The following is a 144179-nucleotide window of genomic DNA, read 5'->3' as shown; positions in this document are numbered from 1 at the left end:
TATCCTGTCAGAGAGATTGTAAATCTATTCCAAATTGCAGGCAACACAAAGATGGGGCAGGTAGTGTTGTGGAAGAAGAGAGGTTACACAAGGACTTAAACAGAATAGGAGAATGGGCAAAAAACCGGCAGATGGAGTACAGTGTTGGGAAGTGTATGGTTATGCACTTTGATAGAAGCAATAGAAGCATTGACTATTTTTTAAATGGAGAGAAAATTCAGAAATCTGAGTTGCAAAGGGACCTTGTGCAGGATTCCTTAATAGTTAATTTGCAGGCTGAGTTGCTGGTGAGGAAGGCAAATGCATTGTTAGCATTCAATTCAAGAGAACTAGAATATAAAAAGCAAAAATGTAATGTTAAGGCCTTATAAAGCACCGGTGAGGCCTCACTTGGAGGATTGTGAGCAGCTTTGGACCCTTTATCTAAAGATGAAAATGCTAGCATTAGAGAGGGTTCAAAGGAAGTTCACGAAACTGATTCCAGGATTGAAAGATTTATCATATCCGGAGTGTTTGATGGCTCTGGATCTGTATTCATTGGAATTCAGAAGAATGAGGGGGAAATTAGTTGAAATCTATCGAATGTTGAAAGGCCTCAGAAGAATGGATGTGGGCAACATGTTTCCCATGGTGGGGAAGTTTAGGACCAAAGGGCACAGCCTCAGAATAGAGGGACACCCATTTAGAATGGAGAAAAGGAGGAATTTCTTTAACCAGAGAGTGGTGAAACTGTGGAATCCATTGCTACAGGTGGCTGTGGAGACCAAGTCATTGGGTATACTTAAGGTAGAGGTTGATAGATTCCTAATTAGTCAGGGCATGAAGGGTTATGGGGAGAAGGCAGGAAATTGGGGCTGAGTGTGTAACGGATCTGCCATGATGAAATGGCGGAACAGATTTGATGAGCCAAATGGCCTCCTATACTTTATGGTCTTATGGTCATTCAATTCAGAGTCACAGAGTTATAGAAAAGTACAGCATAGAAACAGGCCTTTCTGCCCATCTATCCCATGCTGAACAATTTAAGCTGCACCTTACTCCATATGCCTACCTTCCATGTACCTAACCAAACTTCTCTAAAATGTTGAAATTGAGCTCGCATGCACAACTTGCGCTGGCAGATCATTCCAGACTCTCACAATCCTCTGAATGGAAAACTTTCCCCTAATGTTCCTCTTAAGATTTTCACCTTTTATCTTTAACCCATGACCTCTAGCTATAGTCCCACCCAACCTCAATGGAAAATTTTCTTTCCATAACAATGGAAGTGAAGCAACTCTCAATAGAGGTGAAAAATACTTGCCTTTTTGAAACTGTCCTAAAGTTTCAATTGGAAATTTGGTTTGGTTATAGTGAGACTGTAGCCTTAGGTGTAAGTGCATATTCTGAGCCATATGGTGTCAGTACTAGTTAACAATGATTTTTTTGTAATCTTCTTCTGTTTTTCAATAGAAATGAAGATAGAATCATGGGACCATCCCAAATCCTAATGTTCCTTTCAACTCAAGTTTTCATTGACAAAAATGCAATATAGAAAGGAAAGGATGGCAGTGAAAAGGAACATGTGAATTTGAAGGTTGAGAACTAATCCCTAACTCAAGTCTTCAAAGTAGTTTGAAGATTCTGTGAAGAAGGCAAAGAGAAGCTGTTTCCTTTGATGGGTTAATTGAGAACAAGTAATAACAATAAAAATATTTCTTCTCATGATGAAGTGGAGAAGTGTTTTGGATCCTAACCTGCAGATCTGACCTATTCCTTGCCATTACTGTCTTAAAACTAATAGAATTATGATCACCACAGACAAAGTGCTCCTCGACTACAGCTTCATTTACTTGGGTAAAGTCTAAAGTAGGGTCTTCAGTGACTATTGATGGTTTTAATGTTTTCACCCTTCCCCTTTTCCCTTGAGAATTTAAGTGAATAGCTACATGTTGTACAAATGACATAGGTAGAATGAAGAATAAGGTCCTGCTGAAGGAGTATAGGAAGTTAGGTAAGAATTTAAGAAGCAGCACCTTGAAGGTAGTTACCTCTGGATGACTCTTGATGCCATGTGCTATGGAGGCAGAAACAGAAGAAGAGGCCTGATGAAATTGTGGCTAAGGAGCTGGTGCAGACAGCAGTGAGTCAGGTTCTTGGATCATTGCTATCACTTCTGGGGTAGAAATGACAAGATGGACGGGTTTCACTCGAACCATTGAGGGACCAATTGTCTTGCAGGGTAATTTGCTGTTTTCCTTGACTTACTGATGAACAGACCACAATCAGTAAGGATAGGAAACAACATCCTCTCCATGATTATTCGAAATACCTGTGCTCCACAAGACTACGTCATCAGCCCCCATTCTACTCTTTGTACACTCATGACTGTTTGATGCCGCCATTGTGTGCCAGTGAGTTGGAGTACAGGAAGGAGATAGAGAGCTTAGTAATATGGTGTCATGCAAACAACATTTCCCTTAATATCAGCAAAACAAAAGATCGGGTCATAGAAAGGTGCACCTTCTTCTGTCTGCTTCAATGGTCCTGAGGTTGCAAGGGTTGAGAACTTCAGGAATTTAGGTGTGAAAACCACCAATAGCCTGTCATGGTCCAACTATGTAGATGCTCCATATCAAATTGCTTATGCTCTACTGGAGAGTTTAAGCAAGATTGGCAACATTTGCTGACTCTGAGCAGGAGCAAATCATGAGAAAAAGCAGTAGCCAGCAAGATCAAGTCTAGTAATCAAGATAGCCAGGGAAAGAAATATTCAATTAAACTGTATTTATTTCAATACTCGAGATTTAACAGGTAAGGCAGATGAACTCAGAGCATGATTGCTTCTGAGGACTGGGATGTTATAGCTAAAACAGGAGAGTGGCTAATATTGTTCTATTGTCTACAAAGTGCTGCTAGAACAAGCCAGGAACTGACATCGGTAGAGCGGAAGTTATTGGAAAGAATTCTGAGGGACAAGATTTACCAACATTTGGGTAGACAGAGACTGATTATGAGGAGTTAGTATGAATTTGTGCATGGCAAGTTCATGAGGTTCACAAGGAGGATTCCAGAGAATGAAGGGGTTAATATATGAAGAGCGTCTGGCAGCTTTGGGTCTATACTCACTAGATTTTAGAAGAATGTGTTGGGGTCTCATTGAAACTTGCCGAATGTTGAAAGGACTGGATAAAGTAGATGTGGAGAGGATGACTGCTCTGGTGGGGGTAGCCAGAACTAGAGGGCACAACCTCAAAATTGAGGGACGACCTTTTAGAACAGAAGTAAGGAGGAACTTTTTTAGCCAAGGAGTACTGAATCTGTGGAATACTCTGCCACAGAATGCAGTGGAAGCCAAGTCTGTGGATATATTTAAAGTGGAAGTTGATAGGCTGGGGCATCAAGTGATATGGTGAGAGGGCAGATGTATGAGGTTGAATGGGTTCAGGGGTCATCCATGATGAAATGGTAGAGTGGACTCGATGGGCTAAATGTCCTAATTCTGCTCCTATGTCTTATGGTCTCTGGTCATTTGATCTAAGTCATGCTTGGCAAATCTTTTAGAACTTTTTGAAGAAGCAACAAGAAAGATAGGTGAGAGCAGGACAGTGAATATTGTCTCTCTGGACACTAGCAAGGCCTTCAACAACTTCCTGCAATGTTAGGCTTGTCTGGAAGGTTATATCCCATGGAATCCAGAGAGAGCAAGTTAGGTGGATTCTAAATTGACTTGGAGGTAGGAAGCAGAGGACAGTGGTTGAAGGTTGTTTTGAGAATGGAAGCTGTGGTGTGTCTAAGGGGTTGGTGTTGAGGCCCTTGTTATTCATTAATTATACAAATGACTTGGATGTGAATACACTTGCAGATGACACGAAATTAGAAGGTGTTGCAAATGCGAAGAAGGTTATCGTAGATTATGGGAGATCTGGATGGGAGTGGTAAGTGGATTTCAATACAGACAAATATGAGGAGATGCATTTTGGAAAGTCAAAAAAACATGGGGCTTATACATTGAATGGCAGGACACCAGGGAGTATAATGAAACAGAAGGACTTAGGAATTTAAGTACATAGATCATTGAAAGTGGAAGCACAGGTGGATAGGATGATCAAAAAATATTTAGCATACTGACCTTCATCACTAAGGGCACGACAATATCAATTGGGGCTCTATGTTGCAGTTTTAGAACCATTTGCAAAACCAAATTTAGGGGTACTGTGTACAATTTTGGTCTCCCTGAGGCACCAGGCAAGGTCATTTGATTCCTAATAACTGGTTTATTTATCATAACAGAATGTCTCTCTGAAGCTTCCTGCTCCCTCTCCTCTCCCTTCCTCCTTTCCCATACATGATTCCCCTCTCCCTGCGCTCTTCCCCGTCTCAGTCCGCAATAGAGACCCATACCAGAATCATGTTATCATCACTCATATGCATCATGAAATTTGTTTACTTTTTGCAGCCAAAGTGCAGTGCAATACATGAAATTATTACAGTACACGTCAGTTACAGTCTAAGGTACTGATGATTTTCATCAAAAACTCATATATGTCGACGAGAGGGGAAGACTCAATGTAGTTGTACATCAACCTGCTTTCAACTATGGTTTGTTCTGTTAGTGGTGGAAAGAGCATCTGTTGCTTGTAGATCTCTGCAGAATTAAGTATGGTCAGGAGAAATAGATTCCAGCAGATGACCGCCCCTACACCGCCTATGAGGCGGGCGGCAGGCTCTATCACTTCCTGCGCGTCCCTTTCAGTGTCACGAATGGTGTCTCTGTCTTCCAGAGGGAAATGGACCGGATGGTGGACCAGTACCAACTGCAGGCCACATTTCCCTATCTGGATAAATCAAGACCGATTTCTATAAAGCTCCTAAATGCAGAAAAAAACAATAACTGTAATAGAAACCAAATTAGAGTGTTAAATTTTGAATGAATTATTTACAGGACTGTATTAAGGTAGCAGTCTGGATTCAGGTAAATTAGTTTTAGTCAAGGAATTAGAAATTGGAATAATTCCGGATAGTATAAATGGACTATATTATGGTTAGAAAAGAATTGTTTACATTCCTAAAGAAAGCACATGTAACAGGCCTCTTTGGGGCTTTCCAGTGATAAGCAGATTATTTAAACTATTGGGAACAAAGATCCAAGGCTGTTTGGAAATGTGCATGTGTGTGTGCATGGGGAGGGGGGAGTGAGCTAATTCTGAAGCCATCTTTACTCTAATCATTCCATACTTGTAAATATGTTCATCAAGCTATGGAAAATATCAAATCAACCATGATTCCTTTCAAAGTCAAATAGCTTGCTTAGTATATGAAAAGTGCCTACATGAGCAAATTCGGTGGAGGGAGCCTGGGACGCGAAGGGAGGTTTTAACAGATGCAGAAGTATAATTTGCATCATCCTAATGTTAAACAGTAAATTATTTACATTACAATGTTTAAGTCTATTGCTAATAATTTGTTAAAATACCTAGTGCGTAATTTCAAGTGGGGAAAAAAGCACACCAGCTCTGGAAATCCAAAGCAAAACAAAAATTGTGGTAAACTCTCAACAAGTCAGGCTGCATCTGTGGGAAGAGAAACAGAACTAACATATTAAATTAAAGATTACTTAGACTTCTGCACAATATTGAATTTAAACCTTCAGCTAATTTGATTTCTATCTGTAACAGTCGTCCATGATATTGACTCATCATGTTAGTTTATTTATCTGTCTGGGAGTGCAGGATGGAACTAGTCTGATCTACTGGGTATGTCTTTCTTTTCACAACTTCTGCATTCTGTTTGCTCTCTTAGTTCTTCCATATTCTCCAAATGACCCGATAACCTCATGGTCAACCTGGTGTTACGCTATCCAAGTCACATCTCTTTCTCACCCACCATACTGATTAACAAGCTTGTTTTATTTCTTACCTGGTTCCGACAAAGGTCTTTAATGCGACACATTGGCTCTATTTGTCTTCCTACAGACTTTTCTGACCTGCATATGCCACATACTGCAACAACTACAATAATAACCCAACAGTAATGCTAGCCTCTTCCACCTTCCACATACCAAAAATTATCCAGTCACTTCATAGGATTTCCATTAAGTAAAAATAAAGAGATATCAGGCAGGTGGTTAAGGATTTGATGAAGGGGTATAGTTTGAAAAGCATTTGCAAGTAAGAACCACAGGAGATTTAAGAACAAAATTCTAGGGTTTAAGGCTTTGGCAGCTGAAAGTTTTCATCAGTGCAGGTTTATGTTTCTATTGTGGTTGCTCGATCTTCACTGACTTTGCAATAAAATCTATTTTAATTGGCTCCAATTGACTGGCCAGTGATATCTTTGTATGAGGCAAATTAGAGTTGAACGTGTGAAGTTCGGGTCTAAAGATATCTTCAACCCTAAATGTATTTTAACCCTGAACATCTGAGTTTACTACCTGATATTGGATTCATTGGGAACACTGGACTTCTGCACAGAAGAAGGAGAACTAGAGGTAAATCAAGTTATTGTTCAAAGACTTTCAGAAAGTGGAAACAGAATTTAGCTTTAAATCACAGAATGAAACACTATAAATGTATTTAAGTCTGTATATTTCGTCTGTGTTCTCATGTGTATGTATCTATGTTTCGTAAATCTCTAATTTATGTCCATTTAGATGATAGCTTACACTGTGAATGTATCTGTGCATATTACACAGGTTTGTGGCTGCGTGTTTGCATCTGTGTGGGAGCATACATGTATCAAAGTGTGTTTTGTGTCTAAGTTCAGCCTGAGTTTCAAGTTGTTTATTCCATTATTTGAGCTCTTGACAGAGAGCTGAAAGTGATCGAGAGGCTCGGTGCTTTTGTTGTGGGAGTGGAAAGAAAGTTGTTTACAATCTGACAGGAACAGAATGTTCCTCTCAGTAGCACTCCATTATTGACCTTGTATTATGACATTCCTGTTGTCATGAATTTTAAAAGGAAAGATCGTCTTGCAATAAAGAATCTTACAAAGGGCAAGAAATTCCATTGGGCCAATTTGGGGGCATCCAGCCAGGTTTTGATATAGATCACACAATCCACTCAATTGACCTTTAATACTGAAGAGGTCAGTTGTAAGGGATACCGAGATATTTAATTAATAATAAAGTTTTAAGAACCACTGAAACTACTTAAAGAAAGGCTGAATCTCTTGTAGCTGTATTTTTTTTTCCCTGACAATGACTTAAAGATTAGGGAGAGTATACCTTTCATGCACGTAGTGGGTGAAGAGTGATGGTGTGAGAGTGATCAGTGGGTGGAAGTTTTTGCTACTTTCCATGTATTTGATAGGTTTTGTTACAGCACCAATGCTGGAAAGCTGGCAAAGGAATTCAGCTCTAAGGATCCTTTTGGTTTGCATTAACAGCAAACAGCAGCCTATCTGCTCAAAAATGAGAGCAGTTAGGCATGATCCGTTTACTTTTACACTGTTTTCCGTGAGAGGATCATTCTCATGAACACCAGGAGTAAGCTGTTTCTGTTCAAGTAGTATTCTAGGAATTTTTTAAGGCAACATGTTGATATTTTATTCCAGCGCTATTCTCACTATTCTGTGCACTTTGCCAAAATGTTAAGTGGAAACAAATGAATAACAGGCAATTTTAAGGTTGCATGGACATGATGGACAAAGTGATTTTTGTGTCGTTACATTCTCTGATTCTGTGATTCTAAACATTGGGCATTCTCTAATCATTAATTATGAAAATTAAATGAATATTCATTAAATAAATCTTGAACCTGTCTTTTTTTATCCCTATTAAATGCTTTAAATTATTCCAAGTAATTTGTAAAGCAATGCACTGGGCCCTGGAGGAACTCAATGGATCAGGTAGTATCTACGGATCAATTTTCCTCCGTAGATGCTGCTTGATCTGCAAAGTTCCTCCAGCTCCCTTTGCATTGCTCCAGTGTACAGCATCTGCAGTCTCTTGTGTCTCCAAGTGATTATGGTTTTTTTTAGTGTGTTAATTGTTAATTGTTTTATTATCTGTGGTCCAGTCAGGAGTCAGTCCAGTTTCCTCTGTCATGCAAAACACAATTGCCAGCATGCCTGAGGCTCCGTACTTTCGAGTCCAAAAAAATCAACCCACCACCTAGCCAATTCATAATATTATCAGATGCCTCACCAAAATAATTGAGTATTGAAGTTTTATTATTTCTGGTAATCAGATCACCAGTGTTTCTCGATCTTGACTCATAAATCACCTACTGGCCTCTCTCACCCTTCCCCCATTTAATTCCATCTGCCCGTCAGCCTCTCTCCATCTGGTTCCATTATCACCTGGCCACCTGTGTACTACCCCTCCTTTATACTGTCCTGTACTCGCCATTTTTCTTCTTGCTTTCCAGCACCCATGCAAGGTTCTGAAACATTGCCAACAGCCTTCACCTCCGCAGATGTTGTTTGATCTGCTAACTTGTTTTTGTGAACTTCAGCATCAGCTGTCTCTTTTGTCTTCACCAAAAACCTCATGTTTTTACTGTCACTCAGTCTTTGGGGACCTCTTCTGTTTTCGCAGATGACTGTGAAAAGCAGGACTTTCAGGTTGTGTAAGGTATACATTTCTCTGATATTAAATGGAACTATTGAACTGCCAGAAATGAGACACAATGTAAGAAAAACAAAACCTTTAATGGTGAAGAATTCCTGTACTAGCTCTGATTTGTCCTTGTGTTTCTTGTGCTGGGCTAGAATTGACAGCCCCCAGCCCAAACACAAGAGCAAATCATTGTGAATTTGATCAATACCTCTTTTTGAGCCCAGGCTCTGTGTTGTATAATCAGAACCAACAGCTGGAGGATTAATAGAAGCTTATGACCAGGCTGTGTCCAAATTGAAGACATGGTTTGACACCTGGTCACATCTCTGCATGTAGATCAACAGCGCGAAAAGATCAAGATGCAGTCTAACTGGTAATAGACCTAGAGTATAACCTGAGAATGATGACTGGAGATTGTGAATGCTGGTATAGGGGTGTTCCTGTATTCAGAGGCAAGAAAAAATTGCAGAAAGAATTTCTCTGAATTCTGTGATCACAGGGGCATCCCAAAACAACTTTCTGGAGCCCAACATAGCTAGTTTTATAAGATTCTTCTTTTCCCAAAATAATCTTTCCATAGATTCAATACTTTCCAGAGCAGTAATTGTTTATGACAATCACATTTCAACTTGGCTATTCCCTGAGGTGACCATACATTAGAATAACAGCAGTAAAACTGTGGTCATTCTAGAGCAGGGTTCCTAAACTTTTTTATGCCATGGACCATCAAGGTGTCCCAGTTGAGAATCCCTGTTCTAGAGAATGTTGCCCACAGAAAGACTAAATATTTCCAGATTAAATATTTCCCATTGAGACTATTTTTCAAAATAACCATTTCTCACCGTCACCATTACCTGGACTAGTATTTCTTTGAATGACTATTCTCTACCATGCATTACTACTGACGCTGCTACCTGCCCCCTTGGAATTGTCTCAGGAAGGATGGAATCTACATTAGGATCTGTTGCAGGCTCATGACTCAAAATATCAAATTCCACTTTTCCCCAGATATGCAGTTAAATTCCTCCTGCTCTTTGTTCTAATTCCTCTGGAACAGCCCCTCATCTCGTGTGCAACACTCCCTGACAGAATCATGTCCAAATCTAATCCTGTTGGTATAATTTCAGATGGCAATGAAGCGGTATACAGGAGTAAGATACTTCAGCTGTTTGAGTGGTGTCGCAACAACAGCCTTGCACTCAACGTCAGCAGGACCAAGGAACTGATTGTGGATTTCAGGAAGGGGAAGTTGGGAGAGCACACGCCAGCCCTCATTGAGGGGTCAGCAGTGGAAATGCTGAGCAGTTTCAAGTTCCTGGTTGTCAGCATCACCATGGACCTACCCTGGAAACAGCATATTATTACGATCATGAAGAAGCCATTGCTAGCAGCTCAACTTCATTATGAATTTGAGGAGATTTGGTATGTTACTAACGACACTTGCAAATTGAAGACCATTCTGACGGGTTGCATCACAGCCTGTTGTGAAGGCTCGACTACAGATGATAAAGAGACTGCAGAGGTTTCTAGACTCAGCCATCTCCACCACAGGCACAACCCTCCCCACCATTAAGGATATCTTCAAGAGGTGGTGCTTCAAGAAGACTGTATCCATCATTAAGAACCCTTACTATCCAGAACATGCCCTCTTCTTGTTACTACCATCTGCAAAGGGGTACTGGTGCCTAAAGGCCCACACTCAGTGACTCAGCAACAGCTTCTTCCCCTCCATCATCAGATTTCTGAGCAGTCCATGAACACCACCTCATTAATCCTTTGCACTCTTTATTTATTTTGTCATTTATAGTAATTTTCCCTTTGCACTTTGCAGCTGCCGCACAAAACAAATTTTATATCATATAAAAGAGTGATAATAAATCGGATTCTGATGAAGTGACACAAAATATAAATGCATCAGCAACTGTTTTATTTGTTCTTTGTCATTAGCTAGAGATGGCTTACGATGTACTTCTTCAAGCAAAGGGCTGGAGATTTGTGATCCCCTCACAGGCGAGTCTGCTCAGATTACTTTGGGAAAAGATTTTTATCTTATTGTCAACAATGTACATTTTTTCAAGAGAAAATTAAACCATCTGTTTTCTTTTTTAAAATTGACCTCCTTCTGATTTTTGTTTCCTGCATTTAGTACTGAGGTAATTTTAACATACTACAGATTTTGATAGAGGAAATAAGGTGAAACTGTTTGTGCTAGTAACTATAGGATACAGATTTAATAACCAGCAAAAAGGAACAGAAAAGAATGAGGGAGTTATTTTTTTCTCTCTGCACGATGATTTGTTTTGGTCTGGAATGTGTTGCCTGAAAAGGTAATTGAAATGGGTTTAATTACACAATTTGAATGAGAAATAGATTTCTTAAAATGAGAAGAAAATTAAGGGCTCAATGGAAAGGACTGGGAGTGAGATTGATAAAAATCTTATTTCAATGTGTCATATCGGACACAAGGTCAAATGATCAAAGTTCAAAGTTCAGAAAATTTATAATCAAAGTACATATATCACCATAAACTATCCTGAGATTCATTTTCTACCAGGCATTCACAGTGGATATGAACCTGCCATAAAACTCTAAAGATTTGAAAATCACCTTGAGTTACCGTGCTTATAGTAGTGTATGTTACTTCAAACAATCTGAATTTCAGTAGTGGATTGCAGACTCTTGCTTGTGGTTTTGCATGCTCACTCTACACTGTAAACTTGTGACTGTGTAGCTGCGCACAGTTTAAGTGTCATCTATAAATTTGGCAATGACACCATTGTTGTTGGCATAATCTCAGATTATAATCTCAGACTGGCATAGCCTTATAGGAGTGAGATAATCAGCTGGTTGAGTGGTGTCACAATGACAACTGTACTCTCAACGTCAGTAAGACCAAGGAATTGATTGTGGATTTCGGCAAGGGAGAACACACAGAAGTCCTCATACAGGGTAAGTGGTAAAAAGGAACAGCAATTTCAAGTTCCTGGGTGTCAAAATCTTGAAGGATATATCTTGAGGTCGAAGCCTTGATGTAATTAAAAAGAAGGCACAACAACAGTTGTCTTTCATTAGGAATTTGAGGAGAATTGGTATGTCGCAAATTTCTACAGATGTATTGTAGAGAGCAGTCTAACTGTTGCATCACTGTCTCATATGGAGGGTGTGGGGCATAGCATAGGATTGAAAAGGTGCAGAAAGTTGTAAACTCTGCCAGCTCCGTCATGGGCACTGGCCTCCCCAGCATCCAGGACACCTTCAAAAGGCAATGTCTTAAAAAGGCAGCATCCATTGTTAAGGACTTCCATCACTCAGGATTCTTCTCATTGCTACTACCAAGGAAGAGGTACTGGAGTCTAAAAACACATATTCAATGTTTCAAGAGCAGCTTCTTCCTCTCTGCCATCAAATTTCTGAATGGACAATGAACCCATGAACACTTCCTCAGTACTTTTTTCCTCTCTGTTTGTACTACTTATTTCATTTATTTTATATATTTATTTCTTATTGTAATTGAATGTTTTTATTATGTATGTACTGCTGCTGCAAAAACTACTAATTTCATGACGTATACCAGTGAAATAAACCTGATTCTTATTCTTCAAGTTCAAGTTTATTTATCATTCAACCATGCTTGAACACCTATGAATACAGCCAAAGTAAACAATGTTCCTCTGGGGCCAAGGTGCAAAACACATCAGCAACAGTCATACACAGTACAAAGCATATATAAGATAGCAAGAAAACATACAATCACATAAAAAATGTATGTACAATATAGTCCAAGTCCCTGAGTAATATATCCTGTAAATGAATGGTGCATAGATGTTATCGGGAGGAGCAAGCAGTCTGCGGATGAATGTATGCACACAAACGTGCACGCAATCCAGCTTGTCATTCCACCAATCGAACACTGGATGGCAGCACTGGCAGGAAGGGCAGCTTCCAATCCACCCTCTGGCATCTCCTCTCTGGATTGATGCAACAGGCAAGCCTGCGGCTTGAGGCCTAGCTCTCACTACAACTGATGCAACACAGCTTCCCCACCATCTGTCTTGCCAATAAACAAGGAAAATGTACTTGCTGCATTTGACCTATTCAATGTTCAAAAGGGTCTTGCAATCACAAGAGAAATATTCAAGGCAATCGCCCATAGTTAGACGACACACTTCCTTTAAACACTGACTTCGATGTCTTCCTGTGGCAGGCAGTAACACAGTCCACACCAAGTCCAGCTCCTCTGTCAATGAGTAGCTCACTGATGGGGTAGACCTGCATTACCTGAAGGTCTTAATGTCTAGCATTGACCTGCAATCATAAAAAGCATTTAAAAAAGTCAAAAACACCTTTGGTTGGCCCCCGAGAGGCCGTTGTATCTGAGCACACCACCAGCTCAGCAGAAGGTAAGATGCTGGTCAGAAATAATAAATCTGAATCTCTTATATGGACTACTGAAGTACTTTGCCAGCAAATAGAGGATGAATTCCACATGAGAAGCAGCTTTTGATCTAAGCTTTCCTCCCACTGAAGGATATTGGTTGTAATTCTTTAATGATACATGCCTAAAAGTAATTGTATTACATCATTGGAGATTTGGATGTCCTGGTTTAACCGCAAACTCCTCACCCCGAGCCTGTGACTGGAAACAAGAGTTTGAGGGGATTGAGATGAAAGGAGAGCAATAAGCATATCAATGGACATACAATCTAGATACTGAGAGAGATCTTGGTACACCAAAGCACCTAGACAATTTGGGCGGCATAGTAGCATAACGGTGTAATTACTTTACAGCACCAGTAATCACCAGTCTGGGGTGTATTCACAGCATTATCTGTAAGGAGTTCTAACATTCTTCCTCTGATCACATGGGCTTCCTCTGGCACTTGCAGGCTGCCCGTTGCACAATCCTCAGTCTGTGTTGGACTTTGATGCAGTGAAATGTATGTTTTGATGTACATGTGACAAATAAAGGTAACCTTATTTCTTAAAAAAATCAGAATCAGAATCCGAACCAGGTTTAATAGCACCAGCATATATTGTGAAATATGTTGTTTTTATGGCAGCAATACAATGCATAATTAATAAAAACTCACTACTTTTTTGCACTAACTTACGTAGTAAATAAGTAGTGCAAAAAGGTAGTGAGCTGGTGTTCATGAGTTCAATGTCCATTCAGAAATCAGACGGCAGAGGGGAAGAAGATATTCATGATGTACATTAACTTCCAGAACTTGCCCCTTTACAAACATTACTTGCAATCTTGTGCTTGGGAAATGGCATTAGCAAGTATTTATTACTCATTTCAAATAGAAGTGTTTTGAATTATGTGTGAGACATCTCACATGTCTGTGTTGGGAGATTCAAACAGTTTCTGAAGGACACTTGATGGACCCAGCTAGAATTTTTGTTTTGGAGTTCACGAGGATTATGTGCTTGTCATGGCAAGTTTGATTTGAACTTGCAGATTTTGGTTCATCATGCAGTACCATGACACATAGGCAACTGTATCATATTTCCAACCTCAAACACCAACCCCCCACCCCCCAGTTTATTTACAAGTCTCTCCACAGCCACACCCATCTGAGCACCATCAATCGCTTGAGGCCAGCATGCAGATTGTATTATCCATTCAGCAGAATACTCCGATTCTCTGCTCATTCCATGCTACATTGCTGAAACTGCCTTTCACCCAAGGCAAACTTTCACCCGAGGTAGCCCTCTCCTCTTTGGCACATCTTGCGGTTTCATTCCTCAGCTTTTCATTCTTCAAATTTCTTTCCAAACTCCTGCTCGCTTCTTCAATGGAATGACACATAGCACCCTGCAAAAGGATTAATTTGCGCTAACTCTTGTTATTTTCTCAGCATTGGTTTTGAGATCCCTGTTAGATGGAAGCTTTAGGTTTAATTATTGAATGTGATACTTTCTTTGTATGTTAAAAATCATATGACTGGCAGAAGGATGTTTCAAGGCTATTTTGTGCAAAGATCCAGCGAACTTCATTGTTTTCTATATACTGTAAGTTAATCCACCCTGAGGCATTCCATTCAACTACATGTCTTGCTTATAGCTGTCATTAAAGTAAAAGTATAACTGGCTCTTTCAAATTAGGAAGCAGTACATTGGAGATATCTTTTTGTTCCTTTCTTGGTTTTCCGCTTTCTATTTTTCTTCCTTCTTTCAGTCCTTTTTCCTTTTACTTTATAATCTTCTCCTTTGATCCTGTCTTTTACTTTCTGATGGTCTAGCTATCTGTACACTTTGTTATTATTCTCTCTCCTTCCCTCTCCAGTTTTTTTTCTAATGGTACAGAACTGACAGGCAGGTCAAGACCGCTGACTAACTAACACAGAGTGCAGGAAACACTCAGCTGCTTAGGTAGCATTGATGGAGAGCAAAACTTATTGTTTCAGCTTGGTCTTACATCAATACTAGGAGAAGTTAAATTTGAAAAATTTTAAAATTTGCAGGAAAGGGGTTGGAGTGAACAAAAAGAAATCACTGAAGGTAAAAGAGGCAGATGGAAATCCCCTGTTGAAGTGAAGAGAAGAGCTTCTACAAGGTGGTCATTTTTGGAAGCGGAAAGGCAGTAATCGAAAGCAAAGAGCTCATTACTGGAAATTTGAAATAAGAACTGAGAATGTTGAAAGACTAGGCCTGTGTTGCCCAAAGCACTGTGACGCAGCCTGACAAAGCAGTCTAGATTGGGCTAAAGAAAATTCAGGTCAATGAAGGAAGAAAAATGGAGATTTCCTCTTTGTTCTTGACTGATCAAAGGCAACCCTGGAGATATCACACCAGGTGTACCTCAACTATTAAACCACTTCACTTCTCAGTGATGTGATCTCTGTTCAAGTTAGAAATTAGCCCAGCTCCCAAGACACCACCCAGCAAGACATTCCAGAGAGAAATTAGCACTGAAAAAAGTAGTTCTAACTTTATGCCTGTATATTATCCTACATAGATTAAATACAACAGGTCTTTCATTACTACTGGCATCTCTAAGTCCAGGATATACAAAGTTGAACGTATAAACTATTAAGTGTAACAATGATTCTTTGAGCTAGTGATCATTATGCATATCATTCTACAATCCATCTATCCATCTACCTATTTATCTTATTTTAATTTATATAGCTAAATATTACTTCCATCCATATTTTTTCATGTGGCTGTTATTTATTAGTTCTACCCATTCAGTAAACTCAATGTCTGTAACATCTCCAATCTCATACTGCTTTGCTCACTCTTGGGGATATGAGGGGTTTGACATACTGTAAGTCACCTTCATTTGGAAAAAACAAAATCCAAAATATTCACACTTCTGTTCTATTTTGACAGCCCAATGTGATACTGCTTTGAAACTCTTGTGAACCCAGTTGCAAGGAACAGAATTATAACATTCAGCAGAGTTTGAAATTTTGGAGCAGAGAGACAGCTTGGACTGTCCCATTGAGAAGAAGATCAGAAGCAGCATACACCATTACTGGCAGAACTTCTCTTATGGGCCAAAAACTGCAAAGGTCTTGTCTTACCTTGTCTTAGACTCCATTGACCCACAACTCGTCCAGTGTGCTTGAATTTCCGTAGGATGCAAACCACGAACACCCACCAACATCAACTGGCACTTACTTGCTGAGGTCAATCAGTAGAGGTTGTCCTGCTCTCTCAGTCCTAAGGGAGAAGTATGAAGAAAACCAGTGTTGCCAGAGGTACAATTATTAATATTTTACACTTTTTCATAGTGTAATGCAAAAGGTGCTCAAAAAGAATAACAATTCTGCTGTGTGATCTAATCTGACTTGAACGTGTTAGTTATTTAATTGAGAGTCACCTTGATGAATCAACATACCCCCTGGGTACCATTACACAGTGTAGGGGAATGCCAACTACACCTCTCCTATAAGAATCAAGCATCCAAAATTTAAGTGTATTTTTCACATGTACATCAAAGTATAGAGAGAAGTGTATTAAAGAGAGTAAATCTGGAGATGCTGGAAATCCAAGCAACACACGCAAAATGCTGAAGGAACTCAGCAGGCCAGACAGCAACTATGGAAAAGAGTAAACAGTCAATGTTTCGAGCAGAGGCCTTGTTAAAAAGCTGAGGTCACAGCAAGGAGGTGGTGGGAGGGAAGTAAGAAATACAAAGTGGCAGGTGTTAGGTGAAATGGGGAGAGGAGGAGGGCTGAAGTAAAGAACTGGGAAGTTGACTGGTGGAAGAGTTCAAGGGCTGGGGGTGGATCTGATAGGAGAAGGTAGAAGACCATGGAAGAAAGGGAAGGGGGAAAAGTACCAGAGGGAGGTGAGGTGACGTACAGAAAAGGAGATAAGACTGCTTCGCCAATCACCTATGCTCCATCCATCAGAGAAAGCAGGATCTCCTAGTGGCCACCCATTTCAATTCCTCTTTCCATTCCCATTCCAGCATGTCAGTCCATGGCCTCCACTACTGCTGTGATGAGGTCATTCTCAGGTTGGAGGAACAAAACCTTATATTTTGTTTGGGTAGCCTCCAACCTGATGGCATGAATATCGATTTCTCAAACTTCTGGTAAATGCTCACTCCTCCCTTCACCATTTCCCCCATTCCTGTTACCCTCTTTCACCTTATTCTATAAGACCATAAGACATAGGAGCAGAATTAGGACATTCAACCTATCAAGTCTGCTTTGCCATTCCGTCATGGTTGATCCCAGATCCACTCAACCCCATACACCTGCGATATCAGCATTATATCCTTGCTTTTATATTCTATTCCCCTTGAAATAAATGCCAACATTACCTTCTTTACAGTGAACTATCCTTCTGGGAGTCTTACACGTGGACACTGAAGTCCCTCTTCACCTTTGATGTTTGAACCTTCTCCTGATTTAGATAATAGTCTACACTGATGACTTATGGTCTTATGGTCTACAGTACTTCTTATCAAAATGCATTATCATACATTTCCCAACACTGTATTCCATCTGCCACTTTTTTCCCATTCTTCCAATTATGTCTAAGTCCCACTTCAATCCTATTGCTTCCTCAGCACTACCTACCCCTCCCCTTATCTTTGTATCATCTGTAAACTTTATCACAAAGCCATCAATTCCATTATCCAAATCACTGACAATGTGAAAGAAGCAGTCCCAATACCAACCCCTGCATAGCACCATTAGTCACTGGCAGCCAACCAGAAAAGCCCTCTTTATTCTCACTCGCCGCCTCCTTCCTGCCTGTTAGCCATTCCTCTATCCGTGCCAGTATCTTTCCTGTAACACCACAGGATTTTATCTTGTTAAGCAGCCTCATATATGGCACCTTGTCAAAGGCCTTCTGAAAATCCAAGTAAATGACATCCACTGCCTTTCTTTGTTCACCCTGCTTGTTTCTTCCTCGAAGAATTCTTGAAAGATCGTGACCAGTGTATTTGTTCTCACTTCAGCAACCTCTCTCAGGACTCTGGGATGTAGTCCATTTGGTCCAGGTGACTTGTCCACTTTTAAACCTTTGAGATTTCCTGGTACTTTATATCAATGGTACTCACTCCTGCTCCCTGTCACTCATGGACATCTGGCACACTGCTAGTGTCTTCCACAGTGAAGACAGATGCAAAGTACCCATTAAGTTCATCTGCCATTTAATTGCTGCCCGTTACTACCTCATCAGCATCATTTTCCAGTGGTCTGATATCAACTCTCACCTCCCTTTTACTCTTTATATAACTGAAAAGTCTTTTAGTATCCTGCTTTATATTATTGGCTAGATGGCCCGCATAGTTCACCTTTTCCCTTCTTATAGCTTTTTTAGTTGCCGTTTGTTGGATTTTAAAAGCTTCCCAATCATCCAACTGCCCACTCACTTTTGCTACCTTATATACAGTTCTTAACTTCCTGTGTCTGCCACAATTGCCTACCCCTGCCATTTGAGAACTACTTCTTCTGTGCAACATATCAATCCTGCACCTTGTGAACTATTCCCAGAAACTTCAGCCATCTCTGCTCTACTGTCCTCCGGGCTGGTATCCCCCACCAATCCACCTGGCAAGATCCTCTCTTATATCTCTGTAATTCCCTTTATTCCATTACAATAATGATACATGTGAGTTATGCTTCTCCCTTTCAAACTGCAGGATGAATTTAATCGTATTACGATCACTGCCTCCTAAGGGTTCCTTTACATTAAGCTCCCTAATAAGGTCTTGGTTATTAAACAACATCCAATCTAAGATAGCCTTTCACCGAGTAGGCTCAAGTACAATCTACTCTAAAATGCCGCCTTGAAGGCACTCAACAAATTCCCTCTCTAGCGATCCAACACCAACCTGATTTTCCCAATCCCCTTGCATATTAACCTCCGGTTACAATTGTGACGTTTCCCTTATTACATGCCTTTTCCAGCTCCCTTTGCAATCTCAACCCCACATCTTGGCTATTATTTGGAGACCTATATATGATGCCCATAATGTTTTTTCACCTTTGCAGTTTCTTAACTCCACCAACAAAGATTCAACATTCTCTGATCCTATGTCACCTTCTTCTAAAGATGTAATTCCATCTGTTACCAATACATCCACACCATCATCTACGCCTTCCTGCCTGTCCTTTTGATACACAGTATAACCTTTGATATTAAGCTCCTAACTATGGCCTTCTTTCAGCCATGACTCAGTGATGCACACGGTGTCATACTGACAAATCTCTAATTGTGCCACAAGTTCATCCACCTTATTCCAAATGCTACATGCGTTTAAATACAGCACCTTCAGTCCTGCATTCTTCACCCTTTTGAATTTTGCCTCTGTGGTACAATTTAACTCCTTGCTCTGTCTGTACTTGTACCCAATCACTGGCTTGTCCTTCCTTACATTCATGTTACACCCATCATCTCCTTGTAAACCTGCTGGCTCATCCTCAGCTCTATCATACTGGTTCTCATCCCCTGCCATATTAGTTTAAACCACTCCCAACAGCTCGAGCAAGCCTACTCTCAAGGATATTGGTCTCTCTCTGATTCAAGTGCAGCCTGCCCCTTCTTTACAGGTCACACTGGCCCAGAAGAGTCCCCAGTTATCCAGAAATCTGATTCCCTGCCCCCTGCTCCAATTCATCAGCCACACATTTACCTGCCACCCCATTCTATTCTTATCCTTACTGTTGTGTGGCACAGGCAGCAATCACAAGATTACTGCCCCTGTGGTCCTACTTCTCAGCTTCCTTTCTAATTCCCTGTATTCTGTTTTCAAGACCTCCTCTCTTTTTCTACCTATGTCGTTGATACCAATATGTAACACAACTCCTGGCTGTCCACCCTCCTTTTACAGGATATTGTGGATGTATTCAGAAACATTGAAGACCCTGGCACCTGGGAGGCAAGCTACCATCCATGTTTCTTTTTCACGTCCACAGAATCACCTGTCTATCCCCCTAACTAAAGAGTTCCCTGTTACTGCTGCCGTCTTCTTCAGTTCCCTACCCTTCTGAGCCACATGGTCAGACACATTGCTAGAGGCACGGCCACTGTTGCTTCCTCCAGGCAGGTCCACCCCGCCAACAGTACTCAAGAAGGAGTACTTATTATTGAAAGGAACGGCCGTGGGAGTGTTCTCCACTATCTGACATTCTCCCTTCCCTCTCCTGACAGTCACCCTGTAGCCTTGGGGTGACTACCTGTCTGTAGCTCCCGTCTGTCACTGCTTCACTTTCCCTAGCAAGCCGAAGGTGTTCGAGCTGCAGCTCCAGTTCTTCAACAAGGTCTCTAAGGGGCTGCATCTCGATGCACCTGCTGAGGATGTGGCCAGCAGGGAGGCTGGTAGGTTCCTGGAAATCCCACATCTGACACCCAGAACAGAGCACCATCTCTTTTCCTTTCCTCCATGGTCTTCTGCCCTCTCCCGTCATATTCCCTCTTCTGCAGCACTCTAACTCTTTCACCAATTTACTTCCCGGATCTTTAATTCACCCCTCCGCCTCACCTACCACCTTGTACTTCCCCACCCCCACCCCACCTTCTCACTCTGACTTTTCCCCTTCTCTTCCACTCCTGATGATGCTTCTCGGCCCGAGACATTGACTGTTTACTCTTTTCCATAGATGCAGACTGGCCTGCTGAGTTCTTCCGTCAGTTTGTGTATGTTGCAGAGAGAAGCATTATATGTATTAACAAGCAACCAGAGGACATACTGGGGGCAGCCCACATATTCTATAGCAACATAGCATTTCCACAATACTCAGCAGAACTACACAGAACACAGACAAAGCAAAAGAACACGGCAAAAGCAGCCTCCAGTGGACGTGGAGTTGTACTCATAGACACCAGGCTTTGACCACATCCCCCAATGGATCTGCGGAGATTCAAAGACTCAGCTCTGTCCACTGAGCCTCAAATTCCAGACAATGGATTTGAGCCTTAGGCATCAATCATTCAGGGAGAGACATGGGTCAGATGTGTACCTATATAGTGAGTTGGAGCAGCCACAATGGATAGGAATTTGCGGATGCAGTGCATAAGACCATAACCCCATAAGACATAGGAGCAGAATTAGTCCATTTGGTGTATCAAGTTTGATCCACCATATCATTATAGCTAATACATTTCCCTCTCAACCCTATTCTCCTACATTCTCCCCATAACCTTTCACACCTTAACTAATTAAGAATCCATCAACCTCCATCTTAAATTCCCCTAATGACTTGGCTTCCACAGTCACCTATGGCAACGAATTCCACAGATTCCATACCCTAAAGAAATTCTTCCACACTTCCATTCCAAATTGAGGTCCTTCTATTCTCAGGCTGTGCTTTCTGGTCCTAGACTCATACCTCTGTTTAGGCCTTTCACCATTCGATAGTTTCCAATGAGATCCCCACACTCTTTCTTCTAAATTCCAGTGAGTACAGGCCCAGAACCATCAATCACTCCTCATATGATAACCCTTTCTTTCCCAGAATCATTCTCATGAACCTCCTCTGAACCCACTTCAGCTTCAGCACATCTATTCTTCAATAAGGGGCCCAACGCTGCTCACAATACTCCAAGTGAGGCTTCACCAGTGCCTTATAAAACCTCAGCATTATGTCCTTGTTTTTATATTCTCGTCTTTTCAAAATGAATGCTAACATTACATTTGTCTTCCTACCAACTCAACCTGCACATTAACCTTTAGGGAACCCAGCACTAGGATTCTCAAGCCCCTTTGCACCTTGTATTTCTGAGTTTTCTCCCTGTTTCGAAGATAGTCTACGCTTTTATTCCTTCTACCGAAGTGCATGACTGAGTACATCGTGACCATGTATTTCATTTACCACTTCTTTGCCCATTCTCCTAATCTGTTGAAGTCCTTCTGCAGACTCCCTGCCCCTCCACCTATCCTGGTATCAACCACAAACGCCGTCAATTCTGCCATCCAAGTTGTTGACATACACTGCAGAATACCTCTAGTCACCAGCAGCCAATTAGAAAAGGCCTTGATTCCCACACTTTGCCTCCTGCCAATCAGCCAATCTTCTATCCGTGCTCATACCTTTCCTGCAATACCATGGGCTCTTATCTTGTTAAGCAGCCAGATGTTTGGCACCTTGTCAAAGGCCTTCTGAAAATCCGAGGACACAACATCCACTGGTTCTCCTTTGTCTATGCTGCTTGTTATTTCCTCAAAGAATTCTAACAAATTTGTCAGGCAATATCTTCCCTTCAGGAAACCGTACTGACATCAGCCTATTTTACCATGTGTTTCCAAGTACCTGAAAGCAACATATTTAACAATCAGCTCCAATTTCTCCCCAACCAATTGGTTAATTGGCCTAAAATTTTCCATCTTCTCCCTTCCTCCCTCCTTGAAGGTTGAAGTGATATTTGCAATTTTCCAGCCATAGCACTACCACGGGTCAATGTTGTCATAGCTCATATATATAGTTGCAACGTGTATTTAATATGGTAATTTTAAGATTGCAATTTAATAATTTCATGATTTAGATCTGAAAATGACCAAAACATGTGACGCCCTACTAGCAGTTACCCACAGTTGAATCTCCAGTGGTATTAATCATTGTGTCCCCTTTAGCACCACCTGCACTTCACGAATAAATAAACTGATCTAGTTGTTTATCAGTCCTCAATCTTTCTAAAATAGTCATCCGTCCCATTTATCACCACCTTTGATCCAGGCAACCACTCAGCACTGAGCAGCAGACAAGCTAGTCACAGCAAGTTGATTTTTTTGCCTCTTCCTGCACCAGCCCCTGATCAGGGGTCCAGTCATTTAAATGGCCATAAATCATTGGGTGTGTGCAAGGAAGTGAAAGATCCCAGCAGTGCATTAAGGAAAGCGAACACACAGATGTAGAAATGCCTGTATAGATTGAAGCAGTCAAATAGTTGGAAAAGACTTAACAAAGCTAAATGTGTGCGTATGTTGGCATAGGTAGGGAGCCTAATTTAAAATTTGACGATAAACAGCTCCTTGTAATATTAGCTGGAAGAAGCCTGTAAGTGTAAGCACACATTTGCGAATGCAGTCCTGAACTCTTATTGTGCTGCAGTCAGAGGAGGGATTCCTGTCATCTTGCACTTATAAAGATCACATTCTACACTTAATTAAAATGCTGATATATCCTCATCACAGAGATTCCTCGCTCAAGAAAGATTTATTAATTCTTCTGCCCCAAGGCGAAGAGTTGTAACTCTTCCATTTCTTGCAATATCAAGGTCGCTCCATGCCTAACCTCTGGGCGGTACATCAGTCTGTCATCCTGCCGAATTAGGTCCCTAACTACCTTCAAGTGCCCTGTTCTACTTGGGCCAAGGACTAATGCAGATTTTTATTGCTTCATGTAAGGAAATCCAGCTAATGCTTTCAGTCCTGATACAGGGTTTTGACCCATAATGTCGACTGTCCATTTGCCCCCATAGATGCTGCCTGACCCACTGAGATCCTCCAGGAGTCAGCTTTTTGCTGCAGTTAATATCTTGTTTCCCCTACTAGTTCTGAGTCCTGCAGAACTAGAAGTCACAAGCCTAGTTGCTCTCTGCTAGTTCAGGTGGACCAGGGTTACACTGAAGGGAAAAGAAAGAAAGCCAGTAAAAAAAATGACAGCAGTTCCTGTAACTAAACATAGAATGTGTTCTGGACATCCATCACCATGAGTAAGCCACCAAAATCTCCAATGACTGGGTAGCTGGACCCTGAAGGGGATATCTTCAGTGCTAAGATTAGCAGCATAGAGGAGAAATGATACTTTCACAGTATCAGAGTAATACTGCACTTCATGGTAGCATAATGGACAGTGTAATGGTTTACAGCACTGAAGACCATGACAGGGTTCAATTCCTGCTACTGCCTGTAGGTTTGTGGGTTTGTACATTCTCTCGAAGTCTGCATGGGTTTCTCCAACATTCCAAAAGATGTATGGGCTAAGGTACATGAATTGCGGGCATGCTACATTGGCGCTAGAAGCACGAGGGCACTTACGGGTTGTCCCTAGCTCATCCTCCGAATATGTCAGTTGTCGACATAAATGGCGCATTTCACGGTATGTTTCAATCAGCACGTGACAAGCAAAGCAGACCTATCTCGGCGTCATCGGATGATCAAATGCAGGCTCATCTGTTCACAGCAGGAATATCAAATGCGTAGTTCATGTGAGGTCAAAGTCCAGTCTTCCAATTGCTATGCTCTGAGTTAAATGGGATGGACCCAGAAGGGGTCTAGCAACTCAAAACTGGGATTCCATAAGGCAGGGCAAGCCATCATTAAGCATAATTGTATCTTCCATACTCCATAACCCCAAAGCCCATCACATTTCTCACCCTACTATTGCTATCAGTCATCATTGAAGTTGTAGACTAACGTAGCATGGAAGCAGGTCCTTTACCCCAAGTGTTCCATGCTGACTCTGCATCCTCCCTGTTATTTCCAGCTGTGTACATTCAGTTCATAATCCTTAAAACCCCTCTCCTCCATTTTGCAAATCCAAATGTCCCTTAAATGTTTCAATTGTGCCTGTCTCAGCCACTTGCTCTTTCTGCAGAGGATTGTGAGCATCTGGAATGAGTTGCCTGAAGGTCTTTGTAATTCTCTCCTCTTACTTTGTATCTTTGTCCTTAAGTTTTGGACTCCCAACCTTGTGGAAAAGAAGATGACCTTATTCATCCCCTTCCTGAGTTTATAAACTTGTGTGAGGTTATCTCTCACTCTGCACACCAGGGAATAGAGATCCAGTGTGGTCAACCTCTCCCTATAACTCAAACATTCTAGTCCAGGCAGCATCCTTATGTCTCTTCTGTACCCTCTCCAGCTTGACAATGCCTTTCCTATAACAGAGTTACCAAAACTAAACACAATACTCCAAATGTCATTTCACCAACGACTTGTAAAAATGCAACATAATGTCCCCACTCCTGAATTCTGTGCTCCGACTGATGAAGGCCAGCGTGCTAAATGCCTTCCCCACCCTGTCCACTCGCTTAGGTACCTTCAGTGAACTGTGTGCTTGTAACCCCAAGTCCGTCTGTTCTACAACACTCTTCCGTACCCTGGCAATTTCTAGATAAGTCAGATTTCACTGCCCAGAATGCATCTCTTCACACCTAATGTTGCTATTCCTTATCCCATGAGTTCCCAACCTTATTTATGCCATGGACGCCTACCATTAACCGAGGGGTTTGTGGACCCCTAGTTGGGAAGCCCTGCCTTAGCCAATCTCCCTAAATGATCAAGTTCTCTTTGCAACTTATTGCAATCCCCTTCACTATCAACAAGGCCCCTTCATGTAGTATCATCAGCAAACTTGCTAATCACGCCGTGTATATTCACATTCAAATTATTTACATGATTAGTGAATAACAGAGGTCCCAATACAGATCCCTGGGGCACTCTACTGGTCACAGGCCAGCAGCCATAGAATTGATCTTGAATCATCACTCTCTACCACCTACCATGAAGCCAATTCTGACTCCACCTCACTAGCTCCCTCCAAATCCCATGCAACCTAACATTGCAGAACAGTCTGCCATGAGGGAATTTGTCAAAGGCCTTACTGAAGACCATAGAGGCAACATCCACTGCCCTTCCTTCATCTACCCTCTTAGTTACCACTTCAGGAAATTTTAATATCTATCAGGCATGACCTCCCATGAACAAAGACATATTACTATTCCTGAGTGGGGCTTGACTATCCAAATAATCATAGTTCTTGCCCTCAGAATTCCCTCCAGTGACTTCCCTACACCTGAGGTCAGGCTCAGTGGCTTATTGTTCCTTGGCCCACTTGTTGCCCGCTTAAACAATGTAACAACATTAACCACCCTCCATTCTTCTGAATCTTTGCCAGTGGTTAGTAATGAAGCTGGCAAGAACCAATTGGACTAAATGGCTTGTCTCTGTGTTATACAGCCAATGTTTTACGATAATCATGGGAAAATGTTGTTTAAGACTTGCCTGGAAGATTATTTTCATTTCTGGGCACTACATTTTGAGAAATTTATCTAGCCTTCAGGAAGGCGCAGAGGAGATTTGTAAGCATGAATTGTGAGCTTACTTGTTGAACCAATTTGACAGAGTTGTTCAAATCTAGGAAGAGTATTGATAGAGTAAAGACACAGTAAGTGCTTCCAGTAAAAGAAAAGTTAAACCAGATTCAAGGTTATAGGCAAAAGTATTGGAAGGCACACAATTTAGCCAGCAAGATATTGCAGGCTAGAATTCACTGGCTGAAATAATGAGGAAAATTCTGGACTAACTTGCAAGATGGAATTTGATAAATGCTTGTAGAAAAAAATGGGAGAACAGGTGGATAACTTTAAACAGATTGATTTGCCAAATTGCTTTCTCTGGTATAATTGTCTGAATAATTAGCTTTTGTGCAGTAGCGTTCAATAATGTTAGAGCTTGTTTGTACACTGTTCCACAACAACATGTTTCACAGCAGCTTAATCATGTACCATTGACACTTCGTATAAGGAGATATCAGGATAGGTGATCTAAGTAAATCCTGATGCTGGGTTTCAATCCAAACACTGGAAGTTCCTTTCCCTAGCAGTTGTTGCTTGATCTGCTGAGTTCTTCCAGTAGGTACTACTGCTTCAGATTCCAGTATATGCAGTCCTTGGTCTCCAGGTTATCTAAAGCTTGGTCTGAGTTTGAGCTTTGATAAGCCACTTAGAGCCGAAGTAGATGGTGAAAGAGTGGGTTTCGGAAAAGTAAACCTAAGGTTTAAATCTCAACTCATTAAAATCACAGTTGTTGAAGCGGAAAGAGGAACATAAGGTTATGCCTAAAGGTCCAGTAGAGGAATGCAGAGATATTAAAGGATTGTATGACTGAAAAGAATTTATAGAGGTTAAGTGGGTTTCAACCTTACAGAGGACATGAGGATAAGAATTTTACAATGAAACCCGGTTAGATCGGTGGTCAACAAAGGCCAGTGAGTACAGGTGTGATATATTTCGACTAGCATCAATTATTTGTACATTATTTCATATTTGTTTGTGAATGTTTGCTGCACATAATCAGGCTGTTCTATGTCCAACATTACAATAGTGACTAGATAGCACAGATTTTGGAAGTCTCTTGAGGTAAATAAGGCTCTATATAAATGAAAGCACCATTCTTCATCAAATTATCTATAAATATTTTGAATGTGAAACATCATACAGCACAAAAATAATCCCTTGGGCCCACTGCTGCTCTTGCACCTATCTACACTAATTCCAGTTACTGCATTGTTTTCTGTTTCACTCTGTGGTGTTGGTATGCTTTTGACATTGCCAAAGGCCACTTCCAATCACCAGGCTTCACCCAGAGGATGGTTGGTTGCCTCTCATTCTGTCCATCCCTGCTCTTCGTCCATCACTCTTTCTGCTCCTCCTGAACTCCACCCTGCCTTCATTCTTTCAGGTCTTTCTATGCTCAACCTTGCCGAGTTCCATCTGCGTCCACTAGCTCCACCCTGCCGTGTTCCTTTCAGATTTGCTTGAACCTCATCCTGCTGGGCCCACACCCAGTTTGCCTGATCCACTCTGGATCATGTTGTCTCCTGCCTCTCCCTTTCCTCCTGTTACTTCTACGCCCTCAAAGTTCACTCTCACTTCCTTCAGAGCAGTGCTGGTTCATGCTCCACTCAATCTGTTGCACTGGCTCGTCACACTGCACCTCCTCACTTTCCGCACAATCAGCCTGCGGCCCATTGCCTGGTTAGTTCCCCTTGATCTGTCCATCCCTGTTCCTGGCTCACCCCGCACCGCACATGGTCCAGGATCTACTCTGCAGCTTTGAAATACTTTTGAAATAGTTCAATGGCTTTGGGTATTCCTGAACTGCATTTATAGCTAGAAAGTAAATCAGCAAGCCACACAAAAAAATCTCCTCGTGACATGCCCCTTTAATAACTCATTAGTGCCACCCAAGCTGTCAGTATTCTACAACCTCTCAACAAATAAATATGGCACCTAATTTCCTTCTGTGCTACTTACTGTCATCTTCTTTAACTAAATTTACTAGAATATGCCTTGAACAAATCGACAGGACTGTGATATACAAAAGGAACTGTTGTGTGGTTTTGATTGCTGATAGTTTCACAATGCAAGTGATGCAGAATAACACAAGAGATGCTGTCTGTTAAAGCAAAGCAAAACGTGACAATCTGAAATAATGTGGCTGTTGGGATAGATATTTTTCGGGCTTATCATAACCTTGCTGGATAGCTGTCAATAGATAAAAGGACTCTTCTATTCTCTCGGACATGGTTGATTAATAGCCAGCACGAACCAAATTAAATACCTGCAGTGACTCACCAGTCACAAAAAGAAGCTGTTTCCAGCTATCTTATTAATAAAATCTCAAAATGGTTGAATACCACATTGTTGCAATGTTATTTCCCCATGTGAAATTTTTTTTCTAAGGGTGATGTAGCATAATGGTTAGAGTGTTATCCATTATCACCCAGACTTGGTTTTAAATCCTGCTTGGAGTCATGGATGATGGTCTCTCTTGCCTTTCTTTAGTCTAATATTCAACCTCTCTGCCTTGCTCCCTCTCAATCTTCCTTCTCTTTTTCACATCACCTTTCCACCTCTCCTAATCTAGTGGGCTCTCTCTAGCTTTTATCTCCCTGTGTGTTTATTTGTCTCTTTTTTCATACTTCCATGTTTCACTCCATTAGTTTTACCCTTTTTTTCTCTTTTTCCCTCATTCTCTTGCTCATCATGTTTATCTTGCATTGTTTTATTGTCTGTGTTTCTCATGCTGGCTCTCCTTTCCACTATGTCAATCTCTCTCTCTCTCTCTCTCTCTCTCTCTCTCTCTCTCTCTCTCTCTCTCTCTCTCTCTCTCTCTCTCTCTCTCTCTCTCTCTCTCTCTCTCTCTCTCTCTCTCTCTCTCTCTCTCTCTCTCTCTCTCTCCCCTCCCCTCCCCTCCCCTCCCCTCTGTTTCTGTCTGTCTCTCTTCTTCTCCCAGGCACACACATTCTGTTCCTCATTGTCCAGTTTTCTATTGGTGGCATGGGTCTGAAGAGAAATGGTCAGTAAGAACCCCAGTGGGTATATGTCAGACCAAGATACTTTCTCAAGGAAAATGATTAATAATAGCTTTCTGCCTTGGTCAGTGAGAGCACAGATATCTTGTGTAGAAATCTCTCATAATCTTATCATAGCGCTGGTTAATGGCTATTTTGCACTCTAACTGGAGATTTTGTAACAAACTTATTAATGCTAGTTCTATTGCACTAGCTAGCTGTTGCACAATACAGAGAGAAAGTTTTTTTTTTCATTTTTGGAAGAGCGTCAAGAGAAAGCCTTCCTGCATTTTAGCACTCATTTCTAGGAATGGCAATGAGACCAAAGGGAGCGGGCAATACAGATTCACCAGTGTCATATCTGGATGAGAAACTTAAGTTATGATGAAAGATTTGAGAAACCAGGGGACAGAGAAGAATCAAAAGAGATTTAATTTAAATTTTATGAAAGGTTTTGATAAACTGGAAATGAATCATCAAGGAGGACAAATCAATTTTTAAATCTCAGTGAGTTTGAAAGTTTAGGATTCTTTTATTCATGGAATTGTTGGAGTATGGAATAATTCTCCATAGTGTATGAATGCTACTTCCAAATGAAAATTGAATAGATACTTGAAGCGGAGATAATTTCTGGGCAGTGGGGAAAGCCTGCGCCAATTAGTTCTGGATTGTTGCAGGACTCTCTGCAGAACAATGGGGAGAGTGTGGGTCAGTGGGATTATTTATGGGCTTCCCTAATAAAAAGGCATGAGATACAGTGGCCTGAATTGTCCCCTTCTATGTTATAAATCTTTATTAGACTACCTTTGAGTCTCAGACATTCTATGTCTAATATTCAGCTAGTCTGCTCTGACAGACAATGAAGAATAAGTCTGAAAATATTCCAGGTGATAAGTTTGATTTTATTCAACTCGTTAAGCTCAAAGAAAAAATAATTTTCCTTCTGAGGAAAATTTGCTGTTATTTAAAATTTTCCCACTTTGAATAAGAGGCCACAAAGTTAACAAGCAGTAGGTGACCAGCTTGAAGACTGATGATGAGGTGGATTGTAATCAGTCTTTTCATACTGCAGGGAACTAAATGTTGGGCTAGAATTTCCCAACAGGGAGCAATTAAATACAGCACACTAGAAGTTAAAGGTGAATCCTTCTCACCCTGCTGTGTAGGGTTAAAGTTAAAGAAAGATGCAACATTGCCCGAGGGAAAAATTTCTTTATCAAAAAATGACTTTGCTGGGAAATTTATCTGAGATTGGAATGATTCATGCTGCTTAGAACCTGTGCTTCTCTCAAGGTGAGAGATGATATCAATTGGGTATGCGGCATATTGGCAATCATAGCAAAGTAGTGGAAGCCCAGTGCAGAATAATGCTTCCTCTACATTTCCAACTGGGGAAAAGCATACTTAGTTATGCTTAGTATATTAACTTCTCATGTTGCCTAACTTTATTTAAAGTTCAAAGGAAATTTATCATCAAAGTACATATATGCCACCAAACACAACCCTGAGAAGTTTTTTTTTCCCCATGGGCATACTCAGCAAATCTATATAATAGTAAAAATAACAATATCAATAAATGATCAACCAGACTGTAGAAGACAACAAATCGTGCAAATGCAAATATAAACAAATAAAAATGAATAATGAGAACATGAGCTAATGAGATAAGGAGTCCTTAAAATGAGATCATTGGTTGTGAAAACATTTCAATGATGGGGCAAGATTGTGTAATTATCCCTTTTTATTCAAGAGCTTGATGGTGGAGGGATAGCAATTGTTCTTGAACCTGGTAGAGAAATTGCTAACTTCATGTGAGATTACAGATGATTTTCATTTGTAGATATGCTGACAGGAAAGAAATTTGAGATTACCCTAACACATTTTTTAAAATTTTACACTGCCACGCAGAAGGGAAGAGCTTAAAAGAAATTATCTTCTCTGAGCCTATTCATCTTCCAAATGGCCCTGCACCAAACTGTAGTTCAATTCAATTTTTAACCCTGAAAGTGATCGTTGTTAACGTACCTTCAACTATCATGATGAGAGTGGAAGTGGAGTTTAATGGTGGATCAGAAACCCACTAAGAGCTAAAGAGGATGTGTTCCAAAATATTAAGCTTTTTGGATGAAATAATGTCATTCAGCTGTGATTAGCAATACTTGTTTGCAGCAAGCTTTGGTCAGAAAGAGTCTGAGAGTTCCATTCATAAACAGACAAATCACAATTACAGCGACAGCTTTCTAATTGGGGTAGGCCAGCAAAACAATCCTTCATGTTGTCCTGTGATAACTTCATTTCCCAGGTCCCTCTTCTGGAAATTACCATGTTCCTCCCATTGTGCAGAACTTGTGCAAGTAGGACATTAAGTGCTACCAACACTTGAATATGAGGATTTTTAAATTTCATTGCATCTGTTCTAAATTTGGAACTGAAATAATGCTGTGATACTCAGTCCCTTAACTTTAATGAGTGACATTATTGTTGAATGTTACAGTTTTAGTTCAGAAGCTGCATTACAGCGAACAGGAGGCCCCTGCAATGAGTAGTTAAAACTGTACCATGCATCGCTGGCTCCAACTTACCTGCCATCAAGGACATATATACAGAAAGGTGCTGGACAAAGGCCAGCAATATCAGGAAAGGGTGCCGGGCTTACTGTTTCTGGGCTGCCTGTCCCACTCCCATCAGGGAAGAGGCTACGCAACATTCATGCCAGGACCACCAGACTGTAAAACAGTTACTTCCCCCAAGCTGTCATGCTGATCAACACCATTAGCCAGCCACACCAGTCCCCCACCATCATTACATCCACATCAGCCATTCCTCTCCACAGCCTTTCAGCACCCTTCATAACCCACATGCACTGCCACTCTCCCTTGCACTCCACACTATCAGTCACTATCCTACTGGGTTGTCATATACCCTGTGCCTCTTGCCAAGAATCACTTTGTTTCCTTATCATTTCCCTTCAGAGACACCATAGGTCCTGAACCTAGAGTCATTTATATACATACAATCAGTGTATGTATATAAACTAATCATATATATGGAAAGCTAAGCTCAACAGGTACTTGAACATTGTGTTCTATTGGATTGCTTTTATTTTTATACCTTGTGTTTTTCTGGGCTACGTTAGATATAGAGTAACAATCATTTTGTTCTTCTTTACACTTGTGTGCTAAAGAACGGCAATAAACAATCTGGAATCTTGAATCTATTCTTACCGGTAATCCCGGAAGTGCATTCCAGACCCTGTTTACTGACAAAGAAGAAAAAAAACTCATCCTGTCACTTTTTTTCAGTTCCATGTCCCTTAGTTTTGACTCGTTCACCAATGCTCAACAATTTGGTTGAGCGAGGCTGCTAATGATTGAGCTAAGTGGGGAATGTTTGATCCATTGGAATTATATACATTTAGAATGAAATGAGAGAGATTTAGTTCATTGGGATTATGCGTAATGGGAATGATTAGGAAATAAAGTGGTACATTTGGGTTGTGAACTTGGGAGTAAATGGAAGCCTGGTTGGTGAATTCAGACTTCATATTTTGGAAGGAAATGAGAAGAGGTTTCGTCCATTGGCAGTGTATACAATGGGAATGGAGAGAAAGGTTTCATACATGGTACAAAGGCTCTTCAACTTGACACTTTAATGCTGTTTTTCTTGCCACAGATGCACCCTGACCTTCTGAGTACTTGCCACATTTTCTGTTTTTATTTTAGATGTGGAGCATCTCTAGGTTTCTTTTGATTTTCATACTTTGGATCTCTAGTTACTCTATTGCATGTTACTATTCTCAATTTCAAATCTTAAATTTGTCAAAGATTTGAAATTCAACCAATCTGTTCAGAACCTTGCCTGTCACCTAAACTTTCCAGCCAGTTACTTACTTGTTTGTATTTTATTCAAAGTTCAAAGTTGATTGATTGTCAATGTACATATATGTCACCATATACTACCCTGAGATTCTTTTTTGGGGGGGCATACTCAGTAAATCCAAGAACCATAATAGATGCATGAAAGACTGCACCAAGAATGTGGACAACCAGCATGCAACAGATAAAGAACTGTGCAATACAAAAAGAAAAATAGAAAAAAGGAAATAATAATAACAATAAATAAATAAGCAATAACTATCAAGATTATGAAATGAAGAGTCCTTGAAAGTGAGTCTATAGGTTGTGGGAACAGTTCAGTGTTGGACAAGTGAAGTTGAGTGAAGTCATCCCATCTGGTTCAGGAGCCTGATGGTTGAGAGATAATAACTGTTACTGAACTTAGTAGTGTGAGTCTTGAGGCTCCAGTACCTCCTTTCTGATGGTAGCAGTGAGAAGGGAACATGGCCTGGATGGTGTGAGTCCTGCTTTCCTGCGACAACACTCTATGAAGATATGCTCAATGATAGGGAAGGCTTTACCCGTGATGGACTAGGCCATATCCTTTACTTTTCATAGGACTTTCCATTTCAGGGTATTGGTGTTTCCATACCAGGCTGTGATGCAGCCAGTCAATATAGTCTCCACCATATGTCAATAGAGGTTTATCAAGGTTTTAGATGTCATACTGAATCTTCAGAAGCCCCAAGAAAGTAGGGGCATGGCCATGCTTTTTTCATAATTGTACTTATCTGCTGGGCCCAGGACAGGTCCTCTGAAATGCTAACAACGAGGAACTTAATGTTGCTGACTCTCTCCAGCTCTGATCCCAAATGAGGCCTAGTTCATGGATCGCCAGTTTCCTCCTTCTGAAATCAATAACCAGCTCCTTGATCTTGTTGACAATGAGGAAGAGGTTGTTGTTGTATCTTGAGCTAATGGCACTGAGCAGTGAGGAAAAATTAGATTTTGGCCATAAGTGAGCCTCAGTGAGCTTCCTCAAATAGCCCCAGCACTCTTTGATGGGAGGATAAACCAGAAGTGGAGATTTTTCTTGAGTTAATGTCCCAAGGATTTCTTTACACTTTTTAAGTCTCTGACACTCAGGAACAGGAAACCAATAATAAAAGTGATGCAAATAATTTTCAGAAATCAATAAACTGTTTAAAAAATCAGAACACTGCATATGAACAAAAGGATTAAACTTAAGTCATATGCTTTTTGTGAAAAAGCTCTAATGCTTTTCAAACAACACACAAATAATCCTGGAGGGATTCAAAAGGTCAGGCAGCATCTACGGAGGAAAATAAACAGTTTGGGTCAAGTTCCTTCAAGAAACATGTTACGTATGTTGCCCAAGATTCATAACATCTGCAGATCTCTGTTTTTTTTTCTCTCTCTAGACCAAAACTCTCCATTGAAATGAATCAGCTCTGATTTCTAGGCCATTGAATAGAGTGAAGAGTCAGTGGCACTGGTCCTCCAGTCTGTCTCAGAGTTACAAAGACTCCATGTAGGCCTAGGATTTTATTTTCTGAAAATACTTGAAGGCAGGCAGCTCCCTTTGGAACATTGAGTTGTAGCTAGCACAGTTCCACCCACTCGTCTGAACAAGTTCTGGTCCTTGACCGTCCTTTCATGGAAATAAAAATATCCACTGTGGATGAAAGGACTACAGAATTTTGTGGAGTAAAAGTTGGAAGAATAATGTTTTAATCTTTTCACTTTATGAGAATCAGTGGTATGTTTAATTGTATAATTTATCATATTTTATTGGACATAGACTCAATAGACCCCTTTTTTAAGATGTTGGCTGTCTCATAAGACTTTCATGCTGCCAGAAGTTGCTATGGTTAAACTTTTTAAACAAACTGTAAACATCTACAGACCATTCTCCGTTTTATTTGGAGAAAGGCAATAAGATGAAATAAACATTGTCAAGTGGAGTATTTACATAGTTAAACGTTGATGGGCACAGAACAAAGCTTCTGCCTGTCTCAACTAAATATGAAAAGGGCCCCAGCTTCACCTTGGCTCCAGATACTTGCACAAAAGGCTTTCAGTCTGAAACAGGAGGCTTATAAAGGGTGCAAAGGATTCGATACTGTTTTCATTCTATTCCCAAGTGCTGAGTGGTAAGAGTTTAGGCTGCTAAACTATTTTTCTAAGCAAAGTTGTCTTGATTTGGAAATTCTATAAATTGTTGATGGAAATAAGCAATTTGTCCATCTCTGTAGTGCAGTTATTGAATCTGGAAAGATGTGTCTCCAATAGACTTTTCCAACAGAAGCAATGAGCCTAAGCACGCACATCGCTTCCTCCAGGAAGCATTCAGTGACTCCACTGAAACATGAGGCAAGGTTTTATTTATTGACGTATTATTGAGATGGGGCTCATTGAAGAGAGTTTTGCAATATTAGGCCATATTTCATGGCCTAATATCAGAAGGCATAACTTTAGCATGGATTTTTATGGATGGGTGAATAAGAAGGGAATTGATTCAATTCTTCTGCTGATGCTTTTCTTTTCCCGACTGGTAGAGAAGGAGGCAAAGGAGACTGCAGACGCTGGAACCTAGAGCAACAAACAATGTGCTGGGGTAACTCAGCAGGTCACGCAGCATCTGTGGGAGAAATGAGGAAGAGAATGGTGCCATAATTGGCATGGCCACCACTGCATGCAAAGGCAGCAGTCTGACCAGGCTGTAGACCCAGATGAGAATCACTTAAAATTGGGTGCAATCATGACTCTTTAAAATTCAAACTTCCAAATTACTTTCAAGAATACACTGTTCTGGTGACTATTTTTATTTTTCTGAAGAATTTTTCTGTGCATTCAAAAGAGTCTTTAAACCAACTGGTTTAATACCAGGCTAACTAGTATTCCGATTCTATTACAGAACAGTAGATATTTAACAATGAATAACACAATACTTAGCATCTAACCTGTGGTTTAAGAATTTAATACAATGGAAGTGTTCTGAAAGGATTTTGATTCAGTGGTATTCTATGTAAAAGTGAAGATAAGTGCCAATGGTGTATTCAGTGATGAAAATGGACTTTGATTCCTAAAACTTGTTTGAAGGACTTTACAAATAAGAGAAAATCTGCAGATGTTGGAAATCCAAGCAACACACACAAAATGCTGGAGGAACTCAGCAGGCCAGGCAGTGTCGATGGAAAAGAGTAAACTATTGATGTTTCAGGGCCAGACCCTTCATCTGAACACCTTTGTTGAAGAGCTGAAATAGCTGAGACTTGTAATGAGCCAGAAGAGATAAAAAGAAAACAGGAAATGCTGGAAACACTGAGACTCTTCTTTAAGCTAAAACATGTCTCCTTTTCCCCTCTTTCCAAAGCTGCTGCCAGACCTGCGGCTGAGCACTTCCAGCACTTTTTGATTTTATAGCAGATTTCCAGCATCTGCAGATATTTTTCATTTTCAGCCTGAGTAGAGTAGTTTTGATTGAGGTTGTAAGGATACATTGTGCTCCAGTTGAGCATTTGTTATAGTTAGATATCTTGGGGAGAACCTGAATTCACAGTTCTTTATTGCATGAGTTAGATTGAGGATTGTTGTTAGACCATAAGACATAGGAGCAGAATTAAGCCATTCAGCCCATTGAGTCTGCTCCTCCATTCCATGATGGCTGATCTTGGAACCCACTCAACCACATACACCTGTCTTCTCACCATATCCTTTGATGCCCTGACTGATCAGGAAAGAATCAACCTCCACCTTAAACATATGCACAGACTTGGCCCCCACCACAGTCTATAGCAGAGCATTCCACAGACTTACAGCACCCTGGCTAAAAGAATTCCTCCTTACCTCTGTTCTAAAGGGTCCCCCCTCGGTTTTGAGGCTGTGCCAAATTAGGAGATGTTTGTTTCCCTGGCGAACAGTGAACCTCTGTAATAGGATTATGGGCACTGATTCACAGAGTTCCTTCAAGTGAGAAGTGAAACTGTTTTTATATTGGCATAGATATTACCTTAAAAGAAAGCATTTTTTTTTACATTGAGCACAATGAGTATAATTGCTTGAATTGTTTTCCAAGACCTAATTGGCACGGAGGGAAATTTCCTGGATTCCAGCCTTTCCTCTGTTTCACCACTCCTGCTGTTAATATTCTAGATGAGTATGCTCAGGATAAGGGTGGAAATTGTGAGTGTAAACCACATCTTCTGCACCATATCTTAGGGTGACACAGTAGTGTAGTGGTTAATGTGATGCTATTACAGCTCAGGGCATTGGAATTCTGCCGTCCTCTATAAGGAGTTTGTATATTCTCACTTCGACTGTGAGGGATTCCTCCAGATGCTCCAGTTTCCTTCCATAGTCCAAAGATGTACCAGTTAGTAGGTTAAATGATCCTTGTAAATTGTCCTGTGATTAGACTTGTGTGGGTTGCTGGGTGACGTGTCTTGTTGGGCCTGTTCTGTGCTAATTTCTAAATTTTAAAATATTGAACTTTTTCACAAGCTTGAATGTAGTGGGATCTAAAAGCTGCTGCCAAGATGATAATATGGAAATAGTGCATAACTAATAGATGATTTGGCCAGCAGCTTGTGTCAAAAGAAGAGATTCCTCATGAATTCTGAATCAGCACAAGTTATTTGACAACTTAGATCCTTAAAAACAGCATTTTACCTTTTGCCACCATGTATCACTGAAATTCTTCAATCAATGGAGTAATAAGCTCACTTGGGTAATCATCAGCGTGATAAACATATCAATCACTGTTGAGAAAAATATGAACAATTAGAAACAGGCTACAAACTGCAGCTGGTGATAACAAAATGTTAGATTTCATGGTTAAAGATTAGAGTATTACCTTTCCTTTCTGTTACTTTTTTTTATCTCTTTCTCTCACCTTGTCTCTCTTTCAACACCTAATTTGATCTGTTCCTCCCTTTCAGCCTTGTTCCTCTATTATTTATGACATGTTAAGGACTAATAGTCCCTTATCCTGATCAGCTAATTAACAACTTGTGCTCCCTACAACCTTAAGAATACTTTTTTGAGCTGAATAGTAGAGAGGAATGCAGGACCATCATGGTTCCCTGTAACTACACCAAAATTTAGATGAATATGATTAACATTTGGTGGACAGAATGACAATTATCTGAAATTCCACTTGTTGCTAATTTTCAGTCTCGCTGACAGCGGAAGATATTTAGTGATGTTGAAGCATATTAGTACTATTGTAATGTATACTACAAGAAAAATACACATGACTTATTTACTGCTGGTCTTTAGCTCTTAATCAGTGCTAATAGCCATTACTAAAATGTATTGTGAGAGATTAAGAACCAATTAAACTCATAGATCAGCATTAAAATAGGGAGGCAAACTGCACTGTTTATTTAGGATGTGCCATGACTCGTTACCAGGTATTTGATTCCAATGAAACAAATAATCTGCTGTAGGAATACAATAGGTCGAGCAGCATCGGTGGGGAAAGAGGAATTGTCAGTGTTCTGGTTGAAACCCTATATCTGGGATTTGATTCCAATTTATTTTCTGATGATTTATATCCTGTTTTTAATTTTAAAATCAGCGTACACAAGGCAGCTATTTTTTCATATATCATAGCTGAGCCAATGGAATGCAATTGAGAACTAGAATACTGAACAGCAAATTAGGCCTTGCAGATTGCAGCATGACTGTCACACCCTTCAGCTGTGAGGGAGAGTCCAATGAACGAGGTGGAAAGCTTAGCAAAACAACAAGAAGGACCAGCTGAGCCCTGCACCCAACAGCCAATAAGGATGGGGAAGAACTACCCCAAGAGGTAACAAGAGCCTGTGCCCTGCATTACTTAGAGATTCATACTCTGGATGAAGATGAGGGATGGATGTTAATATGAGAGTGTGAGATAAAGGGAACATGGAGACTGAAATCACCACAGGTTGGAAAAACTGGAGATCATTGATTCCTGCTGCATGGTAAAAGGCCCTTGTGACCATTGAGTTGACAGGTATTTCTTTGGTGCCTTTTGGACAAGCAACAGATTTGTGTCCAACAAAGACTCACAAATATGAATGTGTTATTGGTCAGAGGACCTACTCCAATGATGTTGGTTGATGGATGAGTACCAGACAGGGTTCCAATTCAGCACCTGACATGTGTCTTGTGACTACAAATGTGGCAAGCTTACAGTGATCCAACTGGTGTTATTGCACAGGGAAGCGATGCGACTTGCGTTTGCTGCTGAAATTTCTTCTCTCATTTTGTAGATGACTGACGTGGAGACTCATGACGACATTTCTTAGCCAAGTTCATCTTCTCTATAGGGAGAGGTCTGACACACTTCCTATCCCAAGAAAGGACATAACTGGGAAACAGCATCAGTAGCAATCATCTGAGAAGAAGCAAAAACAAAAATATTTCAAAATAAAACCACACTTTGGTCACTGGTTTGTGGCTGATATTTTGGACATACAATATTAATAAATTTCACTGGCACCCACCATTTCTAACCTGAATCCCAAGCTGATACAGAGTTGAAAATGATCAAGATGATCAGGGTCTCATTGAACTAGAAGGTTCCTACCACTCAGCTATGCAGTTGTGCCGGAGTCTCAGCATATGACTAATTGATGGGGGCTTCCTGCTGATGGAAGGACTGAAAGATTCCAGCTACCAGTGACATGCTGATGACAGAGCAATTGGAATATGACTGAATTTCCTATGTCCCTCAGGATCAATAAAGTATGTCTGTCTGTCTGACTCAACAGCCATTAAACCTCTCAGCCAAACACACCACATTCCAACTACAATGTCTCAGGTGTTACTATCAGTTGGTGGTTCAGATGATTTAACCTGCGGGCCAGAATGTCATGGAGGACTCCCCTGCTCTTCCTCAAAAGGAATAGGGAATTGCTGGAGGTTCTTCTGACTCATGGGAATTTTAGAAAAAAATGCATATCAGAATAGCATCATTCTCATTATATCCATTTATTCCACGATTATGTCAAAGAACTGAAGAGGTGACTTTTCTGTGCTAATGTACCAAGAATTTCTGCCTTGTAGATCCATATGCCTCAGAGAAGAGCAGCATTAGCTTCTATTGAAACAGGTCCACTCAGTGGCCCCTTTATTAGTTACCTCCTGTACCTAATAAAGTGTCCACTCTATATGTTTGTGGTCTCCTGCTGTTATCCACTTCAAGATTCAATATGTTGTGCATTCAGAAGTGCTCTTCTATGTACCTCTGTTTTAATGTGTTGTTATCTGAGTTGCTGTCACCTTCCTGTCAGCTTGAACCAGTCTGACCATTCTCCTCTGACCTCTCTCATTAGCACAGAATGTCCGCTAACTGGTGTTTTTCAGTTTTTGCACCACTCTATGTAAACTCTAGAGACTGTGTGCATGAAAATCTCACAAGATCCTTCAGTATCAGAAATACTGAAACCATCTCGTCTGGCACCACTCTGTCCATTCCACAGTCAAAGTCACTAGATCACATTTCTTCGCCATTCTGATGTTTGGTCTGAAAAACAACTGAATCTCTTGACCTTGGCTGCATGCTGTTATGGATTCTGTTGCTGCCACGTGATTAGCTGATTAGATATTTGCAATATAACGAGCTGGTGTACAGGTGTACCTAATAAAGTGGCCACTAAGTGTAGTTGTATCCGTATTCATGGCTTTAGTCACCATAGCACATTTATTTAATTTAGGACACAATTGTAGTGCATTGTTAACGTTTTTTCTTAAAAATATTCATTTTTCTCCACATACGTATATAGAACATTTGTTTCCCTTTTTAATTAGACTGTTCTAAAATTACCAGTTTTTTTACCAAACCTCTGCCAGATGTGTGTCCTTCGGACCTTCAATAGCCTTGAAGCATTCCACTCTCTTTTCCTAAAATGTGCATACTTAACCTTCTTAGTTTGTCATTGGCTCGAACTGATTGTCACATTGACTGAATGAACAGAATTGTTTCCAGCTCTGTGGGAAACATACATGCCTCATGGGTTCCAGACAAACTGCACAGTTTGCACAATAGGTCGACAGTGGACATGATCTCATTGGCTCTTCACGCAGCCTTGGATCACCTGGACAATACAAATACCTATGTCAAGGTGCTGTTTATTGACTACAGCTCAGCAATGAACACAATCATTCCTACAATTCTGAAAGAAAAGCTCCAGAACCTGGGCCTCTGTACCTCCCTCTGCAACTGAATCCTTGACTTCCTAATATTTAGACCACAATCTGTGCGGATTGGAAACAACACCTCCACCTTGCTGACAATCAACATTAGGGTACTTCAGGCATATGTGCTTAGCCCACTGCTCTACTCACTCCACACCCATGACTGCGTAGCTAGGTACAGCTCAAATAGCATCCATAAATTTGCTAATGATACAACCATTGCTGGCAGAATTTCAGATAATGACAAGAGGGTATATAAGAGTGAGATATATCAGCTAGTTGAGTGGTGTTGTAGCAACTACCTTGCACTCAGCATCAGTAAGATCAAAGAACTGATTGGGGACTTCAGAAAGGATAAAATGAGGGAATATACACCAGTCCTTATAGGGGAATCAGAAGTGGAAAGAGTGAGCAATTTCAAATTCCTGGGAGTCAATATCTCTGAGGACTTACCATGGACACAACTTAATGATACAGCTACAATGAAGGGACAACAGTGGCTATATTTCTATAGGAGTTTGAGAAGACTTGGTATGTCTCCAAAAACACTCAGAAGTTTCTGCAGATGTACTGTGGAGAGCCTTCTAACTGGCTACATCACCGTCTGGTGTAGGGGGTTAGGGCCATTGCACAGGATTGAAGTAAGCAGCAGAGACTTGTAAACTTGGTCGGCTTCCATAGAATCCAAGACAACTTTCAGCAGCAATCCCTCAAAAAGGCAGTGTCCAATATTAAGGACCCCCATCACCCAGGTCATGCGTTCTTCTCATTGCTACCATCATGAAGTATGTACAGGAGCCTGAAGACACACACTCAGCAATTCAGGAACAGCTTCTTCCCCTCTGCCATATATTTTGTAAATGGATATTGAACCCATGAACACTACCTCACTACTTACTTAACGTGTGTGTGTGTGTGTGTGTGTGTGTCTACATTGTAATTCATAATCTTTTTTCCCTATTATGCTGTATTGCATTGTTCTGCTGCCACAAAGTCAACAAATTTCACAACATTTGCTGGTGATATTAAACCTGATACCGGATTCTGATTCTGAGGTGTAAGAGCTTTTAATGGAGCTAAGAAAGTGCTGCCTTTTAGGGGTGTCAATGTGGGACTAAACTTGCCCTCTCAAATAGTCATGATGCTCGATATAATCAGGCAAGGGAATTCTTAGTACTGCTGTGAGTCAATGTATATCTAAAAATGAGAGTTCAAAGTTCAAAGTAAATTTATTATCAAAATACATATATGCCACCATTTAAAACCCTGACATTCACTTTCTTGCAGACATTCTTAATAAATCCATAATAGAGTAATAACCATAATAGAATCAATGAAAGACCACACCAACTGTGCATTCAACCAGTGTGCTAAAGACAACAAGCTATGCAAATACAAAAAGAAAGAAATAATAATAATGAATAAATAAGCAATAAATATTGAGAACTAGAGATGAAGAGTCCTTGTAAGTGACTGGGCTGTATCTTCTACCTTTGTAGTATTTTCCATTCAAGGGCACTGGTATTTCCATAACAGGCTGTGATGTAGTCGGTCAATATACTCTCCACCACACACCTTTAGAAGTTGGTCAAAGTTTTAGGTGTCATGCCGAATCTTTGGAAACTCCTAAGGAAGTAGAGGCATTACCATGATTCTTTATAATTGCACTTCCGTGCTGATCCAGGACAGGTCCTCTGAAATTATAACACCAAAGCATTGAAAGTCACTGACCCTTTCCAACTCTGATCCTCCAATGAGGACCCGCTCAGGGACCTTTGATTTCCTCCTTCTGAAGTCAATAATCAGCTCCTTTGCCTTGCTGACATTGAGTAAGAGGTTATGATTGGCAATACTAAGCGTGATTTTCAACCTCCCTCCTATATGTTGGTTTATTACCACCTTTCATTTGGCCAACGACAGCACTGTTGTCAGCAAACTTGAAAATGGCATTGGAGTGGTGCTTAGCCACACAGTCATAAGCGTAAATTGAGTAGAGCAGGGGGCTGAGCACACAGCCTTATGGTGTACTTGTGCTGACAGAGGTTGTGAAAAAGATGTTGACAATCTGAACTGACTGGGGTCTACAAGTGAGGGAATTGAGGATCCAATTGCACAAGGAAGTATTGAGGCCAAGGTCTTAAAGTTTAGTGATTAGTTTTGAGAATATGATATATAGTCAATACAGAGCATCTTAATGTACACATCTGCTCTCCAGATGTTTCAGGGATGAGTGAAGAGCTAATGATACAGCATCTACTGTGGACCTGTTACACTGGTAGGCAAATTGGAGTGGATCCAAGGCGCTTCTTAGGCAGGAATTCATATGTTTCATCACTAACCTCTCAAATCACTTCGTCACTGTGGATGAAAGTGCTACTGGACAATAGTCATTGAGGCAGGTTACCATGGTCTTCTGAGGCACCAGTATAGGTGAAGCCTGCTTGAAGCAGTTGGATACCTCAGAATGCTGAAGCGAGAGATTAAAGCCCTCAGTGAATGAGACAGCCAGTTGATCAGCACAGGTCTTTAGCATTTGGCCAGATATGCAGTTTGAGTTGGGATCACCCTCCTGAAGGATGTTCACTGTGATCATCTGGTTATTTTTTTATGACTATTTTAGAGGATAATCTGTGAGTAAAATCTCTTTCACATTTCAGTAGTGAGTATACATCAGGCATTGACTATAAAGCACTTTGGGATGTTTTGAGATGTGTTATGGAAATGCAAGATCTTTCTTCACATTGCCCTTTGATGATGTTCTTCATTTATCTTACCATTGATGTTTGAAAATTGTTAATAATTTGGGCAATCCCTGATGACACTGTTAATTGTTTTTTTTAATTATTTAGCCATGTATCTTGTTGAACTTGAATCTCGGGCACTGAAAACTTCAAATGAATTTTCTATAAGGTGTGGAGCATATTCTAAGTTTAGTTTTTGAGATTAGCATCATAGGCTGGAGTTCAGAGCAGGAACAATTGTCACTGTCATCAGACACCTCACATATTATCCTCGAATTTACTTTAATAGGAAGGCCTATCCTTGGGTTTCTGGAATGATGACACTTCTCACAATCAGGTCTTCCCATTTGTTAATTAGACCCCAGGTAATAAAATCTATCTGCATGTGCCTAGCATCCATTTCCAGCACACAGAGAAAATAATCTCCAAATAGTCTCACTTCCTAGTTATTAAGAACAATGGCTGCATACAGCACTAAAATTAGATTTTTAAAAAATATTTAAAGATACAGCACGGTAACAGGCCCTTGTGGCCAATGAGCCCAGGTCAGCCAATTACACCTGTGTGACTACGAGCCCTTCCATCTTTGAAATGTGGGAGAAGACCAGAGCTCCTGAAGGAAACTCATGCAGTCACAAGGATTTTATATGAACTCTTTACAGACAGCGGCAGAAATGAATCCCGGATGCTGGCGCTGTAATAGTGATCGCTAACCACTACACTACCGTGCTGCCCCAGTCTACATTGAATACATCCTACCAAGGATGAGAGGTGACCTGATAGAGGTGTACAAGATAATGAGAGGTATTGATTGTGTGGATAGTCAGAGGCGTTTCCCCAGGGCTGAAATGGTTAACACGAGAGGACTTAGTTTTAAGGTGCTTAGAAGTAGGTACAGAGGAGATATCGGGAGATTTTTTTATGCATAGAGTGGTGTGCGTGGAATGGGCTGCTGTATATGGGTAAAGCTAGGTAGTTCTAAGGTAGGGACATGTTCGGCACAGCTTTGTGGGCCAAAGGGCCTGTATTGTGCTGTAGGTTTTCTATGTTCCTATTCAAATGCTTTATTTCTCCTTTCTCTAGAAAATTTTGAGTTGTTGTTATAGACCTATTGTTAGGTTCATTCTGGAGTGTGTGAGTTCCATATCATTCACAACAGAGTCCCACACTCTTCTTTCCCAGTGACACGCTCTCACCATCAGACATTCACCCATTCACCCAGGCACAGATACAATTACTTGCTGATGTAAAGGCTCACATTAGTATACACACACACATAATCATACTTGCACATTACAAAAAATACTATCTGGAGTCTGGACATTAAGGTACATTGATGTAGCAAACAAAACTGCTGTCAAATACTTGGTCCAACCCTGACTTCTAGTGCTGTCTGCCTGGAGTTTACCTGTACATTTCCCCAAGGTGCTCCAGTTTCCTCCCACATCCGAAAGATGTGCACCCATTGATTAGATTAGATTAGAATTAGGTTAGAATCTCACAACATGAGGGAGTTAAACTCTTTATGTTGCATCTCTGTTACAGTGTTGGAAGGGAAATGTGGGAGGATATTGCCCAAGCACTAAGATTGAATAGATAATTGTTTGCTATACATGTACGTACAGACGGATATGCAATCCGATCAACACGTGTTGATAAATCTGCTGGCCTGGTGAAAGAAGCTCCCCTGGAGCCTGTCGATTCTGGCCTTAATGCTGCGGTACCATTTGCCAGACGGAAGCAGCTGAACCAGTTTGTGCTTGGGATGGCTGGCATCCCTGATGACCCTCCAGCCCCTTTTTACTCACCTGAGTAGTCCTAAAAATGTCCTGAATAGAGGAGAGTTCACGTCAACTGATGAGCTGGGCTGTCCGCGCCATTCCCTGCAGTGCCTTGCGATCGAGGGTAGTACAGTTCCCATATCAGGCAGTGACACAACTAGTCAGGATGCTCTCGATGGTGCCCCTGTAGAAAGTCCTGAGGATTTGGGAATTCATGGCAAACTTCTTCAGCTGTCTGAGGTGAAAGAGGCATTGTTGTGCCTCTTTGCTGTGCCTGTATGGCACCATACAGCCAGTACGTACAGTCCAGGTGAGATCCTCGATGACTTGTACACCGCGGAACTTGAAACTACTCACCCTCTCAACTACAGTCCCATTGATGTCAACAGTGGCTAGCCTGTCTCAGTTCCTCCGGTAATCCCAGATCAACTCCTTTGTTTCTTTGCCATTAAGGGAGAGGCTGGTATGTCAATTGCCTGCTATGAATTACCTTTAGCATATAGTTGAGTGGTAGAGTCTGGAGGGAATTAATGAGAAAGTCGGGGGTGGGATGAATGGGATAAAGAATGGGATGAATTTAGAATTAGTGTAAATGTCTGGTGTGGACTAGGTGGGCCAAGGGGACTATTGCCATGTTGTATGTCTCAATGATTAGAAGCAGAGATCTTGGCTCAAATGTTCTCCTGCTTATTCCAGGACTGCTGAGGCTATATCACTACTGGAGATCAGCAAAAACAACACGAGTTAAATCTGGCATCATTTAGAACTTCTTCTGTTAAGTACCAGGAGCAATGGTTTTACTTGGAAGGAAATCAAAGAATCAAGGATTTATTTTAATCTCGCATTTCCAGTACATTCAGGATGGGTGTGGACCAGTCATTTCCACACATTATCTTTCAAGTTTAGGCAGGCAGCTAAGGTACTTGAACAGCAAAGAGTCTCATAGTTCTGTGGAAACCAGATAATTGGTTACTGAGATTGCGCAGTTTTGAATGGTGCCTGGTGAGGGTGGCTCTGATAAGAATGGGTATATTGGAACTGGGACCCTGAAACTTCCCAGCAAACTAGTAGGGCCTCTGTTTCCTTGCTCTTTGGAATCTATTGCGATGTTTAAGGTGATGTGGGTAGGACAGGTACGGGGAAGAGAGGGGGGAACATTAAGGGAATTAATGAACACCGTATTGCACAGTTTATGGGCATTGGACATCGGAAAAGCACAATTTGATGTGAATACATAACAAGCTCCTAATCACAGTCAGGTTGTCAGGGTAATAAGCAAATAATAAAATGCCAAAGGGGAGACGGGAAGGAAAAGAAATGTCCACATTTACACTTACATCTCGGTTAAAGCACGGGGGAGTATGAGGACCAAACTCCCTAATCTATATTACAATTATCAGTCAGAATACAGGTGCTAATTTCAGGAGGCATAGGCAGATTAGTGAAATAAGCAAACACATGCCTGATGTACTTAACGCCAAAGAAGTATTATTTTCATGGGAGGAGGTTTGATGAGGAATAATATAAATTAAATGGTACAATTTTAAAGGAAGTACAGAACAAAGAACCTCGGGAAGGTACATACATACAGAGGCCACTTTATTCCTGCTCGTTCATGCAAATATCTAATCAGCTAATCAAGTGCCAGGAGCTCAATGCATTAAAGCATGCAGACATGGTCAAGAGGTTCAGTTGTTGTTCAGATCAAACATCAGAATGGGGAAGGAATGTGATCGAAGTGATTTTGACCATGGAATGATTGTTGGTGCCAGATGGGGTGGTTTGAGTATCTCAGAAGCATCTGATCTCTTGTGATTTTCATGCACAATAGTTTCTGGAGTTCGCAGAGAATGGTGTGAGAAAGAAAAACAAACATCCAGTGAGTGACAGTTCTGTGGGTGAAAAATGCCTTGTAAATGAGAGAGGTCAGAGGAGAATGGCCAGACAGGTCCAAGTTGATGGGAAGGCGACAGTAACATTATAACAGTGGTGAGCAGAAGATTATCTTTGAACACGCAGCACGTTGAACCTTGAAGTGGATGGAACAACAAAAGACCACATCAGGTTCTATTGCTGCTTCTAATGAAGTGGCCTTGTTTGTGGGAGGAAAAGTAGATTAGGCTTTTTTTAAACATTGCCCTGTCTTTATAGTGCAGGCAAAAAGTCATGTTATGTTTTTATAAACACTCGTTCGAGCTGTATTGAGTCCAATTCCTGGCACCACACTAAAGCCTTGTTCCTAAAGCAGTGTTATCATTTCAGAGGACCTGTCCTAGGCCCAACAAATAAATACAATTATGAAGAAAGCAAAGCTTCTTCTTCTTTAGAAATTCGCAAAGATTCTGCATGACATCTAAAATTAACAAATTTCTTTAGATGTGTGGTGGAGATTATATTGATTGGCTAGTCTGGTATGGAAACACTAATGCCCTTGAATCAAAACTCCTACAAAAATTAGCCGATACAGCCCAGTCCAAGAGGGGTAAAGCCCTCTCCACCATTGAGTCCATCTACATGGAGTATTGTAGCAAAAAGCAGCATCCATCATTAGGGACCCCAACCACCCAGGTCATGCTCTCTTCTCACTGCTGCCATCAGCAAGGAAATACAAGAGTGTCAGGACTCACACTACCAGGTTCAGGAACATTTATTACACCTCAACCATCAGGCTTTTGAACCAGAGGGATTACTTTCATTTAACTTCACCTGCCCCAGCACTGGACTGTTCCCACAACCTATGGGCTTCCTTTGAAAGACTCATCTCAAAGACAGATTCCTCTCTTTTGCACGCTGGTTGTTGTCCTGTTGGTGTGATCTTTCATCGATTCTGTTATGTTTATTGAGTACGCCTGCAAGAAAATGAATCAGGGTTGTTTAAGGTGATATATATGCACTTGATAATAAATTTACTTTGAACTTTGAAATTTGAATATTTACCAGGCTACTGCCAAAGCTAAGAGGTTTTAGACAAATTACAATCATTCTACTTAGGCCAGAGAAGGCTAAGAGTTGTTCAAAATTATCAAGTGGCAAACCAACTGAGATTATTTTCAGTGGCAAAAGACGGGCATCGAGAGAAAACAGATTAAATGCAATTGGTCAGTGAACAACATAGGGAAAGTTAGGTCATCAATGCAGTGTTGTCTGAAATGTGTGAATGAAAGAAAAGGTAAGACAGATTCAATAATTTCTTATATATATAGAGAGGCTGATTTTGCATTCTTGTTGCTTTAAAATAATTCATTATAGGTTAAATGTATAAATACATGAATTGCATATCGCGCTACCATATTTTACATGTGCACCTTGCTTAAACACAAAGTTACCCCTGTGTTTCCCACTCCTTGTACCTTCCTTTGAATTAATTTAATGTTTTTAGGTTACAAAACATAACAGTGAGGAGGACATACAAACTCCTTACAGACAGTGCCAGAATTGAACTCTGAACTCAGCCCTGCTCTGTAATTTTGCGCACTAGCCACTGCACTACGTGGTGCCCTCTATGTAGCATTACCGTTTTGATACTATGATATCAAACGACAAAGTTGAGAAGTGAACGTAAGCCGAAGGAATAGAAATCAGTGAAGACAAAGTAGAGAAAATTGACCCAAACTAGGAAAGTGTAACAAGCTAATAGCGTATCATCTTAAAAAGAGAAGCAAATATTAAAGGGCAGGAATGAAAGGGCAATTCACCATTAGTCTGTTTCACGCTCTGGTACTTGCACACGACTCCTATTCCTTGGCCCTCTGATAACCTGAAGCTGGGGTTTAATGGTAAGAGTGATATTTTGCTCCCCATAATTTCACATTTGCCAGGGGTTTGAGCAGCACATTGTAACTCCCAGCCAAGGCTGCTGCCAGCAAGGACACCGGGTGCATCAGTTAAGGAACAAAATTGTGATTTAAAAGCAGGGTCAGTAATCAGCTATTTATGATGACATTTTATCTGTCGTCCCGGAGGAGCTGCGAAAAACGCCAAAGGGAGCTGAAGAAATTAACATGCAGGAATATCTGATCAGCTCAATTCACTTTCCTTATTAATCATAGTCAAATGAAGTAGACCCAGCATATATAAAAAGAGAAAGAGAAAGAAAGTGTGTATTTGATAGCAGTAAATTTCCTTTGGAGCGGAATCCAGCCACTAAGCTCCTGATCTTTAATTGTGGTGCGTGGCAGCTTTGAGGCTTATTGTTTGAGGGATCTTAAGCTGTGGACTCATTGTCTGTGTGACAGTAACTGGCCAGGCAATGATTCTGCTAATAATTCGAACAGGGATTTGTATGATCGGATGAAAAGTGCATTAAAAATAAAATTGAGATGAGAGGTGGGGGAGGGGAGAGCAGGGGGATATGGGATGCATTCACACTTCAAAAGTGACTTTGTTCAAAGTCAAATGTTAGACTGTATAACTGTGCTTAATGTACAGATTCCAAGGCTCAGTAATCTTCTATTGTGTGTGGTTCTGCTGCAAATGAATAAGACTCATCTTTTTTTTCTCTGTAGGATTTGAAGCATCTAATTTCTAGTATAGGTGGTCTTCTGTTTAGCAATAAAGTAATGGGAAGATGTTAGGGGCTTTGAAAAGTCATAAACATCTTAAAGCAGAGCAAGTATTCGGTTCAGTAGGTAATTACCCTTCCGTGTCAGTCGGTATGTAACAGGTTCATTCCCCATTTCTGTCCAGAACAAAATTTGGGCTGAGCAGTCAGATACCAAGCTGTGTTGCTCTGCGTGGGAACAGTATAGCTGCTGCACTACATCACCAGAGGGGCATTAATGAAGGAGCACTACATTGTGGAGGGGACAGGAATAAGTTCCATGCCGCGTGAGGGTCAATACTAAGGAGCGCACAGTGTGAGAAACACCGATGACGAAGCCGCGCTGTATAAGGGGCTGTACTAGGAGAATACTACACTGTTTTGAAGGAACGTTATCAGTGTGACAGTGGTGAAGGAGTTTTGCACCATAGGTATCAAGTGACTATGCTGTCGGAGAGGCAGTACATATGGAGTGCAGCACCATCAATAGAAAGTACAGAAGACAGTTTTACACTGTTAAGGGAAAACAGTGGAAAATTTGGTACTGTTAAAGGAAATAGTGTGGAAGCATCTCCTAGCATGTCCCACCCACTACCTCCCTCAGCTCCTCACCTCCTTTCTTTTATTCCACTATCTTCTCCTCTCAGATTCCTTCTTCTTGAGCCATTTACCTCTTCCGCCTATTACCTCCCAACTTCTCGCATCATGCTCCCCTCCCCCATCTACCTAGCTACCAACCCCTCACCTGGTCTCACCTATCGCCTGTCAACTTGCATTCTTCCTCTGGCTTTGCCCATTTAAGACCATAAGACACAGGAGCAGAATTAGGCCATCTGGCCCATCGAGTCTGCTCTGCCATTCAATCATGTTTGATCCTTTTTTCTATCTCCTCCTCCACCCCTGTTCCCAGCCTTCTCACCATAACCTTTGATGCTGTGTCCGATCAAGAACCTATCAAGCTCTGAATTAAATATGCACAGCAACCTGGCTCCACCGCTACATATGGCACGAAATCCCACAAATTCATCACCCTTTGGCTAAAGAAATTCTCTGCATCTCTGTTTTGAAAGGGCGCCCATCTAGCCTGAAGCTGTGCCCTTTTCTCCTGGACTCTCCCACCATGGAAAACATCCTTTCCACATCTACTCTGTCTAGGCCTTTCAACATTCAAAAGGTTTCAATGAGAGCCCCCCCCCCCCTCCCAACGAGTACAGACCCAGAGCCATCAAACTTTCCTCATATGATAAATCCTTTCAATCCTAGAATCTTCCTTGTGAACCTCCTCCGGACCCTCTCCAATGCCAGCACATCTTTTCTAAGATGAGGGCCCAAATCTGTTCACAATATTCAAGGTGAGGCCTCACCAGTGCCTTATAAAGCCTCAGCATCACATCCTTGCTCTTGTATTCTTCCATTCCAGTCCCGAACAAGGGTCTCGACCCAAATCGTTGACCGTTACTGAGGAAGTGCTACATTATTTAAGGGAACACCTGATGTACCATCAATATCTCTGAGACATGGGTTAAGCTAGGCTTTTATTGGCTGGAAGAAAGCACAAGCAGCAAGTGACCATCACACAACATCCTGGAGACTGAGGAAGGGTCTGTGGCTCCAATCGCCTTTATACCGGGATCTGTGGGAGGAGCCACTGGAGCAGTCAGCGGGGGGGAGGGGGTTGTCCAGACAGGTATATGTAGTTCACCACAGTGTTTAAACAACCATCCTTGAGACTTCAGAGTAACATTATGATTTCATCAGACAGGAACCCTCCATTGGCCTGGCCAACATTCCTATCAATTAACAGCACCAAATGATGCTTATTGATTGTTTTTTGCTTCCTACTGTTTTTATGATTTTTTTCAGCCTGGAAAATGGTTTTACACAATGATATTACAGACCTTCAAAGCACTTAAGTGACTGTCAAAAAAACCTGGGGAGGTTTCAGATAAATACAACATTTTCTTTAAGCCTGTTTTGGCTTCTAGTTGCATATTCCATCAGTTCCCTAAAAAGTCAAGTTGCCCAATCTTACATGAGTAATAAAGTGGACAGAATATTTTGGGGAGAATTTTTTCTGTTACTAACTAAACCATTTCCTTCAACTACAGTAATGCAAAATCAGAAAAGTTTGCATCTGAGGACAATTCCTTTTGAAAGAAAATGGACACAGTCAGGGATTGAGAAACTCCATGTTGCAGTGAGCAACACTTAATCAGGCACTGGCCTGTTGGCCTTTGGAATAGCAGGCTGTAACCACCTGCCCATAAGTAGTCTTGAGTAAAGGTAAAGAATACAAGTGTTTAAGGCAATACTGAGAGATTCATCCTACTCTCTATTTTCTCTACTGGTTAAAGTTAATTCCTTTGCTCTCCCTTCTACTTCCCAAAGTTGAAATGTTGACTCTAGTTCGAGTTTAAGTCTGAGTTTATCATTATGGGCATACATTCCCAGTGTATAAATGGCATGAAAATTAGCTTTTATTTTGTTGAAACAGCACAATACATTACAAACATAACTGTTTCCTTTCTACACATCCTGTCTGACCTGAGTGCTTCCAGCATTTTCTGTCTGAAGAGGAAGTGTTAAAGAGTCACTTTGTGTAAAGGACAGTACTGACGATGCACAACATGGTGACACATCATCTTCCTCTTCTGAGGGAGTGCCACAATGTTGGCTGTATTGATATCCCTTGGAAATAAGTTCCACTGTCACACACATCTAATGCAACCCTATGATTCATTAGATAATTTCTTCATAAGTAGACCTCTTGCGAATGTCAAAATACTGTCAGGAATTTGATATAGTGTAAGTCTAGGAGCCCCTGCAAAATAAAAAGATCACCTTTCCCCAGAGCCCCTGAAAATATTAAATCCCAAGGACATCCTATTGCAAATATTCTCTCAGAGGGAACCTCTTTGAATATTGCTATCCTCACTGGGAATCTCTGTAAATTTTGACACATTCCCAGTCACTTGCTGTGGGGATCCATGATGTTCTGGGGAAACATGATAAATATCTATACACAGTTTGATCCACACTGCAAAAATTGACCCTCATTCAATTCAAATGTTCTAGGAGACTTTGCAACCACAATACCTGATCCAACTACATGGCTTCAGTTATGTACCTCAAAGAAATAGCCCAGGATTTATTAGTTGGCAAATTGACAAAATTAGAAATAATCTATATATTGAACCACGAGAAAAATATTACAGGAATTTCCTTGCACATGGATCAGAGTATAGGTACCGTAAATACGCAAAATTGTCTTCTTGCTTTCCTAGCCTACTCTAGAAACATTGATTTAAAACTGCTTCTTCTTTCTTGAGAGAAATACAAGAAAATACAAAGGAATACTTCTCCTTATTCCATCTTCTCCCACCCCTTCCCTCCCCCATTCTTCTTCTTCCTCTTTGATTTGCTCTTCAGTTCTTCATTAAAACAGTCTCATTGCTGCATGAAGATGCCTCACTATCATACAACATGTAATATTGAAGCCTTCGTTAAAATATGACACCTATGAACCTATTATCGATGTGACGCATAACCCTAATTAAATGATCACATCCATTTTCCGCACAGCCACATTTTTTCTTTTGTAACATTAATTACCACATAAGAGGCTTTAATGACTTGCCTCACCTCCAACTCCCTGGGAAAAGGTCAAACGATTTATATTTGTCATTAATCTTTTGAAATGTGGAAAGACCGCTGCCTTCATAATTCCGCCTTGCACCTCAACATAAAGAAAGGACTGATAATGAGAATAAAACATTTATTTAACTGGAAACAGCAACCTAGCAGAAACTATTGCTTACCGTTCATTTTCCGGTCTGTTCTCCTACCCCCCCCCCCCACCGTATTATTCCCATTGATGAATGGCATTGGTATCATCTGGAACACCATACGTGGTCTTTTAGTCTCATTATAAGAGCTTGCTCCATTATTTCCTTCGCACAAATGTCAACTTTTGTGTTACTGTAAAAGGGAAACCCTACAGCAGTTGTAGTGACATTAGAAGAGAGGTTTTAGAAATAGTTCCAGCTTTTGAGATCCTTGCCTGTGATATTCAGATGTAAGGACTGGCAAGCTATAAGTCCGCCATCAACTTGCATTTATTTAGTCAACACCACGAGTCATGCAAAATGTGTTACAAAGAGTGAAGGGCATTGAGTCACAAGGTACAGTGTAGCAATATCTATTTTTAAAAATTTATTAAGATACAAAGTAGAATAGGCCCTTCCAGCCCTTTGAGCCACGGCACCCACAATCCCCAAATTTAATCCTAGCCTAATCACAGGACAACTTAAAATTATCAATTAACCTACCAACTGGTAAGCCTTTGGATTGTGGAAGGAAACCAGAGCACCCAGAAGAAACCCACACGGTCACGGGGAGAATGTACAAACTCCTTACAGACAGCAGCTGGAATTAAACCCAGGTCGCCTGTACTGTAAAGACTTATGCTAACCACTGTGCTATGATGTGTGAGGAGGTGGAGGATACACCACTGATGGGAGAGGGTATGCATTCAGTTCTCCTCACAGAATTTAAGTTAGAATTAAAATAATGATAAAATGCGATACTGTATTAGCTGCAAATTTCAGTAACCAACCTCTCTTTTACATTTGGTTTTGCTAAAAGAGACCTTCATGCCTGATGTAAACAAGTCTAGGCTTGTACTTCAATGGTTCACTTCAGTTCTTATTTCTGTCCTGTTTCCATTATGATCTGTTATTTCCTTCTCATAGTTCCGATAGTAATTTTACACTTTCTAAACTCTACGCATAATATTCCACATACTTTATCCTTCTTTCAGCAATAACTACATTACCAACCATATTGGCACAAACAAAGGGCAAATAAGGGCCCACAGTTGCTGAAGTTAAGGCTTATTGTGCTAACTCCCTCTCTGATTCATTTTTGCCCATGAGTTCATCCAGTAGTGCTCACCTTACATTTCTTATTGCAACTTACAGTATTCTTCTTACATATTGCATTGTACTGTTGTCACAAAACAACAAATTTCACAGTAATGTCAGTGATAATAAAGATCTGATTCTGACTCTGAACTATTTCTGTGGTTTGGAAAGTTAATTTATCTTGCAGTGAGTTATTGTGATACATTTAAATCCATTTGAGTCCATGAACTTCGTCTGCTGTCCAGAATTTACTTCTATCTGCCAGCATAAGCAACCTTGCCTCGTTGTTTTTTTCTAGATACCTTCTCTCTAATTTCATCTTTACACACTCTTCATATTGTTTTTCCCTCCTCAACGTTTTCCTCTGTCAAATGCTGGGTGTTCTTGCTCCTCCCTTCAGGATATAATCACACAACGCTACACCCAAGGAACAAGATTCAGGAATGGGCCAATCAGCTCCTGCTGCCTGCTCCGCCTTTTAATAAGATTGCTGCTGATTCCTTATATCAGCGCCACTTCTGGACTGAACACATATACTCCGATTCGCCCATCATTCAGCAGTCCATCAACTTTTGCTTTGAAAATACAGAACAACAATACCTCATGTTGCCCTTCAGCAGTGAATTTCAAAGATTCAATGCCATCCCAGTTCTGAATGGTCGAACACACCACCTTCCCCAATCAAATTCAAGTTTCGATACTGTTTAATGTCTTTTCCTGTACACAATACCAAACAGAACAAAATAGTTGTTACTGCAGATGTGATACCGAACAAAAAAAATAACAATAAATACATAGGATAACTTATATGTAATTGATTTTATGTCCATAAAGTGATGCTAGGCACAGGAATGTATACATGTGCTGAGAGACAGGAAATAAGAAAGTAGAGGTGCTTGGGGGTGTTGAAGGGTAGGTTATTGGGTGGATGTGCTTATCAGCCTTACTGCTTAAGGAGAATAACTTTTTAAGTTTGGTGGTCATGGTGTGGATGCTATGTAGCCTCCTCTCTGATTGAAGTACAACACACAGAATTTGTCCCTGCATTCCATTATCTGTAGTTGAAATCTCTCCGCCTGATGATAATTAAATATAATAAAAAACATGAAATTTCCCAGTTGCAGGAGCCAGTAATGAACAGTCAGTGCAATAATCGATTCAACTCAAGAAGTACAGCAGCTTTGTTGGTATACTTAATATCCAAAGTTATATATATTTGACAGAAACTTACAAGAGTTTCTGGGATTCAGGTACATACTAACATGCCATAGCATGAACCTTGATTTCTCCTTCAAGTAATTCCCCCACCCCCACTTCCCCATTCTTATTCTTCTATTCCCCTTTCTAGCCTCTTACTTCTTTTCCTCACTTGCCTATCACCCCAATCTGCCCCTCCTACTTCCCTTTCTCCCATGGACTACTCTCAGCGCCTATCACATACTTTCTTCTCCAGCCCATAGCCTTTTCCACCTTTCACCTCCCAGCTCCTTACTTCATTTCCCCCTCCCCCACTCACCTGGTTTCACCTATCACCTTCTAGCTTGTCCTTCTCCTCCTGCCACTTTTTATTCTGGCATCTTCCCCCTTACTTCCCAACCCAAAACGTCGACTGTTTATTCATTTCTGAAGATGCTGCCTAACCTATTGAATTCCTCTAACATTTTGTGTATGTTGATAAAAGAAATGTTTTTATCATGAACCATTATTTTTTTTAGAAGTCACTTAGAATAAACACTATGCTATACAATGTTTGTCATAAAGCATGATATTGATTTTTACATGTGTCAACAGAGCCATTTCTTCCATACAACTAGCTAGGTTGCTTAGAATGGGACAGAGGAGATTGAATGAAAAGCCCCAGTTTAAAAAGGGATACAGCTCAATGATTCTGTACTTGAGAAGCATAAAATCTTATTAAATGGATACAATTTCAAAATCCAGAAGCGTTTCCTATTCTTTTGACAATCATATTCAGCTTTATTCACAGTAGATCGTAAAGTGTATAATCACATTAAGTGTGTGAACCCAATGCAGGTCACACATTGAACCGTACTGTGTAGCCTTGGAGACTATTCTATCTGTGTATCTACTGTCTTCCCCCCATTCTCCCACTGCTGGTCACGTAATAATAATAATAAAACAAAATAAGCTGTTCATCACTTTTCAAAAGGTATTGGAGTTTACCACAAGATTGTAAGATAAGGGAGTAGAATTAAGTACTTTGGCCCATCAAGTCTGTTCTGCCATTCCATCATGGCTGTTTCTTTTTAAACAATACCATTCGTCGCCCTTCTCCCTGTAACCCTTAACCCCTATCAGTCAAACTTCTATCAATTTCTGCCCTAAGAACACCCAATAACTTGGCCTCCATAGCCTTTGTGGTAATGAATACCACAGATTCACCACCTTTTGGCTGAAGAAATTCCTCCTCATCCCTTTCTTAAAGAGACCTTCCTTTGTTCGGGGGTTTTGCCCTCAGATCCCAGGTTCTCTTAATGAAACATCCTCTCTATGTCTACTGTGTCCAGACCTTGAATTTGACTGAGGCCTGCTTCCAGGGCCCAGAGCCTGAGAGTGTGATCAGAGAGAGGCTACATCCAGAGGCCACTCTGAAAGTGACGGAGACAGAACGCCCTCAAACTGTAATATTCTGATAATCTATTATCCTATCATTGCAAAATCCTAGTTGTTCAACTTCTGGCTCACTGTATGCTGACAAAATCTGGCCCTGGTTCCCTCAGCCCACCTAACTTTATAGTTGCCATACACCCTTTAATACACCGGGCATTGATTGTTGCAATACCTTTAATGCATCAGAGCATGGAGACTTGTTGCAAGCTGCTCTTGGCTGATGGACTTGATTAGTTTACCACTCTCCTTTACACCATATGACCTTCCTTTAACAGATTAGGGCCTAGGCCAGGGGTGGGTAAACTTTTTGACTTGTGGGCTACAAAGGGTTCTAAAATTTGACAGGGGGGCCGGACCAGGAGCAGATGGATGGAGTGTTTTGGTAATACATCTCATAAGAGAAAATAAAATATCATGGGATATGTAGAAAACATGTGCTTTAATTTCAATTGAAAATGAACAAATGCATTACAACAAAATATCTGTCTTTTAAGTCCCATGGTATTTAGCTATTTATTGAAATGACTTTTAAAACACTGAAAATTAAATGAATAAAATACAGCTTTTTTAAATAGTAACAGTTATTAATTTAAAGCACTGAAAATTCTGTTATCCTTCAAGATATTATCATCATCACTCTCCTCCTGACTGTCTTTATTTCAAAAATGGTAGGAGATGCAGGTCTACTTGTCCTGCTCCTTCTTATTCAATTGTCCCCTGTGCCAAAACTCAACAACGACCAGCACAAAGACAGAACAGTGACAGCGCGCCAGTATGCGGAGCGCGTTATTTGATCTGGAGCGCATTTTTTATTTTGAGAACGTACGTGCACCTGCGCACTACTCATGTCCATCGCTTAACAGAAATGATATGTAACACGTAAGGCTTATTGAAAAAAATATTTTCAAATGCATTTTTTACATAACACAACGAAGAAACTTATTTTTAATTTCAGTGGGAACAGTGTTGGTCTCCCTTTTTAGCCAGCGCATCAAAGTCTGGATTTAGTTTTGTTGTGGCGATTCTCAGGATGGATCTGAGGTGTTGGTCAGTTAACTTGGATCTGTGGCTGGCTTTGTTGATGTTCATGACGCTGAACGCCTGTTCACACAAATAGGTCGAGCCGAACAAAGAGTAAAGCGCAAATGTGGAGTAATACGCTGCACCTCAACAAAGGTCAATGTATATAGAGTGCGTCATCTATTGGGAAAATGCCAGAATTGCGGGGAAAAAGCGTTAACAAGGTTTATTAATATAATTTCATCAAGTTCTGCGGGCCGGATTAAAAAGCTTAACGGGCCGCATATGGCCCACGGGCCGTAGTTTGCCCATGCCTGGCCTAGGCTTTCATGCTTAGTTCTCGAATCAGTTAAACAATACCAAAACAGCCCCATTGGCCAAATTCATCCACACTGACCAAGCTGTTGACTTGAGTTAGTCCCATTTCCCCTATTTGATCTATATCCTTCTGACCTCTCCTATCCACACAGCTGCCTAAATATTTTTATATGTTGTAATTGTACCTACTTCTACCACTTCCTCTGGCAGTTCATTCCATATACCCATCACCATCTGTGTGAAAAGTTTCCCTCTTACCCCCCCCCCCCTTTAAATCTTTTCACTCTCACCTTAAATCTATTCCTTCTAGTTGTGGGCTCTCCTACACTGGGGAAATGATAGTGTCCATTCACTGTGCCTGTGCCTCTACACTTTAATTCACTGGAGCCATGTTTCCTCTGTTTCCTTTCACCCACCTGGGCCTCATTTCCGACACTCCCTTTAACACACTTAGGCTCCATGTCCTTTTTCAATCCAGTCTGTTCTATGTCTGCCGTTTCCTTGAACGTTGCCGACTTACATTCCTCATGCTCATGGTTTCTGAAGATTCTGTCTCTTTCTCCAATCCCCCAAACCCCATCAAACAGAAGCTGCAAAAGCATGAAAGCATGTACCACTAGGCTTAAGGACGGCTTCTATTCCACTGTTGTAAAACTGTTCCCTGATATGATGAGGTAGACTCTTGTCCCCACAACCTACCTTACTGTGGCCTTGCATCTTATTGTCTACCTGCACTGCACTTTATCCATAACTGCAACACTTCATTCTGCACTCCGCTGTTGGTTTCCCTTGTACTACCTCAATGCACTGTCGCAATAAAATTATTTATACGAGTGGCACTCAAACCAACCATCTTCACTCTACCTCAGTATAGACTAGATGGGCCAAATGGCCTGATTCTGCTCTTATGTCTTATGTGACTATAAGTAATAATTTATAAAATTTCCCATAAAACTCTCAGAGGTCATATTTCCACACCCTTGAAACTTGCTGCCTATTCTTTCCTGTGCTCCATTTACAGTAACTGGAAAATATTAGTGCTTAATACTGAAAATGAGAATTTAAAGTGCTTTGGAGTATTAGTTAGAATAACATCCAATAGTCTTGCACTCTCAGTCTCTAAGTTTAATGTTACCAAAGTCCTAGTCATGCTAAATCAGTGGAGTTTACTGCACAAGTTGCGAGAAACAGCACTGGCTGTATTATGCTTGATTCGTGGGAACAATATTCAGCATGTGTATTGCTGGCTGTGGTCCTTGTAAAAGGGAGAATTGGAATGGGCCCTGTGACTGGTGTGGATGCCAGAGGTACACTGAAGCATGCTTCCCTGTGGCATTAATAAAGTGAGGGTGCAGATTCTGGAAGAGTCATCCATGAGCTCCTGGGAGGGGAATTCTCACCATTCACAGAAGACTGTGATACGCTACCCTTCACAACTCACCTTAAACTCCCTCACTCAATAAACCTGTGTGTGTGTGTGTGTGTGTGTGTGTGTGTGTGTGTGTGTGTGTGTGTGTGTGTGTGTGTGTGTGTGTGTGTGTGATTGTGTGTGTGTGTGTGTGATTGTGCTTCTCCTTACTCTGCCTTCTTCATAGCTTTGTTTGGATACGAGTTACTGGCCAACAGGAATTTGCAATTCGCGATCAGGGAGATGTTGTTTATTCCTGCTGCTGTACTAAATAAATGTTGTTTGTCATCACAGTTTTACATTGTGCGTAGCTGAGAAAGATCTTTCTCATTTCACATACACTCTGTGGCCACTTTATTAGACACACCTGTTCACCAACTTGCTAATGCAAATACATAATCAGCCAATCATCTGGCAATAACTCAATGAATAAAAGCGTGTTGACATGGTCAGGAGGTTTGGTTGCTGTTCAGACTAAACATCAGAATTGGGGGGGGGGGTGGAATGTGATCTTAGTGACTTTGACATATGGAATGGTCGTTGGTGACAGACAGGATGGTTTGAGTATCTCAGAACCTCCTGGGATTTTCACACATGGCAGTCTCTAGAATTATGGAGAATGGTCACAAAACTAAAGAAGAATCCATTGAGTGGTGGTACTGTGGGTGAAAGCATCTTGTTGACCTCAGAAGTCAGAGGAGAGTACCAAAGTTTTAAGACTGATAGATTGTGGGATCAGAAGTGGAGAGAGTGTGAGCAATTTCAAGTTTCTGGGTGTTAATATCTCTGAGGAGCTAATCCAGACATAACATATCCGTGCAGATACTATAAAGAAGGCAAGACAGTGCCTATATTTCATTATGAGTATGAGGAGATTTGGTTTGTCAGCTAAATCACTTGAAAACTTCTAAAAATGTACTGTGGAGAGCATTCTGACTGGCTGCATCACCGTCTGGTATGGAGGGGGGGGGGGGGGGGAAGCTACTACACAAGATAGAAGTAAGTCGAGAAATTTGTCAGCTCTATCATGGGTACTAGCATCCATAGACACCTTCAAGAAGTAGTGCCTTAGAAAGGTGGCATCAAGCACTAAGGACCCCCATCACCCAAGACATGCCCTCTGTACACTGTTACTTTCAGGAAGGAGGTACAAAAGCCTAAAGGCACACACTCAGCAATTCAGGAACAGCTTCTTCCCCTCTACCATCCAATTTCTAAATGGACTCTGAACCCATGAACACTACCTCACTACTTCTTCTATTTCTGTTTTTTTAATTTTTTGCATGACTTATTTTAACTTAACTATTCACTTCAGGAAGTCTGATCACCTGGCTGTACTTCTACTCCCTGAGTATAGGCAGAAACTGAAGACAGCAGCACCAGCAGTGAGGACCAAGAAGGTTTGGACAAGGGAAGCACAGGAGCACTTACAGGACTGCTTTGAATCAGTGAAATGGACTATATTCAGGGATTCATCTTTGAATCTGGATGAGCATTCTGCAGTTGTGACCAACTTCATTAAAACCAGTGTGGATAAGTGTGTGTCTACAAAGACTTACTATACATTTCTAAACCAAAAGCCGTGGATGAACCAAGAGGTACGTCATCTGGTGAAGGCTAAATCTGTGGTATTCAAGTCTGGTGACCCAGGTCTGTACTAGAACACCAGGTATGATTTGCGGTGGGCTACTTCAAGGGCGAAGAGACAATTTCAAACAGTGTTGGAGGCGACACCAGATGTACGGCAACTCTGGCAGGGTTTGCAAGATATTACTTCCTACAAAGCAAAACCCAATAGCATGAATAGCAGCAATGCTTCACTATCGAATGAACTCAACGCCTTCTATGCCCGCTTTGAAAGTGAGAATATAACTACAGCTGTGAAGATCCCTGCTGCACCCGGTGACCCTGTGATCTCTGTCTCAGAGGCCGATTTAAGGCTGTCCTGAAAGAGGGTGAACTCTCGCAGGGCAGAAGGTCCTGATGTAGTAGCTGTTAAGGCTCTGAAAACCTGTGCCAACCAACTGGCAGAAGTATTCAAGGATATTTTCAGCCTCTCACTGCTACGGGTGGATGTTCCCACACTTGCTTCAAAAAGGCAACAATTATACCAGTGCCTAAGAAGAATAATGTGAGCCACCTTAATGACTATCATCTGGTAGCACTCACATCTACAACGATGAGATGCTTTAAGAGGTTGGTCATGACTAGATGCCAAACCTTGAAGTGGTTGGACAACAGCAGCAGAAGACCATGAATATACACGAAGTACCTAATAAAGTGGTCACTGAGTGTACATAAAATCTGTTCTTTGCCATTGAAAATAGTTTCTTATTGTGCATAGATGAGAAAGGTCATTCAACAGAGTTCTGTTGTCAGTGTGGTTCTGATGCAATCAAGGATTAATGCAAATACCAGTTGAGCATGAGCATTGCCAGCTTCTGAGAAGGTATGCTGTCCGAGCATTTGTTGGTGTGATTTGGATACTTAAGTGTTTATTTTGGCCCATGACACAGCCAAGTCCTGAGCCAGTCATGTTATGAAGTGTCTCAATGACATGCTTGCAATTCCTGAAGCCATTTAAGGTGTACAGTTGTGAAGACCTTTCCTTGTCCACTGGTAATACTATCTGTATGGTCAAAGGGCAGAGCATACTTACACACTCCCAGGTTACTTTGGGACTGTTGTCAGTTCTTGAACTTGAACTTACAAGTCTCTCACTTTTATGAGCATTCACTTCCAGTAACTAAACTGGATTTTCCAAAATTTACATTTCAGATTTATTGAAAATCTTCCAGTTGTGCTAATCCCATCTAGCCATTTTTAGGAAAGAAAATATTTTCTTTTGAATTCCAAAAAAAATCTATCAGTGCTGGGAATCTTAAATAAAAACAGAAAATAAAACTGTGGATACTCAGCAGGTCAGGCACTATCTGTGGAGAGAAAAACAAAATTACGGTTTCTGGTTATTGAACCTTGATCCGAACTGGGAAAGTGAGAAAGCAAACAATGCTTTAGATTATAGAGGTGGATATGAAATGAACAAAGATATCATTTACAATGTGGTAGAGATACGGGTGACACAAATATTGTTGGTGCCATCTCAGAGAAGGTGATGAATGTGTGTTAATCACTGAAAATCTTTTTGGAGGAGTTTAAAAAGAGAGAGATGAATGAGAGCAGTGAGCAGAGAAAAGAATTACAAGATTTGTGAGATGCAGATCAAAAATTAAACGTGATGCTGGAAATACCCAGCAGTTCAGGAAACATCTGTAAGGAGACAAAGCAAAAACTGTGACTTTTCTTTCATTAGAATGGGCCAATTCTGAGACAAACATGGAAGAATGGTTGTCTGAACCTACTGAGTTCTATATTGGACAGGAGAAAATCTTGGATTCTGGAAATCCGAGCAACACTGGTGCTGGTGGTGTAGTGAGATCAGTGCCAGGCTCGAGAACGGAGGTTCCTGAGTTCGATCCAGTGACAGACTGCTCCCGAGTGTGCTCTCCTTCAAGACCAGGGTGATGTTGAGCTCGCAACTCGACCTCGTAAAAAAAAAACACTGCCACCTCCAGTTTAAATTCCCACGCAGAATATCGTGGAGGATCAAATACCCAAACGCACACAAAATGCTGAAGGAACTCAGCAGGCCAGGCAGCATCTATGGGAAAAAGTACAGTCATCGTTTCGGGGCAATAGGTTTCAGCCTGAAACGTCAACTATACTTTTTTCCATAGATGCTGCCTGGCCTGCTGAGTTCAATATTGAGTTCAGTGGGCTTTAAACTTTAAACTTGTCACAGTGAAAACATTATGCTAAGCTTGGTGAAAATCATATAATGTACCAAAGAGACATTAATTGGAAATGGAATGAGTAATTAAAATATGCAACAGGTACATCAGCACTATATTGAATGGAGATGTACTGCAATGCAATATTCAATCTGCACGTGGTAAATTCAAATGGACATCACATTTTGAGCATTGAAGACAATATACTAAACCAAAATAAGTGCAAATGAATTACTGTTTACTTGGTAGGATTGCTTGGGTCCTTGGGTGGTGAGTATGTTAAATGTAAAAGGCATGCATAAGTAAGTGTTATAGTAGAAGTAGTGGATGTTAAAGATGGAAGAGTAAATCAGGGAGTGGTGAATGGAATAGAATCTTCAGAATGCTGTAAAAGGATAAAGGAGAACCCAATGCTGTGGTGGAATCCATTAGAGTGATGGAAATGACAGAACATTGTTAAAGCTGCTGAGATGGGAGGCAAGGGCAAAGGGAACCTATCTCTGTTCTTGCTGTGAAGAGAAAGGATGAGATCAGAAGTACAGCAAGTAGAGCAGACACAGCTTAGGACCATGTCATCTATACAAGAGGAAAATCCACAGTTAAGGAAAGCTAAGTCCTCTCAGAAGCACTGGTTTGGAAAGATTCAGCAGATACAATGGAATTGATAAACTGGGTGAGTGGAAGGAAGAATGGGCTTGTAATGGATAAAGATGGTTAATCAATCTGCTGAGATGGAGATTGATTAATCATGGAAGGGGTGTGTCTGATAATGAGCCATGTGGGCAAATGGGAATATCTAGCAAAGCTAACTGAATCTTCAAATTCCTTCTGAGTGCTGGAGGCAGCATCAACACAACCATTAATGTACCATTAGAGGTGTGGAAGGGCACTGAGTCTGACTGAAACCAATACTGTACTACTTAACCAGCAAGGATCGTTATAGTCAGAACCATGTCAATTCCCATTATTACACCTTTGATTTAGAGAAAAGGTGAGGTTACTCTGGATCAAATGAGATTTCTCCCTCCCCTCTGGCTTGGGTGAAAATTACCAGCCAATATGCAATGAAGGCCTCTGATCTGTCTGCAACACTTTACCTTGAGAACAGCTCAGTCAACTTTCTATTTCTTTCACTTAAGAGCTAGACATGGCTTAGTGGGTGACATTTCTATTCTTCAAACCAGCAAACCAATAGACTGTGAGTACAAGTCCCACTGCAGTACTTGAGGACATAAGGTTAAGCTGACAGTTCATGCATTGCTGTACTATGTCAGAACAAGAATGTAAACCAATGTGGTGGAAAGTAGATGATAATGATCTCATATGCCTATTTATAGAAGGCTGACATCCTGGTCAATAATTTATCTCTCAAAAGCACCATAGGAGTAACAACCTATACTGAAGAAATCACTTCAAGATTGTAAAGTGTGGGAACATTTGCACTAAAATCAGATTATTATATCATCCTCTGTTCCTGTGGAATCTGCCGCGTAACAATTAGTGATTGTTTTCATGATGTATCAAGGCAAGCACATTTAAAAATTTAAACATTGAGTGTTAGGAATTTCTGGGAATCCTCAGGAGGTAATAAGAAGTGGCAGAAATGCAATTTTTTTTCCATTTCTGCTTAACACCTCTCTGTCCCCATTAAAAATCCATTGAATCTTAGTTCAAAGTTCTATAGTGCTGACAGTGAGGGCTCTCAGTACCATGCTGTATTCGGTTATGTCAGCGGGTTCAGCATGAGACGATCACTGTAACTACACTCAGAGCTACACATTAAAGTGTGGAAACGCAGAAAGAATTGCCACTCCCTAATTGCAGTAAGTTTGGATTTAGAATCAGAACTACCCATGGAACCTCAGACGTTAAGCCATCTAATGGCACTTACAGGCCAAGTTCACAAACAGACAATGACTCCGAGACTGAGGGATCCATTCAGCTCCTTGGACATTCACTACCACTTTGACTGTCCTTGGCAAATTTATCTCACAACCTGCCTTTTCTCCAAATGCCTTGATCCCTTGCCCAGCGGTAATCTAAGTCCCAATATTAATAGGTAGAGCCAGCCTCCAGTATCCACAGTGTTTTGAGTAAGAGAATTCTAGATCTATATCTCCACACAAGAGGAATGTATCTCTCTAATTCATTCCAAAGTTAATGTCTTCTTATTCTGAGTTTGGTTTCAGCAGAAATAGTTTCTCTATATTTAGCTCAATGAATAGTTAAATTATTTAAATCTCAGAAAATTGTGTAGACAATTGAAAGAAAATGGGTTACAAAGGTCTGCATTGTTTGAGATGAGTGTTGGTGGTAGAAATTTTAGGTTGAGCAGAATGGCACACTACAGCATTGTAGACTTGTGACAAATGTAGCCTATTAATTTCCTAAGGGAAGCCAATTTAATGCAAGCTTTATCAGTTGACGTGGAACTGTAATATTTACAAGAAATGAAAAAAGACTGGGAAAAAGCAATATTTATGATTTTAGAAGAATATAGTCAAAAAGTTAGCAATCTGCATCCCAATATACAGTTAGCTGCCACTTTATTAGATACAAGAGAAGAACCCAATGTGGTCTCCTGCTGCTATGGCCCATCCACTTCAAGATTCCGTGTGTTGTACGTTCAGAGATGCTCTTCTGCACGCTGCTGTTGTAACACATGGTCATTTGAGTAATTGTCGCTTTCCCATCGGCCTGAACCAGTCGAGCTATTTCCCTCTGACCTTTCTCACTAACAAGGCATTTTCGCTGCTCACTGAATGCCTTTTCTTTCTCACACCTTCACTGTAAATTCTAGAGACTGTCGTGCATGAAAGTCCCAGCAGGCCAGCAATTTCTGAGATAATCAAGCCATCTGGCCCTACTAATCATTCTGTGGTCAAAGTCACTGAGATCACATTCTTCTCCAATTCTGATGTTTGGTCTGAACCACAAATGAACCTCTTGACCATGTCTTTTTTTTTGCATTGAGTTGCTGCCACATGATTTGCTGATTAGATATTTGCATTAACAACTGTGCAGGTGTACCTAATAAAGTAGCCACTGAGTGTATTTTGTTCTTTTCTTACCACTTTGGAAGAAAATCATGCAGGCTGAAGCCAGCTTATTTAAAAAAGATATTCACCTGAGAGAGGCAGAACTCCATGGAAAGGTTCAATTGAATTAAACCCCTGAACCAAGCATAAAATTTGGCCATGAAATGGCATCAGATATTTGCAACGCTCAATGTACAAAACACTTCAACCCATCCATTTCCTGTCCCTGAGGCACAAAGACTGCAGCTCATTTCTGCATAGCTTAGAAATATAATCATTTTCTTACATAAAATATATTTGTTTTGGTGGAGCAACTGTTTATTGTAATTTCTGTTGCAAGTGGCTGAAATATTAAATGGAGCATGAGTCAAAGACTTGTAAATCTCTTGATTTCTCATTTACAACATCCTGTTTGAAATAAAAAAAAGGCTAAAATGATAAGCAAGATCTGTATCAAGGGATTTGGAATTTACTGAACTTGCAGTCCTCAGTGGTTGAAAAGTGTGTCTGTATACTTAGTTGAAAGGAACCAATTGTTTCTGGATTACCTAGAGCACTTTCAATGTTCCAAGCATGCATAGAATATCTCCATATACAAAAGGAGCTGGCATTTCAGTGTTTTCATTGTAATAAACCAGTCCAAAGGGTTTATTAAATTGTATTTGATTATTTGCAGGGAGGAGGAGGAATAAGATCTAAAATCATTTGTGATTTATGTAATGCTTTATAGATCTAAATATGTTTTAAAATTCTGTAATATTTCAATTTTTATATCATTAAGTTTGATATTTTGGAATCATTCGGCAACCCTAGTAGCTTTAATAGTTGACAAATCTAGGGGCAAGTTTTTCCATGTTATCCAGGTTTTCAAAAATGTTTTGTAGGAAAGACTTGCTCTGGCTCGCCCACTTCATTAAAATTAAATGCTTAAGCACACGCATCATTCGTACGATCAGAATTAGAATCATGTTCATTATCATTGACTTATGTCACAAAATGTTTTGTGGCAGCAGTACAGCGCAAGCCATAGAAAATGATGATTACGTTATGAACAGAAATAAATAGTGCAAGAGGGGAATAGTGAGGTAGCGTTCATGAGTTCATGGACCATTCAGAAATCTGATGGCGGAGAGGAAGAAGCAGTTCCTAAAACATAGAGTGTGCATTCTTAGGATCCTGTGCCTCATCCCTGATGGTAGCAATGAGAAGAATGCATGTCCTGGATGATTGGGGTATATAATGATGGATACTGCTTTCTTCAGGCACCACCTTTGAAGATGTCCCTGATGGTGGGAAGGCTTGTGCCCATGATGGAGTCGGCACTACTAACAACCTTCTGCAGCCTCTTATGGTGCTGTGCATAGGAGCATCCATACCAGGTGATGATACAACCAGTCAGTCTGCTGTCCGCAGTACATCTGCAAAAACTGGGCAGCACAGTAGTGTAGCAGTTACAGTGCCAGCGACATGGGTTCAATTCCATCACCGCTTGTAAGGAGTTTGTACATTCTCCCCATGACCATATGGATTTCCTCCAGTTGCTCCCATTTCGTTATACATTGAAAAGACATATGGACGAGTGGGTTAATTGGTTGTGAGGGCATATTTGGGCACCATAGGCTCTTCGGGCCAAAAGGACCTGTTACTGTGCTGTACCTCTAAATGATAAGAAAAATAAATTTTATTGATTCTTTGATGATGTGTGGCTCTGCTGTTGGTTCATCGAGGTCAGTGTCCTAAGGTAAGTTTGGGTATGTGGTGACTGCAAATAATGAGAGTAGGTAGCAGATCTGTGACAGTTAAGTACAGGCTACTAAGTCAAAGAGGCAGGTTTTAAAGGATATCTTAACAGCAAAAATCATAGAGAATTCCAAATCATAGAACAAGGCCATAAATGAACAATGAAAAACGGGAAAAAAGAACATATGAAAAGGTCATTCAATTTCTTGAATCTACTCCACTACTCAGTAAGCTGTCTCACCTCATTGCCACCTACCAGAAATTACCCATTGCCCCTTAATCCCCTTAACATCTAAGGCAAGAATGCAGAGATTTCAGTAGTTCTTCAGGTTTGAAGCAAGATAGTGAGTCATGAATGTAGAAAAGCTAGACATAAAACCAGCTGAAAATATTAAAATTAAGGTATTAATTGCAAAAAAAAGATCTGCTGATGCTGGAAATTTAGATTAAAACAGAAAGTATTGGAAATACTGAGCAGAAGTTATATTTCAAGAAGGAGATGCTTTATCACACCTTATATGTTTTTGTCTCTCTCTCTCTCATTCTGGGTGTCCTTATTAACTCTATTGGATTGTTTCACCAAAAACTAACTCTTAATTCACAGTCATTGTTGATAAAAGACAAACTTAATGTGAGTAAAAGTAACGCTTGTTTTTCTATAGATTGGCTTTAGCCTGGCACAAGCACATGCAACCCATTCCCCAGTGTCACTGGAAAAGGTAATTCTTTATTATGTACACACATAATAACACCTCTCCCGCCTTTATGGACAAACCAAACACAGTACTATGTCTTTATAGACCTGCAGGAAACAATGATGCTTCCCAACAAGGATATTTACATTAATTTTAATTGTAATGAGCAAATACAGTCCCTTATTCATTTACAAACTTCCAATCAATCTCTGAGGTGGTTTCATGATTCCTTCTCGTCTGCTATTTGTCTCCACAGATGTACTGATTTAACTTGCTGTGTTAATATTAGCATCTTTCTGAGAGCTCTGAACAGCAAATTTATTTCTCACCTCCGCTGGTTCCTTTACAGCAATGGGTTATAGCATGTGGTTATAGATCCACATGGTTCCTTCTCACTCTGTCTAAATCTAGTAGGAATATGGAGCAACTTTGCTCTGCACATATCTTTTCATGGACCATGTGCCAGAATGGTGATCTCAGATTCGCACAGATCTCCGTGCTTTTGGACTAGTGGGCTTTTTGCAGTCTCATCCTGATACTGTTTCTATTTCTCTTTCCCTTTCTCCTTTGCCAATTTGACCGTGTGTGCTCATTTAGCTGCCAACAGGTATTCATGCACGGAGAGGTTAATGCATTTCGGCTGGTGAAAAGTCATTCTGCGGTGGCGCACTTCTGTAAATCATCAGACTTTTGAGTAAGTCTTCTTGTCCATCGTGTGCCTTCTTTGTGAGGCCTTAACCGAACTCTCTGCCAGGCCTCTGGATTTTGGGTGATGTGTGCTTGAAGTTATATGTCGCATCACCAATCTTTGGCAAAGGACTTGAATTCACAGGTTGAAAAGTGTGGACCATTGTCTGATACTACTTCACGTGGAACCCCATGCCTCGCAAATACAGATTTCAGGACGGTATTAACTGCTTTGCTGGATGTTGATTGCAGTGTTGCAGCCACTGGTTAATTGGAAAAGTAGTCTTTTACAACAATATCACTCATACAATTACAATCAAACAAATCCACTCCAACTTTGAAGTACGGCATGTTTTGTACAGGGTCTGATGTAAGCGGTTCCGTTTGCATCTTTGGTCTCTGGGAGAGCCATATTTCACATGAAGCAGTAGCCTGGCTGATCTCTTGGTTCGTTCTTGGCCAGTACATCACTTCACAAGCTCGTCCTTTACATTTTTCCTCACCAAGATGCCCTTCATGTATCTTCTGGAGCATCTCCTTGTGTAGCAACACTGGAATCACAAATCTGTTCCACTATTGACAGTTCAGCTCCATAGGTCCAATAATCTCAATTACACAATCATTCTTAGTTTCTGGCCATCCTTTCTGTATTGTCATTTTGAGTACCTTCATTGCTTCATCTGTCCCTGCTGCTGTCCCAAACTTCTCTGTTCTGTTGGGAGAGAGATACTAGAGTAAGTGGAGGTGACAATCATGTCTACATAGGTCTGTATATCAGCATTAATCTCTTGGTCATTCTTTTCTTTCTCGTTGTCAGCTCAAGGCAGTGCATCAGCAGCAAATGTTCATTTTCCCGGTGTGTAGGTCATCTTCATGTCATATTTCTGCAGCTTTATTAACATGCACTGTATTCTCATGGGATAGTCAATCAGTGGCTTGGACATAATTGAGACCAATGGTTTATGATCAAAACCTTGTCCATAGATATACTAAAAGAACCTTTTGCATGCATATGTGCTGGCAAGAAGCTCCTTCTCTACCTGTGCATATTCAGCTGCTGCACTTGCTAAAGCTCTTGATGCTTCACTGCAGGTTACTATGTGTCACCATTGCTCCAAGACCACACTGGGATGCATCAGCTGAGGTCCTAGTACACCTTTCAAGATCATAAAACTTCAACATGGGCTCTTCAGATAAGATTCTTTTCAGCCTCTGGTAACATCTTCTTGCTTGTGAGACCAAATCCACTCATTTTGCTGCCCAAGGAGTGACCTAAGTGGTGCAGAGACTGTAGACAGTCGAGGGATGAACTTAGCCAGGAAAGTCACCATCCCAAAGAAATGGCTTGCCTCCTCTTTGTTTTGAAGCCACATCATGTTCTCAATAGCTGACGTCTTTCTTGTGTCAGGCTGCACTCACACTTCTGATATGATATTCCCAATGAAAGTCAGTGTCTTAACACCAAACTCACATTTCTCTTTAATTAATTTCAAGTTGACATTCTGGGTCACATCAAGCACCTGTCTGAGTCGAGCAACATGGTCTTCCTTGGTGGACCCCATCCATCATGGTCTTGACACCAGATATGCCTTCAAAGATCATGTGGATGGTTTTATGGTACACTTCTGGTGTGAACAGGACCCCTTACGGTAACTGAAGAAAGCCACATCTTCCCTTTGGTGTGTAAAAAGTACACAGCCTCGAATTTATCTTGCCAAACTTCATTTGTCATAATCCACTTGGCACCTGCATACAGTGACATGATCTCCTCCCACAATGGGAATTTAAAGTGCTCTTCCTTGATGGCTTTATTGAGATCCCTTGAGTCTAGACATATCCGCAATGCTCCAGTTTTCTTCTGCACGATGACCAGCAAGCTCACCCAATCTGTTTGTTCTTCAATTTTCTGTAAGACGTTTATCCGTTCCATATGTGCTAGTTCTTGTCTGAGATTGTTTCTAAGTGCAAACCGAACTTGCATGCATGGAGACCAGGAGTCACTGTCACATCTATATGAATTTTGTGTACACCAGGTAAGCGGCCTTCAAAGACATCCGTGTACTCTTTCATAACAAAACTGTGGTCATCTTCAGACTGTTAAACCATTACAAAAGCTCTTTTCTCCAGTTTGAGCTTTTCACAAGAACTTTGACCTAATATTAGCTGTACTCTCTTATCTACCATCAGTAGCTGTGCCTTTAGGTGCTGTCCCTTGTGCTTGAGGGTCACTAAACAGCCCCTTTTTACTGAAATATTCTCTTCAGGATAGCCTGTGACTTCTAACTTAACTGGGTAAATCTTGCTCTTTAGCTCAAGAGTCATGTAATCATCCATAGACAATAGATTCACTTGGGCTCTGGTGTTAAGCTTGAATGGAAGTGCTGTCTCATTCACAGTCACTGGAACAATTCATTCTGTTTTACCAGCACCTGCCGTCTGTAGAGAATTGACAATTTGTTCTTCCATTGTCTCAACAACCATGTGCACCTTTCTTTTGGTAGACTCAACTTTGCATCACTTTGCAAAATAATTCCTCTTCCTACAATTATTGGAGGACTTTCCATAAGCAGGACAAGCCTTTGGGATATACCCCAATCCACATTTGCTGCATTTGCTCTTTGGGTCTACCTCTTTGCTATACTGTATGCTAACACTGCCCCTTTGTTTTCACAGCATCCACTGCTCTGTCCCTGTGCAGTGCCTTAGCTTGTGTTTGTGCAGACTCTGCTGCCCTGCACATGTCCACAGCCTTTTACCCCTTTAAATCTTTTTCAGAGTAATCTTTCTCTATTTGAAGTGCCACAAATTGTTTTATCTCTAACTAGTACATCTCTCAAATCTCCAAACTCATAGGACTTACTCAGTGCTTGAAACTCAGCTAAGTATTGGTCAAAGCTAACACCTTGTTTCTGGTCACAGGAAAAGAACTTGTAACTTTGACCTGGGATGTTTTTACTTTGAATAAAATACTCATCAAATTTTGTCATCAAAGAGTTCAATTTAAAAGCCGTCTCATCAGTTTGAAAGCTGTTGTAGATGTCCAAAACGTCTTCACTAATTAAATATAGAAAGCTAGATGTTTTCAATTTCTCACCCATTTCTGACCCAGGTGCTAAATATTTATTGAATTTCTCTTTGAAGCATTTCCACTTAACATTTAGATTGCTGGGAAACTGCATAGGTGCGGGGAGACTTAGCTTATTCAAGACAAGCTCTCACCTGGCATCATCTTGGTGAAATCAGTGAACAACAGCAGCTTCATGACACAACGTGCTTGCTGACAGGCAGCTTCTCTCTGTTGGAACTTAACATCTCTTTCTTAATCGTTCATTGTACCTTTACTCTCCGTGTTTAGTTCTCGCGCTGACTTTTGACACTGTTATGGTTTGCTCTTGATAAAAAGACAGACCTAGCCTGGGTATAACTCACACATACTTATATAGAGAATAGCTTCAGCCCGACACAAACATGCGTGACCCATTCTCTAATGTCACTTCCGGTCCTGTGTGAGCCACCCACATTGCCTACTGGGAACTGCAGTTTGTTATTATGTACACATAACGACACAGATTTAAGTTACCTTAAATCTAGACAGATGATTGACTTTGATTTTCAGCCCATCAAAGATATTCCCTTTGTACTCTTTATCCCTTTCCCTTCTTCTCTTCAATTTAAAACCATTTGTTTTCTCAATTTTTCTTTCAACAGAAGGATCTTTAGGCCGAAGGAATGATTCTATTTCTGTTTCTGCAGATGCTGCCTGACTTCCTGTGTAGTTTCAGCTTTATCTTTTCTTATATTAGATTAATATAGCTCTATACAATGAGCCTGTTCTGCTCGGACACCAGTGAGGCCTCACAATGTCTATGATACACTTGGAGAAATATAGTTCCATAATTGGAAATGCATTTAAAGGACTTGTTTGAGCAATGCATCCTGTTGCTTCCAGCCCAGCAATCTGAAACGCATTTATAAATGTGCCAGGTTCCACAAAATTCTGCATTATTGTTGGAAGCAAAGCTATGTTTACAAATTTTACATTGAGTGTTTACACTTCCAATCTGAGAATCTGACCGAATTTCCCTCCGAACTCAGTGCACCTCTGGGACCACTACATCTTGCTTACTCTGAAAAGATTTCCCAGGTCTTTGTGACTATTATTTTGTGGCAATTCAATACTGTTTGACCATTGATTAAAAAAACAATTAAGTTATTGATTAATAGAGGAGGGTAATACTTGGAAGTACCAAGGTGAAGGTAACAGCAGACTTCATGATTGGCAGATGGTTTATTTATGTTAGTTATGATGTGATGCACTTCTTGTGGAACATTGTAGATGGCGGACAGCAGAGTTTAATCAGCATGGAGAAAATCCCTCTACAGGTAAAGCAGTATCTATCAATGGGAAGAGAAAAAAAGTTAAATTTTCAGGTTAAGGACACAATGTTAATTCTGTTTCTCTCTCTACAAAATTGTCTGACCTGTTGAGGATTTCTGGTATGTTCTAACTTACAGTATCTTAGCTTTTTTTTTATTTCCTGTCATCTGAAAATTATCTTTTAAGAGTACAGTTGGTATCTGCAGGAGGAGTGGGTGTGGAGTTGCCTATCCACCATTGCTCAGGTGGCTGAGCAAGTTGACAAATTAGTTAATTTAGTTTTATTTAGAACTGCAGTGCAGTAACAGGCTTTTCCAGGCCAAAGAGCATATGCTGCACAATTAGACCCATGTGACCAATTAACCTATTAACTCATAAATCTTTGAAATGTGGGAGTAAACCAGAGCACCTGGAAGAAACCCATGTGCTCACAGGAAGAATGTATAAACTCCTTTCAGACAAAGGTGAATTGAACCCTGTGTCACTGGTGCTGTAATAGTGTCACGCTAATTGCTATGCTAGTGTGCCACCCCTAAGAAAGATAAACTTGCAAGTAAGTCCGTGGAACTTTTAGAAATCACAGATTGGACAAATGAAATGATAATTAACATAATTTTGTGGAAAGAATACCAAGGAAAACACAATGAGGAAGTACACTAGAGAGAAACCAGGAATGTAATACTTCATTTATGTGGAGAGACTGGAGAAACCAGGAATGTGTTTCTTGGAGCAGGAAAGTAACAGCTGAGATCAAAGAAATGTGTCCTTCAAATTTTTGTGGAAGCCATCTCAGGGGCAAAGTGGAAATTCCAGCCCGAAATTGAATCAGCGAGGGACGCTCGACAACTGCGTCAGGGCTTTACTGCCATCACCTCCTACAAAGTTAAATCAACCAACATGGGAGACAGCAGGGCTTTGCCTCCTGATGACTCAGTGCCCGTGGAGAAATCATCGCGAACCTATAAACCCCCAATGATCCTATGATCTCAATCTCCAAACATGCTGGCTGCCTTCAGGGGTGTTCAATCCATGGAAAGCATCTGGAAAGATAGGGTACCTAGCCACGTACTGAAGACTTGAGCTGACTAACTAGCTGGTGTGTCTACTGAGGTCTTCAACCTCTCCCTACAGTAGTGTGCAGGTACCCACCTGCTTCAAGCAAGCTTCAACTATACCAGTGCCTAAGAACAATGGTAACCTGCCTCATTGACTATCGTCCAGCTGCACTTACATCCATAGTGATGAAGCGTTTTGAGAGGTTGGCGATAAAACATATCAGCTCCTGTCTGGGTAGCAACTTGGATACACTCCTAGTGGAGCAACAGGTCTACAACAGATGCTATTTTATTTGCTCTCCACTCAATCCTCGAATGTTTGGACAGCAAAGATCCATACATCAGGATATGATTTTTATCGACTACAGCTCAGCATTCAATGCCATCATCTCCTCAAAATGAATCAATAAGCTTCAAAGCCTTAGCCACAATGCCTCCTTGTGCAATTGGATCCTGGTTGTCCTCATGTGCAGACCCCAGTCAGTCTGGGTTGGCAACAAAATCACCTCCATGATCTTCATCAGCACAGGTGTACCACAGGGATGTGTGCTCTGCCCCACTTAACTTGCTTTACACCTATGACTGTGTGGCTAAGCAGAGCTCCAATGCAAGTTTGTTGATGACATCAATATCGTGTGTAATGAATCAGCATACGAGAGGGAGATTGAAACTTTGGCTGAGTGGTGTCATAACAAGGACCTCCAACTCAATCTCAGCAAGAGCAAGCGGCTGATCATTGACTCCAGGAGAAGGAAACCAGATGACTGTGAACCAGCCCACTCATCCGAAGATCCGAGGTGGAGAGGTTAGCAACTTTAAATTCCTGGGTGTTACTTTCTCAGAGGACCTGACCTGGACCCAGCACGTAAGTCCAATTGCAAAGAAAGCATGGCAGCACCTTTACTTCTTTCAGCATCTGCGGAGAATCGGCATGACATCTAAAACTTTGACAAACTTCTGTAGGTGTGTGATGGAGAGCATATTGACTGCCTCTGCATCATAGACTGGTATGGAAACACCAATGTCTTTGTATGGAAAATCCTACAAAATGTAGTGGATACGGCCTAGTACATCATGGTAAAACCCTCCCAATCACTGATCTCATCTACATTGGATGCTGTCAGAGGAAAGCAGCATCCATCATCCAAGATCCCCATCAACCAGGTCGTACTCTCTTCTCACTGCTGCCATCAGGTAGATAATACAAGAGCTTCAGGATTTGTACCACCAGATTCAAGAACAGTTATTACCCCTCACCATTAGGCTTCTGAATAGAAAGGGATAACTATACTCACTTTCACCAACACTGAAATGTTCCTACAATCAATGATCTCACTTTAAGGATTCTTTATCTCATCTCATTTTTTCGTTATTTATTGCTATTCATACATATTTGCATTTGCACAGTTTGTTGTCTCCTGCACTCTAGTTGATCTTTCATTGGTCCTGTTATATTTACTATTCTACTGGAAAATGAATCTCAGGGTTGTATATAGTGACATATATGTACTTTGATAGTAAAATTTACTTTGAACTTTGAATATTTAAGACCAAGTAAGTGAAACTGCTTTTAGTCAGAACCTGGGGTTAAAAATTTCTGACAATTAAGGAAGAAAAACTCAAATGGAGATGTAGAGAAATGTATTGAGGCAGAATGTCCAAAGCCAGCAACAAAAAAACAAAGAAAGAAAAATAACTCCTTTATGCTGGGAATTTCACATAAAGCTCAGAAAATATTCAACAGGTCAGACAGCATCTGTGACGACAGAATGTCAGATTTCTACTGAGGGATCATCAATCTGCAATATTTACTCTGTTCCTGTTTCTGCAGATGTTGCCTGAACTACTTTGTCTTGAGCAATTTTGTTGTGTTAGATCTGAATGTATGGTGGATTAGAGCCATAGAACACTACGGCACAGTACAGGCCCTTCAGCCCTCCATGTTGTGCCTACCCATATAATCATTTTAAAAAAGTACTAAACCCACACTACCCCATAACCCTTCATTTTTCTTTCATCCATGTGCCTGTCCAAGAGGATCTTAAATACCCCTAATGTTTTAGCCTCCACCACCATCCCTGGCAAGTCATCCCAAGCACTCACAACCCACTGTGTAAAAAAACTTACCCCTGATGTCTCCTTTAAACTTCCCTCCCTTAATTTTGTACCTATGTCCTCTGGTGTTTGCTATTGGTGCCCTGGGAAACAGATACTGGCTATCCACCCTATCTATGCCTCTCATAATCTTGTAGACCTCTATCAAGTCCCCTCTCATTCTTCTATGCTCCAAAAAGAAAAGTCCCAGCTCTGCTAAACTTGCTTCATATGACTTGTTCTCCAATCCAGGCAACATCCTGGTAAATCTCTTCTGCGCCCTTTCCATAGCTTCCAGATCCTTCCTATAATGAGGTGACCAGAATTGAACGCAATACTCTAAGTGCAGTCTCACCAGAGATTTGTGGAGTTGCAACATGACCTCTCTGCTCTTGAACTCAATCCCCCTGTTAATGAAGCCTAGCAATCCATAGACCTTCTTAAGTACCCTATCAACCTGCGCAGCGACCTTGAGGGATGTATGGATTTGAACCCCAAGGTCCCTTTGTTCATCCACACTCTTAAGTAACTGACCATTAATCCTATACTCAGTCTTCTGGTTAGTCCTTCCAAAAGGCATCACCTCACACTTGTCTGGATTGAACTCCATCTGCCATTTTTCTGCCCAACTCTGCAGCCTGTCTATATCCTCTTGTAACCTTCGACCACCTACAGCTCCATCCACAACTCCTCCAATCTTCATGTCATCCGCAAACTTACTCACTCATTCTTCTGCCTCTACATCCAGGTCAACTATAAAAATCACAAATAGCAGGGGTCCCAGGACAGATCCCTGTGACACTTCACTAGTCACTGACCTCCAGGCAAAATACTTTCCTTCACAACTACCCTCTGCTTTCTTCCTTTAAGCCAATTTTTTATCCAAACAGCCAAGGTTCCACTTATCCTATGCCTCATGACTTTCTGGATGAGTCTCTCATGAGGGACCTTGTCAAATACTTTGCTAAAGTCCATGTAGACCACATCCACTACCCTACCCCTATCAATTTCTTTTGTTACCTCTTCAAAAAACTCAATCAGGCTCATAAGGCATGATCTTCCCTTCACAAAGCCATGTTGACTATCCATGAGTAGACTGTACTTCTCCAAATGCTCATAGATCCTATCCTTAAGAATCATTTCCAGTAATTTGCAGACCACCGACGTAAGACTCACTGGTCTATAGTTCCCAAGTTTCTCCCTATTACCTGTTTTAAACAAGGGAACTACATTTGCCATTCTCCAGTCCTCCAACACTTCCCCTGCAACCAAAGACAATTCAAAGATCATAGTTAGTGCTCCTGCGATCTCTTCTCTCAATTCCCACAACAACCTGGGGTGTATCATATCCGGCCCTGGAGATTTATCAATCTTAATGTTTTTAAGAAGATCCAACACTTCTTCTTCCTTAATCTCCACATTGTCCAGCACACAGGCCTGCTCTACTTCGAACTCATCCTGATCAGGATCCCTTTCGCTTGTGAATACTGAAGCAAAGTATTCATTTAAGACCTCCCCAACCTCCTCCGCCTCCAGGCACATATTGCCCTTTATCCTTTAGTGGTCCCACCTTCATTCTCGGCATCCTCCTATTCTTCACGTACACTTAGAACGCCTTGGGGTTCTCCTTAATTCTACATGCCAAGGCCTTCTAATGCCCCCTTCGAGCTCTCCTAAGTCCTTTCTTTAGCTCCTTCCTGGCTACCCTATATTTCTCATAAGCCCCTCCTACTTCCTGCTTCTTATATCTAACATATTAGGAACTTCCAAGACATAACTTGTTACGTACTTGATGTAAGCTTAATTGTTCGAAATATAGTGGAAAGGTTGGGGTTTGGGATAACACTAGGCAACTATTTTGGACTACATAATTCTCACCTAGTAAAGCTACCTCCTTACTGCTCCATCCGCTCAGGTTCAGACCTGACCTGATCTTCCTGCTGTACGTGAGAATTTTCATACTTTACCTGTGTTTGCATGGGTGTCCCCTCGGTGATACAAATTCCTCCCGCATCCCAAAGACATGTGGGTTAGCAGATTAATTAGCTACTGTAAATCAGGAGGAAATTGATGGGAATGTGGGGAAGAATAAAGTTGAATTAGTACTTGCTGGCATGTGCTCAACAGGCTGAAGGGCCTGTATCTATGACTCTTTGACTCCAGAACTAGCCTGAGGAAGAGCCATATTCTTTCTGTTCAGTAGATTTCAATGATTGAAGTGAGGGGAATGGGGTGCTTTCATTATCTGGCTTTTGCTGGATGTTAATACAATAATAATTGAGACTGAAAAAGTTCCTCTCCCTCCAAGTGGAGATTGATGGCTCTAGGTCTATGAGAGGCAAATATTGAAAGGAGCAGGTGAAAGCCTTTGCCCTGCTTTGAGACAGATATTCTAAAATTCTTTCTGGCCTTTGTGCATACTGGATTATCTCCCCTTGGCAGTCACTGCCAGCATTATAAATGTCTGTGATTATGTTTCAATAAACACAGCCCCTGGAAACTCTGGGACCGGGTGGAATCAGGAAAAACAGAAGTAATTTACTGCATTTTTTCATTAATGATGTTGAAAGTACTAACTGTTGTTTTTTCTGTTCTGCCTCCATCCAGATGTCTTGTAGAAAGCTCTTTTATACATTTTTGGATCGAGCCCATGTAGGTTTTAGAGACCTCTTTTTTTGGTGTATATTGTACCTGTGGAAAAGCCACAGTCTGGTACCTTTTAAACATTATTTCCTTTTCTTCCTGTTTGTGTTTTTCTTTCCTTTTTCTAAAGGTATTTTAGTGAAAATGCAAGTGTAACATTTTAAGTTGAAAAAACATATGAAGAAAATGGCTAGCTTGTCAGGGAAAGTTGGGTTCTCTCCACTGGATTTCACTCCCCAGTGCTTAACAGAAATAAGGAATTCCTGAATAATGATATTGTCTTTCTATTTGTTGTATTCTATTACCCTTCTCACTAAGAGACTTGGGAAGGAAGAAGCTAATTTTTCCTTTCTGTGACAGCTACAGCTCAGTGGATTACTTTCTTACCCCGAGTAAGAAGGTTCTGGCCTCAAGTCACATTGCAAACAACTGAACACAAAATCCAGGTCAATACTTGCAACACTCTTCTTGTATCACAATAGTGAATATGTCCTATAAAATGCTTCACTGACAGAGAGAGTAAGAGGGATGGAGAGAGAAAAAGAATTCAATATGAACAGAGTCTTGATGTCTACTTTGAGAGATATCAGATGAAATCCTCAACTCGGACTTCTCTCAAGTTGACATCAAGGATTGTCCGGCAGCCCAGCAGAAGAGCAGGAAAGTTCTCAGTGGTGTGGTCAAAATTTGTCCCTCAACCTACAGTATATTAGGAAAATAAAAAATTTCTTCATAAATCTTTGTGCTGTTGGTTTACAGTATGTCAGTACCCTTCTTGTATCACAAACATAGAAACACAGAAAATAGGTGCAGGAGTAGGCCATTTGGCCCTTCGAGCCTGCACCGCCATTCAGTATGATCATGGCTGATCATCCAACTCAGAACCCTGTACCTGCTTTCTCTCCATACCCCCTGATCCCTTTAGCCACAAGGGCCATATCTAACTTCCTCTGAAATATAGCCAATGAACCGGCCTCAATTGTTTCCTGTGGCAGAGAATTCCACAGATTCACCACTCTCTGTGTGAAGAAGTTTTTCTTCATCTCAGTCCTAAAAGGCTTCCCCTTTATCCTTAAACCATGACCCCTCGTTCTGGACTTCCCCAACATCGGAAACAATCTTCCTGAATCTAGCCTGTCCAATCCCTTTAGAATTTTATACATTTCAATAAGATCCCCCCTCAATCTTCTAAATTCCAGTGAGTATAAGCCTAGTCGATCCAATCTTTCTTCATATGAAAGTCCTGCCATCCCAGGAATCAATCTGGTGAACCTTCTCTCTACTCCCTCTATGGCAAGAATGTCTTTCCTCATATTAGGGGACCAAAACTGCACACAATATTCTAGGTGCGGTCTCACCAAGGCCTTGTACAACTGCAGTAGAACCTCTGCAGTAGAACAATAGTGAATATGTTCTATAAAATGCTTCACTGACAGAGAGAGTTAGAGGTATGGGGAGAGAGAGAGAATTCAATACGAACAGAGTCTGTAATGAGTTTGTACATCTCCCTCTGTGAACATGCGGGTTTCCTCCGGGTGTTCTGGTTTCCTCCCACAGTCCAAAGTTGTATCGGTTGGTAAGTTAATTGGTCATTGTAAATTGCCCCATGATTATGCTAGGGTTCATTTGAGTGTTTCTCGGCAGCACAGCTCGAGGGGCTAGAGGGCCTATTCTGCGCTGTATCATTAAATAAATATAGAAAAAGAAAACCTAGTCCAAGATGTCATTATTGTCGTCTCCCTTCCTTGAATAGCAATGCCTGCCCAGTGCAATAATACGGAAATAAATTGTTTGCCCTCACAAAGTCTGTCACGATGGTCTGCTCAGCACTGTTTAGAGGTACAGAATGGAGACCCTCACCAGAAAAAACCTATTTTATCTGGAGTTTTGAGTTTTTCAGTGTGGTGTCTCTGATGAGGAATTGCTGGGATCATTTTCAAAATGAAAATCAGGGAAGCTTCCAGTGGAATGTGGTAGATCCTTGATTCATCATGGCCTCAAAGAAAGTAAAATTGGGTGCAGGTAGCACAAACATGCTCAACGTCCAGCATGAGGTTAGATTAATATTACAGTATATCCATTATTGGTGTTCATATTAAATGGGACTTTCCAATTACAGCATCTTTATGATGCACAGCCAAAACTGCTTCTCCTAAGGGTACCGCATCTTCCAAGAACTGGCTTCTGCTTCAGTACTGTGAATCCTGAGGTGGGTGATGAAGCCAATCGGGAATCTCGGCTACCAGTAGGGATGGATTTGCCTGCGAGGATGGGTGGGGTGAGCAGTTTGAGAGCTGCTGTGCTCCTACCACTATTTATATTGGGCTTATAAATGCTCCCAAAAAGGGGCTCGTGAATCTTAATGTCATCCAGATGGCCGGGGATTGCGATGAGTCAGTGGGAGTGGAACACTTTTCCAATCCTTGAATTGCTTTGACATCCATGTTCTAATCTGAAGCTGTAAAAGAATTCATAGTGGAGTCTGTGAAAGTCACGGCCTGCCCTTTGGGGCTGACCGAGCATAATCAGTGCTGGGGTAGCGGGCAGGGAGAGGACACTGACGTACATTCACAACTCCGGTACTGATCGTGGGTCCCCACAAGGTGAGGGCTGAAAGTGTCTGAGACACTGACGATGGGGCGGGGGGGGGGGGCAGAGAATGAATGGGGTATTTTCCATTGTGGCAGCCTGGACTCACATATACTGAGGTGAAGTGAACATCTTGCGTACTGTTCATGCTGATCAATTCATCGCAACAGCGCATTGAGGTAGTACCAGAGAGAGAAGCGCAGAATAAAGTGTTGCAGTTATAGAGAAAGAGCAGTGCAAGCAGACAACAAGGGACGAGGTCATAACGAGGTAGAGTGAGGTCAAGCACCCATCTTATTGTACTGGGGAACAATTCAATAATGTTATATCAATGAGATAGAAGCTGTCCTTGAGACTGGTGGTGAATGCTTTCAGGCCTCAGTATCATCTGCCCGGATAGTGGGTGGACAAGAGAATGCCCAGTGTGCATTGGGCTTTTCATTATGCCGGCTGCTTTCCTGAGGCAGTGAGAAGAGTAGATAGCCTTCCTGGAGGGGAGGTTGGTTTCCACAAGGTAGCAAGCTGAATCCACAACTTCCTGCAGTTTCTTCTAGTCGTGGGCAAAGTAGTTGTCGTGCCAAGCCATAATGCAATTGGATAGGGTGTTGTCTATGCTACATCAATATTAATTGGTGAGGTCCAAAGAGCATGTGCCAAAGTCCTTTATTCTCCTGGTGAACTTCTCTTCTGTGGCATCAATGGTGTTAACACAGTTTGGAGCAGGACTGGCGTTCGGTAGTGTTCACACCTAGCAACCTGAGGCTCTCTGTAACATTGATGTAAACAGAAACATATGCACCACCCTCTTGCTAAAGTCCATGACCAGCTATATTTTTGCCGATAGTGAGGGAACGGTTGTTGTCACTAGGATCTCTTTCTCCTTCTTGTACTCCAATTCACTGCAATTTGATAGGGGGCCCACTACAGCTGGGTCATCTGCAAATTGGAGATGGAGTTAGAGCAGAGTCTAGTGACAGAGTCAGGAGTGATGTGAGTTATTAAGACATCAGCCCAGTGCTTCCCTTCTGACTGCTAACAACCTTCAGGAAACACCTTACTCTCTCCACTGTCTCTTTTAAACCCTGAGTACTTTGTTGCAAATCAAACTTCACATGTTTTCAAGTTAGAAACAGGATGGAAGGGAACAATGAGATATCCAGGGCTGGGTGCATTCTTTAAACCAGCATAGTGAGGTCATTCAAATAACCATTGATCTGTATGATGAATGAAGTATCTCCGATTGTGATCAGTGCAGAACTTGCTCAACAAGTTATTCAGCTGGAGGTTCGCTGTGTCATAGATATGAGCCCAACAGAAGGCAAGGCTTGAAGTTTTGCAGAAGCTGGGCTCAGTTTCACACTTTTGTTTAGGAAAGGAAGTTCCAGCACTCAATAAAAGAGAGTCATGGAACACAGTGAAAAACCCCCACTGTAGTTCTGAGTGGCATTGCAAAGGAAAACAGGCAGTGACAGGAGAGATACCAGGGCAGGACTGAAAAATTAAGTCATATTAACATTAGCAAGGTGTTAAACACTGAGAGGCAGCTTCAGGCGTAACACCATCGATCGGCTGAAATAGTTCTGGAACATAACAAGAATAGTTTAGCTTAGATGCTGTTATACTTAAAGGGAGGCAACTAAATATAAAGCCATCTTGTTAAATGTAACCATAGGGAGATGGAATGCTTTCTATTCTGTGCAGGCTGCATCACAATTGAACACTTTGTAGTTAACTGCCACAGGTTAATACAGAGTAAAACTCTCTCCAATGGCATGGTTTAGAGAGTGAATAAAGTTCCCTTTATACTGTCCTTCCAAAGATTTCAGAAATAGCTAGACCACAAATAAGCTACAGAATAGATACCCTCCTGTCCTTTCCCATTCTTCCTCTTCCCTTCACCGTTCTCTCCTTCTCCCTCTCCACTCCATCCTCTGCCCCCTCTCCCTTTGCCCTCTATTCACTGCTCCCTTTTCCCCCACTCCCCAATGCCTCATCCTGCCCCCTCTCCCTTCCCATCAAACTCTCCCAGGGCAGAACCAGCATATAATTGATCCAGAGTAAAACTCCCTCAGATGCTCTCAGAGGCCATAGTGCAGCACTGAGATACAAAGCAATGTTCTCCCTGAACTGTCCAAGCAAATTCTCTCTGGGCAGATGCAGCATTGTTTAGTAATATTTCCTCAGCGCTCTACCATCAAACAATCCTGGAGTATGTAACACAGGGGAAAGCTTCTTCTGCATGGCCCCAAATGCCTTTAGGACATATACAGCAAGGACTGGATACAAAATAAATACTATACTCTCCCATCTGTGCCTCTCTTTTTGTTTGACTTCGGCCTCTTTGAATATTTAGTGTCACTATGTATTGAATTATGGCTCTTATAGGGATGGCTTTAAAGGCTAAGGGAACTGATCTGCAGAAATGGTATGCATCAAGATAATCAAATTTAATGGTAGCATAAGGCTTGATAAGTGAAAAGTTTTAAACTAATTATGTGTAGTAATGTGTGCATAACATAAAATAATATCAGAATGAAAATATCTGAGTGTTCGTGCCTTGCGTTGGTCTGTGGTTTCTCTGACCATGTCATGACTGAACTGGGAAATTAGAGGAACTCCTAGGGAAACTATGCAAATAGATAATGTATGGTATTTATACTGTTTTCCCTGCATTCCATCTCCTTCCTGATAAAAGTTGTAGGTGGGATTTGGAGAATTTCAGTGACTGTGAAAGTATCTTACATTCTCCCAAAACTTTGTGAGGAGCAGAGAAACTCTCAGTACTGTAAACATAAGAGATCCTGCAGATGCTGGTAATCCAGAGCAACACACTGAAAGTTCTGGAGGAACTCAGCAGGTCAGGCAGCATCGATGGAAGTGAATGAATAGTCAATGTTTCGGGCCAAGACCCTTCTTCAGGACTGGAAAGGAAGGGGGAAGATGCCAGAATTAAAAAGTGGTGGGTGGGGAAGGATAACTAGCTAGGAGATGATGGGTGGAACCAGGTGGGTGGGAAAGGTATGGGAACCTGATAGGAGAGGAGAGTGGACCAAAGTTTAAAGTTCAGAGTAAATTTATCGTCGAAGTATATATACTGTATGGCAGCATATACAACCCCAAGATTTATACTCAATAAATTCATAATAGAATAATAACCATAATAGAATCAATGGTAGACTGCACCAACTTGGGTGGTCAACCAGTGTGAAGAAGGAGGGGCACCAGGGGGAGGTGACAGGCAGATGAGGAGAAGAGGCCAGAGTGGGAAATACAAGAAGAGGGAAGAGGAAGAGAAAAAGAAATTACTGGAAGGAGAAATCGGAGGGTATCTAGACAGAGCATGAGGTTCTGTTCCTCCATCCAGAGAGTGGCCTCATCATGGCAAAAATGGAGGCCATGGATGGACATGTTAGAATGGGAATGCCCTTTTCTCATTTCCTTTGTCTTCGCTGCATCTGTTCCCAGGATGAGGGTTTCCTTTCCAGGACATCAGAGATGTCCTCCTTCTTCAAAGAATAGGGTTCCCCTTCCTCCACCATTGATGCTGCCCTCACCTGCATCTCCTCCATTTCCTGGACATCCGTAATCACCCCATCTTCCACTGCCTTAACAGGAATTGAGTTCCTCTTGTTCTCACCCACCACCCCAAGAGCCTCTGCATCCAACACATCATTCTCTGCAACTTCCACCACCTTCAAAGGGATCCTATGACCAAACACATCTTTACCTCCCATCCTGTCACTCTCCGCTTTCTGCAGGGATCACGGTCTCCGTGATTCCCTTGGCCATTCGCACTAGTCTCCCTCCTGGCTTACATCCAACAGGAATGCTACTGCTGCCCATTCACCTCCACCCTTACCTCCATTCAGGGCCCCAGGTAGTCTTTCCAGGAGAGACAACATTTTTACCTCACAATCTGTTGGAGTTGTCCATTGTACATTGTTCAGTCAATGCAGCCTCCTCTGCACAGGTGAGACCTGATGTAAATTTGAGGACCACTTTGTCAAGCACCAGGGCTTCATCTGCCAAAAGTGGAATTTCCTGGTAACCAACCATTTTAATTCATATCTCCATTCCTGTTCTGACATGTTGGTCCTCTCTTACCATGATGATGCCACTGTCAAGGTGGAGGAGCAATGCATTTTATTCTATCTAGGCAGTCTCCTTCCTGTAATTTTCCCCCTCCCCCTTCCTTCTTCTTGTATTCCCTGTTCTGGCATCTTACCTCTTTTTTTTTCCACCTACCTATCACATTCCCTTGATACCCCTCCTGTCTCCCTTTCTCCCATGGTCCACTTTCAACTCCTATCAGATACCTTCTGCTCTAACCCCTTACCTTTACCACCCACCTGGCTTCACCTATCACCTTCTAGCTAGTACTCCTTGCCCTCCCCTCATCTCTATACTCTGCCATGTTTCTCCTTCCTTTCCTGTCCTGAAGAAGGTTCTCAGCCCAAAATGTTGACTGTGTATTTATTTCCTGACCTGCTGACTTCCCCCTGCATTTTTCTTTGTGTGTTGAATTGTACTGTTGAGTGATTTAGAATAGGCTGGGGTGATTCTGTTTGCATTTGGGGGCTTTTGGGATCAGAGTGATTGGAGGAACGATCTTGAATAATAATGTGGATAAATTGATTAATTGAATTGAATTAAATTGACTTTATTACTTACATCTTTCATATATATGAGCAGTAAAAATCTTTACATTATGTCTCCATTCAAATATGCATTGTGCAATTATAGTAATTTATAATAAATATTATGTACAACAAGATAGTCAATATAACATAGAAATACAGTTGCATCAGGATGAATCAAGGACCAACAGGACCTGGTGGAAGAAGCTCTCCCGGAGCCTGTTAGTCCTGGCTTTTATGCTGGGGTACCATTTACCAGATGGTAGCTGCTTGAATAGATTGTGGTTGAGTGCTCAGGTCTCCAATGATCCTTCAGGCCCTTTTTACACAACTGTCTTTGTAAATGTCCTGTATAGTAGGCAGTTCACATCTACAGATGCGCTGGGCTGTCTGCACCACTCCCTGCAGAGTCCGGTGATTGAGAGGGGGTTCAGTTCCCATGCCAGGCAGAGATGCAGCCAGTCAGGATGCTCACAATTGTGCCCCTGTAGAAAGTTCTTAGAATTTGGGGGACCATACCAAACTTCTGCAAATGCTGGAGGTAAAAGAGGCACTGTTGTGCCTTTCTCACCACACAGCTGGTATGTACAGACCACATAGGTCTTTTTTTTCAATTTTGTTTATTTGCAAAAATCAGGGATCAATACTTCTGGCACGGAGGTAAAGTTAAGTAATGATAGTAATAGTAATACAACATGAAGCTGATAAACATAGGAAATAAACACTGTAGAACTATGATCCATTAAAGAATGTGTCCACCAGAGTGTTAGAACAAAGTGAAGGAAGGGGAGAAATTCATCCCTGGTTTCTGGTTCTGAGTAGATTAATATCCTTACTTTCCATCATTCAGTCCCATCGATACTACAGTATACAGGATGGAAGCTGCCGTCGATACAACTTCGCTGACTCACAGCCCGGGTTTTTTACTTCACATTGATGAGGCCCACTTTACTCAGTAGTAGGAATTGGTAGAAAACATGCTGTATTTGGGTTTCTCAATTGGTGTTGTGTATTCATGACATAATAGGATTTACATTAATTTTCCCTGTTCCTAAAGTTGACAAAGGTAGATGGACAGGCATAGCCATGGTCTGACGGAGATGTGATCTGGAATTATTTGTGTACCAGGTAAACATAGTGTAACCAACAGTTGCACTGACCCAGGGATTAGGTGTAGTCAAGTCTTAAGATAGATGGATGCAGTGTATGTAGTTAAATGGCACACTTGACTCAGGGACAGCAAACTTGCTTATGATCTAGAAGATCATGAAATCAAGTCCCCATTCCAGGAGTTTGAACATCATAATCCAGATGAACATTCACAGTTCACTACTCGTGAAGTGCCAGTGCTTCCGTAAATCAAGGCCAAGTCTGCTTTCTAAATTATGCATAAACTATTCCATGAGGTTATCTGAAGTTCATCAGTAGAGCTTGGCGGGTGCCCTGGGCAATATCACTTAAAAAAAAACAAGGTGACCTGCTTTTTGTTGTCATTAAGATTTGCTATGTAGAAACTAGTTCCGTTTCCTGATACTGCAACATAAGTGCACAACAAAAAGTGTTACGTTGATTGCATTTTTTTCTGTCAGGAAGTGCCTCACAGAGGCATAAGAGGAAAGTAAGTCAAAGTGTACAATATTTGTAGGAATCATCCTGGTTAAAGGTGAGAGTTTCATTCAGCATCAGGAAAGCACTGCCAGTTGAAGCTAGTTCTTAATCCTCAGGCTTGTAGCTCCTTCCAGCTCACCAATCAAGCTTCCCAAGAAGTGAGAAGATTCTAGAGTCTTCAAAATTGAACCAACATATTGTCAGTGAACACATTTACAGTAATTCCTTCAAGACTGTCAATGAACCATTAATGTTTCTTCATCAAGATCCTTTGGACCTGATTCATCAAGCAAGAATAATTTGTTTCTAGTCTGTGAACTGGTCTTCCCTTACCCCATAAGGGCCAGTCCTGCAGCTATGAAGTTGAATAAATACCTTCTGTTCTCCCTCGACTGTTCGCTCAGACACCAGATTGCCTTATATTTGCAGCTAACAGCTCATTAAGGGGATTAGTATTTGGTGTGTTATATTGGCTGACCTGCTGTGAGAAACATGTAACTCACAGTTTGAAAAAGGCAATGTGATCCAAGAATCAACAGGCTTCAACATCCCAAGACATGACGTTAGTGAATGCCTGGGTCGGTAACCCTGATGGCACTGGAGTGTGCAGACAGTATACACACTTGATTATAGCTTGCATCACAGGAGGTCTTTCATGCACTTTTACTGAAGCTCAAAGCACAGCAGTGCAACCAGTGGCTCATGTTTCAACTCCCCAGTGAAATGGGTTCAGTCCTGATCTCCAGTGTCCTTTGTGCGGAGTTTGCACATTCTCCCTGTGACTGAACACGTTTCCTCGTGGTGCTCTGGTCCATTAATACTGGTCAATTAACATTGCAACCCACACCCCAAAAACATGTGGGTTGTAATGTTAGCTGACCACTATAAATAGTCACTAGTGCGTAAGTTTATGGCACAGTATAGGGAAGAAGTTGCTGATAGAATGTGAGGAAGATCACATGCATAAGGACAGAACATATGTAAAAATGGGTGCTTGATGGTTGGTGAAATGTTTTCGTGCTGTGTCTTTCTATGACCCTATGATTCTGATTTCTTTAGGATCAATTTTGCTGAGATTTTGCTGGATTTTACAGCTCAGCATAGAATTATTGGCATTTACTATGGTAGATGCATGAATACCAAACTCCCCAAACTGCTGGCCAGAATCTGGTGGTGATTACAAGGTGGCTCTCTGCCTTTAACTGCACAAAGAATCAGGCACTTGCTGAGAACCACCAGCACTTACAAAGGAATCTGCTCTTGAATCCTGCTTTGCCTGGTGCCCACAGGCTAATTTATTTGGATGGAAATTTTCTAACAATGAGAAAGAAAAGTAGGAATAAGAAAATAATCCTATTAGTTTGCTGTAATGACTTAAATTATTTAATTGCTTGCCTTTGACCTCCTTTAGGTCGAGCTTTCAGATGATTTCTAAATAAGCATTTCATTTTAACAAATAATTAGCTGTGTTGTTTTCAATAATTATTGATTTTCTAAATACTAGGACTGATCAGAAACACTTGTAAGTTTGATAGGCAACAGTGTCGTGGAGATAGTTGGGCGGTTGGTTCCCCTTTACCATCAAAGTTTTCACTATAGTGTGTCCTAGGCCACCACAGGACCGTGTTACACTGAGTGAGACCCTGGCTTCAGGATTGTCAACAAGTTTATCTTTCTGTTTGTGGACAAATTAAGTGTGAAATATTGCTACTGTAATGCCTTCAGTAAAATCTGGGTTAATTGCAGTGTGTAGACAGATTGTTAATGTCTCTACTACAGATTGAGGGATGAATATTGTGCATCAAATGCAAAAAATAAATGGTAAATGCCACATCTCTTGTTATCATAGCATTATTACTAAATCATTCACTCAGCAATGCATGAGTACATTTGGAAAACTAACTGGGAATAGGTTGTAAATACCACCCCAGCCAGTAATGCCACATTTCATGAGTGTAATTTGAATTGCACGTCTGGCTATTAGTGTTGAACACAGCAGAAATAGTGAGAAACTGTACTGTGTGCCAAATCCTGATTCTACTCTTCCACTGTCCTAACAATGCCAACATAAATCCTTATGCCAGTGTTATTTTCTGGGCCACAGTTTGGAATCATATGCTAATGATAATTGAACTGGAATAGCAGAGGCTTACAAGAGCCTTGACTCTCTCAGGTAGTTTGTTCAGAATGACATCGCTTGAAGTTGAACTGAAAGTCACTGGAAAGTCTCAGCACAAGAAAAGTAGAGTAGCCGTGCTAATGAAGCAGCACTATTGAATTGCAAACCTGCTGAAAGATTGTTTTTGCCTGTCACAACAAATAGTTTTGTCCAATTCAGCATCAGGAGTCATACAGAATTTCACAGCAAAGACACATTATTTAGTCTAATATATCTTAAGGGATTCTCAATTAACATGTTGCTTTCTCATTTAATTCACATACTTGGGTCTTAGATGACATGACGCATGTCTGGGAATTATTTAGATTATTTAAGTGAATGGTTAAATTAGTCCTTTTTATTAAGGATTAATTTAGCTTTCAGTGTAAGCAGTGCTCAATATCTTTCTTTCCACCCTGTTTAGTTGACATTAATTCTTGTTTCCGCCAGTCTTCCCTTTCTTATTCTACAAAGTGATTTTATTTATGTAGTGATACAGCGCATAGTGGGCTTTCCCAGTCCTTTGAGCCATGACACCCCAGCAACGCTCAACAAAACCAATTAACCCTAACCTAATCAGAGGACAACTTACAATGACCAATGCATCTTTAGACTGTGGGAGGAAACTGGAGCACCCAGGGAAAACCCACGCACGTTCAAATGTACAAACTCCTTACAGAACAGTGCAGGAATTGAACTCAGAATTCTGGAAGACCCCGAGCTGTAATGATGTCCTGCTAACATTATACTGAAATCAAATAATTTAAGGTTGTCCTAGCTCGGGATGTAGGGATCAGCTCCCATGACCTATTAAGTGTTTCCGATAGCGTGCATCTCAAATTGCCTCTGACAACCAAGTCCAGTTTCTGGCCTTCAAGTGTGGCTTAACTACTAAGCTCAGGGGAACCATTTCTGCTGACAGGAGAAGGGACTGGTGCCTTAAAACCAGCTGCGTTGGCGGCTTATCGTGAAGAAGGAATATTCTGATCTCAAACCCACTGGCTTGTGGGTACACCCACATATGGAGAAGACTTTGGGAGTATGCCCCGAGGAAAGATTTGGAGCTGTGGTCTCTCGGGCAGTTCAATGCTGACTGGGAGCTCCTGCGATGCTGCTGGTGCCAAACTGTATTGGTCTCTGCCGTTCTTTTGGATTCATCAGCTGTGTGGACAGGGGGAGCCTCCTACATTAGTAACAGCTTGCTCTACATATTGTGCTGCCCTGGCTGGAGTATCACAAATCAGCTCTATCACGATATCTATGTTCGACCCTGATCAAAGGAGGAGCTCATTAAAACAGAATTATGCAATAGACTCCTCCTCCGGGTTGTTGTTTTCTAGAATTTTGACAAGCTCTCTTTGTCTTTTAAAGCAAAAGTTTGTTGACATCAGACCATTCCTCCGTCACTGCAGACAATGGTGTTGGTGAGAAAAGTAAAGATATATCTAAGTTACATTTACCACATGATGCTTTAGTACCAACTCTTGGTCAGAGGAGAATTCTACAAATGTGTTAAGAAATTTCCAACATCGGTTTAAACTAAATCTCGGTCAGAGGAAAGCTCTACCAATGTGTTAGAAACTTTCCAACAGTGGTTTCTGGTCTTCTTTCCAACCAGGATCTCATTGAAACCTATCAAGTGTTGAGAGGTCCGGATAGAATGGATGTGGAAAGGGTGTTGCTGTAGTGAGAAGTTTCGGACCAGAGAGCACAGCCTCAGGATAGAGTGGCATACATTTAGAACGAGAATGAGGAGGAATTCCTTTAGATGGGGGTGGTGAAACTGAGGATATGGCTGTGGAGGCCAGGTCTTTGGGTAAATTTAAGATGGAGGTTGATAGGTTCTTGATTAGTCAGTGCACGAAAGGTTACAGAGAGAAGGCAAGAGAATGGAGCTAAATCAGCCTTGATAGAATGTGGGGAGACTTGATGGGCCAAATGGTCGAATTATGTTTCCATATTTTATGGTTTTATGGTCATCTAGCAAACAACACTCTGTGAATGTTTTGCCATTTTACTCAGCGTCTCCATTGGCAAAGAACATGCATCATTTACAAACGTGTGAGACACAGTTATTTTGGCATTCTCCTTTCCTCTCTTTCCTGAACAGAAGTCAAAGACTTAACAAGCTATTTATCTGTGTTTTAGCAATCTGTCCTTTCAACTCGCATCTAGGCACACTCAACTGTAGCCATTCCTTCACTGCTAAATACTTAATGGAAACAAATACTGCACTAATTGTTTTACTATAAATACTACTAACCATCAAAGATTTGGCATGATCTAGCTGTGGTTAGATTACGGGGTGGAATATCAACTATTCGGGTGTACTCTTAGTGTCCAAGCAACTACCTGGTCATGACAAGTAGTTTACATTGAGAATGTTCTCCAAAGCCATCAATAGAGATTATATTAATAATTTATGTTTGAATACAAAGGACCTCCAGCTTTAGCTGAGATCAGGAAATATGTTGTATAATGGAATTGTCCCATGATTATAAATATAGTTTAGATATCCAGGTTGATTTGCTCCTGTGGAATAATTCTATCAAGCTTTCTTTCCTGACAAAAAATGAAGAGGATTTCAAGACTCAGGATATGGTACAGAGTGTTGTGGCCGTCGATCTGAGGCACCAGATAATTAACTTTCATTGTATATCTCCGAAGTGCTGCTTGCTTACTTTCGTGGTTTGTACGATTTGTGTTTTTGTTTCTGTCTGCCTGTAGAGAGAAGTCGAGGAAGGTTGTTTGATGGTTTTTCTTTTAATGGGCTCTTCAGGGGTTTCTCTGTTTTGTGGCTGCCTGTAAGGAGGTGAATCTCAAGGTTGTACAACGTAGACAGGCTTTGATAATAAATGTAATTTGAACTTTGAATATCTTTAGTAGATTGTTCCAATGATTGACGATTGAGGTACAACCATTCCTCATAGCTAATGTGGCCAAAGACAGTTTAAAGAGGACAACGACTTGATTTTCATTGTGAATTTTAAAATGTAAATCTAAAGCATTAAGATTTTTAAACAAATAGCTTGAAAGAATGACTTTCAGTTATGCTGCGTCTTTAATGTACCATATAGAGAGCTCCGTGTATAAGTTGCTTTAAGGCCACTTTGCTCTCCGTGGGATGATCCTGACATCAATTAGAACTAAGTCCTTTTCAGTGGTATGGGGTGAGGAGGAATAATTGTCTGGACACCAACAGAATTCCCCATAATTCTTCCAACAGTGAGGTGGCATCCTTGTGGGTAGATGGACCCCCACCATGTCATGATCATGTCATGTGCACACTGAAATGGCTGCTTTCCAACACTGCTGCCCTCCCCCAACAGTGCAGCACTTCTTCAGCCCTGATCTGCTGACAATGTGGTCGCTTGCCGATGTACCCTATGACCAGGCAGCACAGTCAATGGAGCACTCTGGCAGAACCAACTTTGTGAACGATGCAAGCTAAATAACCCTCCAACGGAGTAGTTGTGTTGAACACTACCATGTCTAATATACTTGCTCTCCCATCCCCACAAAACCATCCAACAATCTGTCAGTAATAACATCCTGACCAGTGCAACATTCCCTCAATATTCCCTCTAACTACGCTGCATGTCACCAAGGCAATGCACGCCCAGAGCTGCCTCTCCAACACTGTAATGTTTCCTCAGTACTCCCACTCATATTTTTAGCCTCAATCTTACGTTCAGATATAGTTGCACCTGAATTTTCTCATTTAGAAACAATTCTGCTTGCAAGTAAGCCAAGCTGACACCAATTTATAAACTATATGCAGTGAGGATGAGGTTTTCCTCTCAGACAGCTTTCAACTTGTTTAGTTAGCTAAATGTTATGCCTTTATGTTGTATAGAACAGCACTGTCCTTTGAAGTCTAGAATGATTTCCTGTAACTTTCTTTTCCTGCAGTGATTTGAGGAATACAGCTCATGTTGTGGTAACAATAGATCTTTAAAGCCTGTTATTAATATTTTGAATGAAGAAGATCCAGTTAATGTAAACATGATGCTATATAATAATTCTTTTTCTGCTAGTTCTACTTCTCATGCTGCGAAGTGTTACTAAGTCATGTTTTCTTTCACACACGGCACGGTAGCATAGAATATAGAACATAGTACACTTTTGCAAAGTGTAGGCCCTTCAGCCCACTATGCTGTGCTGACCTTTTAATTTCCTCTAAAATCAGTCTTACATTTCCCTCCTACATAGCCTTCAATTTTGCTATCAACCATATGCCTTTCTAAGAGTTCCTTAAATTCAAAGATTCAGAAGACATTATCAAATCATGCACGCAGTATAATACCCTAAGGTTCATCTTCCCACAGACAGTCACGAAACAAAGAAACACCATGGAACCTGTTCAAAGAAAAATGTCAAACCCCATTTTGAGCAACAAGGTGTAATTGGGCTAGAAGGGCCTATCATGATGCTGTATCTCTAAATAACTAAAATTAAAAATAAATAACAGTGGCAGTGGTCTCAATTCCCCTTTGCCCATCAGTGTGTCACACTATTGGCTCAAGTTGTGAAGTCAGCGCAGGTAGTTACAGACTTCACCGGTGAGGAAGCTTTCATGGCTAACACTCTTTCTGTGATGCAATATGTCCTGTGGCAATCCTTATAATTAGGTGCAGCACATAAAATGCTGGAGGGACTCAGCAAGTCAGGCAGTATCTATGGAAGGAAATAAACAGTCGATATTTTGGACTGAGACCCTTCGTTAGGAATGTGAGGGAAGGAGCCAGAAGCCTGTGCTCAACATCTTGTCAGGTTGAACCAATTGAAGCAACTCTCTTCTTCCTGTACATGATCCATGATCCGTATCCCACCACTCCCTGCATATTCATGTGCCTAACAGCACAGTGATGTAGTGGTTAGTGCATCTGCACCAGCATCTAGGGTTCCATCCTTGCTGCTGAGTATATACTTTACTCACAAGACCGTGTGTGTCTCCTCCAGGTGCTCTGGTTTCCTCCCACATTCCGAAGATGTATAGGTAAGTGGGTTATAAATACAAGGGATTCTGCAGATGCTGGAAATCCAAACCAACACACGCAGAAAGCTGGAGGAGCTCAGCAGGTCAGGCAGCAGATGTGGAAATGAACAGTCAACGTTTCGGGCTGCGACACTGCTTCAGGATTGGAAAGGAAGAAGAACAGCACAAAGGCAATATGTGAAGCCAGGTAGGTGGGAAAGATAAAACAAATCTCAGAAGGGAGGAGAGGGGAAAGGTTTGAAAGAGGGGCACAAGGGGAAGGTGAGAAGAGGTAAAAGGCCAGAGTAGGGAAGAAGAGGGGAGAGGAAGAGAAGGTTTTTTTTAACCAGAATGAGAATTGATATTCATGTCATCAGGTTGGCGGTGACCCAGGTGAATTATAAGGTGTTGCTCCTCTGTCCTGAGAGTGGCCTCATCATGGCCTGTCAGAACAGGGATAGGATTCGGAATTAAAACGTTAGGCCACCAGGAAGTTCCGCTTTTTGCGGATTGAGTGAAGGTGCTCGACAAAGCCATCTCCTAATTTATGATGGGTCTCACCAATGTAGAGGAGGCTGCATCAGAAGCACTGTATGCAATAAACGGTCCCAGCAGATTTGCAGGTGGAGTGTTGCCTCGCCTAGAGGGACTGTTTGGGGCCCTGAATAGAGGCGAGGGAGGAAGTGAATAGGCAGGTGTAGCTCCTTGCTGCTTACAGGGATAAGTGCCAGGAGGGAGATTAATAGGGAGGGACAAATGGACAAGGGTATCATCCTGGGAATGATCCCTGCAGAAAGCAGAGAGTGGGGGTGAGGAAAGATGTGTTTGGTGGTAGGATCCCTTTGGAGGTGGCAGAAGTTGTGGAGCAAACAGTGCAGGGTAAGGGAACTATTAGTTTGGTGGAGGTGGATGGGAGTTCTCCAGAGCGGATAAGGTCAGGGATGGTGCCGGAGACTGGACAATGTAATTTGTAATGACCCGTGTGCGCTAAAATCTTGTTCTGTGCAGTTTTTTGCCCAGTGACAACAACATGTGTACACTGAATAACTTCTTTAATAAAAACAGTATAAATAAGCCAGTCCTAAAATCTGCTGACAAATCATCGCAAACTCCACCTTGCCAAAACCGTCTGCGTCAAAGGGAAACGTGATTGTGAAAGATCATGGAATATACTTAACATGCCAGATAGAGGGTGACAACCTTTTTTGTACAGTTTAAATTCCTTTGTGTGCTAGTCGCAAAAGATGTGTGTGCACACACAAGTGCATACCTTAGAGGGAACGTTGCTGATGGTTAATTATTCACATGGGTGTAACTGGGCACACGGTCTTGCTGGACCAGAAAAGCTGTTAATGTGTCGTATCACTAAATAAGAATAAATAAATTGTTATGCCTACATGATTAACTCAGAAAACTGATCTCTCAATTATAAGACAGAAGCTTCTCCACTATTTTCCAATAAATGCTGGTACCAATGAGATCATAAATCAAAAGAGATTGCTGTGAGTATTCAGACTGACACTCCAAGTGTTTAGCTTTTGATGCCATAAGTGGAAAAGATCAGCACAGCGTGCAAGTGTAAAGCAGCCTGTGTACAGTTCAAGGCATGTATTACTGCTCCTCAGTAATGCTTTTGTAATAACAAGAGGCCCATTACTTGTCAGTACCTAAAAACTGTGTTGTTCATCACCTAGCATGAAGAATCACATTAAAGAGCATTCTTTTAATCTAGTTGTTGACAGCGCAGCTTCCATACCAGCCTCCATCAGATAGGTATCGCTGGCTAGTTGAGCGTAAATGTATTTATCTGATCTGACAAGTATTTTGTAGTATTCAAGATGCTGGAGATTAAAGATATGGATACAATATATGACAAGGATTGCTTACCTACTGTAGCTCGTAAGCACAGATTCAAATAACGTACTGTTGCTGCTACACCAGCTTTTGCATTTTTAGCCATTTTTGACGCCACTTATGAGAAAAGGTAAATTAATTTAAAAGTTGCGTGCACAAATAGATTACCAGTTTCTGAATATTAATTTTTTTTTGGCTCAACAGTCAGATGCACTGAGCAGAGTCCTTCTAAGCAGGGCAAGAAGATCCCATGCTTGAGCACATGTCTATGTTGCATTAGGTGACAGTAGCAGTGCGTAATATCCTTGAACAAAGAAGTGAAAATGTTTTTCTGATTATCATCATTATTCATGCCTGACATAAGAGTGCTGACTGCACCAAGCTTAAAGATAACATCATCCACTACCAAATCACCAGATACCCAGCACCCATTCTTAGCTTGCGTGTGCAACTCAGATGAGGTGTTGTGTGATCAATTGAATCAAAGAAAAGAAAGGAGCAAAATGATATAGGTCTCCTCGGGTATGAAAAGTTGCCATTCTCTTCCAGCCGATCTCCTTTATGGATGAATCAAATGATAAATACAGTATGTCTTTTTGTTGGTTCCATAAAATTTCGAAAATGAAATGTGTCCACTGACTGTCATCATGCAATAGCTCAACAAGAATAAACCATGGGTTTGAATGTTACAGATGTAAGAATTTTGCTTGAATGAACTACTTGTTTTAGCAAATAATTTTCCACCAGAAGAGAAACAATTTTGACAATGAATAGATCTGAAATTTAGCTTAATAGAACTAATCTTGACCAATTCCCTCAGGGGACCATGCAGTAAGTTCCTGAAATATAGTATGTGTGGGAGTGAGGTGGAGGTTGGTGAAATATGGAGTGGGTGGGGATTGAAGGTAAGATTTCAAAACGCATGTGTTTCATTAAAATGGACTGACTGGTATTTTGCCCTCAAGGTTGAACTATCCAAGTTTTTAAACTTCTTTAATGAACCACTTTTTATATAAAAATAACACTTGGACAGTAATCTTCCTTTTTTTGCATTATGTATTTCTGTTGAATAAGGAATAGTGAACTGGCCCAGGATCACATATTTTCATTGCTTTGATCTGACCTGGGCCCAGGCCAGAATCAGAGTATTTAATGTACTCATTAATCAGTGTGAGGGAAGTTGAGTCCTCAGATTTGTCAGCTGCACTTGACTTGTCCTTTAGTGCTACTATTGGCTACTGAAGACAAAAAATGTTTTTTTCTTATTTTAGTGATACAGCACAATAACAGAACCTTCCAGTCCAATGAGCCCATGTTGCCCAATCCCACTTTCACAAATTTCCTGTACACTTAGATTATTTTTAAAGGTAAGAAAATTTATTTCAATTGGGCAAATGTATTTGGTAAAATTATTGCACTGCACCAAGTTGCATCATATTCCTGGGATTGGGTTAAAAGGAAAGATTGAATAGTTAAGGACTTTATTCCTTGGAACGTAGAAGGTTGAAGGAAGATTTTGATAGAGGTATTCGGAATTATGAGGGGTATAGATAGGGTAAATACAAGCAGGATTTTTCCTCTGAGGTTGGGTGACACTACAACTAGAGGTTAAGGGTGAAAGGTGAAAAGTTTAAGGGGAACTTGAGGGGGAAACTTCTTCACTCAGAGGGTGATGGAAGTGTGGAACAAGTTACCAGTGCAAGTGGAGCATGCGAGTTCCATTTCAACATGTAAGAGAAGTTTGGGTCGGTACATGAATGGCAGAGGTATGGAGGGCTATTGACCCTGTGTGGGCCGAAGCTTAAATGGTTCAGCATGGACTGGATGGGCCGAATAGCCTGTTTCTGTGCTGTACTTTTCTATGACTCCATATTTCCTGTGGTATTGACACCCACATTCCCAGGATGTCTGGCCAGCTGCAAATAGGAACTCAGGACAAATCAAAGACCTGTAAGTGTTAAACAGCTCACACTCTTTACACAACACAATGATAATTTACATTTGCTATTTTCCAAACTCTGTTTTTTCCTTACAAATGGGAAATAATCCTAAAATCTATTTTCATTTATTTTCCCCAAGGCTTATCACTTTCCTTATTAACTGATCAAACAAATGAATCTGATGTATCTGCAAAACTCAACATGGTTTGACATGCTTCCGTGAAAAGGCACATCCCCATTTTAGCAGAGAAAAGAAATTGTGCATTACCTGATATTAGAGCCTTGTCATCATGATAAATGCCCTTAGTCTGAACTTTTGAGCCCAAAGTAGAAAATTTAATAAATTTATCCCTCGCAAGCTTTGAATGGAGTGGCACCCAAATAAAGTGAACAATAAGTGAAGGACCATTGTTGCCATTGTTGGTGTGGACAGCGTTAGAGTTGGGCATTTGAGGCTTTAGCTCTTCAAGTCTTCAGGAAGGAGAGGCGTGGGTGAGAGAAGACAAAAAACTGTTGATCATTTTTTTTTTCTGTTTATTTATTGCTTCCTTCTTCGTAAGTGCCCAGTAGGAGCTGTAGGAATGCCAGGCAGAATAATTGAAAGATTACCTTGTGGAATGTGAGAAGGCAGGGACAACTCTAGTGTCTCTGATGACTTTACTTGCAAGAAGTGCATCCAGCTGAAGATGCTAACATTCCATGTTAAGGATTCGGAGCTGGAACAGGATGAACTTCAGATCATTCGGGAGGCTGAGGGGGTGTTAGACAGGACATATAGAGAGATAGTTACATTACACCCAAGGTGCAGGACACAGGAAACTGGGTGACAGGAGTGTGAAAGGGGTTTAACAGCCAGTGCAGAGTACCCCTGGGACCATCCCTCTCAATAATAGGTGTACCACTTTGGATACTGTTGGGGGGAATGTCCTAGCAGTGGAAAGACACAGGGATCAGGTCTCCGACACTGGCTCTTGGCTTAGAAGGGAAGGGTGACAAGATGCGAGCTGGTGATGGGGGAGAAGAAAGGAGGTTCTGTGGATGAGAGCGAGATCCCCAGATGGTATTTTGCCTACCAGGTGCCAAGATCCGGGAAATTTTGGATTGAGTCCTCAGCTGTAGGGTGAGCAGCCAGAAGTTGTGGTCCACTTCAGTACCAATGACATAGGTAGGAAGAGGGACGAGGTTCTGCAAAGTGAGTTCAGGGAGTTAGGAGTTAAGTTAAAGAACAGGACCTCCAGGGTTGTGATCTCAGGATTACTACCCATGCCATGTGATAGTGAGGCCAGACATAGGAAGATCATGCTGTTTAATGTACAGTTAAGAGGCTGGTGTAGGAGGGATCATTGACTCTCTTCCAGGGAAGTTAGGACTTGTACAGAAGAGAGAGTTTGCACCTAAACTGGAGGGGGAAGGCTTTGCTAGTACAGCACAGTGTGGGGGACGGGGTTTAAACAAGAGTTGTAGGGGGATGAGAACCAGAGTGCCAGAACAGATAGTGGAGAGGTCATGGAGACACATGGTGTTAAGACCTCGGACAAAGTCAAGAATCAAAAGATTGAGCATGGCGGGACTAACATTCTGAGCTGCGTATATTTCAATGCAAGAATTAATGTAGGGAACGCAGATGAGCTCAGGACATGGATCAACATTTCAAATTATGATAGCGCAGACTTTAGTGAGACTTGCTTGCAGGAGGGGCAAGACTGGCAGCTCAGATTTCTGGGTTCTGTTGTTTTAGGCGTGACAGAGCGGGAAGAATTAAACTGGGAAGGGTGGCGTTGCTAGTCATGGAAAATGTCATGACAGTACTCAGTCAGGACAAACTGGAGAACACGTCAAGTGAGGCATTATGGGTGGAACTGAGGAAGGTAAGAGCACATTCATGGGTCTATGTTACAGACCACTCAACTGCCTGTGGGATTTAGAGGAAAAGAAATTATAGAGAGATTTCAAACTGTTGCAAGAAACATAAGGTTGTGATAGTAGGTGATTTTAACTTTCCGCATATTGGCAAGAACTCCCATATTGTAAAAAGACAAGAAGGAATAGAGTTTGTCAAATGTGTTCAGGAAGTTCAAGTTTAATTTGTCATGTATGCATTGAAACATACAGTGGAATGCATTTTTTTATATTAATAATGAACACACCCAAGGATGTGCTGGGGTTTACCTGCAAGTGTCACTATAGATTCCACTGCCAACATAGCATGCCCACATTGTTCATCAGAACGTAACAAGCAACAAAAAACAGAAGCAAAAACAAACGCCATTCCTCCCTCCCATGCACACACATACGCAATACTTTAACCACAAGACAGGCCTCCAGCTTCAGCAGGCACGTACTTGTGCTCGCAGATACCAGTCTTTGACCTCTCCTGAAGACTTGCAGAGATTTGTAGACTCGACACCGGCCAACAGGCCTTGATTCCTGGACTTCCGATTCATCCACCAACCCCACAAGCTATGACAGATCTCCTCAAGTCGTACAGATCCAGATGTTGATGGGGATGGGATGAAAAGGGGGACAATCATGCTGTCAAATTCTTGGTTCCCCATGCATTATTAATATGTTTGTCAATTTGATTGTCATTCCTAAATTTGGCTAGTCTGGTTCAAATCACTGTTGCAGAAACAGTGCTATCACTGTGGTTAGAGCAACATTATTACAGCTCTGAGAGTTGGAGTTCAGAGTTCAACTCCCACATCCTTTGTAAGAAAATTTGTGTGCAGCTGTGTCTTCTGGATGCTCCAGTTTCCTCCCACAGCCCAAAGATGTACAAGTAAGTAAATTGTAAATTGTCCTGTGGTGAGACAAGGGTTAAATCAGTGGTTTACTGGGCAGCAAGACACAGTGGGCTGGAAGGGCCTGTTCTGCGCTGTATCTCTAAATAATAAGTAAATAACTAAACAAACAAACAAGCACAAAAAGCTGGCGGAACTCAACAGGTCAGGCAGCATCCATGGAAATGAAGTCGACGTTTCGGGCCGAGACCTCTCATCAGAGCTCGGCCTGAAACATTGACTGTGTATCCCTTTCCACAGACACTGCCTGACTTGCTAAGTTCCTCCACCGTTCTGCGTGCGTTGATCTGGATTTCCAGCACCTGCAGAATCTCTTTCACTTACCGGTGCACAAAGACTGACGTTGCCGCTGCATTTCACTGGCTACTTGGCCGCACTCTTGGCCTGACTAGCAGAGGGTCATGCTGAAGATGTGCACTGTAATCTACAATTGAAAAGGGAGGCGGCAGTGCCTCAGAGAAGCATCAGGATTAGCCAAATTGAAGTAATCACTCATTAAAATGGCCAGCTGTACCTTATGAGATTGAACTTCTCTGAAGCAGTTCTTAAAAATTCTGCAACAGCTGGAACCCATGAAGCATTCCGACATCTCAAGTCTGCAGGGCGACTGGAAATCACCACCATTATGTTTATTTTCAACAGGTCCCAATGAATAGAGCCATTGTCCAACTGGTGTAATTAGAAGCCCAGCACTTGTTCTGTTTTAGGGAATTTAAATGCTATTCAAGGCTTTTGCAGGTCTAGTTTATTTCTGGAACTCTTTCTGTTATGCTGAGGCAAAGGAAAAGAACAACAAGCACCAAGGTTAGTGTAAGGTAAATCATAAAATATCAGTTAGTTGATGATAACACTCACCAAAATGCCAGAGGAACTCAGCAGGTCAGGCAGCATCAATGGAAAGGAATAATTTCAGGCCAAGACGCTTCATCAGGACTAGCATGCTACATGAACTGTCTTAGCCCAAAATGTTGACTCTTTATTCTTTTCCATCGACACTGCCTGACCTGCTTGGTTCCTCTAGCACTTTGTGTGTGTTTACTCCGGATTTCCAGCACCTGCAGAATCTCTTCTGTTTTCAATTATTTGATGCTTAGGGCAGATGCAACAAAGTGAGTTTAATATCCATGAGCGTGAGGTAACCTGCAGATGCTTGAAATCCAAAGCAACACGCACAAAATGCTGGAGTAATTCAGCAGCCCAGGCAGCATCTATGAAAAGGAGTAAACAGTTGACATCCTGATGAAGGGTCTTGGCCCAAAATGTCGACTGTTTACTCCTTTTCATAGGCGCTGCCTGACCTGCTGAGATCCTCCACAATTTTGTGTGTGGTAATGACCAAGAGGTCCAGAAATTGAAGGGCTAGAGATGGCCAGACAGTCTCAGTCCTGACGCAGAATTTCAAACTGAAACAAATTCTTTCCTCCCACTGATGCTGCAGGACTTGCTGAGTTCCTCCAGCAGGTTTTGTGTTGCTCCAGGCTCCAGTACCTGCCATCCCCTGTGTCTTGAGGAGTTAGAGATGGTCGGATAAACCCTGTTTTCATGCTCAGTGTGTATGAGCCAAAGGACGATAACGTATCAAAAGAAAGAAAAAGATTAAAAGAGATTAGCTTTATTTGTCGAATGTATTCTGAAACATTGAAACATACAGTGAAATACTTTGTTTTGCGTCAACGACCGACACAGTCAGAGGATTGTGCTGGGAACAGCTTGCAAGTGTCTCCACCTTTCTAGTACCAACATTGCATGCCCGAAACTCACTAACCCTAACTTGTGTGTGCTTGGATGAGGGAGGAAAACAGCACCCTGAGGAAACTCACATACAAACTCATCACAGACAATGGCAGAAATCGAACCCTGTTTGCATATCTCTGGCACAGTAAAGCAATCGCACTGACTGCAGGCTACTGCAGGCCCATGGTACAACAAAACAGGAAGCAAAATAAAAATACAAATTTATTTATAAAAATAAATTGAAAACCAAAGAGAATAAAGAATTATGTTAGGCACTGAATATTTTAAAGTGGTTTTGGGTGTGCATCAAAAAGTGAGGGGTTGAGTTATACTATCCCACCTACTGTGATCCCAGCATTAAGGAGATTCCACCTTTCACCTTAGAACATCCAATTAGGAAAAGGAGGGCTGGCCCAGATAATAATCCCACCAGTTATTGTCCAGAACTCTTGTTTTCAAATACACAGGTGTAGATTCCAAGTAATGACAGTATTTAGTGGAGTTTCGGCAGTCAGGCTCCAATCAGAAGTTCGGCGAGTTGAGGGGAATAAAATGGGCAAAATGGGAAGGTAATGTAAACACCGGGTCGTTTGCCAATAATGTCGTGTGCACAGCCATTCCAATTCCTTCAGAATCTGACCAGAACAGTCTCAGGGTTTGATTATGTTGCTCAATGGATGTAGTACTCTGTAAGGTAGTTTACAAAGGAGACAAAGCTGATGGGGAGAAGACAGGGGAATGGGGTTGGGAGGGACAATAAATCAGCCGTCATGCAATGGTGGAGCAGACTGAATGGGCAAATGGCCTAATTCTGCTCCTATTCTTATGATCTGATAGCTTACACTGAGTTTATGCAAGCATCTGTGTACTCTGTATCTTTAAAATGACAGAAAAGGCACCAGAAAAGGACGTATCACTACAATAAGGAAATAAAAAGTAGATGCTGGATGCTGGCAGCTTCAGGTGCATTGAGTAATAGGCTTTACAACAATACACACCCATCAGAATCATCAACAAGCCTTGACTTGGTGTCTCGTTGCAGATTCAAGGCCAAAGTTACGTCAAATGTACCAATGGGCAACTGGCTCACAATCCCACTGGCCTTCGTTTAATTGATGCTGCATTTGGTAAATGGTTTGCAAGACATACAGTATTTCCTGTTCGTCCCACCTGTCTCCCATGACAACAACAGCATAGCCTCATTCTGTCAGTAAAAACCAGCATTTTCCAGCATTTTATGATAGCAATTAAGGTTGGTTAAGTTTTGGCTCAGTGGACAATGCTTCCAAGGTGAAAAGCTTGAGAATTTGACTCCTACTCCAGAGATTTAAGCTTTTCATCCAGGTTGAAACTGGATTGGGTGGGATCCTGAGGAAGGGGACATGGCAAAGCCAGAAGACAAACTCTCAGGGGTGCAAATGTGTAAAAGATCAATACAGATGGAATATTGACTATCTGATGGGGCAGTACTTCCTTTATTTGAATTTTGGAACATAAACCTTCAACTCAACTTTATTTTTTGCCCTCTAATCAGTTCAATGCCTTGTTGGAGAGCAAATGTAATACTACTATTTTGTCCTGAAACTTGTAATGGACACAGAATATTTTTTATGTGCTCACAGTTTAAGATAACACTGGTGAAGCACAGCGACTACTTTCCGGCAGCAAAAATAATGCTAACTACTTATTAATCACATTTTTTCTAGTAAATGATCACTGCAATCAATAGCCTGAAACTTCCCTTTTGGATCTGAGTTTTTCAACGGCCTGTATGATCTGGCATTTTTGCAGTCTGAACTGAAGTCTCAAAGTTGCAGGACGGTTGCAGTGTGACATGTACAGACCAAGTTGAGGCGGCGGGACCTGGGCCTGAGAACAGGGAAGAGGCCAAGCTTTGGCCATTGCTGGAGCGGACTTGGAGGTGATTCATTGTGGCCGATCTGAGGTGAGGCGAAGCAGAACCGAGGCGGTGAAGAAAGGCCCGAGGTTGGATTGATCTGTGCTGGGTCAAATTAGAAAGGTCAAGTACGGGCTGAATCAAGGCAGCGGTGCCCAGGCCCGGAAGTGTATCAAAGCAGCAGGGCCTGGGTCCAAGAGTGAGGAACAACCCGAGATTTGGACAAATTAAGTGCTGGGCCAGATTGTAAAGGTCAGGGTGTCGCGATCAGAGACAAAAGACGAGCCAGTTCAGCTCACTGCTCCATGAGGCACACTTGTCACCGTGGAGAACTGAGGCTATGGCCTGTAACGAACGTGTTCCTGGATCTCCTGTGACTGGCTTTGCATGGCTGTGGACTCACTTTCATGAACTTCAGTTCTGAATGATGTTTGTTGCTTACTTTTATAGTTCCTACAATTAGTTATTTTTCTGCACATTGGATGTTTGACAAGTCTTCTTTTTCTAAGTAGGTGCAATAGTCACAGTCAGGCAGAATTTGAGATGCTGCTTGTGCATCAGATGATCAGTCTGATTCCTGTTGAATGCAGACTATATGAAGCCCTGTTGTTAAACAACACACACAAAATGCTGGAGTAACTCCGCAGGTAGGGCAGCATCTGTCTTAGTGAAGTGCCTCGGCCTGAAACATTGAGTGTTTATTCCCCTCCATAGATGCTGCCTGACCTGCCAAGTTCCTCCAGTCCAAGTGTTGATCAAGCTTTCCAGTATCTGCAAAAGCTCTGGGGAGACTGATTGTTGAATTGCTTGCTCAAATGCATGGAATTTGTAAAGTTATTTTCAGCCCAATATTCCTCAGGGATTCTTCCAAGTTGAGGAGTGGAAATGTTGCCTTCTTGTTCAAAAGGGGTTTTCTGAAAATTGTGTCAAGATGGAGTATTTGAGGTTCTTTGTCAATGGAAAAGTCTTTTGTATGAACTAGTGCTGCGGCAGTAATGAGGAAGGTCTGAACAGTTAGAGGGTGACTACAGATAGGATACAACACTGGCTAAACTGGGGGATGTTGTCTGCTGGGGGTGACTAGAAGCAGAGCACTATAGGGTTGGTGGGCAGTACTGAGAGAATCACAAAGGGGACATAAGATACTGCAGATGATAGAATGTGACACAAAGATAAACAAATTGCTGGAGGAATTCAACAGGTCAAACATCACCTGCAGAGGCAAAGAAATGGTTGAAGTTTAGGGTCGAGATTCTGCTTCAGTCCTGAGGGACGTTGTTTGTAGGCAGACCATTGGTCATGGGGCACTGCAGGGTCGGAGGACGGTAAGGGTTGCTGTCTCCTGGACAATCACTAGAGTGAGATCACTGCAGGGCTGGTGGGGGCAGATCTGCAGTCAAGTGGTTCAAATAGTGATTCTTTTTATTATCAGAAAATGTATACAGTATACAACCTGAAGTACTTGTCTTCACAGACATCCATGAGAAACAGAAGAACCCCAAAAGAATGAACAGAAAAACATTAGAACCCCAAAGCCCCCTCTCCCCTCTACCTGTGCAAGTAGCAACAAGCAACAACCTCCCCCCCACGCCCGCCTGTTTCAACAAAGAGCCTCAACGCCACCATCCACCAACAACAGCAAAGCACCCAATGGGAGACCATGATCTGCCGTCAATAAAAACTGTTGTTTACTCGACAGTTTGTTGTGCCACAGGCTCTCTCTCACTAACAAGGCACAGAGGGATATCATCCATTTTCACAGAGAAAGGGGAGGCTGACAGTTGCTGTTCCGATATTATAGTCTGCCGCATCCCTTGTCATACATCTGCAGCAAGATCCTGATATTCCTTCTCCTGTGACGCCTCAGTCTGCAACACCGGGCTGGAATCGGTCATCCACAGGGCCGGTCAGGGCTGCACCCCGAAAGCGCCATCTTCCAAGCCGTGCCTGAGGGCTGTTGGAAAATGGTCAACTCTATGTGCTCCAAGGATGGGGAGTCGCCTGCAGTTAAAAACAATGCATTCTGAGTACCACTTGCAGATCAGGACCTCGATAAAACCCAAGCCACCTTGAAAAGAAAATAAAGGGGCAATAAAGAGAGGAATTAAGCTGTTTTTCGCAGTTGAGCTCAAAGGGGGAGCCATTTGGTGCCACCTTAACTCCAGGAGATAGCAGCCATACAAATCTTACCTTAAATGGCAGATTTGCCTGTCCTTTGGTGCATTTAGGAAAAAAGAACTCCGAAGCACAATTTTAAAGATGAAAAGGAAAGTTCCCCACGATACTCTGGCTGGTACAACATCCATCAAAAAAACCAGTTTATTCAAAACTTCTGCCTCAGTGCTCTGTAGGCTGCCTTTCTCCCTCTGCTGCCTTGTTTGCATCACATTCCTTTCTCTCTTATAAATTCATTTTTCTTTCAATCTCAGCACCCTACGGATTTCTCCCAAAATACTTTCATTGCGTGATCACTCTCCTCCCCCTCAATAACCTGTTCAAGGCCCATTCCTTTGACTGGGTCTTCAGTTATCATCCTGTCTCTAACTGTCAAGCTCCCTACCATGATGCACTTTAGAACTCTGTAATGCATTTCAGGTGCTTTATAAACTTGTTATTTTAGGTTTGTCTGATGACGAATGGAGTTCAATCAGATAGTCTGTCCTTAAACTAGATGCCTGCCTCATGCTGATCATATTAATGGGAAACAGTTCTAAATCCTGATATCCCAGGACACAACTCTAAAAAGCAATGGCTTAGAAATTTGATCATGAGACAGATTGACCCTGTGTGGCAGGCACTTGAAATTCGTGCACACACCTCATTATAATAATGGCAGTGATCAGACAGCACCCATGACAATGTTTTGTGCATTAAGAGCACATATGTGGGAAATAATATTAGTAATCCCCAGCACAGCTGAAGCCAACTGCTGCTAATTGAAATTATCCTTGCACACCACATCAGGGGCGTGCTCCCTGCCTATCAGTGTTGGGAGTCATCGCACTGCTTTGCAAAGTGTTTTTTGGGAGCAAACGTTTTCGATTCTTCGACACTCTACTGCAGTTACAGAGGGTGTTCATGGATCCCTTGCACAAAGTGAGGATGGAAAGGGGGAGAATATCTTCTCAACCAGAAGAGGTTGAAGACACAGCAATAAGAGAATGTCTGCAGGAAGGACAATTGCAAATGGAACATGTATAAATGGGTAAAAATGATAGTTTTTACATGGTTTACTAAAGGGCCTGTTTATGTGCTGTATAAATCTATGACTTCATATGTGTGGGATATGTGAAACCATCAGTAAATTCTTTATCCCAGCAGATGCTCCACAAAACTGAAACACAGCTCCATTCACTTCCATTTATCTACTGCCGGCACAATTACCTGCTCACGTATTTCCCAATGCTCCAACGCACACATCCATATCCTGCAGGTCACACACTTCTGCACTGTTCCACTGTAATTCTTTTCAGCAGTGGAGACTGGCACATTGCAAACACAACACTCTTCCTTTCTGCAATAGAACGTAGCACATAGGCACTTCCAGCAGCAAGGATTGTTCAATACCATTGATGTTGAGCTGCCCACAATCTGAAGGTTGGCTGTAATGTGGCTGATGCACCATCAATAACTCTCTCTGAGACGTGAAGGCGAGATATCAGCTTTTATTGACTGGAAGAAAGAACAAGCAGTAGTTGACCACCATACTACATCCTGGAGACTGAGGGCCGGGCTCAGGCCTCAATCGCCTTTATACCAGGGTCTGTGGGAGAGCCACGGTCAGTGGGAGGGGCCACAGGAGCAGTCAGCAGGGGGCGTGTCCAGACAGGTATATGTAGTTCACCACAGTGGCCATGGCTGGGAATGAAGAGCAATGACAGTATGTAGAGATTATTGAACATATATTCATAACTACTGCATCTTCTCAGTGCAACTCTCCTTCACCTAATAATCACTTTGTTTTAATGAAGAAACTTTGACTTGTTATATTAACTCAGCTTTCCTCCCACCTATGAAGACTGACATGATGAGTATTGCCAGCATTTTCTGTTTTTTTTTTCTAACCACTTTGAGTTTACATTTCAGGTGGTTTAATTGTATCTCTTGCTTTTATCCTTCTCACTGTGACTTTATTCTTCAGTTAACCGGGTTCCCAGATTACTGATGCTGAAATGAAAAAAACTGTAGGAATAAATTCCTCATCAAGTGCTTGCAGACAGAGCAATGAGGCTGGGTGGGAATCAGAATCAGGTTGCATGAGCTTAGCATTTGACTATGAATGGCCTGGGGTCAGGCCAGAGGAAAGATGTGACTTATACGGCAGCTTTCCCAAAAGAAAAGGTTGCACTCATTCTGGTCCGGAGCTATTCCTGTATATTGTGCAATGTGATCTCAAAGGTCTCTCTCTCTCAGAAACATAAGAGATAGGAGCAGGAGTAGGCCACGTGGCCCATCGAGCCTGCTCCGCCATTCAAAAAGATCATGGCTGATCTGGCCATGGACTGATTTCCACATACCTGCCTTTTCTGAATAACCCTCAATTCCTCTGCAATGCAAAAAAATCTATCCAACCTTGTCTTAAATATATTTACTGAGATAGTCTCACTGCTTCACTGAGTAGAGAAACTCTGATTCTTGCTGACTGTGGAAAATATATGTGTTGTATGACCCTTGGCATCACTCATTACCAGAATAATGCCCTACAAATGTCCACTATGCTGGGATGAATCACCCTAGCGGAACGTAGGCTAATTTCTTATAAACGTTATTTGTCTAAGAAAATGATTACTTTTGTGACCTAACTTTCAGAAAGCCATGTTCAATAATACGTACAGGAGTAGTTCCAATCTATAGGTTGGTGTTTTCCGATGTTATTAAGCCAGTAAGTGGCTCAGCATTGATTTAATAAATCAAGACTCTGAACAATAATCATTTGCTTTGGTGGAGAGCATGAAGTTAGTGACATAAGCACGGACAAAGAAGGGCTTTGTTGATGACTTTGAAATCAAGAAAGGGGATGGATGAAGGGCCAATGCAATGAATTCTAAAAGGAAAACGTGTGGTAATAATTTTTTCCATGGTCTTCTATCCTCTCCTATCAGATTCCCTCTTTTCCAGTCTTTTTCTCCTTCACCAGTCAACTCCCCACCTCTTTACTTCACCCCTCCCCTCCCCTCCAGGTTTCACCAATCACCTGCTACCTTGTACTTCTTCCTCCTCTGCCCCCACCTTCTCATTCTGACTTTCCAGTCCCGATGAAGGGTCTCGGCCCAAAACATCGATCAACAGTTTACTCTTTTTCAAAGATGCAGCCTGGCCTGTTGAGTTCCTCCAGCACTTTGTGTGTGTCCCTTTGGATATCCAGCATTTGCAGATTGTTGGTAAAAACAGTTAGGTATCTTGCTGGACATAACTCAGAATTTTGGATTAATAATTCACTGATATGAGTTCAGATCTTACCAGAGCAGCTGATGAATTTATTGAAGTAAATCTGGAATATTGCTAGTATCAAAAGAGTTTAAACTACTGGAGTATTCCTAAAACAGGAAATCTGTCATTCTTACTCCAAATGGCCTTCCGTCACCTCAGCTAAGAACAATGAGGTCCACATCTAAACGCCCTTGGAGACCCAGCATGCTATTTACCGAACCACTGAGTCCAATTTCTCAAAACAATTAGGAATGGAAATTGAATGTTGGTCTTGCCAATGACACATATTCTAATAATAAATGTACCAAGAATTATAGATTAGTCCCTAACAGTGGGCCAGAATAGGAGTTTCTGCTGCTCTTTTCAATGCTACCTACTACTTGCTGGATCTATGCCATCTCTTTTGCTATCTTAACACCACCTGGGCAGCCAACGTTATTAACATGATGAGGGTCAAAGTCAAGCATATTCTCCATTAATTAGAACTGAACAGTGCCTTATCAAGCCCAAGAAACATTAAACTAATATCAGTAAGTTTAATTCTGCGTACAGTCCATCCCTGGGCAACAAATGAGTTCTGACTTGGCTGACGTCCATAAGTCAAAAAATGCACAAAGGTCAATGTGGTAACCGTATCGCCACAGCATTGTAATGAAGGGTATCCAAAACACGTAAGACTGACATGATGTTGCAATTACTAGAAATGGAGAGGAAGCTAGTTCTTCAGTTCAAAGGAACAAATGTATGTACATACATCAGACATTGAATGTAATACTATTATGGGAGCTTGTTCATATGTAAGGGCATCTATTAATTTCAAATATTTGAGAGAAACCACCTGTTCTTCTAATTGGTAGTGTGGTGGTTAGCATAACAGGTGACCCGGGTTCAATTCCCGCTGCCACTGCCTGTAAGGAGTTTGTTTGTTCTCCCACTGATTGCATGGATTTCCACCCACAATCCAAAGATGTACCGGTTAATAGGTTAATTAGTCAGTGTGAACTATTCCACGACTACACTAGGACTAAATCAGGGGTCACTGGGTGGTGTGGCTCACACTGTATCCCAATAAAATAAAATTAAAATGATCAAAAGTCAGAAATAATCATAGCAGTTTCAACAAAAGATTACCCCCTTCTTGTCTCTTCACTCAAGTGGCGGCTGATCTGCTGAGAGATCCAAACAATTTCTATTTTTATTTCAGATTTCCAACATCTGCAATATTCTTGTTTTTAGACTATTCACTATCATATGGTTTCAAAATAAATGACCTTCATTAAAGGAATTACATAGGAATTGGTGAGGGCTGCAATGGGAAAACATGGCAGCTGATGCTGATGAATTGGAGCTCTGTCAACTACAAGTGTAGACTCATGTTTGCCATTTACCTTTCAGAGTTCTTTAATTGGTGAGCAATCATCAAGAGCCCTGGATCCCAATATAATGTCACAGAAATCAAGTGTTATGCATGAGCTTCAGAAATATCAAAATCTTACAGAATTAGTCCTTGCCTAAGCCAATTAAAGAAGGAGCTTTCATTTATAATACACCCAGAGCTAATTGTTTTGCTAATCATGGAGAAAGTCTAGAAGGGTTGATTAAACTAGAGTTGATTATAAGGCATATGAGCAGAACTTGGCCATCCGGTCCAGTGAGTTTGTCCCACCATTTGATCACAGCTCCCTCTCAACCACATTCTCCCTTTAACCTTTGACCCAACAGCAAATCAAGATACTATCAGTCTCCAATCTAATATATCAAATGACTTGGCCTCCACAGCCATTGGTGGCAATGAATGCCACAGACTCTGTATCCTTTTGCTACAGAAATTTCTCCTCATCTCTGTTCTAAAAGGACATCCTTCTATTCTGAGTCTGTGCCCTCTAGTCTTAGACCAGGGGCTCCCAACCTGGGATCCACCGACCCCTCGGTTAATGGTAGGAATCCATAGCATAAAAAACTTTGGGAACCTCTGTCCTAGACTCTTCCAGTATTGGAATCATTCTCTACACATTCATTTTATTTAGGTACTTCAATATTCAATAGGTTTCAATGAAAACCCCCTCATTCTTCTAAACTCCAATGTGTACAGGCCCAGAGCCATCAAACATTCTTTATACGGTAACCTTCTCTTTCCCGGGATTGTTCTCATAGATCACCTCTGAACCCTCTTGAAAACTTACACATCCTTTCTAAGATATGGGGTCCAAAAGGCTCACAATACTCCAAGTGTAGTCTGACCAATGCATTATAAAGCCACATATTTTCATAGTCTAGTCCTCTGGTAGCAACAAGTCATTACAATGCTATCCTTGATTGAAATAATTAGACCAAGGCTAAAATGAATGTATTTAACTTTTATTTTGAGCTTATGTTCCATAATGTTGACATAACCGGCTTGGAAACAGTAAAAGTAGTCCAGGATATGCCGTTGGATAACTCACCCTAACTGACATTTAGAATGGATGAACCTGACGACAAAGTATTCAGGAACAGTGACCTATCTGCTGTTCAAAATAATGATTCCCTGCTTGTAACATATCAGTCACAGAAAATATTGCTGGTGATCTCCCTTTTCTAAGTGACAAAGATTGTCCTTTGGGCATCCAGAGAGATCAGCTCTGTGAATAGCAGAGTCCCTAGCTATGTATTTCAATTCAATCTCGAACTTTTCTGTACCTTACGTGAGCTGATCTCTCCACCTTGCCTAAGGCATACAAAGTTCTCTCCTTCCTGCTAAGTCAGTAGTTGGGGGATGCAGTCAGGCAATAGGTTAACATGACTAAAATCATATCACTAACTTTTGGTTAAGTATTGTACCCTCAAGCTGATCTTTAGGATTGCCAGTCAAGCAGTGGTGTGCTGTGAATCAGCATTCAATGAGTGTACCGGTATTTATTTTATTTAGTGATACAGCACAGATTACGGATTTCCAGTCCTTTGAGCAGCGCTGTCCCAGCGATCCCCGACTAACCCGAGTTAACCCTAACCTAATCATGGGACAATTTACCACGAATTATTACTCTGCCCTGTACATCTTTGCACTGCAAGAGAAAACTGTATTACCCAGGGAAACCCACGCATTCCTCAAGGAGGACTAACAGACTCCTTACAGATGACACCTGGATTGAACTCTGAACTTTGATATCCCGAGCTGTAATTATGTCACGCTAACCTGCTACACTACAGTGGTGCCCAAATGTGTTTGCTACTTTATTCAAAAAGAACACAGATGAATACTTGCGCTGAAAAGCATAATAATAGAGTATGGACCAAGTCACGTCAAATGGAATTAGTATCAAAGGTTGAAAGGTGTTGATAAAAAAAACTTGATGATAGGCACAGACATGGTGGTCAAACGGCTGTATGACTCAATAATTCTTTCAATGAGCTGGCATAGACATAGTAGCCAGCAAGGTAGAAGCTGAAGGGAGACCTGATAAAAGTTTATGACATTATGAAGGGCATAGATAGACAGCAGTATCTTTTTATAAGAGCATTAGACATAGGAACAGAATTGGGCCATTCAGCCCATTGAGTCTGCTCTGCCCTTCATTAATGGCTGATTTATTTTCCCTCTCAACTCCATTCTCCTGCCTTCTTGCTGTAGCCTTTGATGCCTTTACTAATCAACCTCCGCTTTAAATCTACCCAATGACTTGGCCTCCACAGCCATATGTGGCAATGAATTCAATAAAATCATCTCTTTTAAAGGGACACACTTCTATTCTGAAGCTGTGCTCTCTGTTCCTAGACTCTCTTTTACTGGAATCATCCTTTCAACATGCCCTTATCTAGGCCTTTCAATATTTGGTAGGTTTCGATGAGATCCCCTCATTCTTCTAAACTCCAGCGAGTACGGGCCCAGAGCCATCAAACACTCCTGATACATCAACACATTCAATGCTGGGATCATTCTCATAAACCTCCTCTGGATTATTTCCAATGCCAGCATGTCCTTTCTTAGAAATCGGGCCAAAACTGCTCACACTATTCCAAATGTGGAGTTCGAGCAGTGCCTTATATAGCCTCAGCACCTCAGGGTCAAAATGTCTTATTCTAGAGTACTTGCCTTTAAGTTGAGAGGTTAAGTTCAAAGAAGATTTACAGGGCAAGTTTTTTTACACGGAATGGTGGGTGCTTGGAATGTGCTACCAGGGCAGTAGCAGAGACAAATAATATAAAGCTGTTTCAGAGAATGGAGGGAAATTAATACGTAGGCAGAGGGAATTAGTTTAGTAGGTTTTTAACTGGTAATTTGATTTGTTCAGGACAACATCATGGGCTTAAGGCCTGTTCCTGTGCTTTACTCATCGAAGTTCCATGTTTGTTCCATAGAGTTACTGTCCCCCTTCCCCACCTTGTGCATCGTGGTTTTTAGTTGCTTAGGAACCTAGTGTATGCTGGGAAGTTTCAGCAGTGTGGCACTGATGGTCATTATGGCTCCTCTGAAGAACTCACTTTCTCCACAGATCCATGCCTTTGGTACAATAGGCTGGGAGTAGCACATTTACTGAACTGGGAATGGAGCATCAGTTCGTCCCTTCCAGGACTTGGCTGGGTTGGGGTGGGTGGGTAGGGGCTCAGAAGCAAATAGGTTGTTTGAAGCTGTTTCAGGCAGGATTGAATGTGAGGCAAGCTGAATCTATGTCTTGCATTTGGTAGGTACAAGTAGATTAGAAACCAGAGTCTAGCACTTGCTGTTGGGGTTGGAGTGGGGACACATTCTCCAACCTGTTTCCCAAAGCCTGGATTAGGGTATGTGCCTACAGATACCCCTAATCACTGGCCCATCCTCCATTCTCCCCCACTAAACTGACCCTTCTCTGCTTAGGGTGGCACAGTAGCATAGTGGTTAGCATAACACCATTACACCGCCAGCAACCTGGCTGTCTGTAAGGAATTCTTCCTGTGACCATGTGGACTTCCAGTGGGTGATCCATTGTCATCCCACGTTCCAAAGGTATGCGGATTAGTAGGTTAAGTAATTCAGGGGTCACCAACCTTTTTTGCACTGCAGACCAGTTTAATATTGGTAATATTCTTGCAGACCATCCGACGGGAATAGGGGATGGGGAAGTTAATCAAGACCGGAATACAGGTGGTAAGTCAACTATAAGTCACTTGTAAGTGGCTAATACACACAATTTTGTTTGTAAAAGGGTTTATCTAATGAATTTAATATTAAACACACAGCGCATATTTTCCTCACATGAACATAGTGATAAGTCAATTATAGTTGCCTCACAGGTAGATAGTGTAGTTAAGAAAGCTTATGGGGTGTCAGCTTTCATAAGTCAAGGGACTGAGTTTAAGAGTCATGATGTAATGATGCAGCTCTATAAAACTCTGGTTAGGCCACACTTGGAGTACTGTGTCCAGTTCTGGTTCATTCACTATAGGATGTAGAAGCATTGGAAGGGGTACAGAGGATATTTACCAGGGTGCTGCCTGGTTTAGAGAGTATGGATTATAGAACATAGAACATAGAATAGAATATATGGGAGGCAGTGTTTGAGGGTCGGCACAACATTGTGGGCCAAATGTCCTGTAATATGCTGTAATATTCTATTTTCTGTAACTCACTTATAAGTCAATAGCTTCATAACATTTAAGTAATGCTTGGATATTAAACACACAGCGCATATTTTGCTCGTATGAACATATAAAATCATTGCTACACACCAGTGAGAGGACAAGGTCAGGGCCGGAGGTCCACGTAATGGGGCCGTGGCGGTCGCAGTCCGGAGAGAGTGACCGACCAAGCAAGGAGTGCGACAGGGCTTGTGCCTGCCCCCTTGTAGGTAGGTAGTATCTATCGGCCGACAAAAGTTTGGCTCAGGGGATGACTCTCTGGATTACTACCAGTGCCATGTGCTGGTCAGAGTAGAAATAGGAGGATATTTCAGATGAATATGTGGCTTGAAAAATGGTGCAAGAGGGAGGGATTCAAATTTCTGGGGCATTGGAACCAGTTCTGGGGGAGGTGGGACTGGTATAAACAGGACCAATGTCCTAGGGGGAGCATTTGCTACTGCTGTTCAGGAGGATTTAAACTAATGTGGCAGGGGGATGGGAACAAGTGCAGAGAGACAGAGGGGTGTAAAATGAGGGTAGAAGCAAAAAGTAGTAAGGTGAAAAGTAAAAGTGGCAGGCAGGCCAATCCAGGGCAAAAAGCAAAAAGAGCCACTTTTCAACATAATTTTATAAGGGCTAAGAGTGTTGTAAAAACAAGCCTGAAGGCTTTGTGTGTCAATGCGAGGAGCATTCGTAACAAGGTAGATGAATTGAATGTGCAGATAGTTATTAATGAATATGATATAGTTGGGATCACAGAGACATGGTGACCAAGGATGGGAGCTCCACGTCCAGAGATATTCAATATTCAGGAGGGATAGACAGGAAAGAAAAGGAGGTGGGGTAGCATTGCTGATTAGAGAGGAGATTAACGCAATAGAAAGGAAGGACATTAGCCTGGAGGATGTGGAATTGATATGGGTAGAGCTGCATAACACTATCGGGCAGAAAACGCTGGTGGGAGTTGTGTACAGGCCACCTAACAGTAGTAGTGAGGTTGGGGATGGCATTAAACAGGAAATTAGAAATGCGTGCAATAAAGCAATAGTAGTTATAATGGGTGACTTCAATCTACATATAGATTGGGTGAACCAAATTGGTAAGGGTGCTGAGGAAGAGGATTTTTTGGAATGTATGCAGGAAGGTTTTCTGAACCAACATGTCAAGGAACCAACTAGAAAGCAGCCCATTCTAGATTGGGTATTGAGCAATGAGGAAGGATTAGTTAGCAATCTTGTCGTGCGAGGCCCCTTGGGTAAGAGTGACCATAATATGGTGGAATTCTTCATTAAGATGGAGAGTGACATAGTTAATTCAGAAACAAAGGTTCTGAATTTAAAGAAGGGTAACTTTGAAGGTATGAGACGTGAATTAGCTAAGATAAACTGGCAAATGATACTTCAAGGGTTGACGGTGGGTATGCAATGGCAGGCACTTAAAGATCGTATGGATGAACTACAACAATTGTTCACCCCAGTTTGGCAAAAGAATAAACCAGGGAAGGTAGTGCACCCGTGACTGACAAGGGAAATTAGGGATAGTATCAAGTCCAAAGAAGAAACATATAAATTAGCAAAAAAAAGCAGCACACCTGAGGACTGGGAGAAACTCAGAGACCAGCAGAGGAGGACAAAGGGCTTAATTAGGAAAGGGAAAAATGATTATGAGAGAAAGCTGGCAGGGGACATAAAAACTGACTGTAAAAGCTTTTATAGATACGTGAAAGAAAAAGATTGGTCAAGACAAATGTAGATCCTTTACAGTCAGAAACAGGTGAATTGATCATTGGGAACAAAGACATGCAGACCAATTGAATAACTACTTTGGTTCTGTCTTCACTAAGGAGGACATAAATAATCTTCCGGAAATAGTAAGGGACCGATGGTCTAGTGAGATGGAGGAACTGAGGGAAATACATGTTAGTAGGGAAGTGGTGTTAGGTAAATTGAAGGGATTAAAGGCAGATAAATGCCCAGGGCCAGATGGTCTGCATCCCAGAGTGCTTAAGGAAGTAGTCCAAGAAATAGTGGATGCATTAGTGATAATTTTTCAAAACTCCTTAGATTCTGGATTAGTTCTTGAGGATTGGAGGGTGGCTAATGTAACCCCACTTTTTAAAAAAGGAGAGAGAGAGAAACTGGGGAATTATAGACCGGTTAGTCTGACATCGGTGGTGGGGAAAATGCTAGAGTCGGTTATCAAAGATGTGATAACGGCACATTTGGAAAGAGGTGAAATCATCGGACAAAGTCAGCATGGATTTGTGAAAGGACAATCATGTCTGACGAATCTTAAAGAATTTTTTGAAGATGTAACTAGTAGAGTGGATGGGGAGAGCCAGTGGATGTGGTATATTTAGATTTTCAAAAGGCTTTTGACAAGGTCCCACACAGGAGATTAGTGTGCAAACTTAAAGCACATGGCATTGGGGGTATGGTATTGATGTGGATAGAGAATTGGTTGGCAGACAGGAAGCAAAGAGTGGGAGTAAACGGGACCTTTTCAGAATGGCAGGCAGTGACTAGTGGGGTACCACAAGGCTCAGTGCTGGGACCCCAGTTGTTTACAATACATATTAATGATTTAGACGAGGGAATTAAATGCAGCATCTCCAAGTTTGCGGATGACACGAAGCTGGGCGGCAGTGTTAGCTGTGAGGAGGATGCTAAGAGGATGCAGGGTGACTTGGATCGGTTAGGTGAGTGGGCAAATTCATGGCAGATGCAATTTAATGTGGATAAATGTGAGGTTATCCACTTTGGTTGCAAGAACAGGAAAACAGATTATTATCTGAACAGTGGCCAATTAGGAAAATGGGAGATGCAACGAGACCTGGATGTTATTGTACACCAGTCATTGAAGGTGGGTGTGCAGGTACAGCAGGCGGTGAAAAAGGCAAATGGTATGTTGGTATTCATAGCAAAAGGATTTGAGTACAGGAGCAGGGTTGCTCTACTGCAGTTGTACAAGGCCTTGGTGAGACCGCACCTAGAATATTGTGTGCAGTTTTGGTCCCCTAATCTGAGGAAAGACATTCTTGCCATAGAGGGAGTACAGAGAAGGTTCTCCAGATTGATTCCTGGGATGGTAGGACTTTCATATGAAGAAAGACTGGATCGACTAGGCTTATACTCACTGGAATTTAGAAGATTGAGGGGGGATCTTATTGAAACGTATAAAATTCTAAAGGGATTGGACAGGCTAAATGCAGGAAGATTGTTTCTGATGTTGGGGAAGTCCAGAACGAGGGGTCACAGTTTAAGGATAAAGGGGAAGCCTTTTAGGACTGAGATGAGGAAAAACTTCTTCACACAGAGAGTGGTGAATCTGTGGAATTCCCTGCCACGGGAAACAGTTGAGGCCGGTTCATTGGCTATACTTAAGAGGAAATTAGATATGGCCCTTGTGGCTAAAGGGATCGGGGGTATGGAGAGAAAGCAGGTACAGGGTTCTGAGTTGGAAGATCAGCCATGATCATATTGAATGACGGTGCAGGCTCGAAGGGCCAAATGGCCTACTCCTGCACCTATTTTCTATGTTTCTATGTTTCAGTAGATCACAGCGAGGTAGCTGTTCTGTTATTTACGAAACCCTGAGCCCGAATTAGGTCCTCTGAGAATATTTTAGCACCAGGTTCCCCACGAACATTCGGTGTGGTAAACATCTGTCTGTGCTCCAGGCCGGTAGCAATGGCACTTCTCGCCGGCCACGCGAAGCGGCTGGTTACCCGAGGCCAACCAGTGATCCCTGGTATGAGGGTATCACTGCATTTAGGCGACTGATGACCTCGCGTGGGTAATGACCTCATGTGCGTTCAAGTTCAACAGTGGGCGTGACAGAGCATGAGGAAGGGTGCAGCTGACTCCTATCATTTTATATCGCCAAATCATATTGTTTCCACTGCAGTAATTACATGGATGTAATTGAACGGCATAGGCTCGTTATACCAGAAGGGTCTGTTACTGAGCACTACTGCTAAATGAAATAAAATACAACGGCAGCTGGTATTGGCAGGGACTGGAGGAGAGAGGAATGGTGGAGGTGATGAGGAAGGTTAGAGGAGAAAGCAGCCTGGGTACTGATGTTGGGAGTTGGAGGAGGGGTCAGCAATAGCAATGATCAGAGGTACTCGATCAGTGGTGTAGGGGAGAGAGGGAATCAGATATCAGTAATATAGAGGTGAAGGGGAGATCAGAGAATATGTCAAATTTCAAAATAGATTCATCATCAATGTGCATGTATTCTATCCTGAGGTTTATTTCCTTGGAGATGTTTACAAGAAAAAGAAAAGTACAATAGAATTTTATGAAATATTATGGATAAACAATGACTGACAAATAACCAATGTGTAAAAAAATTGTGCAAGTAAAACGATTACTGGGAACATGAGTTGCAAAGAGTTGTATATCAGTGCTGGGGTACGAGGGTGAATTGAAGAAAGATCGATGTAGTGAGAGGGATTGGAGAATGGAGATTTGATGAGGTGAGGGGGCCAGGAATTCCGAGTAAGGACATTCCCCGGGATCCAGGGTTTGGGAGAGTGAAAGGGCATCTTTTAATGGCGTGGTCAGTGTAACATGTGGGAGAACCCCAAGACAATTTGCATTGGTGGGATCACAGTCTCATGGCGAAGTGCTAAACAATGGCATCCTGGGAGATCCTGGTGAAAATACCCCAGGATAACGTGATGCATGGTCCCTGAGAAATGACATCATCCTACGTGTCCCAGAGGTGTAAATCCACACAGTGAGTCCAGCCAAGAAGAACCTGCTGGAATCTTCAGAAAAACACAAAAGTAGCCCAATTTTTTACAGCAGAAAATAATTGAGACTGAAATGCATTACCATGAAGAAAACAACATTATAGAATTATACATGTAATTCTACATCTGTTGTTGAAGTGACCCTGAACTGCCAACAAGACAGTAGATTTCTAGAGGGCCAGAATTTTCTGCAGTTTTGGACTTGTCTGTAATGTGTTTGGTGTTAATCAACAGCGCACATAAATCAGGTGCTGCTCGTGAGGCACATTCTGAATGACTGGGGCCCTTCTACTTTAAAGCAACAAGGACTTGTTGCCTGCAGCTGTTGCCATTTGTTCTTCACAAGGGCAGGGCTGTGTTAGCATTTACCTGTTTACAATGCTTTATTCATTTGTAAATGTATAAAGCATTTCTCCTGCGGTGAAAAGGAGCAGCACTAGAACAGTTTAAAAACTGCGGGACATGCCTTGATTATTGGATTTGGAATGGGGTTATTACTTTCACATGTTCTGAGGTTCAGTGAAGAGCTTGTCTTGCACGCAGTTCATATAGATCAACTCATTACACCGTGCATTGAGGTAGCACAAATTAAAACAGTAACGAGATGTTGAAAAAAGTGTAACTGCTGCACAGAAAGTGCAGAGCAGGTAAACGATAAGGCGCAAGACTACAACCTGGTAGAATATGAGGTCAAGAGTCTATCTTGTCATAACAGCAAACCATTCAATAGCCTTATGACAGTATGGTGAACTACGTATACCTGTCTGGATGCCCCCCACCGCTGACTGCTCCTGTGGCTCCTCCCACAGACTCCGGTATAAATGCGATTCGAGGCACTGCTCCTTCCTCAGTCTCCAGGATGTTGTGTGGTGGTCACTTGCTCCTGATGGTGCTTTCTTCCAGCCAATAAAAGCCTACCTTAACTCACGTCTCCGAGAGTTATTGATGATGCATCAGACAGCGGCTCTGAGCCAAGTGTTGTATATTGAACCTGTCCTTGAGCCAAGTGTTGTATATTCTCAGGCTTAATAGATAGGGTGGATGGGTTCTTTATGTTGGTTGATTTACTGAGGCAGTGAGACGTGTAGACAGAATCCATAGAGGGAAGGCTGGTTTCCATGACATGCTGAGCTGAGATCAAAACTCTCTACAGCAGGGGTTCCCACATTCTTTATGCCATGGAGCAATACTATTAGGAAAAGGGTCCATGGAGCCCAGCTTGGGAATCCCTGCCCTACAGTTTCTTGCGATTACATGCAGAGCAGTTTGTTGCACCAAGCCATTATCCAGATAGGATGCTTCCTATGGTGCATCAATAAAAATAGTGAACGTGACAAATTTTGTTACCTTCCTGTGGAAGTAGAGGCATCGATGAACATTCTGGCTGTGGTGTTGGCATGGTTGGACCTGGACAGGCTGTTAGTGACATTCAATCATTCACTCCAAGGAACCTGAAGTTCTCAACTCTCTCAATATCAATACCATTGATCTAGACAGAAGACTGCACCCCCCACTTCTTGAAGTCAATGGCCAGCTCTTTTGCTGACATTGAGAGAAAGATTGTTGTCATGACTCACGTTTCTAAGCTCACAATCTCCTTCCCGTACTCTGACTCACCATTATTTGCAATTTGGCCTACTGTGACAGTCTCATCTGCAAACTTGCAGATGGAGTTAGAGCAGAATTTGGCCACAGAGCCACGAGTATACAGGGAGTAGAGTAGAGGGCTGAAGATGCAAGTTTGTGGAGCACGAGTTGAGGTTAATCATGGCAGGCGTGTTGCTGCCTATCATTTCTGATTACAGTTCATTGATCAGGAAGTGGAGGATCCAGTTGCAGAGTGAGATTTTGACTCCCAACACTAGAGGTTTGGCAATGATTACTTGGAATTATATTATTGAAGGCAATGCTGTAGTCAATAAGCAATCATCTAACATAGGTGTCTTCCCTATCAAGGTGCTCCAGAGATGAGTGTTGGACCAGAAGATGGCTTCTCCTATAGACCTACTTCAGCGGTAGGTGAATTGAAGTAGTTGACTTCAAAGTTGCATGGGAGGCTGGCCAACTCATTATTTCATGCAACGTCCACTCTCTCAAAGCACCTCATAAGGGTGGATATCAAATCTGCTGAGCAGAAGTCACTAAAGCATATTTCTTTGTTTTTCTTAGGTACTAGGATGATAGTCATCTTCTTAAAACAGACAGAAGCTGCAGAATGTAGCAGAGACAGAGAGAGGGATTTAAAATGTCTGAAAATACCATGGCCAGCTGATCTGCACAGGAACCAAGGACACTGCCTGGGACACCATCTGGGCCAGGTGCTTTCTGCGAGCTCACTCTCCAGAAAACTGATCTTACGCCCACAATGGTGTCTGTGGTTCAAGTGCTTTGGAGGCTGTCTGGGTAGGTGGTGACATGTCAACCCCCTTCTATTCAAAATGTGCATGAAGTACATTCAGCTCGTTGAAATGGGATGCACTGGTGTTGGCCATGATGTCTGTCTTAATTTTATAGCCCATTATTGTATATAAGCCCTGCCACAACTGATTTGGGACTCGATTTTTGACTCACATTGTCTCTTGGCATCTCTGATAGCTTTATGGAGGTCGTACCTTGACTTACTTTTAAACTCTATTGTCAACTGATCCACTAACTGTTGAAGTCTAGGACTGCAGACATAGCCTTCAGTTGTTAGTGGATCTCTTGGTTCATCCACGCTTTCCAGTTTAGGAAACCTAGATGGTCTTCAGCACACTTGATGATTAAGTCTGTGATGATGGTGACATGCCTATCTAGGAAGTAATCTACCTGTCTAGTCATTGAACATGGATGAATGTACCGACTCAAAGCAGTCACATAGTTTAACGTTTTATTACCTACAACAATGCCATGCACTCTTAGTGTTGTCTCTTCAGTAGTTATCACAAGAGGCTGGTGTTGAGTTATGAAAATCTGCCATTGATTTTCACAGCAGGAATAAGGAGACAAATGACCCACTCTTGCCCTTTCCAATATTTTATTTACCCTTCTGACAGAACAATGCCACCATTCTGATGGAGTGGTGGTCCCACAACATTGTCACTCCCACAGTGCAGCACCTCTCCTGCAACAGTCCCAGATTCCCAAACAGCAGTGGGAGAGATAGCGTGAAGTATTTGCTCAAGTATGTGGAATAACATTCTGGGCCAATATGATCAGTTGCTTGCCAACACGTTCAAAGTAATTGATATTTTTTCTTTATCAGAATGATCCAGCAAATAATCCTTTTGTGGCCTCAGCTACAGAATTCTTGCTTTGACTTGCCCTTGTGCTTTCAATTCCAGTTTATAATGTACACTGTCTGAACACATTGTCCTATTTCTCTCAGCTTCCCAATTTACAGCATTTATATTTTCAACATATTCTCTCTTATACCCTCTGCCCTGGCCCCCTTTTAGATACTAAAATTAGACTATTATTAGGCTGTATATATGAAGCCTGTAAATCAAACACTTTTTTATGATTATACAATCTGGGAAAAGTAGCTTTACACAAAATATGTCATCTTTACAATTAGCAGTAGAAAAGAGAAATTCACATTTGAACTGTTGGAAGAAAATGTACTTTGTTATATATGTATTCTTAAATATTGCTGTAATTGTAATGTATAACCTGTCATCAGAATTCTGATTGCAGTCCTTCTAGACTGCATTGTGGGATGAATGGAAGCAGAATGCTTGCAAGTCAGAGGATAAGTGGGATGATCGGGTTCAGGAGACTGATTGGTGGTCCTAGTGTGCTCTTTCCTTTCTGCCCATCGATTTGTGTTTTACCAGATTCCACACTTAGTCGCCCGACTCCTGGATTTCAGCCATATAACAATCACAGCACGGAAACAGGCCATCTCGGCCCTCTTAGTCCGTGCCGAACCACATTTGGACCACATTTGCATCAAGGCTATGAATGATCCTGGCAAAACATAAACTGGGTGTTGATCAGCGTGTTGGTGCGGATCAGATACTTTCATGAATGATTCCCATCTGCTTTTAGTGAGTTTTAGTAGCAAGGAAATAAGAGTAGGAAATTCAGCCCTCCAGCTTTTCCTGCCATTCACTTAAGTTTAGGACCATGAACTCCATGAACTTACATTTGTTCTGCAAGTAAACTTGACCAACAATAATCAATTCACTTCCAGTTTCAAAACTTTAACTCAATTTCCAGTTTTAACAGCTTATTGTGAATAAACCATAAATTTCCCTGACCCATTGTGAGAACAGTACCCACTATTGACCTAGTTTTAATTTTCAGGTTATACCTCTGATGCACCATCAATAACTCACACTGAGATGTAAGGCGAGATATCGGCTTTTATTGACTGGAAGAAGGAACCAGGAGTGAGTGTCCATCATACTATGTCCTGGAGACTGAGGCCGAGCGTCAGGCCTCAGATCGCCTTTATACAGGGGCCTGTGGGAGGAGCCACAGGAGCATTCAGCAGGGGGTGTGTCCAGACAGGCACATAGTTCACCACAACCTCATTGTTTTGGACACTCCCTTAGAGGAAGTAGTTTCTAACCTGTCAACTCCTTTAAATGTTTTGAATATTTCAATTAAATCTCAATTAACATTCCATGCTCTGGAGAAAACAAGCTTTAGGTAATTGGTTGGTGTCCTGTCCCACCTGGAAAATAGTGCCTCATATGGCAGGAATCTGTCGTTCAGTTTGGTTTTTAATACCCTCATCCTTCAGAACCTGGTGGGTAAATAGTTCTCACTGGATCTTAACACCTCCCTCTGTAACTGGATATTGGACTTCTTGAGAGAAAGACCACAATCAGATCATGTTGGTAGCAACATCTCTAGCTTCTTCACACTGAGCACCAGTTCCCTCCCTGGGGCTGCAGGCTCAGCCAATTGCTGTTCATGCTGCTGATGAAGACTGAACAGCTAGGGTAGATCCAGTTCAAACCGAATCATCAAGTTCGCTGATGACACAACAGTGGTTGGCCTCATCAATAATGACAACGAGATGACGTCCAGAGAACAGGTAAAACAGCTGGTAGAACGGTGCAAGCACAACTTGAGTCTCCACATGGACGAGACAAAAGTGTTGATTGTAGACATGAGGAAGGTGCAGGCTGACCACTCCTCACTGCACATAAATAGCTTCTACATGCAGAGAGTAAGAAGCACCAAATTTCTGGGAATGCACATAATGGACGACCTTACCTGGTCCTTCAGCACCACCTCTTTAGTCAAAAAAGCACAGCAACGTTTCCACATCCTGAGGAGATTGAGATGAGTGAGCCTTTCCCCTGTGCCCCCTTCTTCTAACCAATGTTTACAGGAGAACCATTGAAAATGTCCTGACCAGCTGCTTCAACATCAGGTACAGGAATAACAAGGCATCTGACCATGAGACGTTACAAAAAATGGCACAGACTGCTGATAGGATCATCAGCATCTTTCTTCGTCCATCTGAGATATTTATCAGGAGCATTGCATATACAGAATGCTTAGTATTGTCAAGAATCTCTCCCATCTATCCAACAATCTCTTTGACCCCCTACCATCAGGCAGAAGGTACTGTAACATTAGGACAAGGACTGTTAGGATGGAAAACAACTTCTTCCTCTAGTCTGTGAGACTACAGAACTCCCTGCCACCACCCAGATCTCATTACCTACGAAGTGCCAGTAGTGTTATACTGTTTACTTTTAATTTGTGTTACAAATGCACCTTATGCAAACTGTCAATCTTCTGGAATGTATTTTATTATTTGTTAATTTATTTGTGATAATATTACCTTATGTGTTGTGTGGGAGTTATATGTACTGTTTTGTGCAATTTGTTCAGGAGGAACATTTCTTCATTGGGCAGCATAGATGTATATGGTTGAATGACATAAGCTTGACCCTGAATTGAACTTGGAAGGGGCTTTCACTTGTGGACACTAAAATGAGCTGATGTTTGGAGGCACATGTGATTACAGATGCTCGACGTCCTGAAGATGGGACTTGGCCCAAATCATCGACTATTTATTCTTGTCCATAGATGCTAAGAACCCCCAGCATTTTGTGTGTGTTGCTAAAACAAATCCCTTCACAGATGCTGCCTGATGAATTGAGTTCTTCTAGCAGATTGCTTTTTGCCTGTGTTGATATTGGACATGTATTGGACTAAAGAGGGCATCACAGATTATGGGGAGAAGGTAGGAGCATGCTGTTGAGAGGGATAAGAAATCAGCCATGATAGAATGGTGGAGCAAATTCAGTGGGTCAAATGGCCTAATTCTGCTCCTATGTCTTATTATTCCATTCCCACATCTCCAAACTTGTCCCAAATGCTGCGTGTTTCCTTATCCCAGTTCACTCTGCCTGTAACTTTGCTAGTTCTCCCACCTTGTCTCGGTTCTTACTCTTATATCCAATTACTATCCCAATTCCTCCCATCCTGTCCTTCACTGAGATTCTACACCTTACATTATTCCAATTCCTTTTCTTGTCCTTACCTTAAAGCCTGTCTTTAGTCCAGTTCCACCATCCTGTCCTTATCCCAAACAGTATCTATGACTTTTCACCAGTCTTTTCCCCATCCCAAAACTTATATGTTGTCCCTGTCATAACTTCATCACCCTGTAATTATCACACTCTCTATACCCTGTCCCTGCCCAAGCTCCCCTTTCCTCTCCCTATCCTAAGCACTATGTTCTCTCTCTATCCCAGTTCATCCATCGATCTCCATTCCAAACTGTCTTGTCCATATTGTGATACTTTCTGTCCTCTCCCGATCCTAAAAGGTGTGCTCTCTCTGTACATTGTCCAATCATTTCTCAATGCCTCTATTCTAAATTTCCCACTCTCTCCCTATCTGAACTATTATAATCTCTCTGCTCCAAACCCTCTGAAATGTCCTTACACTAACTCCTCCCTTGACCCTATCACAAACAATGTTCCTACCTCAAGCTTCCCACCCAAACCCAAACGCTGTGTCCTACGATTTCTAACCTGGCCTTTCTGTTGCCATCCCGAACCCTGTGATCTCTTCTTGTATTATTTCTCCCATCTTCTCCTTACCCCAGCTCTGAGTCCTGTTCTTATCTCAGTTTAATCATCCCATTTCTATCTCAAGTCTCCCATTTATCCCACGTAAACCCCTTTCTCCATATCTCCTGCAGCCTGCTTCATTATTTCTAACACCCCTACCTTGGAATCTAAGTGCATCCCAATCCCTTTGCTATATCCATAGCTCCATCTTAACCCATATATCTGTGTGGCAATGTCTCTAGTTCCTATTCAATCCAACTCTTTTTCCAGTTTCCATAGCCCTCCTAACCCTGGCACAATATGAAAGGTCATACCCCTGAATCAATGCCAAAGTCTTTGCACTAAAGAAAAGTTGTTGCTTTAGACTATTCAAGGGATTATAATACCTTTCTTGGTGGTCTGCTGCAAACAGCACAACAACATTTTAAATATTTAAATTACACTCTTTTTGCTTCAGAATCACGTATTCTATTGTACTGCCTAATATTTTTTAAGGTGGAGGTTGGTTGTTTTTGGATGTCAATTGCTATGCAGGATCCAGGCACATTACAAATATTTAGGCTCTCTTGGCAATTACTTGATCTTCTGTTAGGAAATCTGAACACTTCTGCTGACTCGACAGCACAAATCCTGGAGCTGAGCCGAGCTAACTTACCATTAACGTGTGACATGGAGCCGCTGTTTACTTAAGTACCTGTGAAATCAGCTCGCCTTTCCCTCAACAAGGGGCTTGTCAGCAGATCAAGAGTTGCCAGATTGCGATCAGATTTTCCTGTTCATTCTACATACTTTCCCCTTCATACTTCCTGCCAAAAGGCTAATCGGAAATATATTGGGTGAGGCACAGCCATGGCACTTAGATCTAGCACTTCTCTACAAATCTCTAATTGCTCCTTAAAAACACCTACACCTTCCTTTGGTTTTCATTCCAGCTCCTCTTCTCAATGAATTTTCCTCTAATTTGTTCCCACACCTCCCACGATGTTGTTTTACTCTCTACTAGCCCTCTGTGAGCTGTATTTGAATTCTTCTTCGACACCTCCCTGTGTAAACATCCCCCCTCCACCCATCCTGTGACATTCATCACTAACCTATGCCCACCTCCTACAACCCCTCCATAACATCAACTGCCTCAGTACAAAGCTCCTTCCTGTTCTTTCCAGCTCTCGTCAGTCTTAATTATGTCCTCATTTGTTTTAACAGATAAACTGTCTGAAACCTCGCAGTTATTTACTGAAGGTGCTGTATAAGTTCAAGAAGCCATTTGTCGATGCTGCTTTTGCCTCCATGTTTGAATGGACTATGTGAAAGGTAATTTGGACAATAAGTAAGAGCAGATGTAAGCAACTACCTCAGGTTCGCCAGCTGATACCGTCATTGCTCAGTCACTTTGCTCAACCGCTTAGGTGGTCCCTAACTTTTCGCAATTGCCAAAAAAGTCTTGAAAGAATGTGAACTTGGGAGGCCAATCTGTTCATCAACTCTTCTGGTGTTCGAAAAGGTCACAGTTCATCTCCTTGTCAACTCCATTTCACTTCAGATACTTCTCTATTCTTAACTTTCAGAACATATCAATTCCTGTTTATAAATATTGTTTGAGCTCGAAAGATTGCTTTTGTTGGATAAGAGCTCCCCCTGAGTAAGGGCGTGGATTCAAACTCCTCTCTTGAATGGCTTCAATACTTTATCCCCTAGGTTTAACATAGAACATTGCCGCTCAGTGGAGGCCCCTTGGTCCACAATGTTGTGCTGACCTATTAACCTACTTTAAGATTAATCTAACCCTTCCCTCCTACATAGCCCTCCATTTTCCTATCACTCATGCACTATCTAAGAGTTTCTTAAATGCCCTTTACGTCTCTGTCTCTACCACCACCCCTGGCAAGGCACTCTATGCACCCACCCAACACTCTGTGTAAATAACCCCTGTCATCTTCCCTATAAATAAATCACAATAAAACTATGCCCTCTTGTATTAGCCATTTCAGTCCTGGAAAAACATTCCTGGCTATCAAAGCAATTAATGGCTCCTATCGTTTAGCTTCATCCAACAGCAGACATGTTTCTCCCTCCGTTACAATATCTAAGGATGGTGTACAATATGTACAGGTACAGGTAGACGCTAAGACTTACAGTATACATATCCCTCTGGATCACAAACTATGCTGATTTGGAACTGCATACCATTATTTCCAATGTGGTTTTTGGATCTCATGACTCAACACTTCGGAATGATCTTCACCAGATGGACGTCACACTTGCAAGAATGTGGCCTTCTTCCATCAATTCATGAGCAATTAGGAATGGTGACAATGTTTCCATTGTCAGTGATGATCCAAACTGGTATCAATTTGAAAGAAAAATGCAAAAAATAAATCCTTGATCAAGTCTCCAAGGATCAAACCTGATCTCCACTATTTTCTGTGAAAAGTTTGCACATTTTCCCTATAATTCTTAAAATCTCTTCTAGATACTCTCCTCTCACATTCCAAAAATGTATACATTGGTAAGTTCATTAACACCCCTGTAAATTACCCCCATCTGAGGAAGAATGGTAGCATCTTGGGAAGAGAGTTGATGGGAATATAGGGAAGTGTAAAAAGGAGCGCTTGATGGTCACTGAAGACTCAGTGGGCCCCAATGCCTGTTCCTAAAGATCTAAGTAAACTTATCATCAAAGTACATATATAACACTAATGCAATACTAACATTCATTTTCTTGTGGGCATTCACAGTAAATATAAAGTAACAAACAAATAATAATACTACTTTTTGCATTTTGAACTTTGGATTGGATAAATGCAGAACATCAGACATGAAGAAAGGTGCAATTGAACTAATAGTATACAAAACAGAGTAGCAGGATACAATAAAACTGACAGATGAATATGAAACATGCAAGTATCTGGGATATCAGCAAGGAAAGAAAATAGATTATAATGTGATAAAGGAAAAGCTTTTGACAGAATTTACTTCAAGGCTGAAGAAAATCTGCCAGACAGAGCTCAATAGTAAAAATCTAACAAAGGCAATAAATAATTTCGCTATACCTATATTACCGTATTCTTTCCGCATAATACCTTGGTCTTAAACCAATCTGGAAAATTTACAAAGAAAATAAGGACAGAAATGATAAATTTCTGAAAACATTATGTACATTCAAATGTGCTTAGTTAACCCTACCTAGGACTGTAGGGGGAAGAGGAATAACAGACAGTTTCTAAGGATATACTTTCATCAACAAACACAGGAATCAGTACTCCACACAAGCTTATGAAATTCAGAAGTATACAGAAGAACAAAGAAGTATACACCACTACACTTAAATGAGAGCACAACCCAGAAAAATGAGGATATTATCACTATAAAAGAAAAAGTTAACCAATGGAAGAGCATGACCCTCCATGGAAGACATCCCTACGATCTGAGCAGATCGGATGTTGACAAGGAATCATAAACGTCTGGCTCAGATTTGGTTAACCCATCCTGGAAACAGAAGGGTTCCTGATGGAAATACAGGACCAAGTAGTTAACAGAAATAAAATCAAAAGTACATAATAAAAGACCAACAAATTCAAGTTTATAAGTGAAGAAAATGTTGAGAAAAGCCAGAAACAAGCCAACACATGACTGGATCCTGTAGCAGTTTAACATAATCTAATTACTTACACAAGAGCAATTAAATGGCAAACATCATTCATCAAAATTTTTAAATACTATCTCATAAAAGACATCATACCTTACTATAAATACAAGCTTGATCCAGTTTTAGAGTCAGTATACCATAAATTATATTACAACTGATCAGTTATTACAGATAGGACAATCCATAATAACTGTCTGGATATAATAATACAGGATAAGCAAGCAAGAACAGCTTATTTAATAGATACAGCCATTCCAAACACACATAGCTTACAGAAATCAATAAATGAATAACACCAGAGGTATGCTGAATTAACAGAGGAAATTGAAAGACTTTGGAACATGAACTGGGTATACATTGCCCCAGTAGTAATATCTACAACTGTTATAATCCCAAGGGTGCTACACAATGGCATTAAACAATTAGTGCTACACAACAGTGTCTACAGTAAGTAAACCTTCAGAAAGCTACAATACCAAACACCATGAGAATAGTCCAAAAGTCCCTAGTAATTGAGAAATGAGTGTGCTTGGCTATGTCCGTATCTCAGGTTTTACCAGCTTGAGCTAAGAAAAAAAGTATTAATAAATAAGCAATAAAAGTCAAGAACATGAGGTGAAGAGTCCTTGAAAGTGAGTCCATGGGTTGTGAGAGCAGTTCAATATTGGGGTGAGTAAAGCTGACTCCCTCTCGTTAGGCAGAAGATACAAAAGCATGAATGCATGTACCACTAGACTCAAGGACTGCTTCTATCCCACTGTTATAAGACTACTGAATATTGATCTAGTATGATAAAATGGACTCTTGACCTCACAATCTACCCTCGTTGTAATGTTGCTCCTCGCTGTCCACCTGCTCTGCACTTTCTCTGCAGCTGTTACACTTTATTCTACACTATGAAATTGTTTTACAATTGTTGCAATACATTGATCTGTATGGACAGTATGTAGGACTTTTTCTCTGTTCCTCGATACATGTGACAACAATAAACCAATTTACCAATTTATTACATCTCCTCCGGGACAGCTTGGGCATTCTAAATGCCTCGAACTCTTGGGGCTGAAAAGGCAGGCACTGCTTGGCTGGCATTTGGATAGACCTATTGGCAGATGTGTTTGCTTCAGCGCCAGATCACAGCAGGATGCTCTCGACAGTTTGGATTACCCTTCTGCCGTGAAAGAGCCTGTGGGCACTCACAGTTTAGCCTCACACATGGAGAGTGTTGACTTCAGTTAATCAGTGCCAGTCTGTTTTGTAATTCCAGCCCCACACAAGGGTGCACAGAGAAGTTATAGAGTATATCTTCGAAGGAACGTAAGTAAAGAAACAAACTATTGTGTACACACGGAAGTGAACAGAGATGCCTCAGCAACATATAAAATCATTGAATGTAGAATATATACTTTATTAGGTATCGTAAATACAAACATCTGATCATCCAATCATGTGGCAAAAATTCAATGCACAAAAGCATGCAGACGTGGTCAAGAGGTTCAGTTGCTGTTCATACCAAGGGTCACAATGGGGAAGAAATGTGATCTAAGTGAATTTGACTTTGGAAAGACGGATGGTGCCTGACTGGCTGGTTTCAGTATCTCAGAAACTGCTGATCTGGGATTTTCTTGCACAACAGTCTCTAGAGTTTACAGAGAACGGTGTGAAAAACAAAGAAACATCCAGTGAACTGCAGTTCTGTGGGTGTGAAGGTCTCGTTAATGAGAGAGCTCAGAGAAGTATAGCCAGACTAGTTCAAGCTGACCGGAAGGTGACAGTAACTCAAATTACCATGTGTTGCAACAGTGATGTGCAAAAGAGCATCTCTGAACACACATGTCAAACCTTCAAGTGAATGGGTTACAGCAGCAAAGACCACAAACATAAACTAAGTGTTCACTTTATTAGGTATGTTAAGTATCTAATAAAGGAGCCACTGAATGTAGAATAGTACAGCACAGTATAGGCCATACAGCCCACAGAGTTGTGCTGACCTTTTAGCCTACTCCAAGGTCAATTTTACATTTTCGTCCCACATAGCGCCTTATTTCTCTTTCATCCATGTGCCTATCCTAGAAAGTAAATCTGATCCTACCCTACCCACTTGTTTGTCTTTGGGATGTGGGAAGAAGCACAAGCACATAGGGAAAACTCAAACAGTCCCCAAGGGAACATGCGAACTCCACACAGACAGCATCCAAGGTCAGGATTGAACCAGGGTCACCTCATCTGGTAGGCAGCAGTTTCACAGACTGCACCCCACTGATGACCCAAATCCTTTAGCTTCTTCCACTTTGAATGCAGCTTTTAACATAAGGTCCTATTCTAACAAATAATCTGGATTAACCTGATGCTGGGCAAAATTGCAGTCGCAAGAAAAGTGAGAATATTTATTGAAAATGGAAAAATCCCGGGGACAAACTGAAAGAATTACAGAGATTAAGAAATTCCAAGGCAAAGAACAATCATAAAGTACATAGATCATGTGACAATATTTCTCTAGAAAGTCAATCACCAAATAGGATCCAAGATTTATTAGGTGGTTCTCAATATCCAGGTCACATAGTAATACATGTTGCCACTCAGACATGTGCATGGATATGCAACGACAGGCACCTCACACTTGAACGCAATTCCGTTCCCCATTGGATGTATTACTCCCTATATTTTTTCTCCCAGATTTTGATTCACTGTGCGGAAACTTGTTCAGATAGAGGTTCTTGAGGAACACATTGTGGGTTGGTATACGATGTGGTGGGGCATTAGACATTGATATCATAGAGTCCTACAGCATGGATACAAGGTCCTTGGCCCAACTCAACCATGCTAACTGTGTTGCCCAGTAATCTAATCCATTCCCCTACATTTGGCCCCTAGCCTACTAATCCCCTCCTCTTCATGTATTTATCTAGATGGATTTTAAATGTTTCTAAGGTGCCTGTCGTTCTGTCGACTCATTCCAAATACACATAATCCTTTAGATTAAGAAACTGCCCCTGTATTCTTTTTGAAATCTCTCATTTTAAACAATGCCCTCCTGATTTTAGCACCTCCCCTCTTGGAAGAACGGTATGTCCTTTCACCCTGTCAATGTCCCTCATAATCTTATATACCACTCACTCAATTTTCTACATTCCAGGAAGGAAGTCCTAATCTAGCCCTAATCTTACCACTCAGGCCCCAAAATCCAGCCAATATCCAAGTAAATCTTTTCTGTACTCTTTCTAGTTTAATAACATCTTTCCTACAATAGGGTAACCAAAACTGTACCTAATACTCCAACTGCAGCCTTGCCAATGTCTTATATAACTGCATCATAATTTACTAAAGTCTTTACTCAACGTGCAGACTGAGGAAGACCAGCATTAAAATTGCCTTCTTCACCATTTTGAGCAAAACTATGCATTTCCACTCCTGGCTCCCTCTGTTCCTTAACACTCCATTCACTGTATTACTATAACTAGGGCCCAACAATTTACTTTATAATTGCTACTATGGTTTGATCTCCCAAAATAAAATATGACACATTAATCTGGATTAAAAACAAGAGAATATATGCAGATCCCGGAGATCCAAGCAACACACACAAAATACTGAAGGAACTCAGCAGACCAGACAGTATTTATGGAGAGGGGTACAGTCGACGTTTCGGGCCGAGACCCTTCAGCAGGACCTGATTAAGGCCATGGTCTGAAATGTCAACTGTACTCTTTTCCATAGATTCTCCCTGGCCTGAAGAATTCTTCCCGCATTTTGTGTGTGTGTTACCTGGATTAAATTCCATTTAGCAATCCTCAGCCCAAATACCTAGCTTACTGAAGATAAAGAAATTTAATTTTATTTGTCACATGTACATTGAAACACACAGTGAAATGTGTTAACGACAAAGATAGTCCAGGGATGTGCTGGGGACAGCTCTGAAGTGATGTCATGCTTGTGGTGCCAAAGTAGCATTGCCCACAATTTACTAACCCTAACCCAAACCATTTTGGAATGTGGGAGGAAATCAGAAGAGCCGGAAGAAACCCTTGTGTCCTGGGGGAGAATGTATGAACTTCCTATGGACAGCAAAGGGAATTGAACTCTGATCAGTAATCGCTGGCACTGTAAAATGCTACACCAATCGTTACGCTACCGAGCTCCCCTATCATATTTATTTTTTGTAAATACTGTAGCGCCTCATTTCCTAGCGTATCCGAACCGACTCACAATTAGATAGCCTACGGGGGTTTGCGAGCACAGAGCTTTGGAGCCTCTTCGCCATGGGGGGCCGGTTGACAGAGGCTTAAAAGTGAGGCTGAAGTTTTCGAATAAAGTTTTTCCTTCGACTGCAGTTACCGACTCCGTGTCGTAATTTTAGCGCTGCTTGTAGCACACCGCTACAATTGGTGACCCCGACGGTCCAAACGATTTTTGGACCAGAAATGACCGACGCTGCCTCTGTTCATGCGGTTTCGTTGAAACTGCCGGGTTTCTGGACACAGTGCCCGGACCTATGGTTCCAGCAAGCCGAAGCCCAATTCCACGTTCGCCGGATCACCTCAGAAGACACCCGCTACTACTACGTGGTGGGCTCCCTCGACCAGGGCACAGCTGCCCAGGTCGCGGAGTTCGTACAGTCACCCCCGGCAGACGGCAAGTACACGGAATTCAAAGCCCTGCTCCTCAGGACTTTCGGACTCTCACGGCGCGAGCGGGCTGCCCGTTTACTGCACCTGGATGGCTTGGGCGACAGACCTCCATCGGCTTTAATGAATGAGATGTTGTCTCTGGCCGAGGGACACACAGGCCTCATGTTTGAGCAGGCATTCCTGGAGCAGCTGCCCGAGGACATACGCCTGCTGCTGTCCGACGCGGATTTCAGTGACCCCCGGAAGGTGGCAGCCCGGGCGGACTTGCTGTGGAACGCCAAAAAGGTGAGCGGGGCGTCCATCGCACAGATCTCCCAGCCACGCTCCCGGCAGCAAACCAGTCCAGGCCCGGCCGCAGAGCCCACTAACCCCCGGCCCAATGACCACTGGTGCTTCTACCACCAGCGGTGGGGCGCAGAAGCCCGCCGTTGCCGCCCGCCCTGCAAGTTCCCGGGAAACGCCAGGGCCAGCCGCCGCTGATGGCTACGGCGGCTGGCCATCGGGATAGCCTCCTGTATGTGTGGGATAGAAGGTCGGGACGCCGGTTTTTGGTCGATACTGGGGCTGAGATCAGCGTTTTACCTCTGACGAGTTACGACACCCGCAGCAGGGCACCGGGTCCCCCCCTGAGGGCCGTGAATGGCAGCACAGTAAGGACCTATGGCACCCGTCAGGTGCAGCTACTGTTCGGCCCCAGCCAGTTCACGTGGGACTTCACACTGGCCGCCGTAGCCCAACCGCTTCTGGGTGCGGATTTTTTGCGAGCTCACAGCCTGCTGGTTGACCTGCCCAGGAAGAGACTGGTACACGCCGAGACCTTTCAGACGTTCTCCCTGGGCACGGCCCAGTTGCCAGCCCCTCACCTCGGCTCCATCACGCTGTCCGACAACGATTTCACCAGGGTCCTGGCGGAGTTCCCATCGGTTCTGGCACCGCAGTTCACAGCAGCCATGCCCAGGCACGGCGTACAGCACCACATCCCGACACAGGGACCACCCCTCCATGCCCGTGCTCGGCGGCTTCCCCCGGACAAGCTCCGACTGGCGAAGGAGGAGTTCCAGAGAATGGAGGAATTGGGGATCATCCGGCGGTCCGACAGCCCCTGGGCTTCCCCCCTGCACATGGTGCCCAAAGCGACGGGGGGCTGGAGACCGTGCGGCGACTACCGCAGGCTGAACGAGGCTACCACACCGGACCGCTACCCTGTGCCGCACATTCAGGACTTTGCGGCAAACCTGCACGGCGCCCGGATCTTCTCCAAGGTCGACCTTGTCCGAGGGTACCATCAAATCCCGATGCATCCTGACGACGTCCCCAAAACGGCTCTCATCACCCCGTTTGGCCTCTTCGAGTTCCTCCGCATGCCGTTCGGCCTGAAGAATGCCGCACAGACGTTCCAGCGGTTAATGGACGCGGTGGGACGGGACCTGGACTTCGCGTTCATCTATTTGGATGACATCCTCATAGCCAGCGGCAGTCGTCAGGAGCATCTGTCCCACCTCCGTCAACTCTGCGCCCGACTGAGTGAGTACGGTCTTACAATCAACCCTGCCAAATGCCAGTTCGGACTTGATACCATTGACTTCCTGGGCCACAGGATTACTAAAGACGGGGCAACCCCTCTGCCCGCTAAGGTAGATGCGGTCCGCCACTTCCCCCGACCCACCACGATCAAAGGCCTTCAGGAATTCGTAGGTATGGTCAATTTCTACCGCCGCTTCCTCCCTTCAGCTGCCCGGATCATGCGCCCCCTGTTCGCCCTGATGTCGGGTCCGAGCAAGAACATTACCTGGGACGAGGAGTCCGCCGCCGCTTTCGTTCAAACGAAGGAAGCTTTGGCTGACGCTGCAATGCTAGTACATCCCAGAATGGACACCCCTACCGCCCTCACAGTGGACGCATCAAACACGGCAGTCGGTGGGGTGCTGGAGCAGCTCATCGCAGGTCGCTGGCAACCCCTGGCGTTTTTCAGCAAACACCTGTGGCCACCCGAGCTCAAGTACAGTGCTTTTGACCGGGAACTGTTGGCGCTCTACCTGGCAATCCGGCATTTCAGGTACTTCCTAGAAGGTCGGCCCTTCACCGCGTTCTCGGACCACAAACCGCTTACCTTTGCGTTTACGAAAGCATCCGACCCCTGGTCATCCCGCCAGCAACGCCACCTGTCCTACATCTCTGAATACACAACGGATGTCCGGCACGTCTCGGGTAAGGACAATGTCGTGGCGGATGCGCTCTCTCGCCCTACTGTTCATGCCCTTTCCCAAGGGGTAGACTTTGAGGCACTGGCAGAGGCACAGCAGGTAGATGAGGAGATTCCGAGTTACAGGACTGCAGTCTCTGGTTTGCAGCTCCAGGACTTCCCCGTGGGCCCAGGTGAGAGGACCCTACTCTGTGACGTCGCCACCGGCCAGCCCCGTCCGGTCGTCCCCGCAGCCTGGCGGCGACGTGTTTTCGACTCCATTCATAACTTGGCGCATCCCTCCATCCGGACAACTGTCCGGCTGGTTTCCAGCAGGTTCGTTTGGCACGGTCTCCGCAAACAGGTCAGTGAATGGGCCAGAACGTGCATGCACTGCCAGACGGCCAAGGTTCAGCGACACACCAAAGCCCCACCGCTGCAGTTCCATCCCGCCCACCGGCGTTTCGACCACATTCATGTGGATATCGTGGGCCCCCTGCCAGTGTCGCGCGGAGCGCGTTACCTCCTGACTATCGTGGACCGGTTCACAAGATGGCCAGAGGCGGTCCCGCTCACCGACACCACCTCCGAATCTTGCGCCCGAGCCCTGCTCGCCACCTGGATATCCCGCTTTGGTGTACCGGTCCACATTACCTCCGACAGAGGCGCCCAGTTCACCTCCAGCCTGTGGTCAGCTATGGCCAGCCTTTTGGGGACTCAGCTGCACCACACCACTGCCTACCACCCACAGTCGAACGGGCTAGTGGAGCGTTTCCACCGTCACCTGAAGTCGGCCCTCATGGCCCGCCTGCGAGGAGCCAACTGGGCGGACGAGCTTCCCTGGGTCCTTCTCGGCATCCGCACAGCGCCCAAGGACGACCTGCACGCCTCGTCGGCCGAGTTGGTATACGGCGCGCCCCTGGCCGTCCCCGGGGAGTTCCTACCAGCCCCGAGGGGGCAAGAGGAAGAACCCGCTGCAGTCCTGGGCAGACTTCGCGAGAAGCTCGGTAACCTGGCCCCCATACCCACTTCACAGCATGGGCGGCACCCGACCTGCGTACCCAAAGACCTACGGAACTGTAAGTTTGTGTTTGTGCGAAGGGGCGGGCATCGGCCACCGCTGCAGCGGCCATACGAGGGGCCGTTTACGGTGCTCCGGAACAACGGGTCCACGTTCGTGCTGGACGTTGGGGGGAAGGAGGAGGTTTTCACGGTGGACCGCCTCAAGCCGGCCCATGTGGACCTGGCGCAACCGGCCGAGTTTCCGGCGCCTCGGCGCAGAGGCCGACCTCCCAAGCAGGTTCTGGCCCAGGCTGTGGACATTGGGGGGTGTATCGCCGGTTCTGGGGGGGGGTTATGTAGCGCCTCATTTCCTAGCGTATCCGAACCGACTCACAATTAGATAGCCTACGGGGGTTTGCGAGCACAGAGCTTTGGAGCCTCTTCGCCATGGGGGGCCGGTTGACAGAGGCTTAAAAGTGAGGCTGAAGTTTTCGAATAAAGTTTTTCCTTCGACTGCAGTTACCGACTCCGTGTCGTAATTTTAGCGCTGCTTGTAGCACACCGCTACAATACCATACTTATTATAATTATCATACCATATCTTCTTCAGCCACCACATCTGGCAGTGCATTCCAGGCACCCAGGTCTTGCTGTGTAAAAAAATTGACCCACGTGTCTCTTTTGAACTTACCCACTCTTGCCTTAAATGCGTGCCCTCTGGTATCAAGATTCCCTAATAATTTTTAATAATCTTAGAAAATAGAACTTAGGGCATAGAACAGTACAATACCCTTTGGCCCACATTGTTGTGCCTAACACGGAGCAATCAAAAGCCCAACTAAACTATCTATTCTGCCTATATCATTCTATTTTGTGCACATTCATATGCCTGTCATTCATGAGCCCCTTGATCACCTGTATCATATTTGCTTTCAGCACCACCACACCTGGCAGTGCACCCGACACTCTCTGTGTAAAAACTTGTACCACACATCTCCTTTGAACTTATTCCCTTCACTTTAACCACATGTCCTCTGGTATTAGACATATCTACCTTGGGAAAAGGAAAGCTCTTTACTCTCATAATTTTATAAACCTCTATCAGGTCTTCCCTCAGTCTCCACCACTCCACTGAAAACAATCCAAATTTGTCCAACTTCTTCTCATAGCATATGCCCTCTAATCCGGGCAGCATCCTGGCAAACCTTTTCTGCACCCTCTCCAAAGCTTCAACATCCTTCCTATAGTGGGGTGACCAGAAATGAAAGCAATACTCTAGATGTGGCCTAACTAGTTTTACAAAACTGCAACATAACTTCTGACTCTCAGTTCCACAATTAATTAGGCAAGCACCTGAATAGTCACTTTCAGGGAGATTTAGAACTGTATTCCAAAATCCCTCTGCAGCTGGCTCCATTAAGGATCATGCCATTGATAATGTACTGTTCCTTTGGTCTTCCAAAGTATAGCACTTTACATTCCACTGGGTTAAGCTATCATCGTTTTGGGTTTGCTGACCGCAAAGTTCTAAACTCAAACAAAGATTTTAGTCCTATCAGATATAAATATCCACAAATACTCTCACTAAAGGGAGATTATACTGTAAGTACACAATCTTTAAAGCTAAGTTTACATCCCCGTTTATTCTCCATCGCGAGTTTAGCTGCCAATACCCACTATTCACATGTGGGTCCCCTCTCCACCAAAGAGAAGATACTTTTAGCTAATGAAGTAGTTTATTTATTTACAATGATACACATTTAAATCCACACAGCACTCAAAAAAACATTTAGTACTCTCAGAGGATTGCCATCTTAAACACTTCCCAATTATAAGCCATTTCCAAAACATAAGCCATTTCCAAAGCATAACTACAAAGTGTTTCTCAATTACAAAGGATTAAGAATTAAGTGTAAGGGACAAAGGATTTCCAAAACATGGGCACAATTCATTTGAACTCAAAACACATACAAAAGATTCAGACAAACCAATTTTCCATCACAGAAACCAAAGCTGGAGGAATGGATTCTAGTTCTTTCATGTTTCCTGATATTCCTCACCCCATTCCTAATAAGTCTGAACTGTTCTCTACATCAAAACCCTTATGTCCCCACTTGAGTGACTTCACAAGAATGTGATATTTCCTCAGATATCTGTTTAACATAAATGATTTAAAAGCATCTTTGGAGACATTGATTTTAACTCACCACCACTAATGCTGTAAAGCTAACTTCTGAGTACAGAAACCTCTCAACTATAAACACAGTAGCTATTGATGTGCTAAATGATATTGCTCATCTGGTTCAGAAAGCTACCTTAAACTAAGCAACTTAAGAATCAGATTGTCTCTTTGAAACAACGCAAATTAAATAATCCATCATCCTATCCTTTACTGTTGAACAATAATAAAGCAAGTGCAGTGACACGTTATAGACAGAACGTCTTCAAAGTATGGAACCTATTTGCAATGCTGTTCCATAGGGTGTTTTCAACTTCAAGATCGTTATTGCTTTCGATTTACATTTTAAGGACTGAAGACTGACTTCTATTTACAGCCAAAAGTTAAATAAGCTGCTAGTTGGATGTGTACTTACATTTGTTTTTGACCTTTCAAATGGCAGTTGCTATTTAGAAAGCAAATTTAGCCAACATGAGATAGAAGCAAATATGGATCACAAAACTCCATTTGCTATTTCTCTGCCCATATCTGCAACTGATCTCTTTACTGCTGCATCCTTTGTCAGTCATCTATACTATCCACAAAACTCCTAATTTTTGTATCATTTGCTAACTTACTAACCTACCCACCTGTATTTGTGCTGTCCCCATATACACGTGGTTGTTATGGGTGATATTTCAGTCCTTAAGTCAGTTGACAGATTAATTCGCCTCTATATCTTTCCTTCTTCATCTCACCTCCACACTCAACCCCTCTGAAATTGTCTGATCATAGCTCTCCTTCTGCACATCTACTGGTGTGCACCCTCCTGTCACACTGTCCTCCACATTCCACCTCATTCGCCCCTCTTCTCCTCATTCACACTTCTCTCCACTGCTCATTGAATCTCCCTCCTCACACCTCCTCATTCAACACTTCTTCCTCACACTTCATTCAATAATCACTCCTCAAACTTTCTCATTCAATTCTCTCTCCTTACACTTCCACATCCTCCCCTC

This window comes from Hypanus sabinus, chromosome 25 (assembly GCF_030144855.1).
Source record: "Hypanus sabinus isolate sHypSab1 chromosome 25, sHypSab1.hap1, whole genome shotgun sequence".
NCBI classification, from domain to species: domain Eukaryota; kingdom Metazoa; phylum Chordata; class Chondrichthyes; order Myliobatiformes; family Dasyatidae; genus Hypanus; species Hypanus sabinus.
The sequence above is the reverse complement of the archived record's forward strand: the minus strand, read 5'-3'. Positions refer to the sequence as shown.